This window comes from Anastrepha obliqua, chromosome 5, assembly GCF_027943255.1.
Source record: "Anastrepha obliqua isolate idAnaObli1 chromosome 5, idAnaObli1_1.0, whole genome shotgun sequence".
NCBI classification, from domain to species: Eukaryota; Metazoa; Arthropoda; class Insecta; order Diptera; family Tephritidae; genus Anastrepha; species Anastrepha obliqua.
This window is the reverse complement of record NC_072896.1, coordinates 1,602,187-1,746,365: the sequence shown is the minus strand read 5'-3', so window position 1 is coordinate 1,746,365 and position 144,179 is coordinate 1,602,187. Positions and strand designations below refer to the sequence as shown.

At 36.8% G+C, this 144,179-nt stretch overlaps 2 protein-coding genes across 4 annotated transcripts; one reads left to right on the top strand and one right to left on the bottom strand.

Annotated features, from left to right (window-relative positions):
* Window positions 1–41,737: 41,737 nt before the first annotated feature.
* LOC129247239 (protein bicaudal C) lies at window positions 41,738–59,917 on the top strand. Of its 3 annotated transcripts, none has more exons than XM_054886287.1 (13): window positions 41,738–42,349; window positions 49,509–49,967; window positions 50,025–50,074; window positions 50,159–50,228; window positions 50,295–50,374; window positions 50,450–50,776; window positions 53,934–54,059; window positions 54,117–54,227; window positions 54,293–54,400; window positions 54,468–54,630; window positions 54,704–55,557; window positions 55,615–55,966; window positions 58,665–59,917. In XM_054886287.1, the coding sequence occupies exons 2-13, from the start codon at window positions 49,697–49,699 to the stop codon at window positions 58,913–58,915; spliced, it is 2,763 nt and encodes a 920-aa protein (XP_054742262.1). In that variant the 5' UTR covers window positions 41,738–42,349; window positions 49,509–49,696; the 3' UTR covers window positions 58,916–59,917. The 3 variants fall into 3 exon arrangements, with proteins under 3 accessions (XP_054742262.1, XP_054742260.1, XP_054742261.1); XM_054886285.1 differs by lacking the exon at window positions 41,738–42,349 and adding an exon at window positions 42,966–43,300; XM_054886286.1 differs by lacking the exon at window positions 41,738–42,349 and adding an exon at window positions 43,495–43,766.
* Window positions 59,918–73,761: 13,844 nt separating this feature from the next.
* LOC129247249 (uncharacterized) lies at window positions 73,762–132,042 on the bottom strand. The gene is made up of 7 exons (XM_054886299.1): window positions 131,970–132,042; window positions 127,309–127,520; window positions 112,989–113,124; window positions 112,410–112,543; window positions 87,029–87,151; window positions 86,748–86,931; window positions 73,762–75,183 (listed from the first exon to the last, which is right to left on the bottom strand). The coding sequence occupies exons 1-7, from the start codon at window positions 132,040–132,042 to the stop codon at window positions 73,895–73,897; spliced, it is 2,151 nt and encodes a 716-aa protein (XP_054742274.1). The 3' UTR covers window positions 73,762–73,894.
* Window positions 132,043–144,179: the final 12,137 nt, after the last annotated feature.

Below are 144,179 nucleotides of genomic sequence, written 5' to 3'. Positions count from 1 at the left end.
CAGACTCCGAATGAAACAAACCAACATGTCAAGACTGAATAGCTATACATAGATACATGCATACATACATACACAAATTTAAGTATCTATAGATGTATGTTAGGTGCGTTCAGAAAGTAAAACTATCTTGAATTCTATTTTCAGAAACTGTTGAAAGCATTGGAGGTGCATTTTTGGATTTAAAATTGAAGTATAATTTATATTCACAAAATTATAAAGATTTAAAAAAGAACTATGTTATGGATCCATCATTATATAAATAGTGAGTTCATGTGAACTATTCCAAAATAGGTATCCCAGCATTTTCTTTGAGAAGTCTCCCATAACTAACTTAAAAATTAAACTACGTTGGTCAGGCTGTCTTCGACAAATACGTCAAAGGTTGAAGCCGCAGTATGCTTCGAAAAAAATGCAACATCATTTAACCACCGCCTAAGTCAGGCCAAATGTTACTCTGAAAAATTGTTATCCTCCATTGACAACACCAAAATATCGGAACGCAAAGTCCAAACGAAGCCTGATCACTTTCAGCAAGAACAGCGCAACGGGCGGCGAGGCATTTCCAAAACTGATGTTCGGACTTGAGAAGCAAAACGTCGATTTCGTTTATAATAAAGCAATGCATTAGTACACAATTGCCAACTGATACGGCAAACTTGAATGCCGACAGCCCCGCTGAATCATATTTTGAAATGTGCAGAGAGTCACTACCTGGACTTGTAAACACACAGTTTAGTTCTTGCCTCAATTGCTTAGATTGTACAAAAAACATTGAAAGCAACTGTAAAATTATTTCAAATATTTAGCTTAGAAAAAAAAAGCTACTTCGTACCCGGATATTTTTTAGAGAGATTGAGATCTTAAAATGATAATGCAAAACAAAAATATTGTTGCAACGATTTTTTTTTATTATATATTAATCTGGTAGATAATTTCATGACATTTATTTTTGGAATAAGATATCCGTCATATGTATGCCCGCTCCGGCTACGAGTTACATAGTCCATTCGATCAGTCCAATTTACTATTTCTTTCAATAAAACTGAATACTAAATCTAAATAAGCCCAATCAGCAAAAATGCAACGCAAAGGATGGTAATTTGGATTCAGGCTGTATTTTATAGGCAGATTAGTCAAGACCGCGTAAAATTTTCCACGTAGTTGAAAGACATAGATCAAGAATTTGAGAACGACGACTATCGCCATTGCGGCGTCTTCTTCAACACTTCGTTCTTTGAACTTCGTGAAGAAGTTTTTTCTTTTCAAAGTAAATTTCCATAATTTGGAAGCGTTGTTCTGGCGTTAAACCACTCCTGATGACTTGCCAAACTTTACTGAACAAATATGTAAACTCGCTTCAGCTGTCAAATTATAGTTGTCGAAATTGATAGTTCTCACGCTGGTAAAAAACCCGACATTTTAGTTTTGTGATTGCATAATTTCATACCAGCAGGTGCATTAGTTGCATTAGTAGACGCAGCAGCAGCTCACTCTGACGCCGACGTTGACGTCGACTTCACTCGCATTACAATATTGGAGTCATCAGCATAAGATATCAACACAGTGAGTACAGTGGGGTTCTCATTGGGCTATACGCTGATATTTGAAGATAGAGGCAAATTAATCAAGAGAAGCCGCGGTTAACAAAGAGTTGAGCATTATTATCATTCTTCATTGCGTATAGAGAGCGAATTTCAGCTAACAAAATATCACACTCTCGGGATAACTGAGAATGATCACTACTCGGAGCATTCAACACAGTATGTATTAGCGCATGTTCGGAGCGCAGAGCATTCAAAGTTTTAGCAATATCGAGCATCATTAAATGCTGGCTATTGGATTTATCACTTGAATTGTGCCTATGCGGAGAACAACTACAATTTTTTGTTAGGTTTTGACGTGATAACGTCTTATAATTCGATTAAGCCGGCTGCACGCACGAAAAAATGTGTCGTTACCTTGCTCATTTGTCGTTACCTTGCTCATTTATCGTTACCTTGCTCATTTGCCGTTACCTTGCTCATTTGTCGTTACATGCTGGCTATTGGATTTATCACTTGAATTGTGCCTATGCGGAGAACAACTACAATTTTTTGTTAGGTTTTGAGGTGATAACGTCTTATAATTCGATTAAGCCGGCTGCACGCACGAAAAAATGTGTCGTTACCTTGCTCATTTATCGTTACCTTGCTCATTTGCCGTTACCTTGCTCATTTGTCGTTAGCTTGCTTATTTGCCGTTACCTTGCTCATTGTCGTTACCTTGAATGAACTGCAAGCGAAAGCGCGGAACGAACGACAAAGCAAACGAACGGCAACGTTCGACATCTGGCTCTCTCCTACTTGAGTGAGCATATATATGTATGTATATGCGCATATGTACATATATAAATTCACATACTTGTATTTGCATATGCCTTCTTCCTGTGTGCATGTTAATGAACCATTTCTCTGTTGAGAATAGGACGATGATAGAAAAAGTAGGAAATGAAAGGGAGTGTTTTGAGTGTAAAGTGTTTTGAAAAAGGCAAATCGATGATGGTGCCTCTTAGTGTTGTTTACTTATTAACGTCTGATGCACAATCGAAATTGAACATATCTTTCATGAATTTGATAAATGTTTCATTTATTCGTCATTCTTCACGTTTGTGTAATTGTAACTTGACCTATTCCATTGCAATTCCATTTACCTCCTCCTCTATATCCATACAAAATATCTATCAAACAAATAAAATTTAAATTTTGTTTTGAAAATTGCAACCATTCCATCAATATTTTCTTATGACGTTGTCACGTTAAACTATCGTCAGTAAACCGACTTTACAGACAACCTCTTTTTTATTATAATCTGGCAGATAACTTCATGACATTAATTTTTGGAATATGTCCGCCCCGACTACGAGTTACATAGTCCATTCGATTAGTCCAATTTCTGACTATTTCATTCAATGAAACTGAATACTAAATCTAAATGAGCCCAATCAGCAGAAATGTAACGCAAAGGATGGTAATTTGGGTTCAGTTCGTGCACGAGCTGTATTTTATAGGTAGATTGGCCAAGATCGCGTAAAATTTTCCACGTAGTTGAAGGACATAGACCAAGAATTTTAGAACTACGACTATCGCCATTTCGGCGTCTTCTTCAACACTTCGTCCTTTGAACTTCGCGAGTAGATTTTTTCTTTTCAAAGTATATTTCCACAATTTGGGAGTATTGCTCTGGCGTATAACGATTCATGATGACTCGCCAAACTTTACTGAACAAATATGTAAACACGTTTGGCATTTTCAGGTGTCAAATTATAGTTGTCGAAATTGATAGTTCTCATGGAGGTAAAAAAACCGACATTTTAGTTTTTAAAACCCCGCAGCATAGTTTTCCTTTGATTATTTGTGATTGCATAATTTCATACCAGCAGGTGCATTAGTTGTATTAGTAGACGCAGCAGCAGATAACTCTGACGCCGACGTTGTCGTATACTTCACTCGCATTACATTATTGGAGTCATCAGCATTAGAGATCAACACAGTGAGTACAGTGGGGTTCTCATTGGGCTATACGCTGATATTCGAAGATAGAGGCAAATTAATCAAGAGAGGCTGTTCATTTAATGCAGTTTTGCTTTTGTTGGTGTCTTTGTTTTTAGAGATTCGATGTTTAGTTTTTGCAGCCCACTACTTGCTATTATCTTTATTGGCTGCACTGGGATTGGTTGATTGGTTTTGTTTGCATAGTTAGCAACAACATTGCGAGCAACATATATTAGTTCCGAGGTTTACGAAGAGATTATAGCATTACTATCATTGTTCATTGCTTATAGAGAGCGAATTTCAGCAAACAAGCTATCAGACTTTTGGGATAACTGAGAATTAACACTACTCGGGGCATTCAACACAGTAACTATTAACGCATTTTCGGAGCGCAGAGCATTCAAAGTTTTAGCAATATTGAGTAGCATTACATGCTGGCTATTAGATTTATCACTTGAATTGTGCCTATGCGGAGAACAACTACAATTTTTAGTTAGGTTTTTCGTTACCCAATGGGTTAAATTCTACCCAGAAGTACCGCCCGCGATAAATTATAGCACAACCACATTACGGCCAATTTCGACTATTTTTATTTTATTTAATACATTTATTTATATTTTTTGAATGCTTATTATAAATTCAATTTTAAAACTTTATACAAAAATTAAAAAAATCCCACAAACTTTTCATCCCAATTTCGTGGTTTTAAATTAAATTACTTAGAGTTTTGACATGCAATTTTATATTATTATCTTATTAAGGTTTATTGTAATAAACTGCCAGTTTGAAGTTGCGGAAATATTCCGTTGCTTTTTGAGAATTTTGTTTCACTAAGGTGTGGAATTCTACTCACAGGGGCATTACGATAGATATTTTTCATAGTCACTCTTTATGCTTCAGAAGAAGATACCAATCCAAGGGAGAGAGCTCATATCCACTTTATATTCCCTCACATTATCAGATTAGGTACACAACAATTTTGTATGAAATTCTCTCATGGCATTCCAAGAGCGTACAGATTAAAACAAAATAGTTACTTAAAAATACATTGACCTTGTTTTACGAGTATTTTCTTTCCATATTTTTGGATAAAATTTTATTTACAAGCATTATCCTTCTATTACGTTCTTCTATTTTGGTAAGAGTTTGCTAAACTTTTGTAAATATTAAAAATTAACATATTTATAAATAAAAGGAATAAAGTTAAGTTTCCCATGTTCTGAATTTACAAAAACAAATTTTCAAGTATTTCTTAACTACCTTCACAATGGCATACAATATAAGCACACAAAGTAGGAAACCTTGCGAACTACACCTATGACTGTTCACATTCATATTCACCCCAAGCACTTCTCCGTTTTTAGTGCATTTTCTTCTTTGTGCCCCGTAGCTTACCACATATGTTTCTTTCTTCTTTTGCAGGTACCAACTCTGTTTAAGAATGCATTATTTTCCACTTCGATAAAAGTTTCGAAAAAAGTTGTTGCTCTGTGCAGGATTTTATTTTATTTGGTTAGTGGTTTAGTTGAAAAAACTCACATAGTTCGGAAACTACTCATCCACTTGCCGAGTTGCCATAGAGAAGACTAAGACAAATCCGCAAACGGGCATGTAAATGTGTATGTATGTATGGATGGGTGTATGTGACCGTGCATGTTGCAAGTGGGTACATACACAACACATATGTAAGCTTTATAACGGCCTCATTTGTTTATGTATAAGAAACCACGAAATTAAAAAGAAAAACAATGAAACTAATAAAAATATGCTACCAACATAGAAAGCATCCTGAAGTGGCAATTCGTAGACGAACAGAAATACAGAAAAATAATGCTAAATTTCTAAGTGAGAGGAAAGTAAAATGCTCCAAAATAGTAGCCATGAAACGAGTAAAACCGGAGGTAGAAGAGCGAGGTAGAAGAGCGAGGCGCCGACGATAAGATGGGAATCTCTTTGACCATAATTTCGGTAGACATTTCAAGCAGCACACAGAAGCATAAACCAATCTACATACATAGCAGTGGGTATGCAGCTGTGTGAAAAATAGTGTCTGGGAACCCAGAAAAGAAAGAACACAGCAAACGAAATATCGACAATGTATCAGTTGCTAGCATCTAAAGCACCACTACATACAAAGTCTACAAGTTTTAAGTAAACAGCTACAGCAGGGCGCAAGGCGGTTGGTTGTGAAAAATAGCAAAAATAAAAGCAAGTTTTTAAATAAAGGATAAAGGAAAACAATTTTCTGGAAAAAAGAGACAGCCACAAAAAACTGGCACAATCCTTATGGCAAGTAGCGCTGTTTTGGCAACCTTTCCTTTTCTCAACCTTTTTTTAAGTTAATGTGGGTATGTGTGCGAGTGTGTATTACCTTCCACCAGCCAACCGTGTCGCTTGGCTTATATTGCGCGCTCGTCCATGCAAGTGCAAACTTTGTCACATTAAATTGTGTCAAAAGTAAGCGAGAAACAACAACAATATATACATAACAGATAGAAGAAGAACAAATGCGAAAGTCAGTTGCATACAGGAAAATAAAAGGCGAAGGGGATCGAGGAGCATGGAGCGTCTGCAAGTTGATTGTATGCCAGATGAAAATAGTAGTGATACAAATATAAGAAGAATAAGCATTGCTTACCTGGGCTATGGTAAGTTGTCCTGCTATTTATCCTATCAGAAATGAAGCGGAAGAATTGACACTACATGCATTGTGTCAAATATGTATGGAGTAGGGAGCAAAGTCACTAAGTCGGGACGAGTGTGAATGAAAAGAAATACAAATTTAATGGTATACAAGGGCATGCTATATCAAGTGAATTAAATTTTCGAATTGAAGGCGACATAACAGATACATATCTGTTTTGTTCTACCAAAATTGCTAGAGCTGTACACTTAATACCGCGCTGATGTTCTGTGGGAGACACAGTGCTCTATATATAAACTTTCAGATCACTGAATTTCTATGCTTCAATTCGCCTCAAGATAGTCCAAGCACCTATTACAAATAAAATGTATTGCTATTACTATATGCTATTTAAGCGACAGGTGAATTTTTCACGGGGATGCCCAAGTATCAACCTTTTTTTTAGTTACTCCGAACTAGTTTTAAATTTAAATTTTTTTCATGTTGCAATCCTTAGTAAATACTTATATGATCCCTATAATAATTTTTTTAATGATCTCGATTGATTTTGCACTCCTTTAAAGAGCTTTAGCACAGAGACATATTGATAATTTTTTTCTTGACGGTGTTTGGTAGTTTATTTGATATAAAAAAGGCTAGAATTCGATACTCTCCGCTCTATTCTACCAAAATACAATGGGCTACAAAACTGCACACTCCGTAAATTCTGACTAAGAAATGCGGTGTTTTGGTGATCATATTTTGAGTTTCTGTAAATTTGCACAAAGTTTTCAGCTTTGGGTTATACAATTTTTGTAGAGATTAAAGTTATAAAAGAAACAGGGTGTTCGGTGTCAGAATTAGGTTTTACATTTAAAGTTTCTCCCGAACCGCTGGGCGTATGAGCGGAGAGGACCGCGTTAGCTTCGTTGTTCGTGTGGGTTATTTAGTTACGATGTCGCAGTGAACGGTTTTGGGGGTTTATTAAATGAAACTATGTAGGCGATACTTTTCAACTTGCGTACTAACAAATGGATAACGGAGTCCGATTTTGTAGTCTCTTTTACAGAGGAAGCGACCAGTATGTGGGATGTGGATATGAAGACAGATAAGCTCAGTAGGCCAATGCAATATGACATAATGAGGAACTCCTCTCATAAATTCATAACAAAAAGATATTCCAATGCTCTTTCAAGGCCTTTTGCGTACATAACCAAAAGTATTAAATTATTTTCTGTTTGCAAATAAAAACTTTTTCATGCACATAACTGTATGTATGTATGCATTACGTACGTATGTATATAATATTTGCAATATGCATCGAATTATTTTCAAGAATGTGAGGCACTTTTTATTTCAGTTAAGCAAAACCCACGAGCAAACTATACATTTCATTCATCGCATCAATTTCATGTGTAATAAATTTGTGTGTTAAAACTGATACTTATAAAAATGTGAATACATATCTGTATTCAGGCCAACACAAGTGTGTAATGTGAACTGGCACAATCACAGCCATGGATCCTTTAATCCGATTTGGTAAGCTTTAACTGTTTTACATTTTCAATGTGTGACTGCACAAAAGTACCCAGTTGTAAAAACTGAATTAATTTCATCTCTTCTGCTGTCATAAAAGAGACTGCACTTTTTTCATACTAATGGTTTACATAGCTAGGACCTTCTATAGTTTGAGTCGGAATCGAATTTGTTTACTGTATTTAATTTCCCAGTAATGTATGTGAAATACGAAATAATTTTTTCTGAAGATATCGGGCACAATCCCTTTAGAACAAGTCAGATTTCCTGAAGGGTATGGAGGTGAGCTCATATTTTTCATAAATTCTTGTTTTAGTTTATTGTGCATTATCTTAAGCCCATATCGTACACAGGTAAATATGACTGAAAGTACAAAACTAAAGTTGCAATCAGCTTTTTTTGGACTGAATGTAATGCATTTAAGTCAAAAGGTCGGATTTAAAAACTAAAATTTTTGAATAAAATACAACAAAATCTTGTAGCATAGTTGAATGAGATTGTCAAGGACTTCTTTGTGACATTTAATAGTAGTATGCACATATATATATTATATAAGGAAACCTGAAAAAATAAAAAATAAAATATTTTTAGATTCTTAATTTTTTATTTTCACCGGATATGCGCTGCCGTGATATGCTGTAATATTTTTTGTGCGAAATTACTTTTTGCATTTAAAGTTTGTTGTGATTGAATATAACTCGAAAATGTATGGGAATACCAATGTGAAATTTGCAGGGATTACTTCATAGTCAAGGCTATTAACAAAAAAGTTGTTTTTCTTACTTCAGGCTTCGGCTTTTCTTCAAAAATTACTTAAAAAATGCTCTCCAAAAACTAAAACAAAATATACTTTTATTATTTATTTTTAAAATATCCTTAAAAATTAAAAAAAAATATATAGTTATATATTGTTACATCCTACTATAGATACTTAGTTACATGATCACCCTATATACGTATATACCTATTCCTATATGATACCTACTCTTAATTCTAACTTAATCTTACTCTTATATTTAATTACTTATGCTAACTCTTATGTAAACCAACAACTGCTTTACATACTTTCTCACACTCTACACCCACACGCTTACTCACGCACTCAACATACACACAACATGCATTCCTACATTCATTGCTAGTTTTACTTTCTCCCATTCTCATTAAATGTAAGATATTAGTTAAGCTTTAAGCTAAGAAGAGTCTTTGTAAAAATGGTAGTGAAATAAAGTTCTTTGACAAGAGAAGACGTTTTACTCATTATTATATATATAAAAGTTAAAAAAGTAACCAAAGGTAATTCTCTTTAAAAAATTCTATAATTTGAAAACAAAATTTTCAGATTTTCAGTTACTTCATGCCTACAAATAAAATAATTTTCAAGAAAATTGACGACAATATCCAAAATACTTGGATCACTAATTTGTTTTTGCGTAGTCAATATGTATATGTATGTATGTATGCTTTGAATGTAAGGTGAATTGGACTACTTGAATAAATGAAATTTTTAGAAATGCTTTGGGGCCAGCAGCACCTAAAGAGATATGTATTTTCAAAATCCAAAGAAAAGTAATTAAAAATAAACTAAAAAATTAAATGCAATATTGGTTAGAGTCCGCATAATCACGATAAACACTAAGAATGATAGAAAGAAGATTGCGCCCATCAAGAGTGCGTGACGTCACGTTTTTCCGAGTTGTGCAGTGTTGCCAACCATTTGCTCATCACAATAAATTTAGTGCTTTTTTATACCCAAAATCCGAACATTTTTAAGTTTCGTGTTGGTTTCTTTTTTTTAAATTTGAAGCTACCGAAACTTTAAGTTAAAAACAAAACTATATTATTAAACAGAAAAAGGTTAAAAAAAGGTCACTCTGAGAAGATTTTAGTGCTAATGAAAATTTGTTGATTCTTATAAATTTTGATAATTTGAAAGTGCAAATTTAATTTTTGGCTCCATTTAAGGTTATGCAAGAATATTGAATCTTCTTCTCTCAACTCTTCTTATCGTTGTAATCGTTTCTTCTGGCCATCAATCCTTAGTGGGACATATGGCATCAAGAGGTGTATTCATTGTAAAAATAAGCCACAAAATACCAGAAAATACTAAAGAAACCATACTGACATTTTTACAAAAAGAGTACCTTATCGAGTTACATAACCTCAAATATAGCAAAACAGTCGTTCTCTTAACAAAAGAGTTTCGCTTAACAAAAAAGAACTAATAAATTTAATTGTACATAAGCACAATACATTTATTTAAAAAAACGCACATTTTAAAAACAATTTGTAAGGCATACGAAGTTCTTTAAGTAATTCAATAAAATATTGGTATTTTATTTTTTTTAAATGGGCATTTTAGTGCGTTTTTATATCCAAAGCTAGGCAATACTGCAGTAGCGAAAAAGAAATTTGACTGCTGAAAGCAGAAGAACACCAACAACACCTGCAATCGCGGGCAATGGCACCACATGTTAAAAAAAGTAAAGCTAAATAAAACTGAGTGAATTATTCAAATAATTATTAAAAAATGTATATTTTACAAAATTATAAACATTACATTTTAATTATTAGAAGAGGCTAGAAAAATGTCATGAAGAAAGAACTAAAACTCCGAGACTAAATAACAAAAAAAAAATGCAAAATCAAGTTACGAAAATGGTAATCTGGCCATACTGGAGCTAGAATCACGTAACTCGTTGCCAAATTCGCTGAGAGCAAAGTAACGGGAACACAATAGGCGCCATCCCATTATTCTTTCCATCATGAGTGCAACTAATAATGACGGCCACCGTAGCAGAATGGGTTGGTGCGTGACTACCTTTCGGAATTCTAAGAGCGAACCTATGTTCTCGAATCTCGGTTTAAACACCAAAATTAAGAAACAACACTTGTCAAACCTCCGAGTGTATTTCCTCATAAAAAAGGGGTTGTCTGTAAAGTCGGTTTACTGACGATAGTTTAACGTGACAACGTCATAAGAAAATACTGATGGAATGGTTGCAATTTTCAAAACAAAATTTTAATTTTATTTGTTTGATAGATATTTTGTATGGATATAGAGGAGGAGGTAAATGGAATTGCAATGGAATAGGTCAAGTTACATTTACACAAACGTGAAAAATGACGAAACATTTATCAAATTCATGAAAGATATCTTCAATTTCGATTGTGCATCAGACGTTAATAAGTCAACAACACTAAGATTTGCCCTTTTCAACACACTTTACACTCGAAACACTCCCTTTCATTTCCTACTTTTTCTATCATCGTCCTAATCTCAACAGAGAAATGGTTCATTACCATGCACACAGCAAGAAGGCATATGCAAATACAAATACGTGAATTTATATATGTACATATGCGCATATACATACATATATACGCTCAATTAAGTAGGAGAGAGCAAGATGTCGAACGTTGCCGTTCGTTTGCTTTGTTCGTTCGGCGCTTTCGCTTGCAGTTCATTCAAGGTAACGACAAAAGAGCAAGGTAACGACAAATGAGCAAGGTAATACTAATGAGCAAGGTAACGAAACATTTTGTCGTGCGTGCAGCCGGCTAAATCGAATTATAAGACGTTATCACGTCAATAAAAAAAATATATATCTGACGTTCGGAGTCGGCTTGAAACTGTAGGTCCCTCCATTTGTGGAACAACAACAAGACGCACACCACAAATAGGAGGAGGAGCTCGGCCAAACACGCAAAAAGGGTGTACGCGCCAATGATATAAATATATATAAACTTACAAGGCTGTTGTTGCATGGATCTTTTCTTTGAATGTAAATGATTTATCTTCAACTTCTTCATCCATTTCAGTTCATTCCTAAATGTTTTGCAGTCTAACATTGACTTACGATACCTGAAACTTTTTCTGGCCGGGGAATCTTAAATTTATCAAAAACATCAAAGGACCCTCTGAATTCAACGCCAACTAATTGTTATTACCTCGTCGTCAAAATTACGTACCCTCTGTATTCTTCCTATTTGGATATCAACCAACGGTCCGCAGCATAAAATAGTACAAGTTCAGTTCGTTTTCGGTCATATTCTCAAAATGCCGCTTGCAGGTGTAAAAAGCTAAACTCCCCTTCTTTGCCCACCCTTCGATACTCATTTGCTATTTCAGCTTTTTGACGTATAAACTGTTAGTTGTCTTTTTTGTGTTTTGCTCTCTGATCTTTAGTGCTTAGTTTACCAAAATTGCATGCTAAATTTTATATACAATTAAAAGTTTTGAATTAAAAACTTTTAAAACTAAATTAGTCACCTTTCGATTCTCATACACCCTCCCCAACTTTTTGTTTGTATTTCCCCTGTTGTTGAATGTCATTCATTTCGGTTTTTTTCTTTGCGTTTGCAGAAGAATATGCAACATTGTTGTGATACTTTTTTAGACATGAACCAAAATTGCAAATATTTCGCCACCCCAAACTTCATTTCTTTTCAAGTTTGTTGGTCCAGCAGAAATTCCAAAATTTTGTTAGCTGCTATCCTCTCGAAATTTTAAAAGCAAAAGCGTTGCCGGCGGACAATTGTCGGTTGTTAACTTTTTGACCTCAAATTGATTTTTGTAAATTTTCTACAAGTTTTTTTGTATTTTCATTTTCATTTTCCTTTTCACTACACTTCGCAACGTTCTTTAGCTGCCAATTTTGCTGCTCTGCCTGTTTCCGCCTCATTCGTATGCTGCTCACGAGTCAGGCACTTCCACTTTCAATCATTCGAAATTTTCCTATGTACTCGTACTCGCTCACTTGTATGCAAAGTTCAGACAGTTCGTTGTTAGCTATTGAATTAAGAACACATTTTCTGCAGAGTTTTATAACTTTCAAAATCTTCTGGGCATACTTTGTACATCAAAATTTACTCTTTAATGGTTTATTAACAAGAATTCAATGATGGAGTATTTTTTTTTTTCTTTAACAATTATTTTTTGTTAATCCATTTGTGACCATTATTTAAGATAAGATTTCATACCTAATTTACAATGCATCATATGCAACAAAACTTATGGACAAGATGGGGTTCAGATATTTTATTTTCGATAGACAGAGGCGAGCAAAACGCGGTTCGCCGTTCTGCCGGTTAAGAATTCAATAACTTCCCAAAACAAGTCTGCGTCAAAAACAGGATGCAGCGCGATCTGATCTAAGTAGATAACTTGCGATATATGTATATATACATATACTCAGGAAAAAGAGCAATGATGTCGCTTTTCTATGATCAGATGCAGTCTTCAGGCAACTCCAAGTACGCAGATTGTATTTTCAATCATAGATATGGTTTTTAAGTGATAATTCTAAGCCACGTGAATGGTGGATTCCTGGTCAGGAAATATCTCATAGGGTAGACCGATATATTATATGTAAATGTATATCACTTTATCTATATTACCAAATTAACTTCCGGTATTCTTAAAAGGCTATCGCCGTAGCCGAATGTGTTAGTGCGTGACTACCATTCGGAATTCAGCGAGAACGTAGGTTCGAATCTCGGTGAAACAGCCACATAAAGAAAAAGTTTGTTTTTATAGTGGTCGCCTCTCGGCAGGTAATGGCATATCTCCGAGTGTTTTTCTGCCACGAAAAAGTTCTTCATACAAATTCTCTGGCGTTCGAAGTCTGCATAAAACGGGAGGTCCCTCCATTAGTGGAACAACATCAAGACGCACGCCACAAAACAGGATGAGAAGCTAATTAGTTATTTATTTATTTTGTTTTATTCTTCCATTAAGTGAATGGCGTAAATATTAAATTAACCAGATTAAACGGCGGCTGGACAGTTTGCTGCCGAATTAAATTTTCTTTTTTTTACTTTTGCTCATTAAAGAACTTCATGAATTGTATAAAAAGGTCAAAAACATTAGGGAACCACGTGCATGGCTTGAAAGCAGATGTAAATATATAATATGCCGGTACGCGTAGGTATATATACACATAAACAAATACATACAGTGGGGAGCAAAACTGAGTACATGTTCGAAGACTTTGTACAAAAATGCCCACAGAATGAAAACGATCAAAGCAAATGAAACAATTTTTTTTTTTAATTTTGCTGTATCAATTCAGAATACATTTCAGTGAAAGAGAAATAAAAAATCAAAAGAATGAAGAAAAAATTCTGGTGGACGCCCACGACTTTTAAAAGATGGTGACGCAAGGCTCATAGTCACAAACTTGAAGAGAGACCCTCAGCTAACACCAAAAGATGCTGCGGCTATTATTGGGAAATATGTTAGTCGATGGACAACAAGGAGAGCCCTTCAAAAAAATCGGATACGTGGCTGAGATCAAAAAGAAAAAACCGAAATTATCTAAAAAAAATGTTCAGGCTCGTTTAAAATTTGCCAAAAAACACCGAGACAAGACCATAGACGACTGGAAAAAAGTTATTTGGTCAGATGAGTCAAAATTTAACCGCTACCAGTCCGACGGGAAGCAATATTGCTGGAAGCGTCCAGGCGAATCATTGCAAAGACGTCATATAAATGAAACCGTCAAGCACGGAGGCGACAATGTTATGGCGTGGGGTTGCTTTACGTGGTGGAAGCTTGGTCCCTTAGTAAAAATAGATGGCATAATGAAAAAGGAGGACTACTTGAGTATTCTTCAAACCCATCTTACCAGCTTTGTGAACGTATGCGCATATCAGTCAACTGAACTTACATTTCAGCAGGACGGAGACCCCAAGCATACAGCAAAGGTGGTTAAGGAATGGCTTACGACTCAAAGTTTTAAGTTGATGGAGTGGCCCCCACAAAGTCCCGACCTCAATCCGATTGGGAACTTGTGGTCAATAGTGAAGCGACGGTTGGGACAATATTATACTCCTCCCACTAACCACGACATGTTATGGCAAAGAATAAACTATGAATGGAAGCAAATTCCCCACGACATTTTGCATAATTTGGTAGAAAGTATGCCTAGACGTATTCTTTCAGTCATAAAAAATAAAGGTCTATGGACCAAGTATTAAAAAAAAGCCATCAAAATTGCACTTTCAAAAAGTGCAAAACTGAGTACATACGAGTACCATTCATTTTTTATTTTTGTACGATTTATGGAATATTCTTTTTTTTGTTTAATTATGAAATTTTGTTAATTATTTATTATTGAATAAAGATAAAAAAAAATGTTTCATTTGCTTTGATCGTTTTCATTCTGTGGGCATTTTTGTGCAAAGTCTTCGAACATGTACTCAGTTTTGCTCCCCACTGTATATGCAAACATACATATTGCACAGTACCTTGGGACAAGCGTTGAACTTTGAATTCCCCTAAGCGTTTAACTTTCAACTAAACTTGATAAGTTTTGTGGTCCATCAGATTTTTTAACTTTGCAACTCTGTCGTAAACTTTGTAACACAATTGCAAATATTTCCTCTTGTGATGATTAGGTGAGCTGAGTTGGAGATTGGCAATCTCTACTTACGTTAATATATATACGTATATATATGTGTATATGTATGTAAATGTGCACTCAACTTAAGCGTATTTTTGCTAATAAATAACACAGGCAATGTTTTGTGTTTGAGTATTCAAATTCAGTATTTAGTATTTTAATCTCAATGAATTTGACTTTAAAATATAAAAAAAAGACGCTAAGCAGAAATAAAAATAAAAAGAAAAGGAAAAGGAAAAGACAGAGAGAAAGACTCAAATAAGAAGAGAGACAAAAAAATAAAAAGCAAAACAAGTTTATACTAAGGCTTTTTCAACAGGCGCGCCTAGATGTTGACTTGAACTAAAACATGTAAAAATTTAGATACTTTCGTGTTTCACTATTTTTATTCAAAATACGGCTCTTCCCAAGTATTTGTTAAAAACAGCATCCTTTAAATGTCTTCCGTAAGCCCATCTACAGGTAAAATCCGTTAAACAGTCGCTGCCGATTCATAAATGCCTGATTGTTGAGCACGTCGAGATGTCGATGTTGAACTTTATTTACCAATACTTTCCGCTACAACAGCAAAATTGCCAACAGAACGTCCAGTTTTTAGTCTGACAATCCCCTTTCTATCCTCGACCGAACCAGTTTCTGGAAATTTTTTTGAAAGCCTTTGAAATTGGCGACTCATTCGGATAAAAAAATCACGAATTTTGCGATATGCCGTTTTTAAAGATCGATCAAATTCATAAGTAGTTTGAATAATTTTAACTCGTTGTTATATGGTGTAAAACTCCTCATCTGTCTACTTGAAAAAAAAATGTTAAAGATGACATAGAAAAAGCTACCGTCTAGGAATTATTCACTACGGACATCTAGGTGTCACTTTTGAAAAACCCTTTATTATTTCAAATGCCAAAGTTTAGAAGTCTTTTTCTGAAACGCAGTGTGCGTAGAAATGCCATTAATTTGTATTTGAATAAAATAAACATTTCGATAAAATTGGTAAATTATGTTTTTTTTAATATTTAATTGTTCGTTCTTTTAAATACAGCAGATAGGTGCTATGGTCAGGATATCACTTTAAATGATTTTGAATCCTTTCTCCAAATTATGTAAAAACTTATTTAAACTAAAAACATATAATTTCGCCGCCTTTTAAATCAAATAAACCCAAGTTCATTATGCCATTCATGCATACATACATACATACGTACTCTCGTCTCTTAGACTCAGTGGCTGTCTTTCCCGTCGGTCAATTTTTGAGGTTATGCCCATTCAACCTTATTGCCTTTTCGCATATAGTCGCGCAAGAAGCGGCTCCTAGCCATTGAGTCCGTCTTTTTCATTAATTTACTATTTTTATGCTACATTTGGGTACAAAGAAAACTGTTAATTTTTTAAAATACATATAAATATGAAATGAACCACGCGCTGTAGAGAAATCACGTGCCAATCTATACAAAAAAAAAAAACATTATAAAATATGGCGTAAACATATCGCACTTGTTACGTTAAAGCGTAACAACTCAAAATTTCCAAATTTTAGTTTTTTGCAAGAAAACAATGTGCAGTGGTCATCTCCACCCACTGTAAAAATCGTTCAGTGGTTTGTCTAGTCTTTCATTAAAAAAACCGTTATGACTCTCTCTTTGTTTTCAGAATGACTTCTTTTGTCTCAACTAAAGAGTTACATTTTTAGTTGTCTACAAATGTTTGAACAAATTTGTTTCACATAAAGTGTAACATTTTGAATTGTGCCTGTTTACAACCAAACGGTTTGTTTAAAATATGCCACTAAGTGTATAAAAAAATTTCAGGAAAAGGGTAACAACTCAAAAATTTGTTATTTTAGCGCAACTACTACAAAAATAAGAATGGAACAACCGTTGTATAGTTTTTAATGATATTTTCGTGCAGATACATATATTTTTCCTTGTAATATATTGTTAATATTTACGGAAACAGTTTTTCGTCTCTACTGAAAATGTTCAGATTTTGAGTTGTTACGCTTTAACGTAACAAGTGCGATATGTCCTTTGATGGGAGGCGCTAAAGTCGTACTGCCGCTTGAAATCACGACATAGAGCCTCACGAGCATTTACAGTTCAAATAGAAAACAGAAAATACAAACTACTACTAAAATATGCAGAGTAGAGTTAAGTGCGCTCACAATACGAAAGTGTGTTGAGTTTGAATGCTCCCAAAATAACGAGTCCAAACGAAAGCAAAGGCTTTGCGCTCAACTGTGGACATTTGCTCAGAAAGTGGATGAGAGAGTAAAATTATTGAACCGCATAAAATTGTAAACAGAGCGAATGATATTTTTTTGATTTGATTTTCCATATAAATATAGCAACAGGTTGTCGTGGTGTCTGCTGTCACTCACATAACGTGTTTGCAGAAATTCCTGGCCCACCTCGAGCTGTTTTGCAGCTTAGCGCTTAGTCGGGTAGTAAACCTTAATTTTCCTCTTCACTTTTATTCACCACATATTTATTGCTATTCAATTTTCTCTTACTGTTATACCTCAAGTGGCGGTAACTCACTGCTTTTTCTCATACAAAATTACGCTGAGACATTTAAATTGATTAAAAATATAAAAAAATTAACAGTTCATCTACCAGATTTGTAATTAAATAATACTTTTTCAAAGCAAGGAAACTATATTGTATGAAGTATGTTAAATATAGGTATAGAAAACTGAGCCCCTTTATTTATAATGCATACCTACGTTATTATATACTTGCAAGAGTGGAATAAAAATTGCATGCATAACTATTTTGTGTTAATATAATTTAAAATATTTACGGTTATTAGATGCCTATCGCCCACTTATTCATGTATGTCCCAAATGTCCAGGTAATATTTATACATCGAGTATTTAAGTTTTGAGTTTTATTAAGTTTTCCAAATTATCCATCATCAAATTAGTACTGAATAACTGGCCCTAAAGTGAATCCAACGCACGTTAAGTCCTGTCGAAGCTCACCACTGTCTTCTGTGTGAGTATCCGGTCCTTGTCCTTGATATTGAGCATACTTCCATATTTCACCGTCAGATGGCGCCATACAATTTCTGTTCACTTTCATTCATGTTCATTAATATTCAATACTCGTATTACTCTAGTTTATTAGTAAAATTGTTCAAATCCACATATGTTGTTGTTGTTGAATTGGTTGAGTATTTCCACTGAAATAATCCTAATTAGTGACCAGCATCATTTTACTACCACCGTCCTCATATAATGATGTTTTTTTTATTTTATTTTTTTTTTTTTTTTGTTCGAAGTCCGATCCATTTAGTGAGGTCCAAGTAAGGCAGCAATTTCTTTATCTCGATGTCTGAGATCTCATATATTTGCGGCAAGAAAGGCTTACCAAAGGAGTGGAGTCGTGCCCTAGCTAGCCCTGGACATTTATTTAAGTAGGGGAAAATACTTTCCTTCGCTCCTTCCGCTTGACAGGGTAGGATGAGTCTAGCTGCATGATCCCCTACTTTCCAATGGCCAGTAAGGGTTGCAATGATGCGGGAGATGTTTGGCCGAGAGCATCCTAACAGATCATTCGTCCTTTGGATTTTGTATGACGGCCATGTGCTTTTTGTTGTAATACATGTAGTTAGTTGCTTCCATCTTCTTTCGGCTAAAGCATGATAGTGTGAAGCAATGGATGCTTTTAATGTGTTGAGTGGCGCCTCTGCTATTTCTAGTGTCGAACCGTTTCTTGCTAGCTCATCCGCTATCTCATTACCCCGTATGTTCCTATGACCGGGAACGCATATCATATTAATATCAAGCCAATGACTAAGCAATTCCAGCTCTTCTCTACACTGGAAGATCAGTTTGGATGAAATGGAGTTGGAGTCCAAGGCCTTTATAGCTTCTTGACTGTCTGAGAAGATAGCTACTCTTGCATCAACTTCCTTGTAGAGTTTTAGTGATTTGCATACTTCTCTGATCGCTAACAGTTCTGCTTGGAACACGCTGGCATAGTCAGGAAGACGAATTGACTGAGATAGGTTGAGCGGCACCGAATGGAAGCCAGCTCCCACACCACAGTTCATCTTAGAACCGTCTGTATATATTTCGATATCGTATCTTCCAATCAACCTTCCCTTTGCTCCATTCGGCTCTCGGTGGGAAACATACCGGAAAGTCTTTCTTGAAGTTAAAGTCGGGGACAGTGTAGTCTGATCTGTTTTTGAGCAGCGAGGGTCCTTGTAGGAGGATCTTGCTGTGACCGTACGACCTTGTTGTCTAGCTTCCTATGTCTCTGAGTCTCACCGCGCTGCAGGCGACGATTGTTTTTATATGTAAATCTAATGGTAGCAGATGAGTTAGTACATTGAGCGCTTAAGTAGGACTGGTGCTCTTGTTGTTAAGATACACGCTGTTCTTTGTATCTTGTTCAGCTTAGTTTTGTTGTATTATATTTCTTTTCTGTTGCAGGCCACCAGACTAGTGCCGCATATATTAGTATCGGCCTTACAATGGTTGAATACCCCATTTTTTACCTAACATTCCCTTAGACGTGTAAAGTGTCCTAATCCACATATATTAGAGCATTAGTTGAATGAATAGTTGGTATCAGCTCCTTTTGTAAAACTTACCAGTATCCTTAATAGGCCCGATTAAGTCCTTAATATGCACACTTGAACTTTTGACTGGACTAAGTAATAATCCTGTTAGCGGTGGACAATAGTAACTCAAGTACCAATACAGCTAAACGATTTGTGCATGCAATTTTTTATATATGTACCTGCGCAGCTTTCAAGCTGTTTTTGTATAAAATTTTGTAGGAACATTTTCTTGGCTAACTCGGATAGAATTTGATGCGACTTAAGTGAACAGATTTATTGCCATATCACTTCACTAAAAATATGACCATAACCATTAACAAATCCGATGGACGCTTTTGTTTGCAGCTCTAAGTCAGATATTACAGCAGAATGGGGAAATCTCTTTTTTTGAATATTTGCGGTACCAGCTGTACATATATATTCTCTGAGCGCATTTAAAAGAGTGTTTGCTCATCCAGCTCAAAGAGCGTCCATATTTTCCAAAAAAAAAAATTTCACTACTATCGCGTACTTAACTCATTGGCGAGCATAAAGAATACTATTTGTTTTTGTGTGAACAAAAATCGAAACCAACGAAAAATTTAATGAATTATGTATTCCAATATTACACCAGATTATCGGAATGGTTTGAGAGACATGTAGGTGTAATTTTTACGTCACGCAGGCTGGTAGAAAGAAGATGAAAAACCGATAACTTCCGCGTTGAAATTCAACTTCATGAAGTTACTTTTTCTTCCCTTCCGCGATAACAAATCTTGGATGGGTACCTGCATTAAAATCCCAAGTAAAGTGACTGACTTATCGAAAGTCTTAATTTTTATCATAAGCAAATGAGTCGATTATTGGGATCAATAGAATTAGTTCTTGAAATCACACAAAATCATAAGAAAATTCAGACTTTCCACAAAATATATAATGTTTGATTTTCTGTCGATTTGATTTAACTTTTTGACACACTTTTAAAAAAAAATAATATTTTTGACATATTTGTATGAAGTATTATTATAAAAGGTTTTCCAATAACAGGTGTTACTTAAATATATAAAAGGCTATCGAGAGATGATTAACGATTGTTTATGACCGGAATTGGATGGTATTGATCTGGACAACGTTTATTTTCAAGAAGACGGCGTTACGTGCCACACAAGCAACGAAACCATCGATCTTTTACTGGAAAAGTTTCCGGACCGTGTTATCTCTCGAAGAAGTGATCACAATTTGCCACCGAGATCTTGTGATTTAACAGCTTGTGACTTTTTTTTTTGGGACCACGTGAAAGACAAAGTCTACGCCAACAGCCCAGGGTCGATTCAAGACCTGAAATATGGAATTCTTGAGGCTATCGAGGATAATGGGCAGTCACTTTGCAATTCGGTTATGGAAAATTTCATGAAAAGGATATTGTCCTGCAATCCTGGTCGTAGTGGCCATTTACCTGATGTTATTTTCCACTATTAACGGCATACCTTCCTCTTTATAAAGAAATAAACATCCGATCCATTTATGTTAAAAAAAAAGAGGTTGTCTGCAAAGTCGGTTTACTGACGATAGTTTAACGTGATAACGTCATAAGAAAATACTGATTGAATGGTTGCATTTTTCAAAAGAAAATTTTAATTTTATTTGTTTGATACATATTTTGTATGGATATAGAGAATGAGTTAACATGAACATAACATATACTTTAACATAACATTACAAAACATAACAGAACATGACATAACACAACACAACACAACACAACACAACACAACACAACACAGCACAACACAACACAACACAACACAACACAACACAGCACAACACAACACAACACAACACAACACAACACAACACAACACAACACAACACAACACAACACAACACAACACAACACAACACAACACAACACAACACAACACAACACAACACAACACAACACAACACAACACAACACAACACAACACAACACAACACAACACAACACAACACAACACAACACAACACAACACAACACAACACAACACAACACAACACAACACAACACAACACAACACAACACAACACAACACAACACAACACAACACAACACAACACAACACAACACAACACAACACAACACAACACAACACAACACAACACAACACAACACAACACAACACAACACAACACAACACAACACAACACAACACAACACAACACAACACAACACAACACAACACAACACAACACAACACAACACAACACAACACAACACAACATAACATAACATAACATAACATAACATAACATAACATAACATAACATAACATAACATAACATAACATAACATAACATAACATAACATAACATAACATAACATAACATAACATAACATAACATAACATAACATAACATAACATAACATAACATAACATAACATAACATAACATAACATAACATAACATAACATAACATAACATAACATAACATAACATAACATAACATAACATAACATAACATAACATAACATAACATAACATAACATAACATAACATAACATAACATAACATAACATAACATAACATGACATAACATAACATAACATAACATAACATAACATAACATAACATAACATAACATAACATAACATAACATAACATAACATAACATAACAAATTACCCCGTATTAAAGCACTTATCAACAGCTTTCATTTGATACCCATATTGTACACACACAACCAAAGGTTACCCGGGTCCACGTTTTGACCTATATCTCGAGACCCCAGTCACGGAGCGGCATGAAAAATACTCTGTACTAAAGCATTCACCAACAGCTTCCATTTGATACCCATATTGTGCATACACATCCGAAGGTTACCCGGATCAACGTTTTGACCTATATCTCGAGACCCTATCTACCAATAGGTATTCAAACTATACGGAAATCATCTTCAATACCTACTTAACAATGTGTGTAAGTTTGGTTTAATTCGGTTCAAAGACACGGCGGGTCCACGTTTTGGCATATATTCCGAGATCCTAGTCATCAATAGGTATGAAAATTACCCCGTATTAAAACACTTATCAACAGCTTTCATTTGATATCCATATTGTACAAACACATTCTAGGGTCCACGTTTTGGCCTCTATCTCGAGACCCTAGTCACGGAACGGATGGAAATACTCTGAACTAAAGCTTTCAGCAACAGCTTCCATTTGATACCCATATTGTACATACACATCCGAAGGTTACCCGGGTCCACGTTTTGACCTATATCTCGAGCCCTATTTCCAAAATAAAATATAATCCATGTTACTCGTGATGTAGCTTTCGAATGGTGAAAGAATTTTTAAAATCGGTCCAGTAGTTTTTGAGCCTATTCATTACAACCAAACAAACAAAGTTTTCCTCTTTATAATATTAGTATAGATATGGTAAATATTACCATACATTTTTTCCTTCAGATATAATAAAAAAATAATAATAATAACATTAAAACAACAGGTATTATTAACAAACTTGGTTTTATTTGAAATTCTTCAAGTAAATCAAAATAATAATAATCAATAAGAAGGCATATGCCAATACAAATACGTGAATTTATATATGTACATATGCGCATATACATACATACATATATACGCTCACTTAAGTAGGGGAGAGCAAGATGTCGAACGTTGCCGTTCGTTTGCTTTGTTTGCTTTGTCGTTCCTTCCGCTCTTTCGCTTGCAGTTCATTCAATGCAATGAGCAAGGTAACTACATATGAGCAAGGTAACACTAATATGAGCAAGGTAACACTAATATGAGCAAGGTAACTACATATGAGCAAGGTAACTACATATGAGCAAGGTAACGACACATTTTTTCGTGCGTGCAGCCTGTTAAATCGAATTATAAGACGTTATCACGTCAATAGCATTTTTCTTTGAATATCAAAATAACACGTCTTATTGGAAAACCCTATATATAAGTACCCCTATCATGTACTGGAATAATGTCATGTAAGGAAACTATCAGCTGTGACTATCGGCATAGAATACTTTAAAAAGTACTTTTCACTCATCTAAACAAGCTTTCTGTTTTATTGAATCATTTCTGCATATCTCTCAGCTGCCTATACCAGATTATAATAAAAAAAATCTCATCTAAACAAGCTTTCTGTTTTATTGAATCATTTCTGCATATCTCTCAGCTGCCTATACCAGATTATAATAAAAAAAATACATTCCAATGTTTCTATTTTGTATTGTTATTTTAAGTTTTCAAGCTCTTAAAAAACACCCGATATTTCATTGTATTTGGCAGACAAGAATATAGACATAACAGCATGTATGTACACATGTGCTTACATAATTAAGCCACTTTATCTTTTTACAATATTCGTAATATTTTTCATGCTAATTTTTTTAGTAACTTTTTCTTTTTAATTACGGTTTATTTTATCACAAAAGTCTTATAAATCAAAGTTCCAAATTTTGTATATTAATAAACTTGGAATAATTTAGCGAGTATGAAAAAACTGTCATCTAAATTTTCAACTTTTTAGTTAGAGTTCTTAAAATCTTGCTATGTATGCAGCTTTGCAGTTCATTAAGTTTCGCTGAAGTGCAAGCTAGAAGTCGCTCAAAATTGCGCTGACCTCCACAATTTTTTTTACATACACTGCTGAGAATTTTCTTCCACATAAAGCGCATGATCAGAAGCCTGAAATGTTAAAAAGATAAAGTGACTTAATTACGTGAGCAAAAGTGTTTACAATTTCAATTATACGAAGTACTTGCATAAAATTCTTTCAGAAAAGTAGTTAGCCCATGCCCATTGAATGGAAGTAAATATAAATGCGTTAACGGTAAATATTTTTCGAATTCCACCTGTTTATAAATTGCATTTTCTTTTAGCTTTTACGCTCGACTACAAAATAGCACAGATATCTGGTCTTTAACATTTTTTCAACTCTCCTCGCTACTAATAGATGTCATATGTGCACATTTCCACCTTATCCAGGAATGCATTGTAATACATTTTTGCGTATGTATGCATGCATTTATGTTCGTATATGTTTGTATGTGGTACCCGTAAGTAATTCTCCTACTTAATTGCATATCTCTTATTCTTATAATTTTTTCCAGCCCAGTTATAAATGCTTCTACCTGCTAAACTTTTTGTGCTTTTGACGTTGCAACTGAAGTAGCTGTGCAGCAGCTTTGTCGTTCACTTACACCCCATTTACACACGGAGACATCTGGAATGGAGACACTGGAAATTCTCTTTTCATGTCTCATTCGCGGGCACACGGGCAAAATTGTTTTCGGCGACATTTTGACATTTAATACTTTAGCATCGTTCGGAAGTATTCTCGCACGCGCTTACATGTAAAGCGGAAAACGTTCGTCAAAAATTTCTTAAATATATGAATGAAAAATGCAAACTGGTTAAATAATAAATAATTTGTTGTTTTTTTTATTGAAATATATTTATAAATTCTTATACTTGAATAAAAAAAATTAAATTAAAAATACTTCATATGTAAATAATTAACTTAAAATTAACTTGAGTATCTAGAAATGCAGGGAAAAATTAGAAATCAACATAAACATGTCCCATAACTATTTTAAATTCTACCTAGTTTACTACCAAAAATAATCGTGCATTTCCCAAGCAGCGTTCGGATGTTTGTCATCGTTGTTTTCTTCCGTTTGTATGAAAACCAACACATAACTTAGAACTTTCTTCCACAAAAGCAGAAAACGAATGAAGCAACTGTCAAAAATTGCTTTAAGATTGGAAATACGAATAAGAAGAGCAAAGCGTGTCGCCAGTACAGGAGACAAATTCCCTTCCCTCTTCCCCGGCCGTCCTTCACCACCGAACAAAATGTTTCCCTTCCAGTGGAGACATCGTGTAAATGGGCACTTAGTAAACTTGGCTTCCAGTCAGGCTAGTTGGCTTGTCTCTCTAACTGCTTGCACCCCATTTACACACGGAGACATCTGGAAGGGAGACACTGGAAATTCTCTTTTCATGTCTCATTCGCGGGCACACGGGCAAAATTGTTTTCGGCGACATTTTGACATTTAATACTTTAGCATCGTATGGTTCGGATGTATTCTCGCTCACGCTTACATGTAAAGCGGTAAAGGTTCGTCAACAATTTCTTAAATATATGAATGAAAAATGCAAACTGGTTAAATAATAAATAATTTGTTGTTTTTTTTATTGAAATATATTTATACATTCTTATACTTGAATAAAAAAAATTAAATTAAAAATACTTCATATGTAAATAATTAACTTAAAATTAACTTGAGTATCTAGAAATGCAGGAAAAAATTAGAAATCAACATAAACATGTCCCATAACTATTTTAAATTATACTACTTTACTAGCAAAAATAATCGTGCATTTCCCAAGCAGCGTTCGGATGTTTGTCATCGTTGTTTTCTTCCGTTTGTATAAAAACCAACACATAACTTAGAACTTTCTTCCACAAAAGCAGAAAACGAATGAAGCAACTGTCAAAAATTGCTTTAAGATTGGAAATACGAATAAGAAGAGCAAAGCGTGTCGCCAGTACAGGAGACAAATTCCCTTCCCTCTTCCCCGGCCGTCCTTCACCCCCGAACAAAATGTTTCCCTTCCAGTGGAGACATCGTGTAAATGGGCACTTAGCGTCCGTACAGAGGAAAAAGGACTGCAGGCAGAAGATGTAAATCACATTTTGTCATCTATTACCAGTGAGTACAAGCGTACATATGTACGTATTTATTTACAAAATTTATGTTGACCGCTTTCCTTTATTGCTTTTGTTGTTTGTGTGTTTGTGTTATTGCGCTTAGTGACGACAAACTGCAAATGAGTTTTAAAAGTTTGGCATGAAATTTTTATGCAGTTGCGTACGAAATGTGGCGCATTAGCAGTTGTAGTAAATTACGCTCTGAATATAGGGGGTATTATGCATGTATGTGTGTATGTACGAGTATTTGTGCTGTAGATGACAAATGAGGTTAAGCATGTCGGTGCATGGCCAGGCTATTCACTCACGAGCTCATGTCTCTAAAACTCTATATGTGCGTACATACTCGTATGTCTGTATACAAAGCGGGGATTCATATGTACATATGTAAATATGTAATGTGCCATGCAGCAAAGCATATCGACATACATATGCATGAGGGTGTGGTGGGAGTTCATACCTACATATGTACATACATAGTTGTAATTACGTGCATATGTGTGTACTCACTATGCTGACAAGTGGCGAGTGGTTATTTAACTAGTAATCTGAGTCTATTGCGTCAAGCGGAACTTTTTTACTGCTCACTGCAGCGTGAAAAATTAAGTAGTTTTCATAATTAAATTTAATACAAAGTATAACAAAACTCCTGGCGGAATGAGGAAATTTGTTAAGCAACTTTATGTACGCATTGGTATGGTAGCTCAATGCAGAATATTATGTAAGCAGGGCTAAAGTTATGAGTGTTAAAAGCCTGCGTTTCAAAAAACATTGCCAAACATTGCCAAAGTGGATAGAGCGTTAATTGAATGTTTTCTATTTAGGTCAAATTTTGTGTCCTAATATTTATGTGACATTATTTCGCATGTTTGCTATATACTTTATGCACAGGGCTAGCGAGAAAGTTGCTCGAGATACTTAAGAACATTTTATTATCTAGGGTATTTCTAATTGATAAAAATTTATACAATACAATTTTTGAATTTTATATTTTTCACTAATTTTTGAAATTTGAATACTTCACGTAATTAAAATATACAGGGTGCGCCATCTTTTATGTCGGTATGTAAACGCTGAATAACTTTCTCCTTTACCAACCGATCGACTTCAATATACATACATACATGTTTTCGATACGTCATTTCAGTACAATTTCAACCATGGATCGCTTTACAGCGAAAGAAGGCGTTCTAACTCAAACAGGCACCGTCTGACAATACTATTCGTCATTTGGTGTCGAATTTTTTTGAGCACGGGAAAGTAGGAGATCGTCAACAGCCCGTTCATCAACGACCAAGACGTTCCAATGAACTTCTTGAAGCAGTGAGGGCAAACATTCGTGCCAAAATCGATACTATAAAACCCGAAATGCTTGAGAAGGTGATGACAAACGAGAAAAAAAATCAATGGCTCTTATTATGAGCAACATTCGATCTTCGACTGAAGTCGAAAGTGCTGATCAAACGAATTTTCATTTGGTATTATAGTGCTCATTCGCTGCAGAATAGGACTATTGTGAATTTCGATCGCTCGACGCATTTACAATAGATAAGCTGATACAACAAATCAAAATAGAAGAAAAAGCGATTGTATTGAAATTCTTTGCTAACAACATTTTTAAAAGTAAAAAAAAGTATTTTTTGTGAAAATGAGTACAACGGGAAGTAATAGATGTCCTGGAAAATTATATTTGCCAAAGATGGATACAATTTAGTAGTACAGAGGCTGATCTGCAACAAATAAAAGCACATTTTTAAAGCAAATCCGGATTCCAGGAATAATTGGCTGTGTTCATGGCAGGCATATTAAAATTGTCGCTCCCAGGAAAGAAGTTCAGCATTTGTATTACAACAATAAGGGACTGTACAACATTAATGCTATGATTGTATTATAACTAGACATTTGCATATACTTATGTAAATATGAGTCATAAATTCTAAATGCAAATGATGTAAATTTTAGGTTTGTGATCATACAATGAAAATAAGCGAAAAATCCAGAAGCTACTCATGATTCTATGGCTTTCAACATTTCGCCGCATTTAGAGGAGCAACATCTCAATGGCCGTCGCAATACTTGGCTCCTCGGTATGTAATAAACACCAATTGAAATTCTGTTTTTAATAATTTTTGTCTGTCTCATATTTAATGACGCCGTTCAGAAACTCTGAGGAAGGGTATCTACAAACGACAAACAACAACCGGCATGCTAAAGCGAGAAGTATCATTGAGAGAACAATTGGAGTCTTGAAAACCCGACTTAGATGTTTGTTGTAGGCAAGAGCTCTCCACTATTCTCCAAAAAAGCAACACAAATTATTAATGTGTCTGCAGCTTTGCACAACATTTGCTTGCTTTCCAATGGTCAACTTCCTTATGAAGAGTTATCTGATGAGACCCTCAACGATGATGCTGGAGATATTGAAGTGGAGTCAAATAACGGAGAAGCAGAAAACATAAGAAATGAAATTCTTAAAAATATTATAGACAAAAACTAAAAAGTATTAACTAAAAACCTTTAAGCCATAGTTTCTTTTTTATTTTTGTTATAAATTTTCTTTATTCAAATATTCGTATTTCTACAAACATCACAAAAAACCATTATAAACCTTAATTCATTTCCGCCATTCTAACTGGTGGTCCCAATCAATTCAGCTCCGTTGTAAACTCCTCCCATTTTTTTGCTGCTTGAACTTTTGTGCAAGTCCCTTTTGCGAAATGTGGATTCTCTTCCATTAATGAAACTAGCCTTGATGTTTGGTACTCACGACTTTCGACCTGCAAAAAATTAACAAAATTAGTATATGTTTATTATTTTGTTACTATAAAACCATAAATAATCGCAAACAACTAACATTTTAACAAGTTTACCCGCCATACGCAACACAATCGAAAGCAAAATTGCATTCGACTCTAAATTCGGTATACAACGAAAATTTCGACAGCGTTGCACCGCTCATAATACCAAATTGACATTCGATTTTCGATCTTCGACAACCAACGAATATCGAAGATCGAATCCAACTCATAATAGGGTCCAATGTTTTCATACTGATATAAAAAATGGCGCACCCTGTATTTTAATGTACTTTTAGTTATCAAAAAAGGTATAAGAGTTCTAAAAATAGTGTAATTAAATAGGCTCGGTAAGTAGCCCAACATAACGAAACATGAATTCCGAACACTACCTCGTATAAGTTAAGCAATCGAAGCAGGTCGAGTGAGAATTTTTTGTAGTCGGAAAACTTCTCAGTGCGCTCACTATTTTTAACCATTATTTATTTTCTTCTATCACAGCCACACCTTTCACTGTTAAAAATTAATTCGAAATTACTTAATAAAAATGTCCTTAAGTATCTAGGACAGTTTTTCTGGTGGTAGGACAGTTTTCCGTATATAGATACACATATGGCCATTAAAATAGGTACTCTGCCTTTATCGATCGATTTCTTTGTGCCACGCGGAAAAATGTAAACCTATTATTGAAACTTCGCTTCTTTTACAAATGGCATCGTTATGAATTTAAAATAACCGTTATATAAAGTTGCATTGTTGGTGGCAAAGATTCGGTTATTTTTATAAAACGTAATTTTGTCTGACCACTAAAATAGGTACTTTATGGATAACTCTTGCATTTTAACTAATTAAAAAATATTGAATTAATGTAAGTAATATGAATTTCTTTCAAAGATGGGTCGTGCGGAGCATTGCATAGTTGAAGAGGAGAGGCTTGTGTCAGTCTTCGAAACCAAAGAAATCTTACATATTTATCGCCTGGAAATTTTGTTGTAAATGCCCTTAAGCCCAAAAAGTCCACATGACGACATGGTGACATAAAGAAAACGACTTGAACTGCTGATTATTTAATTGTGGCTCTTGATAAGAGGGATCCTTTTAAGTCATCAAAGGCCATTGCAGCTGAAATCAGCAATGTAGTATCAGCGAGAACTGTAAGGCGTCAATTATACAAAATAAACCTCCCAGGCAGAATAGCTCGCAAAGTATCTCTGTTAAAACAAGCAAATTAAAAAATATAAACAAAAATAATTATTACAAAGACTACATAAGAAATTGCATATTAAAATTTAAACATAAAATCGAACTTATATGGATACCAGGGCACGCGAAAATCAAGGGCAATGAACTAGCAGATTTAGCAACAAACGAAGCAGAAAACCACCCCCTAAGTATATCTCTAAACCTACTACACACAGATTTTAAAAGTCATATAACCAAAATACTCGAAAATAAACAACACTCCACATTCGAAAAAACAACAGGCTGGTACAAATTTTTTAACCCAATGAAGCAGGCAATCAATGAATTTTTTCGCATAATACTCACCTACCTAGAAGGAAAAGAACAAAAATAATTAGACCACTGCTCGGACACACACGGCTAACACAAGAATTTCGAATAAAAAAAGACGTGAATATCTGCAAATACTGCAATAACTCAGCTCCAAACATCAAACGCATTTTAGATGATTACACATTTTACAAATCACAGAAAATCACCAAACAACCCAAAATCTACTGATCTACTCTGAAGGGCACAGATACCTGTAAAGTTTCGATTTTTTTTTTTTCATAAAATGTTAATATAGTCCTTTAAGAACACAATTTCGAAAATAAAAAAAAAAATTTTTTTCTAAGCAAATATAGTAGGAAAATTCGCCCCAAAACGAATTTTTTTTTTTGGTTTTTGTAGCATTTTATTCCGCGATTTTTTTCCATTTGTTTTTAATTCATATACTAGAACTTATGACATTAATAAACAAAAAAAATTTTGGGTTTTTGTATTAAGGTCACTGACGCCTTATGTACAATGCCCGCCGATTGAGAAGCCCCGCTGTGACCTCCCTGGAAGAATTGAGTGTACATCCGCAAAAAAAAAAAATTGTATATTATTTTAATGTATAAATAAACTGTATGCCAATTTTGAAGAAAATATATTGACTACTTCAATTTAAATAATTTTATTGAAAATCAGGGAAAATATGGGCGTTTACAGGTATCTGTCCCCTTAAACGACTCTACAGACAACATTATTAAACTTATAAGCTATTTAAAATATTATAATATCCTAAATTAAATTCAACTAACACTCTACAGACACATACATATATACACATCCAGTATATTAGCTTAAGGCCACAGTAGCCATAGCTATAAGCTAATTGTATTTTATAGTTAACTGTAACTACAATTGTCAATAAAAAGAGGAAGACGAAAAGTTTTTCTCATGAACACAAGTCATGGTGTGAAGCATAGGTATGAAAAAGTTATTTGGAAATTATGCTGAGCGAAATGTCAGACATCCTAAAGGACAAGAGTTCTCACCGCGGTTCACAAAAACAGCTAAGCATGGTGCTGCAGCATACTGATTTGGAGATGCTTTACTCTTGATATGGAGTAGGACCTATTTACCTCATAACCAATAAAATGGACAAATTTATTTACAAGGGCATACTTCAAGAAGTGATGCTACCACTTGCTGAAGAGAATATGCCACTTCGGTGGCTGACCCAAAACACTTCTCAATGCAATGGTTTTCACAAAATAATGCTAAAGTTATGTATTGGCCAACTCAGTCACCCAGTCAAAAGGGTACATTACTAACTATGTATAAAAGAAAAAGGAAGCGTATAAAAATCTACTTTAATAAATCTATAAAGTTCAGTTGCCCACCAAAACTATCAGCACGAGTGCCAAATCGGCTGCACCGATAGCGCGTTGCCAAAAGCCAATGCTAGAAGTGTCCTCTTTTTTGTCATTCTTCCATTTATTTATCTTTTCCCCCACCAAACAAATCGAGTATTTATTTATTCTGAACTGATGAATTTTATTAACATTTTTTATTTCAATGCACGATGACTGAAAATACATATTTTTTGATTTCGTATTTTTATATACAACTCTCGTTATTATACAAAATGTTTCCATAGCTCGGTTCTAGAATTTAAACAAATTTTAAAATGATTTTATTCTAAAATTATTTATTTTTTAATATGAACAGAAAATTACAGGCACCCAAGGTACAAAATTCGCTGACTTGCGCTAAATTAACAACTAAAAATTAAAAAAAATTATATTTACTTATTTATTATTACACATCGTAAGTCCCTTTAACTCTTCAAGCAAGTTAATATTCATTCGCCTACTTTTGCTCACCACCAGTTTGTGGGCGCTGCCCACTTGAAGGCTAATTTCCTGATGTGGTCTAAAGTGGGTAACAAGCCATTTATAGAAATGGCTATGTAAATTGTAGGTAATTTGCAAGCGGTTATTTGCTTCCATTTCTTAAATGCAGCGAGAAAATATATGGATTTGTTAGCGAGTTGGGTCAGTTGGCTGTAAAATGTGCGAAGGATTTTAAAGATTTTTTGTGCTTTCTCAAGTCTGACTTTGAATGGTTGATGTGGTTGGTTGTCCCAAAAAATGTAATCATGCCGAGCAAAGCACTCAATTCCTTTACACAGCTGCGCATTTCTATTTTATACATATACCGGCTCATATGAGTATGTACGCAAGTACCTGGAGGAGAGTGTGTGAGCTGCGTTTTCGATACACAACATCTGTAGGTTTGCCCGCGACAAAACTGATTTGACTTCACAAGTCGCTTTCATAATTTCATTTGCACCGCTTTCCCCACAAGTCCCTACTTCCTGTAATATTAGCATAACTACTTTAAACGGTTTTATCCTTTCAAAAGCAAGTATCCACTTTTGTAACTCTCAAAGTCTGCCCGCAAAGGCCACCTTCCAATTTAAGCTTCGATGCCAATGGCGTGCAGGCCGCAACTGCATTCCTGTTGTAAGTATTGGCTGTCTACTTTATTCTGTTCATTGCGTCCTTTAGCAGGAGTTTTTTTTTCATTTGTAAACTTTTTTCTTCATTTCGCCATGCTTATTGACATTTTTGCACGTTTGATATAACGATGCGTGCCCAAAGTAATTGACAGACAGATGCCTGGATTCGTTAACACACACTGCACTCATACTCGTACACTTGATCCTGTATTTGTTTTCTTACACTGGCGGCTTTATTGAAGCGACCTTTGGCGGCTGATCACTTCGGCGCACTGCAAAAATGTACAGGATTTGAAAGATTTTAGTTTTTAAAATACATTTTAATAGAAAACTCTAGAAATAGGGCTGAAGTTTTAGGATAGGATGAGATATTAAAATAAGGCTACCATAGTCAAGGCGGCCGCTATAGCCGAATGAGTTGGTATGCTTTTGTTCGAGTTGTGCCCGAGTTCGAATCTGCGGATGAGAGACACCAAATGACCTCCCAACATATTTTTGCAATGAAAAAGCTTCTCATTGCTCAATATATCTGCCGTTCGGAGGCGGAATACTACTGCATACGCACTCAGGAGAAAGAGCTCAGCCAGACACCTAATAAATTTTGTAAGCAGCCATTACTTTTGAACTTTTTTGAATAAAACACAAACGGTTTGACTTTTTTAACTAATTTTTTTTTTATTATCGAGTTTGAACATATACATTTAAGTATGAAATTGGATTTCTTTTGCATGACCACCGTGTGCACGTTTTACGAAGTTCAATCGTTGAACCCAATTTTCGACCACTCTTTTGCATAAATCGGCCGAAATTCCAGCAATTTCGCGTTCAATATTGGCTCTGAGCTCACAAATCTTCGCCGGATAGTTACTGTAGACCAATGACTTCACATAACCCCAAAACGGGACGGCTTGTTAAATGGACCGTAAAATGGCCGTAATGCTCTTAAAGTAGCAGCAACAGAACTATTATTTTCATAAAAAATTTGCACGATTTGCAATCGTTGCTCGAGTGTGTAGCGTTCCATGATGAAACGTATACTAATGAAGTTTACAAATGACAAGCGAAAAATAAAAAATATTGCGTCGTTCGCCCTCCCTATCGGAAAAAAGTTGAAGCGCACCTATTGAAAAACCCTATATGTATGTAGTGTGGGGTTTTATATTAAAAAGATTTTGAACTTGGAAAATAAATAAAACAAACTGTTTCTTGCTATATGGTATGCGGAGTATAAATTTCGGCAAATGTCCCTTGAGGCTCCTCTAGACCATAAGAAGTTCGATATCCGACACCACTGCGCGAGATTCTAATCGATCATCGGAAAAGATAAATACACCACACCTCACAATGATATTTTTTAATATACGGGCGCTAGATAAAGCTCCCTTGAATTTTTTTTGTGCCAAATCCGGAAATTTTGATTTTCTACAAAACCACTGAATCAGAAGTAAACCCCATAAGTAAATTTAATTTTTTTCTGTAGAACTAAGCACTGATTTCGATAACAAATTTTAAAAATTACAACGAGTTCTTGAATCGCTAAGAATCCAATGTTTACATTTCAGATTTATTGATTACTACTACTATTAGATCTGACAGCTGTAACTTTACCAAGATGGTGGCTGCATACTGCCAAAGCTCAAACGCAACTACTGAAATGCTCTTTTCATGATTCCTGTTTATATTGTAAAAGGATATTATAGGCATATTGGTGTTTCTTCTACAAATTATGGTGTGTATCTTGAAGTTGTTTTACGGGGATGGAGTTTTCTTGAAAAAAACGCAATGAAGTATTTCAGTTGATTATGCCCGCAGTAATTTTTTTTATAGACAATTTCCAAATCATTTTTCTTTGGAAATTTTAATTTTGGTTTTTAAATGCGTAATTTTTGCAAAAGTCGAGGACGATATAAAATTAAATTAAAAATTGCGTGCCCAACAAAAAAAGCAATACAGCCGCTAATTAATTTTTTATTACTTTGGGGGAAAAATACAGTAACTTTTTCAGAACTTTGCTTCATTTCAGTCTCCCTCTGAAAAATTTTCTAAAATATCGCTTCGACCCTACAGTAGTCTAACTTCACACATTTCAGTGAGGCTATTAGAAGCACCCTTGCTAATCCCCCAAAGTTAGTCCGTTCATGTGGAGGCATAAATGAAAGTACCTGTGGCAATATTGGGGCTATAGGATGCGTGCGACAGCATTGAATCCCTTTTTTCATCAGCAACTCTTGCACAATGAACGAGAAATGGGCCAGACAGGATTCATTTCCAGTGACTACCCGACGCATTTCATCTCTTTCGTCGGTCTCTGGGCGGAACAACAGGTAGATTGACAACATGCAGATTAATCCCTTATTTTTATTCTTCTTCTTCTTCATTTGCCAATTCGATGTCGAATGTAGGTCATCATATAATATAACATACCATCTCTGATATTTACCATTTTTTATATATTAATTATACATAAAACATAATCACAAACCTATTATTAATACAAAAATTAGAAACAAATACATTTTTACGACTCTTTGACTATTTCTGCGTATTGCATTCTATCCCTTGCCATGTCAATGTCACCCAGTCAAGAAGATACTACTCGTCTTCTTTCGAGTTTTCCTCGGATATTAGTTGGAGCAACTCGTATTTGGTGATATGACCCAAGTAAGATGTCTTCCTTCTCTTTATGGCTGCTAACATCCCTTGATCACAATTCATTCTTGGAGATCCTCATTTTTCATAGCATGACCTGTGTAAGGTATTTTTGTAACTCGTCGCTATATTCACAATTCAATTGCATTAAGCTTGTTGACATCTGCCATCTTAAGGGTCCAAGCTTCTTTGGCATAGAGAAATATCGGCCAAATATAGCGTCTTACAAGGAATACTTCGGTGACTGCTTAGCATTCAGTACCTTCTTATATTCGAGAAAAGCATCAGGTGCTATTTCTATTCTGCCTTTTATTTCTGTGGTACAACTTCAAGTGTGATTTAAATTTCATCCCAGATACATAACATTTTCATTATTTTCCTGAAATACTTATGCAAAGCAAAGCCCTTCCTAGATCCATTTTTATTAATAGCGAAGTGTTCGATTTATCGGTTTCATTTATCAAATCACGACACCTCTTAGCTGCATAAAAAATTATTTTAGACAAACCTATAATGTACGCCTAGCCCAATTCAACTCGCATGCCAGTGTGTGTCTACTTATGTTTTGATTTACATATTTACATGCCTGTTCAGCAGTTGGACATACAAAGCGACGTCGACGTCCATTCACACTTAATTGCTTTGTGTCCTTGCCAGTATCCTTGTTGAATTTACTGTACAGATGTGTAAGCTTGTATGCATATTGTAGGAGCTTCGGACACTACGTGTTTGCCTTGCAATGTATATTAAAAATATTTGAACGTTTTTCCTAAATAGAAATGTGGGAAATTCAAATTCCTGCTGACACACCTATGCACATAGATATGTACTATTATGTGAATTTGTTGATATTCTATTATACTTCTTCTCCTTTCGGAAGTATTTTCTATAATTATCATATTTTTCTTTTGTGTTTTGAAGTTATATTAGTAGTAATTAATATCCATGGCATTGCAAACTCTTTAAAACAATTAAATATTTTTCAATTCAACAAAATTCGAATTCAAGTCACATAATAGTGATATCTTAGTCTTGAGGTTTTTTTCTCTTAAATCTTCTGGTAACATGTCGATCATCCCTTAGTAGGGAAGCTTCTGCATTAATGTGAGTTGCTATTTTCTCAGCATGTTTTTTGTGCAAAGAGATTGACTGATTAAGACAGAGCTTTTATACCTAAATTCTTATACAAATCTTCACGTACCAGGGAGCTTTAACGACTGTATCTTCTTCGTCAATGGATTTCTGCAATTTCATGATGGACTTGCTTTCGGTTTATCTAACAGCTAAGATGCAAGTACCGTCAGCAAATGTAGCTATTTTGCACGTTTGCGGTACAGGCCGATCTAAAGTATAGAGTAAGTGCTGTACCGGTCGGGGTATACTGCCTTCTGGTACTCCGGCCGATATTTCTATATACCTGTATGTATTAAACATTTTAGTGGTTTTTTCATTCGCTTTTGATCAAGTTCTTAAAAAGGATGAATAGGACTTATTTTTAATTTTTATCTGGAGAGACCCATACGATACGCGGCTATAGCTGCCGAATTGGTAGCACTTTGTTGTTCATAAACATAATTTTGGAAACGAGGATCTGCCTTTAGTTCTAGCCAAAATTTGAAGTCGCTAGCGCAATTTTTTTTTTGTTATGGTTGTTATGTTATATTTTGTATATTCCTTCCTAGCAGAAAGTGAAGGACATTGCTACGTTGGGTTCCTGAAACGGCTGAGAGCACGGATTTTCCGTATGGGTTCGAACTCGCAAAAAGCGACTAGACCACGCGCTTGCCCGTTTTTGTTCATTGTGCAAAAGTTTTTAGGGACTAAAGGCATTTCAACGTCCCTGCACCCATTCCATTATTCTCAATATCGCCCAAGGAAACTGTTTATTATTCCACAATATTATATCGAACCTCAAGAAAACCCATCAGGGCGGCTTTAAAGAGATTAAAGGGGCGGTGGATTACGAATATCTCTTCCAATTGCGAAAGTAATATAGGAATCATTACAGGGAAGCTTTTGTGAAGATTCAGAATAAATGTTTGTTCACAAGTAAATTTTTTATGTAGTTCACTTTTTTTTACAATTTCCCGAAATTTAATTGACACACCTTATATCTATCCCAGTATTCAGGGTAAACAAAAAACAAAATACAAAAAAAAAAAAATACAACAAAAAAAAAGAAAAACAACAGAATCAATCTACTTCGTATAGCATATTAATGCATAAAGCTTGAGGCGACTAAGCAACAGGACTTCTAGTTAGTGCACTCAACTTTTCACCTTTCCAATTCACCACCAAAAATACCTATGAGCATTTTGATGGCAACTTCAGATAAATGCTATCTGGAGCGTCGCATTGAAGCTAAACCAATTTTACGGGTAAGCATAAAGGGAGTAGCCGGATACAACAATCCATCAAAGCTCATGGGAACACCATTAGTGTAACACCTAAAAAACAATCAAGCGCTGCGTTAAAAAGCTTGACAGGGTGGTAGGAAAATTCTTTTTCAGACAAAGGAGGAGTAAGCTACGATCCAGGATGGAACTAATTACGTGGCACAATTCATAGCGACGGCATATGGTCACCATAGATACCTTCGATGGTCTACTGCGCATATCTTGTTTGGAGGGCAAGAATGGTACAAAACAATTTTTTTGCTGCCGTCCGGCCTTCACCAGACTTAGATAGAACATTTTTGGGTCGGATGTACTGCGAATGGAGTAGCAGCATTTTCTTTCCCTCGACAAACTGCAAAAATTAAAAAAAAAAATTCAGGTAGTCTGCAGAGGAGTAATGAATCCCGCACCCCACTGGTTTCCGCTTATCCTTTAAATCCTCTCCATAGATCTTAAGTGCCTTGGAAAGCATATACGGCTATCCACAATTCCCTTCGATTTCCAAGACATTTCTGGGTCTCGCAGATAACTAAATCATTATATTCTGAAAGAGTAATAATAGAAATTGTGAATCTGCCAGTTGTAAGTTATTTTTTATACTATCTTGTGATCTAATTATTTATCATATCAACTGAAATTGTTAATGATTCTAAACGAACAGCGTGGCGGACGTACTTTAACGCGGCAAGCCGAGTGCTGCTCGCAGGTTCCGTTATGTTTGTATTGCAAACGACACATGAACGAATTGTGCTTGCCAATCGCTACTTGTCATGTGTAGTGGCTTTGCATAGGAATTATTTTTCTATATTTTAAAAAAATTTCTAAAATTTTTTTGTAAAGTTGGCTTAAGTTTGGAGCCATGTTTTTATATATAGCAACTTACTAACTTTTATTAGTTAATTTTTTTATATTGTATTTTATATATGAATTATATATGATTGAAGTAATAATTCTATTTTTTTATCCATTTTTAATTATTTTTATTTTTGAACAATAGAAAATCTTTAAATACAAGTTAAAAAAACCTGTTTCTGGTTACATTTTTATGAAAAAAAACCCGAACATCCAGTCGCTAATTATTTTCGATGTATCCACCGCTTTTTTGCTTTTAGAGACAACTTTGTTCCTTAAAATACCCGCGACACAAAAGTCCAATGGGTATACGTATGGATAGATACATAGATACAAAGAAAAATATTATTAACTAACGAGCAATTTGTTATGAATTTACACTTAACGTGTGATTCTATTTAGCCCGTTAAGTCTAAGGATTTTTTGCGTTTCAATCGTCTTCTCAAATTAGATGGATTAACAACAATAGAGGCGTCCGTTTGACGTGGTTTTTTACCTTTTTTTTCTGGTACCGAATCCGTACTTCTTGATATGATGTCATGGTCGACGGAACAAAGAGCGTCCACCGGCCGTTACTGCGAACAAACCTAACCATAGACAAAACCGACTATCTGAATGTTAAAATTGCAGCAGACCTCTCTGGCAAGTTCGATCATTTGGTTTTTGTTCAATTATGAAGAATTAAAACGATTAAAGATTAAAAAGTAAAAAAACAAAAAAAACAGCAGCTCATAACAAACCATTGAACCATAAAACCATTGAAGTATTACGAAAAGCGCAGCGAAATTTAAGAAGCGTTCTTTTAATGGAGCTTTTTTGCTATGGACGGTATTAACAAGAATCGCTGAGTTAATGTGGACTTATTTAGATTTTTCCAGCGGTTTATCATTTTCAACCATACACAAATATGACATCTCTAGAAGTAAATTTAAAAAATCAACGCTACAAAAAAAGCATAATAAAAAAAATCTAACTCCAAATATTTTAAAGGTAGACACAATTTTTTTGCTTATATATTGTTATGCTTATATGTGCATGTGTATGTGAACGTTTACATGAAAACATTTTCTTAAAAAATTTCGAATGTTAATTTGTGTCTATTATATTGAACACAATTTAGGAAGGCAACCCTGAGCTCGATGCCCACTGTGGAAAAGACAAATCAAATGATGAAGAAGGTTGTTTTGATAGCGTTTGCCCCTCGCCAAGGTGGGGCGATCTTCACAAAATATGAGTATATCTGTCATAAAAAGCCATCTAATCGAATCCTTCTGCCGTTCGTGGGCAGCATAAAGCAGCGTTCTTGATGAGGCAGACCACAATTTGGCGGAGAAACTCGGCCAAATATCTAACAAAGGACGTATCTATGTAAGTTGATATTAATCACGAATATACTTCTAATTCTCTACTCAAGAGGTTGAAAAAATCAAAGGCTTAAATAAAGGGTTTTCCAATAATAGGTGTTATTTTTAATAGCCCGCTATTTCGGTAGATGCCACTTTTGAAGCCGTCATTTTTTGATATTTGACAAGTAGAAACTACACCATTAATAAAAATGGAACAATACACGCTTAAACAACGCATTAAAATGATTAAAATTCACTATAAAAATGTTGCAAATTTGGCATAGATGGTTCGTTATACTCGAGCATTTTTGGGTCATCGTGAAGCCCCTTGTCGGACCGCAATACAGAAATTGGTGAAAAAATTCGAGCTGTTGAGACAGTTCGTAATGTGAAGAATAAAACCCGTGCATGGCGCTCAAGAACAGCCGAAAACATTGCTGTTGTAGCCGAAAGTGCTGAAGAAAACCCAGGTTTGTCCATTCCTCTTCGTTCTTTGGAGATAGGCATTCCACAAACGTCACTACACCGTATTTGGCATAAAGATTTGGGTCTTAAGGCTTATAAAGTCCAGGTGACACAAGAACTCAAGCCGGCTGATCATCAACAACGTCGTGTCTTTGCTGATTGGTTCGTAGAAATGCATGAAAATGATCCGGAATTCCGTCGAAAAATCATCTTGAGTGGTGAGGCCTATTTCCACCGCGGTGGCTTCGTCAACAAGCAAAATTGTGTGACTGTTTGGTGCTGTTTATGGTCCGGCGGAGTCATTGGACCTTACTTTTTCGAAAATGAAGCTGGAGCAACAGTTACGGTGAATGGATTGCGCTATCGTGAGATGATTAACGATTTTTTATGGCCGGAATGGGATGGTATTGATCTGGAAAACGTTTATTTTCAACAAGACGGTGCTACGTGCCACACAAGCAACGAAACCAATCTTTGAATATCAAAATAACGCCTATTATTGGAAAACCCTTTATACATTTTTTTTATAATTTATATTTATTTTATATATTTTAAGTGAATTGAATTTTTTTTTAATTTATTAACCCATTTTATAAACGTCTATAATCGCACTTATGAGTGGTTAATCACGACATCAAAACACTGTGTTATTTCAACATTACCCATGAGTACCGTTGCATTTGTGAGCAAAACAACTTCTATTAGTGTTTGTTATTGCATTCATAAATTCTAAGAACATCACCATTTGTCAATTAAAAACGCATGGTCTTGCACACACATACATATGTACGCATGTAGACAAGTGGAGTGCATGAATGTGCGAATGCCCTTCAAATGCCGATAAGGTAACTCAGTCACTCCTAGCACACGATCTGTTCCACACGACGTACGCTAATTTACGCGCCAAAACTCAAACAACAGCTATTTATAAAAAATCAAAGGAAATATAAAAATCGTCGCACGCATAAATTTTGTTCTCTCGTGTTAAAAATAATTATTTTACTTAAAGAAGTGTTAAAAAATGTTTTATAAAATCGTTAATTCATAAAAATTGTGTTAATTTTTTTCGATTCTTCAACTGTTTAAAGCCCCTGTCTTCTGTGTTTTCACCAATTTCTGACTATGGTACGCGTTATGTAATTTTTCAACCACATTTTTTTTGGAAGAGGTGATTTTTTCAATAAAAAACTACTTGCTTCCCTCTGTTGACGATTCCCACTTTTTATTGACCAATTGACAAGAATTAATTGCAAAATTAATTTAACGTAAATTGCAAGTACAACAACGTTAATATGTATATAAAAAACCTCCACGTGTCGACCAATTTTTTCTGTGCAACTTTTTACATTTGTGATTGAGTAAAAAATAAAATAATATATTGTATGTGAAATTGTGATTTAATTAACGAAATCAAGCGTCTTGCATTCTTTCAAAAAAATAAAAATAAAATAATGTAATGAAGTGCAAAATCGGGTGAGTATGCATTGAGAAAGGTGATTGGTGGACATTGATTTGAAATGCAATGTGAAAATAAATGAAAGAATGCAGCTAGTCACAAAAAAATTTAAATAAAGTTACAATAATTTTTAAATCCCGCTTCATGCTTAGAGTCCTTGAAGAAAGTCATTTTTCAATTAGTATTTGATAACATTTCATATATAGTCAGGGGGCAGTATGTGAAGTTATTTTAGGAGAAAGGCTCTCCTGTTAAATCGCTGTCGATGCTGCTAAGCTCAACTTTTCAACATTGTTGCTCAGCAACATTGCTGTGCCAACAAATGCTCTCAGCAACCTTTACTACTACTTGGGGAATATCCGTTCTAGCAACTAATTTGTCCATAGCTGAACAAACTCACCACTCTTATTTTGTTTTTAATTGATTTTTGCAAGCAATAACTTTCACCACTCGATCGCCGAAGAGTTCACTGACCCACCGACCAACGTACTGTTCCTACCCACTATGGCAACAACACTTTAACGGCTCACTTATCACGTATTTATGATTCGGCTCCTTTGAGTTACTTTTGCTATGTACGATTCGAACTTGAAACTATTTTGATTGCTCCTCCGTTTTTCAGTTGCTTTTGCATATTCCTCACGCTTGCCTGGGAATATTATAGTATTAGCAAGATTTTTTCAACTTTTCTCTACTGACAGTGTCTAATTAACTTGTTTATTTCTATTATGAAATATAGAAAATTATAGGCTTTCGAGTTTTTCTATAGAAAGAAAAAGCTTTAACTGCAAAGTTTCCTGGAAATTTTGGCCAACGACTTTTGTCTAAATGCAGGTGAAAGAACTTACGCTAATCGCTTTTAAATACAATTTGCACTTTTGGCTGACGACGGCAGCTGACGGATTGCCGTTTTTGCCACAAATATATTTTCTGGATCTACGTGAAATTTCGATATTTCTAAGAGAAAGGTAAACTATCTGAAATTATTTAGAAATATTTCCCCAATCCAATAATTTAGTGAAAGTGTGGTATTGCCAATTGTAAGGGCGCGAAAGTTATACAGAAATTAGCGGTTATCGACTGGAAATTTCGCCTGTGCATATATATATAATCGCTTGAATTCCAATTAAATTATGGCTGTGCTTCCGACAGGCTGTCAGATTAAGTAGGCAATTAAGTGTGGAGCAATCACATTCTCGCGATAGTTTACATTTATATTCTAGCTGATTTTCAATTGACAACCCTTCAGCAGGCGCCGAAATTGATGAGTTTTTCATAATTCATAGCAAAACACACTAATTAAATTTGAAGTTCTTTCTCTCGCTGTACGTACATATAAATTTATTAAGAAAAAACACATGGCCTACGCACTCTGACCACCATTTTGAAGGCGCAGTTAAGGAATTTCCACAAAGAGTTCAAATGAGAAATTTGGTATGTATTTTATAGAAAATGTTTCCATTTTCACAAAATTCCTTCAAAAATTACGAAGCGCAGATTCAGTTTGATGATTAATTGAGATTTATTAGCAGTTTAAATACACATTTTTATATATTTAGATTTCTAACTCAACAGAGTTGATTAACCTCTAACTGATCACCGATTATAGGAGGCAAATGACATTCAAATTTAGAAGAAAATTACTATGAATGAATAACAAAAAAAAATAATTATTTAAAATCAGCTTATATTGATTACTTAAATATTGTGAAGAAAAAGGCGGCGCACAAAGTATCATCCGACTTGATTTTACTCTAATTTCAAAAATAATTGGAAAAAGTGCTGCTTTATAAGGTGATATGTCTATTTAGGTTAGGTTAGGTTAGGTAGTGATGGTTACCCAGAGAGTGGGCTCACTTGGACGAAAGAGTTTAGTTCATCCTTTGTTATACCATTACAAGTGGGGGAAAAGAGGTGAAGGAAAAGGACGATAGGACGAAAGGGAAAGGGGTGGGGAGGGTTGAGTGTTTGTGGACTATGAACGGTGACTGGTCTGCGGTTGTGTTAACCTCTCTATGCTACTGATGAAGTTCATCATAGTTTTGTTATCAAGACCTGCTATATCAGCAGGCGCAGCAAGGAAGTGAGAACCAAGATACTTGAATCTTAGTCCCGCGAGAGCTGGGCAGCTGAGGAGCAGGTGCTGAGATGATTCCACCTCATCCTCCATACATGTAACGCAAAAATGACTCGAAGTGATTCCGAGTTTCACGGCATGTGGACCCCGCGTGTACGTGAGGATGTCCACGAAATTTGAGAGATGAGATTTCGTCATCCTCAGAATATCCCTCGAACGCCTCCTATCCAAACGTGGCCAGGAGGACTTCGCGACCCTACACATTCGTGTACTTACCCAGCGCTCGTTGAGTTGGTGTAAAGCCCATCCTTCCAGGAGTAGAGCGCAGGTTGTCAAGGGGATCCCGAACCTCTCCTTTCGCGGGCACACCGCCTCACAAGTCCTTTGTCTGGCCAACTCGTCGGTTTCGCAGTTTCCAACAATGTCACTGTGACCAGGTACCCAAATTATCTTTATATCGAAGAATTCTGATGCAATCGAGTGAGAGACCAGGTATTCCCTGACCTAGGGAGCCTAGGGCCCTGATTGCCGCTTGGCTATCGGAGTAAATATTTACCTTCTTAACAGTTATTACGCTAGTAAGTAGCCAGTCAGCTGCTTCTTTAATTGCGGTCACCTCGGTAGCCTGAATTTGAGTTTGATGGGGAGCTCTTTGCAGAAAACTCCTCCTCCAACCCTGCCTTCCAACTCCGTGAACAGGTTAACCAGGCCCTGTCCCCAAGTGCTGCCCCCGGTCCACTCCTCCCTTGAAGGAATATGGGGTGGAGAAAGTTCCGCTTGGACAAAGCGAAGGCACGCACTGATCCATCGACGAGGGGATGAACTCAAAGTTTCTGAGGATGCTTGAGTGCCCATATGTGAGATTGAGCTTATAACCCAAGCCCCTCAGTCTAATTGCGGTACGTGCAGCGGCAATTCTGCCTGCGATGTCTATAGGTACCACATTTAACATTACATTAAGCGCTAGAGTGGGAGTAGTTCGAAGCACCCCACTGATTCCAATGAGTGCAGACCTTTGAACTCTCTCTAGCTTTTTAACTGATGTCTTCCTCTCTAGTGAATTCCACCAGACAACGACTCCATATAACAATATTGCCAATTGCACTCTTGCATCCATACAAGGCGATTGTTGCCTTCCTTACTCTTTCCTCAATGTTGGGCTTTCACGTTAGCTTACTGTCAAGGATTAGACCTAGGTACTTCACCTTGTCAGAAAGCACCAGCGGAGCGCCCCCCAACGAAGGGAGTTGAGCTCTAGGTATTTTATATTTCCTCGTGAAAAGAACGAGCTCAGTCTTAAGAGGATTCACCGATAAGCCGCAGTCCGCTGCCCATCGAACAACCACGTTCAGATACCCCTGCATTAAATCGTACAGGGTATCTATAAACTTTCCTCTAACAATTAATGCCACATCGTCCGCGTAGGCAATCACCCTACAGCCTCTCCCCACCAGCTCCTCCAGCAAGTCATTGATAACAATGATCTAGAGAAATGGATATGTCTATTTAAAGCAACTATTTCATTTCTTGATATTTACAATAACATCTGGCAAGTGGCCGCTTCTAACGTTTGTACCACGTTCGTTAAGATTTACTGCATGCGATTTGTAGACTTCTTAGCGAACGTTGTTTTTAGCAACTAAGCGGCCTAAGGCTTGTTTTCGTAGACCAGCCCCTTAAAATATCCCCACAGGAAGTAGTTTGGACCATCAGATTGACCGGGAAAAGAGTTCCTCAATATCTTGATGGTGACGCACCCTGTATGGGTGGTAGTATTATGTATCCTTCAAACATAGGCATACCCTTACAAACATGTAAGCTACTTATCTTTCAAGAAATCGTAAGGAAAGCAGCCGATAGATGGCGTAATGAAGCCACCTGCAAAATCGCCCTCAATGCTAAACGCACGGAATCTTTGCTAAGCCAAAATATGCAGCCTGAGTGTCTCCCACAGGACAACCGCTTCAACCCAACTCTTCAACTCAAAATTATCTAATTTTAGTATAAAGAACTCGTTCAACTTGGTCGGGTACCGTGATACAGAGATACCGCGACTAGCCCTTGCCTATTTTTATTGCCGTCTGCAAAACGTTTGACCCAATCGCATGTTCTGAGTAAATAAAGCAACACGCGTTCACTTTTTGTGGAAGAAGTGGAGAGAATATTGAGGGGAGAATATAAGAACGGACATGTGACACGTGATATTTATATAATTTTTTTATTGCCACCTGCTCTCTAGCGCGTGGCTGCGCAAAAGAAGACAACACTAGATTTTGGAAATAAATTTTGGGTGAAATATCTTGTAGAAAAGAGGCATGATTTCGTTTTGCTATGTCCAAGTGGGTTATTAATCAAGTGCTTTCTGATAGACAATATTTTTTTGCTTTGCAAAAGTAAATACATTTTTTGCATACCCGACTCATGAGCACCCAAGTTATAATTGGCGATGCTAAGAAGACGGGGTTTAGGGATTTAATCCGCACGCATAACCTTTTTAGTGGTCATTGAGAATGAGGAACTGCAGTCGTTTGTAGTCAAATGCCCCCTCGATTCAAGAAATGAACATGCACAAATAAAGAAATTTTCAGCTATCAACTTTGAGTGAAAATTTCACGTTAGCATTCGATTTGTAGGTAAGCAGGTGCTGAAATTCGTTCTTGAACAACGGAGCGGGACGTGCATGACTACCATTCGAAAGTGATATGGTCGAAACCACGGTCGTCGAAAGCGGTCGTCACTATCTAAAAGCTATCTGATAGCGCTACTGGGTCTATTTCACCTATTCTTCGAATTACATACCTTTTAGGATAGCCAAAATGTCATATGTGACCTGGTCTATGAAAAGGTACCTTACGTGTCAAAAATCATTTTTCACGTTTTTGTTGATTCGAATAGTGTGTGGAAGGCTCTTTAAAATGGTGAAAACCAGAAAGTCATAATTTGTTTAAAAGTGCGTTAAAAGTAAAAAAAAAAGAAAAGTACAAATATGAAAATACAAAAGCTAACTAATTTTTTAAAACGATTTCTGCGATTTGCATTAACTTTTTCTTATTTATTTATATATAAAAAACATGTGATCTATGCTGAAGAAAATAAGCCAAACCGAATTGCAAAATATTAACATTTAAAAAAGTTACAAGGGTTATTAAAAGTTTCAATTTTCACTGCTGTTTTCTCGAAAACTTGTTTTCGCACGTAAGGTACAATACCTTTTCGTAGACCAGGTCACATATTAGTTTTTAATGATTTACAGAATAGTTTTCATAAAAAATATTTTTTTTAAATGTTGCGAAGTAGACATTTTATCAAGCACCAGGGTTTGGTCCCACCTTTATTCATGATTTTTATTTATTGACATACTTTTAACTGAAAACAGAAAAATCGGACATTCAAATAAAAATGGAGGTGCAGGGTGAGGAATTAAAAGCTAAATTAGAAAAGAATTACAATGATAAAAGTTTATTTCAATACTATTTCAAGGAAGATAAGTGTGGATTTTATTTATTATTTTCTCTAAAGTGATGTCGGGACGTCATCAGCCTTGATAACGACATTTTTTTAGTCCTGAATGGTCGCTGCAATTCTTTCATAGACTTCACGTTTGAGGCATCTCACAGAAAAAGGTCCATGGAGTAACATTGCGCGACCTGGGTGACCAGGATGTGTTACCCATACGACTAATCAGTTTGTTTTTAGGAAGAAATCACGCAGTAATACTATGGTCTCCATGGGCATGTGCGACTTGGCGCTATCTTGCTGAAACCATGTGTGTGTACTGAAGGAAGGGTATTCTCTTATTATTGGCAGAAAATATCTGTTCAGTATGCGCCGATAAGCGACAGAGTCCACCGATATTTCTAGCCCTTAAAACTGGTCTAATTATTCCACTGCTTGATAATGAACACCAAACCGTCACTTTGGGAATATGAAGTGGCTGTTGATATTTCAAAAGTGGATTCTGTCCTTCAGGCGGTCAATAACGGAAATTTTGCTTACTTACTTATTTAAATAAAAAATGGGTTTCATCACCCTAAAAGATAGTGTTTTCCATCACCGTCTCCCAGTAATGTTTACTTAAATTGTAATGGTTACGTTTAAGCGCTTGTACGATATGAATTTTAAAGAGCCGCCGTCTAAGATCCTTCCTTAATATTTTACGCACAATACTTTTTAGAAGTTCCAGGGCTGCCGCTTTCTTGCGGATTATTATGCAAACCTTTAGTGACGAGTTCAATATTTTCATTTATCCATTTGTTCTCAATGTTAGGCTTTGTACTCTTTACATGAGGTATTCCGTAAACGCCGACTGTTGTAAAGTGAAGTAAATCTACGACGCTCAGATGCACACGAACCATTTACCTTGAAATATGCTTCGATAGCAAACGATCTTTGTTCACCTGCCTACTGCGATATCGTCGCTAAATAACCGCCTCGAATAAAAAAGCTAGCGGGGTTCTCTCCGCGCTCTTGTACTAAGCGGTAAGGGAGAAGTCCTAAATTTAATACCTAATTATGCCATGGAATGCTCGGTAGAATCAAAAATATATTTGAACCTATTTGCCATTTAGCATTGCATATTAAGGCTGGAGGCAGACGGCCGCCATGGCCGAATGGGTTGGTGCGTGACTGCCATTCGGAATTCACAGAGAGAACGTAGGTTTGAATCTCGGTGAAAGCATAATTAATAAAAGCATTTTTCTAATAGCGGTCGCCCCTCGGCGGCAATGGCAAACCTCCGAGTGCCTCCGATTTCTGCCATGAAAAAGCACCTCATAAAAATATCTGCCGTTCGGAGTCGGCTGGAAACTGTAGGTCCATCCATTTGTGGAACAACATCAAGACGCACACCACAAATAGGAGGAGGAGCTCGGCCAAACTCCCAAAAAAAGGGTGTAAGCGCCAATTATATATATATATTAAGGCTGCTAGTGCAGAATCGGATATGACCACTTCCATTCAAACACAATTCTTTATTTCTGATCCTACATTTATTGCCCGGAGCAGCCCTAAAATATAACTTCCTAAGCCAAATAAAATAAATGTTCATCCACATTTGTTGTGACTAAGCATAATTAACCGAAATGTACCTTATTTTCTAGCTAACCTGCAGCACTTCCTTTAACCATCAACTAAATAACTGAAACTTCCACAATACGACCAGTTTGCAAAAATATCTGAGAGCGGACCATTCGAAATTTGCTAAGGACAAAAAAGTGTACACTGATTTTGCAAAGACTCCACCCCACTCTACCCTTGGGAACGACACCAACAACAATAAGGTGCAGTTATGATGTTATCCTGCGCACAAATCAACAAACTACTTTACTCAACTGCTGGCGAGTTAACCACCGTAGCCCCGGCTACTTCCAGTGCACCCCACTCGCTAGGCGCAGCATCTAGCGGAGCAGGGAGTGAAACACAAAGCGAGATCTCGTCTGCGGATAGCGACTGGAGTGACATACGAGCAATCGCACTGAAATTGGGTGTAGCCAATCCGGATGACTTACATACGGAGCGTTTCAAGGTGGATCGTCAGAAGTTGGAGCAGATGCTAAAAGGTGTGTAAGAGAGAACGAAAAAGCTAAGCTCTACATATAAACATGTTTTATTTGCAGAGAATAGTTTGGTGGAAGGCATGAATGGCGCTGAGTATTTTTTTGAAAGTGTAAGTCGCAGGCTTCGAAATAACTTAATTCTTAAACATTTTTCCAAAATATGTACACATGTGAGTATTTTTTGCATATTTCAGGTCATGAAATTTACCGAGACTTATATCAGCTGGCCCTGTCGCCTTAAGATTGGCGCGAAGAGCAAAAAAGGTAAACAAATATCTTATTGAAAATGGTTGCGGCAGGTCTTTATTATTTAAAAACAATTGATTTCAGATCCGCATGTTCGAATTGTTGGACGCATAGAGGAAGTGCAAAAGGCCAAGGAGCGGGTTCTAGCGAATTTGGATTCACGAGTATTTCTGCTATACCATAATTTTATACTTTTCACTCATATATTTTTCTGTTGCCGAACTTACGTTTTTTCGCAGGGCACTCGCGTCATTATGAAAATGGATGTGTCCTACACTGATCATTCATATATTATTGGACGCGGTGGCAATAATATAAAGCGCATTATGGAGGACACTGCAACACACATCCATTTTCCTGATTCCAACCGTTCAAATCCAACGGAGAAATCCAATCAGGTCTCCTTATGCGGATCTCTGGAGGGTGTTGAGAGTGCTCGTGCTTTGGTTCGCCTTTCGACGCCATTATTAATCTCTTTTGAGTTGCCAATCTTGGCACCGGGGCGCCCACAGCCAGACCATGAAACTCCATACGTTAAGTTGGTCGAAACAAAGTATAATGTGCAGGTGAGAAGTCGAATTGTATATTATACGTCAGAAATAATAGTGTTAACAAATTTGCATTAAGGAAGGTTTTTTATTCTAAAACCTTGGGATCCACTATATTTTTTATTTTCTCTTTATATATGGTACATTTTTTGATTTCCCACTCGAGAGTAGGCAACATATAACTGACCATGAAAGTAAAGTTTTCTATTATGCGAAGTTCTCATAAGAAACCGAAATGTTCTCCGAGAAATATCTGTCGGAATTATTTGCTATAAGAAAAACTACTATGAACTGAGTCTCGATCGCAGCGGTAGTGGCTCAACATCGGACCGTAAATATTTATTTTTATATCTGCAAAAGTATTGCTTCCTCGGTACCCAATTCTCCAATTAAATCGGACCACAAATATGGATTTTAGAAATATAAATCTATCCCTGCGCCCTTTTTTTATTGACAATAAATGGAATACAAAAAAATAAAAAATAAAAGTATTAGTAACGTTCTAATTTAGTGTCATTCCTAGTCGGAAAATAGGGCGGAGACTAGCATGATTTTGTGTAACTCCTCGAATATAAGGCCAGCTACCAATTTGGTGACATTCAGCATGTATCGTTCTTATCCATGTACTTCTGGGTCGTTCTCCTCTTCGAGAATCTTGGAGGTTCCATTCGAGTGGCATCTAGTCGCTATTTTCCTTTCGCAAAGTGTGCCCAATCCAACACCATAATCGGCACTTAATCTCGGCTGCCGCGGCCTTGGCGGCACACCTCCATCCGATGGTCCAAATTTTCGATGACGCTGAGGCATAATTGAGGTTCTATGCCGTTAATGTGCCGAATTATCTCCTCCTTTAGCTCTTGAATTATTGCTGGCTTATCGACGTACACCTTTTCTTTCAAATGACTCCAAAGAAAGAAGTCCAACGGTGCCAAATTACATGATCTTGGCGGCCAATTGACATCGCCGCGACGTCAAATTCGGCCATCAAATTTTTCGCTCAAAAGAGCCATTGTTTTGTTAGCTGTGTGACAAGTGGCACCGTCCTGTTGAAACCACATATCGTCCACCTCCATATCTTCCAGTTCGGGCCATAAAAGTTCGTTATCATCTCACGATAGCGAACTCTATTCACTGTAACTGCCTGACCGGCATCATTTTGGGAAAAAACGGCCCAATGATGCCGCCGGCTTAGAAACCGCACCAAACAGTCACTCCTTGTGGGTGCATTGATTTTTCGGCAATCACTCTTAGATTATCATTCGCCCAAATGCGGCAATTCTGCTTATTGACGAATCCACTGAGGTGAAAATGTGCCTCATCACTGAAGATGATTTTCTTCACGAAGTGCGCGATATGCATTTTGATTTGAACGCCCGTTTTCATAATAAGCCTAAATAACTTTAAGGCTTTGCTCGATTGTGCATCTTTCCATGGTTCAAATTAAATTAGTCTGAGATTGAAAAGTGTCAAATGAAATGCAGGAAAAGACTTGACTTTTAGGCGTGGTTTACATTCAACATCGGCCTTTAAAATTTAGCCACCGGTTAGATTGTCAATCGTTATAACTCCGGACCAGAAAATTCGGCAAATTCGTTGAAGATATTTGTTTACAAAGCTTTGCTTATCCTGTGAGATTCTGTTAGTGACTTCCTAGGTTACCCAATCATACAAGAGGACCGTTTTTACACTCGTTCCCACGACAGTCGGTTCTACGTTACCGGAACGACTCGGATTTATATCCAGCAAGGACTGTCACCTCAGCAGCATTCCCCATATACATTTGTATGGGGAATGTTTATGTTGTTACAACAACAACAACAACCGTTTTTACACGGGCATTAAAAATTCTTAGTTTGCTACGTCTACTAATATTTCTTGAAGTCCAAATTTTGTTCAATTTATAAAAACTTGCTCTGGCTTTGTTAATAAGGTTGGAATTAGAACCGCTATTTGTTTTCTCTAATACAGAATCCAGTACTGCAATAAATAGAAGAGGTTGAAGGACGCATTCTTGCCTCATAACATTTGCCAAAATCACCGAGTCGAGTCCTGTAAATCCAGGCTGAACTATGTCGGTAGACACAATAGCCTGATGCTAACATGGGTCCCGGGACACGTGGGTAACGAGACCTCTGACTCCTTAGCTAAGATGGGCTCTAAGGCCAACTTCTTTGGCCCAGAGTCCGTTTTGCAACTCCCTTCTGCGGCCATCACAGCCACGGTTAGCAAATGGGTAACTACCACCCACAAGCGAGCTTGGCAGGCTGAGAGAGGCTGCAGATGGACTAAACTGATGTTACCTGCCATGTCCGATCGACTGTCGCAAACCCTTCTGTCATTAAGCAGAAAGTGGCCCTTCTGTGGGCAAAGCACATGGAAAGGTTGAGCATCTTAGACAGTGTACTCTGCCCAGCCTGTGAAGAGGAGGATGAGATGGCGGACCACTTCCTGTGTGTCTGTCCCGCCTTCGCTCGAATCAGGTTTGAGGTCTTTGGCACTGATGTGTTAAGAAGCGACCATCTTGGCTCCTCTACAAGATCTACTCAGATTTCTTCGGAGATCGGATAGATTTAAAGAAAATTAAAAGGGAATCCAAGTGTAGTACAATGGACTCAATTAATGTCTGATTGCTGCACTTGCTAGTTGTCCCGACAAAAAAAAAAAAAAAATCACCATGGGCATGAATATATAATAAATATCTCAAATCTCATTTGACCTTCAGGGTAAGGGCAGACAAACAAACGAACAAATATTCATTTTTATAAAATAAGTATACTTACATACATATGCACACTTGGACTCGCAATAATTGCATATTGCAAAGATTTTACACCTTTTAATTGAAATCTTTCGGAAGATTTTGGCATAATAAAGAACTAATTGTAAGTGATTCATAAATCTCGTGGATTTTTCATCAAATTCTGCCTGAAAAGTTCATAATTTTTATGAGTTCTTTAAAAATTTGTACAAAATTTTCAAAACTTGAGTTTTATAATCTTTGTTGTAGTAATTTTATAAGAAGATATAAAAAAAAATTAAATAAAGTAAATGAATAGTCAAAAGTTCGCAATGCTTCGCGCTGCTATCGTTGTGAACCCAGGTGTGCATATAAACTCTTGGTCAGTTGAGTCCTCTCTACTCACTTAAAAGTGACCTTTACTTTAAAATATTTCAGGTAATTTTTTCATCTCGTCCCAAATTACACTCTTCTTTGGTGCTTGTTAAGGGTTCTGAGAAGGAAGCTACCAAAGTTCAGGATGCAACACAGTTGCTAATCAACTTTTCATGCGAAAATATTGCTGTAAGTTCGAAAAATGAACTATGAAGTTTGCTTAAATACAGTTCTTAATTCTTTCAGAATCAGATTCTGGTGCAAATGCAATTGGAGATCTCGCCACAGCATCATGAAATTGTGAAGGGCAAAAATAATTCGAATTTACTTGGTATTATGGAACGTACAAGAACTAAGGTACAGTACCCTAGTTCATCCACAGCTGCTTTATAGACTACATTTTCTTTTAAATTATTTTTCAGATAATTTTTCCTGATCTCTCGGACTTGAATGTTAAACCACTGAAAAAATCTCAAGTGACTATCACTGGGACCATCGACGGTGTCTACAAGGCACGACAACAATTGCTTGTATGTTCGAATTCGAAGTTCAAACGTGAATTAGAAAATAAAATTTATAAATCTTTGTTTCATAAAGGGTAATTTACCGATAGCATTGATTTTCGATTTTCCGGACAATCAAAACAATGCCTCTGAAATAATAGGCCTCAGCACAAAATATGGCGTTTACATTTCCCTGCGCCAGAAGCAAAGACAAAGCACTTTGGCCATTGTTGTAAAGGGTGTCGAGAAATTCATAGGTAACAGAAATACATTTTTTTGTTAAATATTCTTCTAATTTGTTATTTCTACTTTTTTCGTTTCACACTTTAGACAAAATTTACGAGGCGCGTCAAGAGATTTTGCGTCTCAGCACGCCGCTTATAAAGGCGACCATACCGGAGAGCTATTTCGCGCCGAGAGACAAGGAAATGAACATTGGATTTCGTACGATGCTGACGTCATTGCTGGCAGGCTATCCCGATAGTCCGAAGACGCCTGGCCTGTTAACGGCCCATTTACAGATGTCCCCCTACGGCAGCAATGGTCAAACCCTTAATAACAACCATTTATTAATCCCCAATAACAATAATAACAACAACAACAACAATATCAGCAGTAACAACGACAACAATAATAATCACAGTAAATCTTATCCGCCAGGTTTTGGCGCTTGCACTTCAAGCAATATCTGTCCACCCACCCAAAAGTACGTGGCAATGCACAACAACAGCTTCAGTTGCCAGCAACCGAATCACAACAACAATTATTTGCAAGTCACCTCGACAAATGTTGCACATCAGCGCACTCCGCAGACCGCTGTACACCAACAACAACAGGTCTCACCGCGCAACAGTTGCCACAATACGAGCGGCTATCAAAGTTTCAGCAGCAGCAGCACTTCGTTGGAGCAAGTCTATCCGCCATATGGCGGTGGTGGAAGCGGCAGCAGCGGCACCGGCGTTGTTGGCAACCGTGTGATAGCTCCAAATGGGGGCGTTGGTGAGATGAATTCGCGTGGTCAGTATTCACCTGACTCAACTTTTAGCAGCGAGCTCGGCTGTGGCCGTGTGGGCCGTCGTTCCAGTGATGGTGTACTACTGGGTTTGGGCGCTTCCGGACCACTTGGTGGACCAATGATGCCGAGCAGTGCTGAAAGTTATCGCAGTTTACAATATGATTTGAAGGTAAGCGGTTGCATTATTTGGCCAAATATGATTACTTTTAAAATTTTGTATTTGCAGCAAAATCGCATTTTTGACTTTGATATGAAGCGCGCCATGGGCTTCAAGGCCATGGACCGTCCACCGGTGAGCGGTGAATTGCGCACTCCTACACCAAATTGGGCTGGCATGGCTTTGAGTCGCACATCACCGGGCATTTTGGAAAGTGTTGATGATAATATGTGGCCACGCAACTTAAACGGCTTGAACTTCAACGGGAACGTCGGCGCAAACGGTCCACCGATTTCACCGTACGCGCTCGGTGTAACAGTAGGTTTGCTGGATGCAACACCGACAAATCGGCGACTCAATTTGCCCCAACACAAGGACATACACACGCTATTAACAAGCCTCGGCTTGGAGCACTACATAAGTGAGTTTCGATTCAAAATCTGACAATATCAGATATCTGGGCTTTTTAAAAAACTTTACTTATCGAAAATTACTTAACCTATATAAAAATTTCGTTATTCTTTTTAATTTTTTTAAGCTAAGCCAAATAATTTTAAGTATTAAATAAATAATTACCTAGATGTATATTAGGAGAAGTAAAAACTTCAGGGCGGTCACCTCAATGACTTAAGTGACCCATAACTCTCTATATCCTATATAAATTGCACCAACAGTTGACCAGTTTGCAGCAGCCGATCCGGTTGAAGCCGATACGTCAAAAGCTCCCGGAGCTTGAACGGGCGGTGCTATTACCTTCACCGTATAGTTTTGACACGATAACAATCGATTATCACCATTTTGCTTAGTACTTTATAATTAGAGAGGCTTGTGAGAAAGAGCTGGGCAAGTGCAGTCAAAATTAAAAATTTGTTTAAGGAAACAAATTCTATTTGGTCTAAATCCTTAAAATAATGATTTTTTCTTCACCTGATATATAAGTTATAGTATATACCAGGGATTGAAATTGCTCCGCTACTTCCTAGTTTTCATTTTTACTCTCGCTACTACTCTGAACTTGAACAGATGAGTAGTAGAGCAGGTAGCGCAAACCGCGCGAACAACTGTTTTACTCCGCTCCAAGCTGCGTTTCGCTACTGCTAGTAGCTCAGAGTGCTAGTCAATTTCAATATTCTGTGTAGTTGGAGTAGTAGCAGAAACCTTGGAATCGGCCGGAGCGCTGCTTGCGAAATTATTCATGCGAACTTCGGCTCCCGCTACTACTCTCACTTCTGTTGTGCTATTACTACATCCAAAGCTGGTACTTGAGCGCTGTTCATTTTTTTATGCGCTTTTGTAGTGTTAAATTGAAAATATAACCTATAAATTAGGTATGTCCACATGTTAGGTATATAATTGGCGCTCACATCTTTTATTGGGTATTTGGCCTATTTATGGTGTACGCCTTCATAATTTTGGCACATAAAGTTTTCTGCCACCTCCAAATAGCAAAAGGGTTTTTATGAGAAGCTTTTTCAGGGCCGAAATCCTCTCGGAGCTTTGCCAGTGCCTGCCGAAGGGCGACCGCTATTAGAAAACGCATTTTCTATTATTTGGTGTTTCATGCGCGTAGATTCGAACCCGTGCTCCGAAAATTTTGCTTAGTTTTTATTAAGTCGACGTTTTTCTTGCTAATTATAGTGTTGTGCTATATATTTGATGAACCAGAGAAATTAGGCAATAGTTCAATTAAAAATAAATTTTTTATGCAATGCAAAATACTTTATAAATTTGAATTACTTTTAGAACCAAAAAACACAAAAACAAATTACAAGTTACCTAGAGTTCTTGGGATGCTGAATCAGAATCTGATCTTAAAATAGCCAACTACGTTATTTAAAATATTTCGGCTTTGGAAGTGAAGAAGACGACTTTTCACTCCATTTAAGGTTAACAACATGACCTATTTTTTTAAATATCGTAAAATTAACACACTTTTTATTACACCCGCGCCCTCTTGTACCCAAGAGTATTATAATTTTCTTCACATAACCACGGTATGTGACGTCATAAAGGAACAGACTCCAAGTCTAAATACTAATAGGCACAGAATGGTAAGCGAAGTTGAGTCAGTCTGTCTCTCCGTCCGTGCGCTCGATAGCTTAGGCCAAAATTAATTTTAAATGAGGCTTGGTACACATACATATTACCTTTTGTCTAAGATAATTTTTTTTATTGAAAGTAAGTGAAATCGGTCGGGAACTACGTCCATCTTCCACATTATTGACATAGAATAAATACCACGCCTTTTCTTTACTGTAATTATCCGTCCGTCCAATTGATGTTGCCAGTTATAACTCTACATGAGTTCTTGTGATTCCATATTAAGTTTTTCTATTGGTTAATGGTTAATGGTAGTAATGCAGGTGCTGGTGTTGGTTATGCCTAATTTATGTAAGTGTTTGTTGCAGGTGAAGTAACCCGTGAGAGCGCCTGTGAGAGTGCGAATGCTCTTTTTGTTTAACGGGAGGGCCATGTTAGATCTTTTAGCGTTGAAACTTAAGAACTTTTTTGAGTGTCTAAGACCCTCTACGTTGTTCTAATGCTGATTTATTAGAGTTTTTGCCCAGTATTTTACTTTTTGTTTTAGGCTGTTTTTGTTGAATCCGAACATGGGACTAGGTTCGATGAAATTTACATCTGTCCCTTTTTTGACTTGAAAGTCTGCCTTTTCGTTGCCGTCATATCCCTAATGTCCTGGTACCCAAATTAATGAGACATTGTTTTTGGATGCTAGGTTATTGAGTGCCTTGTGGCATTTTAAGAGAGTTTTTGAGTTGTAGGTATAGCTATCTAAAGCTTTTAGAACTGATTGGGTGTCCGAGAGTATTCTAATCTTTACTCTCTTGTGGTTTCTACGTTGCATGATGTTTGCTGCTTCCATTATTGCATATAATTCCGCTTGGAAGATGGTGGTGTCCCCGGTGAGAGTGAATGAGAGTTTTTTCTAAAATATTTGCGGGTATATAAAGTTCGGTCAGGACGAAATTTAGTCTTCCTTCCTTGATTTCAAGTATTTTTTTTTATTAAAATGTTTCACATATAATATATACATATTTATTTGAAGGAAATTAATAAAATATACTGAATTTAATATTTTCATTTGACTCCCTCTCTTTTAGAAACATTCGTGACCAACGAAATCGATCTCGAAATGTTCACCACTTTGAATGAAGACAATTTACTAGAACTTGGCATAACCGCTTTTGGCGCTCGCAGAAAGCTTTTGTTGGCAATTAACGCTCTGCAAGCCAGCGAAGCCACCAACGCCGGTATGCCAATTGTTACTGCACCACAAGCGAACAGTTCATCGCCACGCTTTTCGGGCTCAGCAGCACCCGGTGCCGAGCGACGCCCTTCGAACCAGTGGTAAAAACACAGAGCTAATGTTGGAAAATACTCTCCAAAATCAACAACAAATGGAAATATAATGAATTCTATGTAAAACAAAAATTCAGGGAAGCTCCAAGCTCCGCCTAAGGCATTCCATTTAATATTTATTGTCATCAATCTTTTACTCCCTATATTTATAGCTTAACTTCTCTAGACATAAGTTTGCATGCTGATTGTAATATTTTGTAAGTTTGTTTACTTTAATTATCATCCACTGGAAATGCATTATAGCCAAACGGACATTTTTACACCTTAACTTCAAGCCACAGGAACAGAGATCACAAACAAAAAAAGAAAATTAATATTGACTTTCGCATTGAAAGGAATATTGAATTGTGTAAGGAACGGTGAGAACGGAAAGAAAATCTACGAAATGGCGCTCGAGTATAATTGATTCTGTGACTTGCCAACCTAAAACTTAACTGCAAGACATTTAAGCATCCTTTCAACTAAAGAACGTAAGCTTGAAAGGATTCTCCTTGACTTATACTCGTATTTGTAGGCAGAAAAATAAGGCAAATATAGAATCAAGTACCCCAATCGCTCGTCAGTGACCGTTTCGTTGAGCATTACACAGCTGTGCTGTTGTCTATTTTAAACTAATTACATATTTATTATTATTCTTTGTATTTATTAATTGAATATTAATTGAATAGTGAGAAGAACAAATACTACAAAACCAAAAACAAAAAAAAAAACGAAAAAATAAGAAACCAAATAATTGCAAAAAAAAATATTTATATAATTTATTGTTATGAAATTTGCATGCTTTGATTGTGTATTGTCATAGGGTATAAGCGCAATTTGAAAGAAAAAATTAAAAAAAAAATATTATTTATGCTGTAACTAAAAATGAATTGAAATTAGCCTAAGTGAAAATTTTTGTGAAACATCGAAAAAATACAAGAACTCTTACTTCAACTTTCAAAATATATGCGAAACAAATTTTTATGAAAATAAATGTGAAAAAACTTAAAGATTACATTCTGGCTTTTGTTAATTCAAAATAATAAAAAGTTAAGAGTGATTTTTTGATATCAAATTGTGAAGAACACCGATATTTATCTTAATTTGAAACTTTTTGCGGGAATTTCCAATTGGTTGCCAGCTTCGAAACTGAAAAAAGTTAAGTCTCTTTTACGTGAGAAACCTGCGGATTTGTCAAAAAGAGGTCACACGTAAGATAAGGTATTCTTTTATATGAATAACCAAGTCTGCTTTGTTGTGCAACCCTTAAATTGTCATTCTAGAGGCACCTTCCGGTATGCGTCTTGTCTTATCTTAATGGTAATATAAGATCGACGAGCGATATGTATATACTTTAGAGCTAAAATCAAATTTATAATCTTTAAAATTTTACTATCAAATGTACTTAAAAAAACATTTAACTGAAAAATTTTGGCTGTGAGCCACTGTACATACCAAGGGAGACAATGGCGAACACGCAGTTGTCAAGAGAAATGAAAATGGAGAATCACCTGCTAGAGCAATCGGTTATGGCTCCAGCACACACACGCCTGTAATTACCATAATACCTGCCGCCACTCAAAAATGCTCCTTGACGCCCCACACAGCTGCAAAACTAAATTACTGATTTGCGATATATTCTTGGCCTAATAACCGGACTCTTTCCATTGCATAATTGCGTTGGGGTGAGAGACTTGGGCTTAAGCGAATTCTGCTATGACTAGGAGATGACGAGAGTACGCTCTATAACATATCGCACCCTAAATACAAAAGGGTCACAACCCAAAATGTTCCACACTCGAGCTTGACTTGTTTACAGTAGCACAGAAAACAAACTATGTGACATATCACGCTGAAATTTGCCATGTAAGCTTATAACAGTCCTACCAAAAAACAAAAAATTTATTTTTGCCATATGCCATCCGCGGACCGGTTTATTGATAACGTCTCGTTCATATTTGAGCAGAAGGAACATTTTGAGTTGTGACCCTTTTGTATTTAGGGTGCGATATGTTAGCTCTCAGCAATCGAATTCTGCCCGCTCATTTCACATGTATTCACACACTCCTCCAATCAGTCGTGAGAGCGCTGAAAAATGTGCATTTTTTATAAAATTTGCCAATATTGCCACACCGGTAGAAACATGAATTGGGTATTTTTTAATCAAAAATTGGGAATTTTTACTTTCCACACCACCATTGAGGTTAGTATTTAGTGTGCGGTTGCCCAATAGCCTTATATCACTCGTAAACACCTACATATACTAAAAATAAAGCAAATAATTTAAAAATTTATATGTAAATGAAATTATTTAAAAATGAAATATAAAAGCAATTTAATAATAATAAAGTAATGAACACGAAAAACATGGCCCCTATTATGACTTAGATTCGATCTTCGAAATTCGTTGGTTGTCGAAGATCGAAAATTGAATGTCAATTTGGTATTATGAGCGGTGCAGCCCTGTCGAAATTTTCGTTGAATACCGAATTTAGAGTCGAATGCAATTTTACTTTCGATTGTGTTGCGTATTGTGGGTAAACTTGTTAAAATGTAAGTTGTCTGCGATTATTTATTGTTTTATAGTAACCAAATAATAAATATATACTAATTTTGTTAATTTTATGCAGGTCGAAATTCGTGAGTACCAAACAGCAATTAGAAAGGCTAGTTTCATTAATGGAAGAGCATCCATAATTCGCAAAAGGGATTTGCACCAAAGTTCAAGCAGCAAAAAAATGGGAGGAATTTACAACGGAGCTGAATTGCTTGGGACCACGGCAGCAAAATGGTTAATAATGGTTTTTTTTTTGTGATGTTTATAGAAATACATTTTTATTTTCCCTTGGCAGGTATGGGCTGAAATACGTAAAGGAACTGAAATACATATTTTTTTCGAATGACGAATAATTGAATAAAGAAAATTTATAACAAAAATAAAACAGAAACTGTGGCGTAAAGGTTTCTATTTAATACTTTTTAGATTTTTCTATAATATTCAAGGGATTTCATCTCTTATGCTGTATTTGCTATAAAAATGTGCTTTTCTTTGTTGTAGATCAACCTCTGTACTACTAAATTGTATCCATCTTTGGCAAATATAATTTTCCAGGACATCTATTATTTCCGATAGCACAACAGACACAGTGGATTGAGCAAGTCCTAGCATACCTTCATTACCAATACTCAATTTGTACGATCCCTGATCATAAAATCGCATAACTGTGGCTAGCTTTAAAATATTTGGAATGGATTTGGCTCGGGTGCACTGCTGCAACTGGTTTTCTGTACTGGACAGTAGGTTCATAAACGCCTCTTTAGATAATCTAAAGTTCTTTAAAAATCTGTAAGGAAATTTCTGTAATATTAAGTACCTCAACACATTTTGAAAATTCTAAACGTATTCAGTGGAAGCCATTTCTAGGGGGTTAGATGCGCCCCTCAACTGTTTTCTACTTCTAGCTAGTTCCGCTAATCTTTCATCGTCCGATAAATCGTGGTACCACAACTCCGTTGTACTCATTTTCACAAAAAATACTTTTTTTTAACTTTTAAAAATGTTGTTAGCAAAGAATTTCAACACAATCGGTTTTTCTTTTATTTTGATTTGCTGTATCAGCTAAGAAAAAATTATCTATTGTAAATGCGTCGAGCGATCGAAATTCACAATAGTCCTATTCTTCAACGAATGAGCACCATAATACCAAATGAAAATTCGTTCGATCAGCACTTTCGACTACAGTCGAAGATCGAATGTTGCTCATAATAAGGGCCCATAAGTTATAATTAAAAACATGACATATTGCGATGTTTTAATATAACACAGAAAGTGGGTAGCAAAAAAACATTCCCAAACAACGAACGTAATAAGTTAAAGCAGATTACCTTTAGTTTTTGTAAAATATCTCAAACTAAAATTCAATTCCCTTACCTACTTTTTTCAACCATAAAATATTTACGTATATACAAATTTACATAAACCAACACACAGTTTTTTGAAGTGAAACTTCTTTTGTCTCGAAGGATGAAACGCTGTGAGGAGTAAAACCATAGCGTTTCATCGATATGTGACGCTACGCCAGCGCCATCTGTTAAAAGCGTGGCGTGGATGAAACGCTGTGAGGAGTAAAACTACGCTAAACTACGTAAAACTCACGCTATGCCAGCGCCATCTGTTAAAAGACTGGCGTGGCGTGTCGTCGTGAATGTAATGCGGTCGTTTATTATTGCATTCTTATCGAATATGACATTTGATTGACGGCCGCCGTAGCCGAGTGGGTTGGTGCGTGATCACCATTCGGAATTCACAGAGAGGTCGTTGGTTCGAATCTCGGTGAAAGCAAAATTAATGAAAACATTTTTCTAATAGCGGTCGCCCCTCGGCAGGCAATGGCAAACCTCCGAGTGTATTTCTGCCATGAAAAAAATCTGCTCATAAACATATCATAAAACAAAATGAAATAAATGTATAAAAAAAAAATTTTTCTTGTGATTCGAACCAAGGATTTCGGATCGGAAGCCCACATTGCTAGCCGCTGGGCTATTGCGCTGTGCTGTCGCCGCAAAATAATGTATCATAAATCTGTTTACCATACCAAAGACCATACACTTTGCGAACGCATTTCGGTGGAAACAGTTGACAGTTCTCCCAAACACAATATTATATTAGTAACGCGAGACGCGTCATAGAGTGTGTGTGTAGTTTTGAGCAAATCTTACAAACATATTTTGTTTTGTTGATTGATTTCTGTTAAATATGGCATCAAATCAACAAAAACGGAAACCGAAAACAGGTGCTGAACGGCAACGTGAGTATTTGGAGCGTAAAAAATTAAGAGCTACTGTTGAACACCGTGACAGTGAATCCTCCGGTTGTACGATAAGTGATAATTTGTCATCTGTGCATCAGGATATCGATGAAGAACATTTCTCCGTAAATCGATCAGTCGATGGGCGGTCATTTCATCAGTATCATGGACCTAATTATGTTGTCTGAGTTGCTAGGACAACATGATCATCAAATTCCGATGATTTTAAGTGGCGACTTTAATGTCAATTTTGCAGAAGAGCGATCAAAGACTCTAATAAGTTTCCTCAAAGAAAAATTAAATTTAAATATGGTTAATGATGGTGAAGTACCAACAACAAGATGCGGAACTACCATTGATGCAGTATTTCATCGATACCTTGATAGATTAGAATGTAGATCATTTTTTACGTATTTCAGTTACCATAAAGCCCTTGTTTCATTTTTGGAAAACGAATCCAATAATGATAATGACAATGCCGAGAACCAAATGTAATTGAGTACAATAAATTCATTTCTTTTTATATTAAAATAAATAAATAATTCTGTTTAATAAAATTCCATTCCATGCTTTCCATGACTTCTGCATGCATTATATTGAAATAATAGTTAAATTATTGATTTGTTGATAAAAGAAGTTTCACTTCAATCGTGCGGGTTCCGTGAACTACCACACACTTTCTTTTTTTTCAATAAAATTACATTGTGTACATAAGACTTACATATGTGTGAGTGCTGTCCTCATGGGCGCGCTCTCTCTCAAAAGGAAAGAGTTTCCCATCTTATTATCTATGGTCCCAACGGGAATGAAGCAATAGAAGTGAGGGCTGTGTTCATTTTTTTCGTACTAACACAACTTCAATATTTTCATAAACAAACCGATGTCATGACCTATTGGATATTTTTCATATTTATTATTTTTGCAAATGGCGTCGTAAGTCAATCATAGTTGGCACTTGTGAACTAGACAGCTGCAGTACGCAAATAGACAATCAATGGAGCGCGCAAAGGTCAAACTAAAGATTTCCATCACTAAAAATTATTTTTTTTTTTCGTAAAAAAGTTATTCTAAAACAAAATTGGATGATTGATTTTCTATAAAGCAGGCATGTATGCGAAGGTAGTTTGATGAAAATAACCGTTAGTTCGGTAGGGAAACAAATTGAGAGGATGAATAATCGGTGTAACTTCTCAACGGCGAGAGGCAGCTGACGAAGTTTCTTGGTCTGAGCAAATCAGTCTGAAAGTCCTAACTTTAAAGCAAAAAGTATTCAATAAGAAAAAGTAGTAAATATAAATAATTATTGCATATATTTTTTATTCACATATTTTATTTCAATTTTGCATTGTTTACTCTTAAATAAACACAAACTTACGCATATTATCGTTTATTGGTACTATAATATAATTAATAAATATGCTTTACATGGTAGCAATGATCCCTTAAACTACATACATACATACAAACAAATGGGCAAATTAGGCAACACCTCTCACTTTACGATGACTAACGATCGTGTCGCTACAAATTTGCTTATGCTTACAAATTTTTATTTTTATTTTGTTTTTCGTGTTTTGTTTTTTGTCATTTACGTTTATTATTTCTATTTACAGCGATCCCTCCACCGTGTATTTATGCGCTTGCCAACACATGCAAGCTAACACACACACATACACAAGTAGATTTATATTCTGTTTTGAGGATATGAATATTTTATGCATTTTAAGACTTAGCATTTAATTTATTTCTCTGAATTATTTGTAGTCTATCGATAATAATCTGTACGTGTTTCACATTTTGCTTATTTTATTGTTCGTAATTCTTTTATTCTCTTTTATATAAATCAAATTTTTATTTTATTTATACTTATTTACTTTCTATTATTATTTCAGTAGTTTTCTAATATTTTCAATACAAGCATCCGCATTATACAAATTTAATTTTAACTCAACTTAGCTTACAGAATATTTGTAAAAATTTATCTTTACTTAATTTATTACGCAGTTTTTTACATTAATACTAACAAAAGTATTACACGAATTATTATAACCATCTTATAAAACCTCAATCAACTACTTAGTCAACTAAATTCATTTTTACTCATACATAAGCAGTAACTGGGTGGCAGAGCTTTACTTGGTGTTTCTTTTTTTACTTTTTTTATAAATATAATACAATATACGAACAAGGATGCGAGATGAAATGAAATCTTACAGAACATTAATCCAAACATATTTCTGTACAAGGGTGCCACCTATCTTTAAAATAACAAAACATTTTTTTTGCTTACAAAGCTTAAATTTAATATTACGAGACATGCGTATAGGACGACCAAACAAAAAAAGAGGTTGTCTGTAAAGTCGGTATACTGACGATAGTTTAACGTGTCAACGTCATAAGAAAATACTGATGGAATGGTTGCATTTTTCAAAACAAAATTTTAATTTTATTTGTTCGATAGATATTTTGTATGGATATAGAGAAGGAGGTAAATGGAATTGCAATGGAATAGGTCAAGTTACATTTACACAAACGTGAAAAATGACGAAACATTTATCAAATTCATGAAAGATATCTTCAATTTCGATTGTGCATCAGACGTTAATAAGTCAACAACACTAAGAGGCACCATCATCAATTTGACTTTTTCAAGACACTTTACACTCGAAACACTCCCTTTCATTTCCTACTTTATCTATCATCGACCTATTCTCAACAGAGAAATGGTTCATTACCATGCACACAGGAAGAAGGCATATGTGAATTTATATATGTACATATGCGCATATACATACATACATATATATGCTCACTCAAGTAGGAGAGAGCCAGATGTCGAACGTTGCCGAACGCGGGGGCCGATTGTGCTCTTTGTCGTTCATTCCGCGCTTTCGCTTGCAGTTCAAGCAAGGTAACGACGAATGAGCAAGATAACGACACATTTTTTCGTGCGTGCAGCCGGCTAAATTGAATTATAAGACGTTGTCACGTCAAAAAAAGGAATAAAAAGATTAACTCAGATATCTCACTGACGATGCAACTTTTTGGTAAGATCAGCATTTGCAAAGACTGTTCACCGAGCTCGAACTCTAGTATTAGTAGCGGCTAATGATTTTAGCTTAGCACGGCAGAGGGTGTTTATTAAGTCAGAAAGGAAAAATAAGAGAATGTGAAGTTTTGTATGGATCTTGTCATCGGCCAACTTCTGCGCGATGAGGAGTCCTTGGAGTGTTTGAGAGAAGGATTTCTCGGAAGATTTTTGGACCTTTCCACGTTGCCGGCAGCGGGTATCGCAGACGATGTAACAATGAGCTTTCCTGCAGCGAATAAAGGTCCAGCGGATTGATTGGTTGGATCATGTCGTTCGAACGGATAACAACGCTCCTCTCCGGTTTAGTCAGTTATCGCGCCAATCAAGAAGAAGAAGAAGTTTTATATGAAATTAGTTTTTTCTTATTCAATAAAATCTCTCTCGAATGATTCGCCAATAACTTTTTATTATCTCCGTAATGCGTTACCGGAAGCTCTGCAAAATACTATTCTACCAACTTTCGAAATAATAGGGGTATTAACTGGTCATTGTTTAATAGGCAGCCACGCTAGGAGGTTAGGACTCCCGTGCTTCGATTTCTGTAAAAGCTGTCTTAATACAGAAGAAGAGGAAACAGTCAGACACCTTTTATGTGAGTGTGAGAGCTTAGCTATGAGAAGGCTGCGCACTCTTGATACAGCATTTTTAACCGATGTAGCGGACATAGCCCATCTAAAACTAACGAAGCTCTGCTCGTTTATTAAAGTTACCGGATGGTTTGAAAAGGAACACGTAGAGTAAGGATAAACTCCAGTGGTATCACAATGGACCTGCGAAAGGTCTAAGTGAGTCTTTACGACAGCCACCTAACCTACCTACCTACATACTGTTCCATATATGTATGTACATATATACAGTCTGTATAATGGAAGCGTGACGGGCAAAATTCAAATCTAGAGTTTCTTTGTAGAAAAAATTGTAAATTCTGTTAAAATACGTTCATTTATGCATTAATCACCTATAAATCCCCAAAATTAATCTACCCGTTCACATATGGCAAATTACGTGCAAAAGTGACAATCAGTTGTCAATACTGCTTTGAAAGGTTTTTCTTCATTGGCTACTAGTAACAAGCAATTGGAAGAAAACCGCGTAAATGACGTCTACTGAGGTTTCAAAAAATTATGTCAGCAATACGCATTCGAAATTCTATATTACATTTCGTCCCCTTTCTGTGTTAACCTCGTAACTTCATTTTTTTCGAAATTGAGATTTTTAGTGAAAAACACTCCTTAGCACTCCTGTTACGTAAAAAAAAACATAGAATGTTCATAATGATTACAGAATTTTTTTCAGAGCGTTTCGATTTCTCTCGTATCTACATGTTCGAATTCAAAAACCTCGTATCTACATACTACAGGGTGGGCCAAATAGCGTTAGCTTTTTGAACCACCTGTTTTTATATAAGTATCGTATCAAATAAGTTATAACTTTTCATAGAAGTTAAGTAACTCTAAACATTTTAATCGATTTACTGAAAATTATGATTTTGTAGATACGAGGCTAACACAGAAAGGGGACGATTTTGTAATAATTAATAAGAGAACATACGAGTACAATTCGGAATTCACAGAGAGAACGTGGCGGTCGCCGTAGCCGAATGGGTTGGTGCGTGACTTTCATTCGGAATTCACAGAGAGAACGTCGGTTCGAATCTCGGCAAAATATCAAAATTAAGAAAAAGTGTTTTCTAATAGCGGTCCCCCTCGGCAGGCAATGGCAAACCTCCGAGTGTATTTCTGCCATGAAAAAGCTCCTCATAAAAATATCTGGCGTTCGGAGTCGGCTTGAAACTGTAGATTCCTCCATTTAGGGAGCATTTACGTAGTATTAAATAATCGTATACTTTTCGCAATACGCGTTGCGCAATTTGTTAGTTTTGTGAGAAATTTTGAGAGCGTACATTGTCTTTACAAAATGAGATGCGCGTATGAAAAACGATTCTAGGTAGTGTTTCTATCTACACACCCTAAAGGTCCAAAAATGTCATATGTATTGGTCGCAAAATATTTGACGAACTCGAGGACGTGCATAAATAAATGGGTGCAATGGTATACTGAGGGTGAAAAAATATACCAAAAAATACCTCTCGAAAGCCAGATCAGATGATGATTGATTTGATTGTGGCAAAGCTGAACTTATCATTACTTCAAGCTGAATCCGAGTTTAGGAAAAGTGGTGTTAATGTTACCAAATACACGATTCGAGGACGTTTATGTGCAGAAGACCCTTCATTGGAGCTCATTGCAAAAATACTTGCATGAGCTAAGACAAATTCAGAACGGAATTACGGAATTGGGAAAACGTAGTACTGACGGACGAAGCTTTCTATTTTGTGAATACTTGCATACATTGGTTCTGGTGCACTATTGATAATCGACAACTTTAGCAAACTATCAAGCATCTATTTAGTTAAGGTTTATATTTGGGGCTGCTTCTCCAAAAAAGGATTTGGCCGCTTATTTGTGTTTACCACCGATTTGAATGCTGCTTTGATGAATGAAATTTACCAAAAAGTATTACTGCCGTCAGCTGCGCAGAAGTTTGAAAGAACTAGTCGACCTTGTATTTCGCAAGAGGAAAACGATCCCAAGCATCGAAGCCGAAGGGGTGTAAAGTGGAAAAAGCAAAATGGCGTTGAAATATTAGATTGACTGTCAAAGTCGCCTGATGCCAACTCTAATGAAAATGTTTGGTCAATAATTAAGCAAAAACTCAAAGAGATTGCCGTCTGAGCAAATGAAATGAGCGGGCAGAATTCTGCTGCCGAGTACCGGGTGACGTGGCAGCCGAAGTTTACTCAGTTACAGAAGGCCAAACCTGGTAATTTAATATCCCTGTACTGGAATGCAGTATCCCAAAGACTCCGCAGAGAACGTAAATTCATAGAGAAGGCGCAGTCAATTTACGTTCTCTGGCCTCCGCAGCACATTAAGCCGTGTGGCCTCACTCCATAAAAGGATGTTCACTATCTATTAATATCTATATTTTAATAATACCCGACGGCACTTTTGTCGGACCAAATGCCTTGCACCGTGAATGTCACCTTTTAAGCTTTCATTTATGGTAAATAATTGTGGGAGAATTTTTGTAATACACAATAAGATACTAGCATGCATTTAAAATAACTTAAAACTCAAGTAAGATTTTCCATTTCATATCTCAACTTATTCTCTAATAAGTTTTTTTTAGTTATTTTCCTTTTTTAGCAAAATATTCAGTTTTTACATTTTACATTTATATTATTTATTTTTTCCAATATTAATATATATTATATTTAAATTATGCACTCTTAGTGTTTTGATTTTGATTTTATTTTATTTGTAACAGCTTAAATGTACCTTTAATTTTGCTCCATATTTGTTGGTGTAACCATATTTATGTAATTATTTTTATGCAGTTTTAGGTTTTTTTTTTTTTAATTTACATATTTGTTTGTGTACTCCAATTGAGGAACTATCTACCGTTGGATCTTTAAATTTCAAAAGAAATGTAGAAAATTGCGGTAATTTTGAAGCCAAGCCAAATGTTGGTTCAAATAAAATATTGAACTAAAAAAAATTCTAAAAAATTAAGGTGTTAATTTTGTTTAGCCGAAAATGTTTTCTAATAACTTTTTATAAGCTGAAGTTCCTTGCATGCTTTTCTGCATCTAACTATTCACTATACATATAAATACCTACACATGGGGCTTACATCTACGCTATTCTACATTCACTCATCCAAAGACATCCACCATTTGCTCGGCAGTATGGAAACACAGTGGTACCTACAACTCTTTGAGTATTTTGGTCATTTTTTTCACAACTGTAGTGATTTCACTTTTCGATTTGCTTTTCATATTTACAATTTAAGCTTCGTACAAATATTTTATGTGTGTATGTATGTATGTGAGTAGATTACTAGCTTAGCTCTTTTTCGTATTTGTTTATTTTTATATTTATGTATTTATGCAAATATTGTTGCTTTCTCAGCAAAAAAACAGACAACAAGTCACTTTGCCGAAACAAAAAAATTTATTGAACAAATTTATAAAACCAAACAAGCAAAAGCATCCGTACAATAACTAAACACGCAACATTGTAGAATGAAATTAAACGGAGAGAATATTTTGTATGGATGTTAATGTGAAATTAAATAAAAAAAACAAAAAGGAGTAAAAATTAACCATACATAAAAAAATATTCTTTTGTTTCTTTAAATTAAAATATTTCGTACTCCCTGCAACTGCAGTTTTCATGACACACAGGGTGTGTGCAAACCAGCCGTGTGTGGGCGCTTGGTTTGTGTCCGAGCTAAAGCTGATTTGCGCTCATACAAACTACTTCCGTACTAATAACGCAGCAGGATATAGAAATTTGTAGCATACTTCCAGGCGGCGCTATGCAAAAGGACATCCTGCTCATGCTGGTCAGCAACTATTGTGCCTTGCTGCATCGGAACAATTTTCAGTTTTAAAATACTTCTGGCGCATTTCGAATTCGAATAGTTGTGCAATATGAGCAGGTAATGTTAATGAAAAATAAAAAATTGCTTTCGCTTATTTTGATTAATAACGTTTTTTCCGGTGCTTTTCATACACAACTATAATATTATATATAGTATGACATAATTATGACTCCTTCCTGGCCAGAAGTCGTCTTATATTTAGGTTACAACAAGCAATGTCCTGAATCTCCCACTGGCGTGGTTAGTAGAGGAGATTCCTTACTAGCGGATCTACAATTTAGAACTCGAAAAAAAGTTATTTGACATTTGCGTTCTCTCATTTCATCGACATTTTTTGATTTCAGTGACGCTCTCTGGCACATCTTTGAAGTGAAATTATTGTGAATTTTTGGAACATATTTCACGGCCAGGAATTTTATATGGCGTTTGATAGCTAATTTCGCTTGGAATGGGAACAAATGTTTGGCTAGAATATTGTTACCACTACGGGCTAAAATATCTACATTGCCATATTAGCAACAAAAGAACAACAAATTTAACTGAATTTAATGAAATATTAATACACATATCGGGTGTTTTTTTATGTTTTTGGGAACTTGACATGATAATACAAAAAAAGGAATATTTTTGGAATACATTTTTTTTTCATCATAATCTGGTAGATAGTTGTTGTAATTTATTTTTTAAAATGATACCTAGCATAGGTCTGCCGCGGCTAAGAGTTAAATGTTCGATTAGTCCAATTTTCTACTCTTTTTTCCAATAAACTGTCCGTATGGCGTGAATGGTGGCCTGAATATTGGTTTCAAATGCTTCAAGCGTTGCTGGTTTGTCAACATAAGCAAATGATTCAACATAGCCCTACAAAAAGTAATCCAGCGGCTTTAAATTGCACGAACGAGGGGTCAATGAGCAGAACCACTTCTGGAAAGTGTGTGGCAACCAAAACGTTACTAAGTCAGGATTGTTCGATAGGGCTCGCCATTCTTCGTAACAGCAGCTGCTTCCTCATTTCGAATTAAATAAAGACCAATGATGCCGCCAGTGCTTTATGAACTTTGCAAACAGATTTATTTTTTCAAATGTGAGTTTCCACGATTTGGAAGCATCTTTTTTGGCTTCAAACGATTCATGACGACTTGCCAAACCTTCTTTATCTTAATTGGCGCAATAACCACTTACGCGATTTTGGCCGAGCTAAACAAAGCGCGTCTGTCGCTTCTTTCTCGTGCTAACCGGCGCCAATTGGACACACCAAGTGAAGCCAAGTCCTTCTCCACCTGAGTAGTTTCTTTTTTATAGCATTTTTAATTCCGTAAAGTTATATGGCGGACCCTGTATAAGACATTGGACTGGAATCGGCAATGTAGGAACTTTATTGGAGATAGCGAGAAATCGAGACCTTTACCATGGAATTATAACAAATTTATATTAAACGTAAAATATTTTTGTAATTCGATATTTAATTGCAATACAATATATATTGTTTAAATTGTATGATCGCCTATATTCGGAATCGAAGAAAAAGACTGTGACGTGGGTCCCTATACGCGAGTGCGCCGACTGTTTGTTTGAAGACAGATCTCCTGTTTCCTTCGGTTTGTCCTCGTTCACCACCTGACCCATTCGCTTTGCCTCTTTCCAGTTTGGAGAAGGCAGAACTAACAGCGCGGTTGTTAAGGCCGATGATGTCACTATCTACACCTTTCTGAACAGAAATGGCAACCATATATTTGTCATTCTGGGCTGGCAAACCATAGCTATCGATATCGCTAGTTCTCAGTCAGCTTAAAAAACACCCGATACATGCATATATAAAAATGAATTAAATATAAGCTAATTTTTAAGAAAAAAAAGTTGGAACAATAGAAACACACCGACAATTCGATTAAACAAAAACAACGACTGGCAAGAAAATTAAATATTTTGTTCGAAAGAGAATTAAAGTTATTTAGTTGTTCTTCCTCTGTGATATTTGTTTCATTTAAATTAATTAATTTGTATGTGTTTTAACTTACTTAAATGCTATTTATTAACCCTTACGGCAAACTAATTTTTATTTTATTTTATTTTTATTCTTTAAATTGGTTGAACCAGCAAACATAATAGCACAGCGGATCGACTTGACCAGGGCATTTTCGGGTGCTGTGTCACTACAATGAAGAGCTTTTCTCCTATTAATACATTAAATGCTTTTTTAATAATTATTTTACCATAAAGAATAAATATTTGACTATAATTCTATTTTTGGCATACATTTCTATTTTCATTTACTTACATAAAAATTATAGTTCTACATTTTTTGTCGTAAATCAAAATTATTGACTATCGTATTTTCACAACTTTTTAGGTTTTTCAACTACTTGGGTATTTACACACACTGCTGCTTTGGTGCCATTAGAAGCAGCAACAAATTCTTATTTCTAATTTCTAATTTATTATTCTATTTTTCTTTTTTTGTTTTTTTGTTCTTTTTGGGCTTTTCCTGTTTCTATTAAAGTAGCTTTTGTTTCTTTGCTTGCAAGTCAACGCGCCGCTTACGGGTCTATTGTTTCATTACTTCATTATTTATTCATTTATTTTAAGCTATTTATTATTTCCGCTTGTCTTTTCAAGCATTTACTTATACTACCATTGGCCGGCATCAGCACTCGCTCCAGCAAGGACGAGGAGGCGCGCAGTTTCCTTGCCAATTAAACGGCAACGCCTTTGCTTTCGCCAACACTTTATGATTTTCTATCGACTGCAGTTGCACTTTACGCAGCTGCTGTTGCTGTTGCTGTTGTTGTTGCAGTTTTTGCCTCACACCGGGTGATACTGTAACAAAATCGTCAACATGTTGACAATCAAAACGTTGCGCAATCATCATCAATAATGTTAGATCCTTTGACGCGTCCTTAGCGAAATTGGCAATCGGTTGATTGTTGCTGCCGCCACCTCTGCTGCTGCAGCTGTAAGTGCCGATGGTATGGCAAACGCCAATTGCACCATGCATGGCAGCACTTACATCCGAACCACCAAATGCCAGTTCGTTGAAAATTATTGCTGAAGGAGGTGATGGACTCCTGCCGGCAAGTGCCAGCGACAGCTGTTGATTTGCATTGCCCCGAAAGCGCGCCTCGTTGTGCAATATTGCTGTGCTTTCACGCTGCTCATATTGCTTCTTTTGTGTTTGTTGTTGTTTCAACACTCGCAATTTTTGTAATGGATTTGCCGCCACCATCAACAGCGTTCGTGGAAATCCCCAGAGTCTTACACTCAATGAATTCAAATTTTTTGTAACGCAATTATGATAGGATTTTTGTCCTTTCAATGTCCGTTTGACTAACACCGTCGTTGCAGGTGATTTTGTTGTCGGTGATGTGACTGCCCCACCTTTCGCATCATACGTTGCTGCTGCTGCTGCTGCTGCTGCGTCTATTACTTTCGAGAGCAACACTGTGACAGTAAATGTTGCCAATGGTGGCGCGACAATCGAGGATGCTTCTCGTAGCTTCATTGCTTGCCCCGCTTCCGCCCTCACTAATTTGTTTGGCTGCCTTTGATGGCTTATAAAATGGCGTGTCAGTGCGCATACAAAGATGCTCGCGCAAATAGCAGCGAAAATATAAGCAACGCTTTCACCGACACAAAACAGCTCTAACGCGGCCACATTCTTCATTGCTGTAGCTGCTATGCCTTCTCCTTCTTCTTCTTCTTGCTCCTCTTCTTCTTCTTTTCCATTACTTGCTTCACTTATCCATTTGATATATCGGTGGCGCTGCAAGTCCTGTTCCATTACAGGTTGCTTCTGCTGACTACTGGATGCCTGAATGGCTGCCGCTGTCGCCATCAGACCAGTCCAAATGTATTTCCAATGCATTTTGAGAGCTTTCGCATAGATGTGCGCTGTCGTATGGTGTACAGTTGCTGCAGAAGATGTGATGTCGGCCGCTAGAAAGGGAGACAGACACAGAATGGAGAGATGAGAAACTGAGCAAAAGAGTTTTTGATAAGCAAGAAAAATTGTGCATTAGTGTCAATCAATCGGAATCTCGAATGTAATTTATTGTATGTTTTCGTACAAAATGGAGAGCTGCTGCGCTTTTTAGATAGAAAAATGCACAACTTTGTTGTTGTTGGTGCAAATGGAGAGGTAGAATCGAAAATATTTCATTACATTATTCAAAATGCGTATAGAGAGAAATTATTTATAAAGGTCGTAAGGTGATTGGAGATCTCTACAAAAAATTATGGCCACGATGTTTAACCCCTAAACTTCTAGTGGCAGCGCCAGAAACCAACCACACATTAAATCAAAATTAATTCATTAAATTTATTTTAAAACGACTCTAAGCAGGCTGAAACATAAACATACACGCCAGGCATGTCGTAGCGGATGTGCTCTTCTCTAATTTATTTTTACACCTCGCCAAATGCATTTTGCAATATCAAGCATTTGTGGATGCTTAAACGTCTTCGGTTCTGTAAGAGACCCATAAACAAAACTCTTTGTAAAATGTCTAAAACTGAACTGAAGAGTTGTGGAACAAAAATCTTTAAAATGGAATAAGATTCCAAGTATATTTTTAATTTCATAGAAGAAAAAGGTGGGCATTTAAGAATTAAGTAACACTGCCGTTCTATGGACATTCCGGTAAAAAAATATATAATACAGGGTCGCCCATATTCGACGGACCCATCTGGTAACCCTGTATCTTTTGACAGAGACGTCAGATCGCTTAATGTCAGATCGCGTTGGAAGCGTCAGTCCAAGCAGATTTTTACCATGGAACAGTACACGCCATGCAAGCGCTCCCAAATTGTCGAAATTTACATTCAACAAAAGAAGTCAATTGTGAAAACTCAACGTGCGTGTAAAAAATTAAATACTGTGAAAAGTGCGCCTTCTAAGAACACCATTAAACGTTTGTACGAAAGGTTTTCGACTGGTGATGCGACCAAGGCGATGGGATGAGAATATTGCTCTTGTACGGGCCAGTGTTGAGACGTCGCCAAGGACATCCCAAAATCGCCGTTATCAGCAGTTGGGCATTGCTCGGACCACTTTACAACGAATTATATGCATTGATTTGCATTTATTCCCGTATAAGATTCAATTGACGCAAAGATTGTTGCCCGCGGATTTAAAAAAAACACATGGGTCCGTCGAATATGGGCAACCCAGTACGAGATGTGGCAACCAATGGTATTTTCTTTTATTCTACTCAACATCAGGGGTATTTGTCCGAAAGAGTTTTGTGCTACGACAGCGACGTTGAAGCTATCGACTACAAAGTTACAGCTGGTGTGGTAGGTCCCCTACTGTGGAATAGCCTGCACGATGGTAATTTGCGTCTCCAAGTATACAACGGAGTATCACTTATTGGTTTTGCGGATGATGTATCAATCGCTATGACCGCAAAACGTTCCAGAAGATAGAAAATATTGAGCAACATACCATAGAAGTGACTTAGGAATGGCTTGGCACGAAAAACCTAAGGATGGCTGCTAAAGGGTGGTTAGGTTTCAAGGGCCGGTGTTGATTTTGAACAAAATGCAATTTTCTTAAGAAATTATTATCATTGCTCTTTAGTGTGATAATATTGGTATGGCTCAATTACGTATGAAACAAAATATCGGTCAAATGGCTGCCACGGCCTCGGCGGCACACCTTCATCCGATGGTCCAAATTGTCGATGACGCTGAGGCATAATTGAGGTTCTGTGCCGTTAGTGTGCCGAATTATCTCATCCTTTAGCTCTTGAATTGTTGCTGGCTTATCGACATACACCTTTTCTTTCAAATAACCCCAAAAAAAGAAGTCCAACGGTGTCGTTGACGTTTAGATGTGGTTCACATTCAACATCGGCCCTTGAAATTTTACCACCCTTTATAACACAAATCCCACTGCTATTTCATTTTGTACAAGTTTTTGGCAAAACGAGTTACTGCAACTTTCCAAACAATCGAGCGGTATGAATTAGCATTGGCCTACGACTATTCGAGAACCAGAATTAGTAGTTTAAGAAATCGTCAGCTTTGAAATCAAATACAAATAACTATATTACAAAGGTGCTTAGCTGCAGTTACGTTTTTTTTTTATTTGATAGAATTAAATTCCACTCCGTCTTAGGTTCAAACATCATACCATTCCAAACCCGCTGCTGACAATTTCCATTGAGACCTTATTAATTTAATACCTCTAGAAAATGGAAGATGAACTCTCTCACTCCATTTTAAGTTTAGTCTAATTAACGGAGAAATTGATTTTACATCTCCACTGAGTTGTTTTCATTAGAATAACTCTACTTAGATCTTATTCGTGCCCTGGGAAGCTCAAAGCTCGTATTGCTCTCCCCTTTGCTACTTTTATGAGATCTCAAGCTCTATTTTTCTCGATTTTTCTACATTTTTTATTTTTAAGAACCAATCAAAAGCCACCAAATTTAAATTCAAGAAGCAGTTTGGCACGCTACGCATTATTTTTACTCTCAAATCATGCTGCTCAAAGGGATTCTTAGAAACTAGTCCAAAAAGAATTCATTTTTATAGCTGTCTTCTTCGTCAAGACAAATTGAAAGGGGACTTGCTCTACCAGACGAATTTTCCCCGGAAAAGCAAAGTATAACGGAATAATATTTGTGAAGCCGCTTGTGGGATTACAGATTCATTAAAATTCATCAAAAAAATTGTTAAATATTTATTCGCAGATTATTTTACAAAACAGCTAATAAAATTTCAGACTCCATATTGATATAAAAATCTTTATATCTGATATCTGAAAAAACGGAGCTGGTGCTATTAATCAGAAAATACAAACCTCCATACTTTTGACTTCCCAAATTAAACGACCACGTTCTCCCGCCTTTATCGAAAGTGAAGTACCTTGGAGTAATGCTTGACTCCAAATTCCATTGGAAGCGACACATTGAAAATCGGGAAATGAAGGCCAGTATAGCCTTCTATGCAAATCTATGTTTTGAAAAAAATCGGTACTCAAGCCACAGGTCGTGCTGTGGATGTACAACGCAGTGGTTTTGCCAGATTTAAGGTATGGATGCCTGGTTTGGTGGAAAACTCTTCGGAAGGGCTAAAATAGCTCTAAGCTGGGGAGGGTGCAAAGGACTGCATGCATTGGCATCACCGGAGCATGTAAAACTTGCCCCAGTGCTGTCCTGAATGTCCTTTTGCACTTACTTCTCAACATCGAATTAAAGGATGTTGGCCTCTGGAGTCAATCTCTCAAGGGGCATGGTAGCATTTTCAGGCAATTAAAACCGTATTTCTCCGAACTTCGAACATATCTCTCTATCCGCAAACTAGGTTTGAGGGTCGTGCTAGGCAAACCTTTTTAAATAGGCAAGATTGGATAGAGGGGGAAATCTGCGCCGAAGCTTGCACCTCTGTCTTCACTGACGGCTCCAAGATGGAATCGGGAGTCGGAACAGGGGTTTTCTCTAAATCAGCTAATTGATTTATCTGCTTTAAACTGCCGAATACTGCTAGTGTTTTTCAGGCAGAAGTCTTTGCGATTCTGCAGGCATGCAAAATGCTTAGGGAACGTGGGACCGAGGGAGATATTAACATTTTCTCCGATAGTCAAACCGCGATTAAGGCTCTGACGACGCCATGGTGCAGAACCAAACTAGTAAATTCCTGTAAGGGGGAGATCAAATCTCTTGGGTGTGCAGGGTTCTCTGATTTGGGATCCAGGACATAGAGGAGAAATTAAATTGCTGATGAGCTTGTCAGGAAGGGGACTGAATTGGCCTCAGCGCCCTCCTACCCGCTCATCGGCATCCCACTGACAGTTGTTAAAGGAGAACTGCACAAATTATTTCTCAGGAAAATCGCAGAAAAGGTAGATCTCTATTTCTTCATGTGTTATTTCGAAAACCCTTTGGCCCCAGTACAATATACGGAGGACTCAGAAAGTCCTTTGGACCCCTCGCCATTCAATTTTCAAACACTTAGTAGTGTTTACCAGTCACTGGACGATCGGCACACATGCGGAAAAGCTAGTGTTATCATTTAATCCCCATTACAGAAGCTGTGGGGATCTTTCAGAGAAGGAGACTGTTGAGCACTTTCACTTTAAATGTCCGGCGTTGTCAGCTAGACGACTAAGGTCACTGGGTGCTTTTTTCTTCGAGACCCTTGGGCTGTGCGCCAACCTAAGTCCCATTAATCTTCTTCATTACATCAACATTAATACCGTTATGCGACCAAATTATATTATTCATGAGCTTACGCGCGGGGATATACAAATTATCAGTACTTAAATGCGTAAAAGAACTCTGCGTAGAAGGAAACTCGTGCGAGAAACATAAAGCCCGCGAGATGTATTTGGAAATGATTAAATTTACTCTGAAAACACTTTGGGTAGATACCAAATTAAGAGAAATACGTTACATGTGCCATGTGAACTTATTTTGTAACGGTTTTGTAAATATGAGCAGCAGAGAAGCAAAGCTGAAGAACAATAAAAATTGATTGTTTTCGGAAGAAAGTGGGTAAGTTCACATACACACGCACATATTTACATATTTGAGTAAAAACTAACATACCCGCATTTCTTGAAAAACGCCAGTAGCCATTAAATAAGTTGAAAACAAAAAAAAAAACGAGCCACACTGGTTCGAAATCTGCGCAATTGAGGGCAACTCAGTGATGAAGCACGCAAAGGGCATGCGGGTGCAAGGCGCAGCAAAAAAGTGTAGGAAATGGTAGTAAATTTGCACTTTGTTGACACTTTGGTGTATGTTAACATTGCATTTGCATGCATTATGAACTGTAAGTGCCAATCTGAGGCAGCGACTTGTCTGCCATGCTCCATCAGCCCTCAGCGATCAGTGCCCATATGAACGTAGCCATTTACGAAGCAATATCTCGCAGCAATGCAATTTTTTTTTTCTGGCAGAACGACATACATTTTTGCCTTGACTTTGCGGCGACATTTTCAGTGTCTAGAGTCGTTAGCGTTGTTGGCTACTGATTGGCTCACTTGCTTCTAGTAGCACAGTGAGTATCGGTGGATTCATGCCTGCCAGTGGGAGCTAATGTATGCGCGTATGTGTGCTATAAATATCTTTGCATATTTTAATGCGCTTTAGCTTTAGTTTATTATTTTGATCATAAGCAGCTGTAGCTAAGGAAGTTGCTAAGGCAGCGGCTACAACACTTGTAAAAACACACCAAAGACCCACTGTCCTTCCACCAGGCTTCAGTGGCACTGGCTTAACTCAATTTAAGTTTCACTATTTGTACATGCAGAACTATGTGTGTGAAATCTCTGCGCTCTCCACTGCACACTGCATGCCTGCTTCGGAAATTCTTTGCGTCTGCTTTTAGGCGTGTTTGCTTGAATTTGTGTATGTCAATGTTGCCTCAAGTAAGTGGCAACACTTTAGTGAAATTTCTTTTTTATTTACACCCAAAGGGCATGTTCTTTCACTCCCTACACCATATCTTTGCTCCTTCCTTCTTTATCATATTTTCACAAATATTGAGCAACAACGTTGACGTTGTCGTTGTCGTTCGATGTATTGCATGCTTTGAAGGCGGATAACGTCATGCACTACTTTATTTAGACGTATGGCGGCTATGTATGCATGAATATATGAGCATGTGTTCAGCGAGGCTGTTGAAATTTGTTTGCATTTTGTAAGGTTTGTGCGTGTGTGTATGTGTACCAGTACGAATCAAACAGGCGCGTTGCGATGTGTGTGACATTATTTAGAAAGTGGGGGCGGCAGGAAACTCACGAATTGAGAATATGGCGTTGAAATATTAAGGAAGTGCAGTAGAAGGAGTTCCAAATTTGTATACACACACCAACACCAAAAGTCGTTCTCTGTTAAAGTTGATTTGCTTTCGATTAAATATGCGTTCGAAGGAGTGGTGGGCAAAGGAGGTCGATTTGCTTATTAAACGAAGCGAGAAATTTGAAGTTTATTGCAATTTGCATTAAATAAATAGCTTCCAATGTTGACACACATTCAAGTTTTTTATGCATATATATGTGTGTATGTGTGTAGGTCGGCACACATGGGCTTCATTAAAAATTGGTGAGTATGAAATTTAGTGGCGCTGGGTTTTTAACGTCATTAAATTTGTTTAGATTAACACTGACTTGAGGAACCGAGGAAGGTGCAGTGACCTAAAATATAAAATTATAAATAAAAGAGCTAGACAAATTAAAGGCCTAATTAAAGAAATAGTGCTAAATTGTTTGAGCTCATCCGAAATATGGAATTATTAGCTTTTAATTGCTTAAAGATGGCTTAGACAGAGCTTAAATACTGCCAAATGAGTCTAGCGCTTGAATATATTTTTATATTTTATTTTGAATACACTAGGCAGGCACGTAGAAGTGGCAGTCGGTCTCTAAATCAACTCACTTAGACCGTTGCAGATCTACTGTTATACCAGTTTACCTGATACTCCTCGTTGAACCCTTTTATTTTAAGTGCAAACACATTGATTAAGCTGACACTTGTATCCCCAAGATCCTCGGTACCATTCAAGGACGATGAGTCAAAGAATCTAACCTAGTAGAACTTTACTTATACATTTTTGATATTTCTAGTAACGATTTCCTTTTTCAATAAAAAAAATTATTTTCATTATGTGACATTATAATATTACGATATTATTGCCATAGGCCTAGCGAACATGTTGCGCATTTCTTAAGAGAATAAGGGACGAAAACTTCAACACTTCCACACATTTCTATTTCTTCCATTTCTCGTAAGAATTAAATTTTCACACAACTATTTTGACAATTTTGTGACTACAGATAAAAAAGAAAAGCTCGACAGCACTCACTCTCACTTTTTGCAGAGACTAGAAAATTAGAAGAGGTAAATTGTCAAATGTCAGAAATTAAAATAAATCCTCTCTTTGATTAGCAAAAAAAATATGTGCTCTCAGCACAAGCCGTGCTTTAATTCGTCTCGTTACTAACACTTCCGGTATACTACTCTGCCTCGATCTAAGCACTGCGTTACAAAAACGAACTTTTTTTCTGTCCTATGAACCAAATATACTTTTTCAGAAAGGGGAGAAAAAATAAAAATACACGTGTATCGGCGATTTTCATGTACACGACAGAATTTTTTTTTTTATGTATAAAATATAGAGCTCGTAGCAATTTTTAACCCTTTTTCCGTGATCCAATCGCGCTGAATTTCTACAGGCAGACTCGTGGGAATGTTTTTATTATGTAAAATTAAAAAAAAAAAATTTTATCAATTCTCAGATTTTCTAGAATTTTTTTTTTTTTTTTTTAAATTTTTTTTCTAAATTTTCGGCATAACTTGAAGGGACTCCAAATTTTTAACCAGTTAACTGTGATTGGCGAGTATACTCGTCATGCGTGTAAATTAGTGACCATTGGCTATTTAAATTACAATTTTTGAGAAAAACAACACATATTCTCAAATTTCAAGATGTTTAGAATATTTTGAGGCTATGCCGGAATAAAACAAACAAATAGAAAATATAAACAGTTTGAGATAATGTCATGCTTCCCCGTATGCACTGATTGAAAAAGTTCACCATTTCGCATAATGAATTTATTTATGTGCGATGATAACGTTTTTCAGATGTTAACCTAAAAGGGGCAAAGGCAAAAGTCAAAAAGTGGATTTATAAACTAGAAAGCTAACTCTTGTGTGTCAGTGCATATCTTACCAAGTGGCGGCGGTTCTTATCAAATAAGTACAGTGCAACGTAAAAATTTCAAGTGCGTAAATATTATAAAGTTGTCCAGAAGTTCTGTAAATTACTATTGTTTTATTTTTAGTTCATATGTCCCCAAAATGAGCAACTATCCAACTATCTTTTTCATCCAATATCTTACCAGCGCAACTTACTCTGTCATTGACGAATATACTCGTCATAGCTCAATTCTGGCGACACAGTTAACTGGTTAAACAACTTATTAACCTTTAATTTATTGTTTCATACAACACACTCTGTGCCGTTTGTGTGTTTGTTACAGTTCCAGAAGTTCCGATCATCTTTTTGCTTTTGTGTACATTTGAAGGTCGCAAAAGAGATCAGCATTACACTGAATTCAAGTGGAGGCCGCGAACATGCTACAAAGTAGGCGTAGAAAGTGTAGAAAATCTACCATTAGTGCGGCCATCTCAAAGCGTTTTGCCATCACTACACATTAAGCTCGGTGTCGTATCAAATTTTGTTAAAAAATTGGATCGTGAGGGCGAGGCGATTGCAAGTTTGCGCAATATTTTTCCGAAACTGAGTGGCGCAAAGATTCATGCAGGTATTTTTTTACGAAGGCTTTTAGTAACTTTATTTTTTTAATGATGTTTATAATTTAAGGTGTTTTCAGTGGTCCGCAGATAAAAAAAATAGTTGCAAGTTATGAATTTTCATTAAAATTGAATGCTATCGAACAACGTGCAACAACACGAGCTGACAATTATAAAAATATTGGTGCAGAAATGATTTCGGCATATGGCGAAATGAGCATATTAATGTCGCTAAAGATCCATTTCCTTCACAATCATTTAGATTGTTTCCCTGGTGATTTAGGAACTTGTAGCGATGAACATGGCGAAAGGTTCCATCAGAACATTGCAGCTATTGAAAAGCGCTTTAAAGGACAAGACATTACGCATATGCTTGGCGAATACTGTTGGTCTATTTGTCGCGATACTGGCACAAATGCTTACAAACGCAAAAATAAAAGGCCTAAGTTTTTTAATTTTTTATGTAACAATTTTTAATTTTAATATAATAAAATTAATAAAAAAATTCGGGGTTTTATATCTCTATTGTAATGCGGAGTGAAATACCTTTCTTTTGATACCCACATCGGCATATCTCATGTAATTTTTTTTTTTTAATTTCGAACAGGTGGCAACCCTGTGAAACATTGTCAGTGGCAACACCTAGGTGAAAAGTCTAGAAATGTGATACACTATCCGTGTGCCCAATTTCATTCAAATCCGTTAAGCTAATCCTGAGATCGTGTGGCTATACAGATATGCATACAAGAATTGCTCGTTTCAAGTTATAAAATACAAAAAAAAAAAATTCTGACGTGTATATGAAAATCGCCGATTCACGTGTATTTTTATTTTTTATCCCCTTTCCAAAAAGGAGTTTTGGTTCATAGGACAGAATGTGTGTAACGCGGTGAAGTGAAACGACATTAGTTATCCGTTGCTTTCTCCCTGATGTTTTCAAGCCATTCTTCGAGTACAATTTTTTCTTAACGTTTTTAATAGCTGGTTTTTGTCATTCACAAAAGTGGCTGTATGACTGGAACGTAGCACACTATCATGCTTTCTTGTTGTTTTAAACTCTTTGCGTTTTCATACAAGTTTCCAACGAGTCCTCGGAGTCTGTTGTTATCCTTCCGCACAAGATATTTTCCTGTGTGGAAACAAAAGATTTCAGGCAGTCTTTTTGCTCAATTACCGCCGTGGCCGAATGGGTTGGTGCGTGACTATTACTCGGAATTCAAAGAGTGAACGTTGGTTCGAATCTCGGTGAAAGATCAAAAAATTAAGAAAAAGTTGTTTCTAATAGCGGTCGCCCCTCGGCAGGCAATGGCATACCTCCGAGTCATGAAAAAGCTCCTCATAAAAATATCTGCCGTTCGGAGTCGGCTTGAAACTGTAGGTCCTCAAACATATATATAATAGGACTATGAATAAGTTCCTTGCGGTTTTACAACAGATGGCGTAACTTGATTATTATTCCATCGATCCACATTTCCAAACATTCATTGGAGAGCTACTGTCGTAAGGCACAAACGTCAGTATAAGTTTTTTATTTGAAGCGTAAACAACAATATTTTTACCACACTTGAAAATGTCGAATTTCGTGCCAAATAATGTGTTTTTGCGGGGAATTCTTCTTCATTATTTTAATATGAAGAAAAAAGCAGCCGAAAGTCATCGTATCTTGGTGGAAGTTTATGGTGAGCATGCTCTAACTGAGCGAACGTGCCAGAAGTGGTTTGCACGCTTTAAAAGTGGTGATTTTGGCTTGGAAGACGAAGAACGTGAGGGTGCGCCGCCAAAGTTCATGGATACCGAATTGGAGGAATTGCTCGATCAAGATCCGGCTCAAACGCAAGAAGAGGTTGCAAAAACTTTGGGAGTTGATCAATCAACCATTTCCAAACGTTTAAAAGCCATGGGAATGATCCGAAAGGTAGGCCATTGGGTGCCGTATCAATTGAAGCCAAGAGACGTTGAACGCCGTTTTATGGCATGCGAACAACTGCTTCAACGGCACAAAAGAAAGGGTTTTTTGCATCGGATTGTGACTGGCGATGAAAAGTGGGTCCATTACGACAATCCAAAACGTCGGGCAACGTATGGATACCCTGGCCATGCTTCAACATCGACGTCGGCGCAGAATATTCATGGCCTGAAGGTTATGCTGTGTATCTGGTGGGACCAGCTGGGTGTTGTGTATTATGAGCTACTGAAACCGAATGAAACGATTACGGGGGATGTCTACCGACGACAATTGATGCGTTTGAGCCGAGCACTGCGAGAAAAACGGCCGCAATACGCCGATAGACACGACAAAGTTATTTTGCAACATGACAATGCTCGGCCACATGTTGCACAAGTGGTCAAAACATACTTAGAAACGCTCAAATGGGATGTCCTACCCCACCCGCCGTATAGTCCAGACCTTGCGCCATCCGATTACTATCTCTTCCGATCGATGCAACATGGCCTGGCTGACCAGCACTTCCGTAATTACGATGAAGTCAAAAAATGGATCGATTCGTGGATTGCGGCAAAACCGACCGAATTTTTCACAAAGGGAATCCGTGAATTGCCAAAAATGATGGGAAAAAGTAGTAGCAAGCGATGGACAATACTTTGAATATTAAATTTGTAACCATTTTACGTCAATAAAGTTTCAAATTTCGAAAAAAAAACCGCACGAACTTAACCATAGTCCTATTATATATATATATATATATATATAAGTTTCACAAATAAAAAATAATTGCCTGCACTAATTGTTGTAGAATTCTTAAATAATTTCAATTATATTGTGTCGATTCAGTTCTTAGAATTTATGCTGCAATACTCGCACCTCCACCACAAATACTTCATGAAACTATTTTAACTTTCTTGATCTATAATAATAGTTTGTCGAAACATACAAATTTGAATACTCGTATTTCATTTTAAGTTTCAAACAAAATATTTTGAATTAAAATTCAAACCAACAATTTGTAAATTGAGCCACTGTTTGTTAAAAAAATATGTGGCAACTTGGACAGCTGATGAGCTTTCAAATACAGTTAAGTCTAAATTAACTATCAGAAAATGTCCACTTTACAAGCATTTAAAAACATTAAATGTTATTACCACTTTTACTTTTACTCTTACTTTTTTAAGAAAAATTCACGTATTAATTTCCGAATTGTTTTCACGGCTGTCCACATTCAGTAATTATATTTAATCTATGCAGTTTACTTTTATTCACCATCCCCCACCATAACTCACCTGAATATGTTAAAAAGGATTCATTATGATCCTCGAAGCCATCACCGCTCGCGTGCTGCTCATACGGATAATTATTATGCATATCGTATGAACGCCCAGAGGCCATAATTCGTGGTCGATCCTCTTCGATGACACTTTCGATTTCCTCCTTGAATATATCAAATATGCTTGCAGTGCACTTGAGCTGTTGAAACGAAAACACATACACATAAACATACAACTACTTGCGTTGGCGTGTACAAATGTGAAATTAATATTTATTGAACAGCACAGCAAATTACCCTCATTTGTCCTTTAATGAAATGTTGTGTGGTCACCATGAAATGCAGAGCGCTCACCACCGACTCCAAATTGCTCTCTTCATATCGTTCGATTTGATAGGTTTTTATGTGATGCAACGGCACCTGAAAAGTGGCAGGATATATCGAAATATAAAAACGGGAAATTAAAGTTCATCATCGCTCAAGAAAAAAAGAGAAAGTAACTTAAAAAATTATATTTATTGAATGCACTTAATACAGAAATTTTTTCAAAATTGAGTTTTTTTACATTTCGTTAATAAAAATGTCTAATTAAATACTGCTGCGGCATTAATTACTTAGTATCTTCAATAAAAACCTTCTATGGAAAAAACTCGCATTTACAGAAGTTTATGTGTATCCTCTCCTCTGTAGATAAAAGTAATAAAATATAAATAAAAGACAAATCTCCTACTCGAAAGTACCTGGGCACCTCGACCTCAGAATAATTTTCTCGAAGTCAGTGAGAATCTCTAAACTTCTCGCTGCTAAATACTCAAGACAGAGAGACAGTTCTTGGTGCGCGTGACTCATCTTTGGAATTCTCTTCCACAAAATTTACTATCTATAAGTAGCATAAACACATTTAGACGCGAACTTCAGAGATTTATTAGCACTAAGATAGATAATATTAATTCATAAGAAACTTTTCTTGCTTATTTAAATGTTAATTTGATTTCTTTATGGCTTAGCTATGACCTCCTGCGGGTTTTATCACAACATTCTGGCATTGCGTGTTGCGTTCGCGGCTTCCTCATTTTGTTTGGCTTGGCTAGCTTATACTTCGTCTTCTTTTGATTGCCCCTCTTAGTAACTTCCAGCTTTAATCCATTTTCTCTGGGGGTCCTTTTTTGTTCCCTGTGGGTCCATTTGCCCTGTCTTTCTCTCAGGGGGCAGCTGGGCTGGTTGCCATTCGCTTCGGTTTCGCTGTCGCAGAGGGAGCATCTGTTATTTGTTGGATGGCAGTGTTCTTATGGAGGTTCGAGAGCGTTCAGCGTTATATCTAGCAACTTAGCCATTTTGGATACTCCAGCCTTGACTTCGTTGCTTGTGAGATTGCCTCTTCTTCCATCCTCCTCATGTTTTTTATTAGCTCGAGCCGAGAAGACATTTCAATAGCGTCGATTGACGCGTTCTCTTTTGTGGAGATCATTTCTGTATTGCCATTCGCTGGAATGGGAATGACGAGCCGTTCTACCACTGCAAGAGTGCTGGTTAGCGTATGCTGCGCTGATTGTAGCCCTGCAATGTCAGTATTGAAGGCATCCTCCATCTGAAGGCTGATGTTACTGTGCCCGTTGCCGTTTGCGGAGCTGTCAGCTTTGATATTTTTGATCGCAGTGCGGGCTGGTCAGCTTCCAGCTGCACTGAGGACTGGTGCGTTCTTTGCCGGCGGGGATCTTAGCAGTAAACTACCTTTTCTTAAGGCTGCCCTTGGATCCACGTTGTCATTTCGACCTCTCTGATTCCTTCATCTGTTCTTTGCTCGGTGGTTTAGTTTCTATTTTGAGTATTCATTTTCCATTCTTTTGCATTTCGACTTCAAACCGCTATACTTACACGAAAGTGCAGTTTCCCTAAGTGTCCCCATGATTATCTATGCGAGCAGGGGGGCCATGCGAGGGTTGACTCTACGCTTCATGGGCAATATAGTTCAGAGCCAGGACAGGAATTAGTCAGGATTTCTCCACTGGGCCTGCACCACCAACTTAATGGTGACATGTAAGGAACGTACCCGAAGGCTTGCCAGAGTTTTAACGTGCCGGAGGCGATTGTAGCATTAGCCTATTAGCCATTTCGGTCAGGTGTCACCCTCCTGTACTGAGGTGCTAGAATATTACTTTCACCAGCCATAGCCATAGCCTTCCTAATCTAAGAATATTTTCCAGTATACCATAATCAGGATGTTACTGATCTCGATTTTGATGAGCTTTACAGCTGGTCTTACTCGGGGTAAATGAGGCCTTTCGAGCCGAGCCTCTTCTCTTCTGCCGGATTTTAGTCGTCTCTTACGACAGGCATGCCTTACCTCGGATGTATTATTTCCCCCCACCTGCTGAGTATTGTGACTTATATAAAGTTTAATCTTGATGTGGCAGGCAATGGCAAACCTCCGAGTGTATTTCTGCCATGAAAAAGCTCCTCATAAAAATATTTGCCGTTCGGAGTCGGCTTGAAACTGTAGGTCCCTCCATTTGTGGAACAACATCAAGACGCACACCACAAAAAGTAGGAGCAGCTCAGCCAAACACCCAAAAAGGGTGTGCCAATTATATATATATATATATTGGTTCGGGTCGATTTAAAAATCGCTCATTGCTCTGTGAAAATCGTATTCTAGGGATCAAAATAAGAAACTTTGCCGAAGGAACCATACCTCTAAAATGAATTCTGATGTCCCCCAATTTGGGTCGAACGAAAAATCCCACTTTGCCCCATTTAGAGTGCTCCAATCGAGTCCAAATGTATGACCGACCCCCACTAACTTTGGACGGCCGATCCACCCATGCCAGTGGCACACCCCCTGGAACTCCCCATACAATCATTTCAAAATATCACCATTTTTGGTTTTTACATGAGAAAAGAAACTAAAAAGTTCGACCCAAATTGGGGGGCATCAGAATTCGTTTTAGAGGTATGGTTCCTTCGACAAAGTTTCTTATTTTGATCCCTAGAATATGATTTTCACAGAGCAATGGGTGATTTTTATGCCTCCCCACAAATCGACCCGGCCTAATATATATATAATCTTGCTGTGTTAGGATTGAATTAGTAAATAGAAAAATTAAAAAAAATTAAATAAATAAATAAACTATATATTTGTTTTATCAAAGAAGGCTCGAGTTTTAAAATTTTTCTAAATTTGTAATAAAGTTGAACGTCGAAGAACGGGTAAGGAAAGCAGAAATTGCTTTATATGCCTGTAAGCGTATGCTTGGAAGAAGATGGGGTCTTCAACCTAAGCATACATTATGGCTGTATAAGGCGGTTATACGACCCATTTTATCGTATGGTTCGGTAGTTTGGTGGAAAGCTCTAGGGAGAGAGTACAATACCAAACTACTCGGCAGAATACAAAGATCAGCCTGTGCAATAACGGTCGGTGCAATCAGATCATGTCCTAGAGAGGCTCTCAATGCACTGACACACGTTATTCCAATAGACCTACATATAAAGAAGACGGCAACCATGAGTGCATTTAGGTTAAATGAGGCGGGTCGCTGGAAAGGAAAAACTTATGGTCACGCTAGTCTATTATCGCGACAAACTCAGTTAACCTCGGTGAGGACTGACTACATCGTCCCGATGGTAACGTTCAATAGGAATTTTGCCACACTCTTTCCAACTAAAAAAGAATGGAATAAGGGATTCTCTCTAAACAACTTCGATACCACAGTCTATACAGATGGCAGTAAAATGGATTGTGGTGTTGGAGCTGGTATATATTCTCATAGACTTGGAATTGAAAAATCTGTGCGTCTCCCTAATACCAGCAGCGTCTTCCAAGCGGAAGTACTAGCAATTGGGGAAGCCTGTAGGTTACTAATCGCAGATTTCTCTTTTAAGGGCAATATCGCTATTCTTTCGGATAGCCAAGCCGCAATCCAGGCGCTGGACGCGACTATAACAACCTCTAAAGTGGTGGAGCAAAGTAGGAATAGCCTCACCAACTTGAGTGAAAACCATAGAGTAACCTTAATTTGGGTGCCGGGACACCGGAACATAGAAGGCAACGAAAAAGCTGATGAACTGGCAAGAGGGGGATCTGCCATGAATAGCGCTCTTGCAGTACCAGTATTCACTCCACTAGGTGCGGTCAAGAACGCAATTTCCCTAAAATACCTTCGAATTGCAGATTGTAGATGGAGAGACCAGACGAAATGCAAAATCAGCAGAACGTTATGGCCAACCTACAACCTCAAGCAATCGTCGACATTAATAAACATGAAACGACGGGACACCTGTAGACTTACGGCAGTCATAACTGGCTTCTGGTCTATCGGAGAACAAGCCGCCAAAATGGGCATCCCTCACAACACATACTGTCACAGTTGTAAACAACCGGAGAAAAAAGAAACAATCTTCCATTTCCTCTGTGAATGCCCTGCCCTATGGAGGGACAGAATGTTAACCCTGGGCAAACCGCTGTTCGAGAGTCTCGAGCAACTGTCTGGCTTAGACGTCAACAACCTAATAAGGTTCCTAAACCGCACAGACTGGATATAGTCCTGCTGCAAATAACTGTTAAACAATTTGGTAACGAGGATGTGGCAACAAAATGGTGCGGAAGCGCTAGTTGGATTCTGGCTGAATCACCACTCTAACCAACCAACCAACCAATAAAGTTGCTTGGAAATGCGCTCTAAGCTGCTATACGATTCAATTAATGCCCCACGCATACTATCAAAAATACTACGAATAGGTGAAAAATATCTGATAAAATCTATTCAGAAAAACCATTTCAATATCGCAAATAGTAGTCCTATGTTTGCACAATATAAAAGCGGAAGCAAGACTACAGATAGCACAAAGTTTGTATTGACAGCCATTTATACTCGTATACGAGTACCTACAATACAGTAGAAAAAAATTACCTACGTATAATAGAAAAAAATTTGCAACCTTTGATTTGCGAGTATCCACAGTTGAGTGCTTAAGTGGAACAAGTTTCAATAAAAGTATTTATATTCATCTATGTGTATGCAGGAACATGTATGTATGTACATACATATGTACCTACGTATACAAAAATATGAATGGAATGTTACATATTTGAAGCCTGCCTTCACCTTTATTGAGCTCTATTGTATTATATTTATGCAATTTTTTATCAGACTTTCTTTTTGTGGTTTATTTGTGGATCCTTATTTCTATTTGATAGATATTTTTGTTGTGGCTTTTGTTAATATGATTTTGATTTGAGTTGTTTGTAGAATGCGGTTAATGCGGTTTTGCTTGTTATGATTTTTTGCACACATACAAATAGGTTTAACAATTGATGGGTTGCACCCTAAAGAAAAATGGAAACATTAAGCGGCTTGTTAAAGCTGAATGAAAAATTTAACAATTGTAAAATAAAAATTTTGTAAAAATAAAAAATTTTTTCATTGAAAAAATTTTTTGAATTTGGCAAAAGTGGTAAACGGGCAAAAGCTGAAAATTTCATAACCGACTTTATTTTTCTTTATATATTACTAAATTTGGATCTAAATGGAAACTTTATTTCTGCTGAACCGCTACTTTAAACCAAAACAAAAGAAAGCAGAAATAAATATTTTTAATAAATAATGAATTGCATCTATAACCCAGTTTTGTCGTTTTTGTTATGGAAAAAAAAATAGTGGAGTATAAACTTGAAGTATTTCCTAGCGATTGTTCTATAGACGGTAAACTATACTAAAGACAGTAAATTAAATTTTTTTGGTTGAAGTATTAATGCAATTTACTCCGTTACATTCCAACAAAAAAAAAATTATTCTTTATAGGCTGGCGAGTATTCTTGTCAAATGTTAATGCTTTGACTGGTTTTGTGTCTTGGGTAGCCATCACTAAATTCTGTAACAAATATTTTCACAAATCTCTTAGTTTTCAATCCTATTTAAATAGATTTTTGGGTCTCCTCTTCAATACAGGTGCAAATTGACACGCAAAATATGAGCTAATGGGTTAAAATATTCCACTCAACTTCTCGCGAAGTTCTACTATAGATCAATGACAATATCCTTCCCATCAGAAATCGGGTTATTTAACTTTTCGTACGTAAGATTTATAAGACTGAAATGTAAAATATGGACGCAGTAAACAAATTGAAAAGCTCTTGACTATAACTTTGTTCGACAAATATTGTATAATCAAGTTGTGATGTAAAATCAGGATTGTGTGGTCAATTTTTGTTCTAAAAATGCTGTTAGTTAGTGTTACCGGACATTTAATGAAGAATAAGCAGTGACATATCACAGGAAACTGGTGTCAAATCGCTTTCATTTATATGGATATCAGTGTATGAAAATGTGAATATCAGTCTGACTTTTTTTAGAGGGGGTCAATTTTTTCAAAATGTTTCTACATTGTCAGGGGTTGAGACAGGGTTAAAAATGCTTATAACTATCTTTCAGGGCTAAAATGTATCACAGAAATATTTGTCATGGCGTTCCAATATACGTCTCTTAATAAGCCAATACCCAACATTCAATGTAAAAAAATGTGCACCACAAAGTACATAAGTTAAGATATTAACCCTTGCAGAGCCTTATTATATTGAGAAAAGTTTGATTTTGTCGTATAGTGTATCTATATCCAGTATCATAAAGAATTGAATTTTATGAGCACTTCGTCTACCATCAGCAGACTTATCGTATTTCACTTTTATTTCAGTTTGGTTCATGAGAAAATATAAAGTATGCTAAGAGCAAAATATGAAACAAATCTGTTAAATGCCTCCTGTGGCAAATATCGTTTTTCAATGTGTGATGAAACATTTGGTTGGAAGCATGATTTAATAAAAAAGTTTATGCAAAGTTTAACAACTGTTTTCGGATGCTCTTAAATCCATTGAAGCGATTTGGAAGAATGGGAAAAAGGTGCATACGTTTATCCCTTTTCTGGAAAGGTAGTAAAAATTTGAAAAAAGAACAATGTAGATCATAGATTTTATATTTTATAGATTAGCATTATTTATATTTTCAATTCCATTTCCGTGATTTTTTCACAAGATTCCCCCAAGTGAATGTAGGACTATTGCACGAGCAATCGGTCAACTACAATTTTGTAGTGTAGGCTATAAAAGTCGATGTTCACATTTAATACGCCATTGGCAAACGGAGAATCGGCGGAAGCTACCTTATCTTCGGGGGGTTTCTAAAAAAGTAGGTAAAGTTAAGGCAGAGCCGATCTCAATATTGCCACGATCATCTATGATTGAAGTGCTACGTGCTGATCATTTACCGTTGAGTCATTTAGAAAATAGGTAACCTAAGCATATATTTCAATTCCATAAAGCCAGGATTGTCACACGTACCGCCTTCAACACGCATCACCCCGAAAAAGTGCTCCAGTATATCCTGATTTAATTGATACGTTACAATATACTACACACATACATTCTCCTGCATATAACGATATATGTGCCGGCTGAAATGTTGATTACTTGTATGCCCCTTTGTAAAAAGAACATTGAATTTCATCCAGAAGTGCAAGCTTGATCGTTCAAAGCGTAGATTAAGCTTATAATTTCGTTCTGTTGGTCCAAGTTCACCTCACAGGGCTTTTTTGCAGCAGCAGTTTGAAAACTAGAACACTTGGTGTTAAAAACATCGAACCAATCGTTCACCGTATCAATAAACTCTGCCGATTCCATGGGTGATACAAGTCGAGCCTGAACGTACAACACCTTCGGATTGCACTTGTTGGGATGTGCGAAAACAACTGTAGCAGTTGTTACCTTTTGGCAGCCTACACCAAGACCGATCAATGGCAGCTCCGTTCGCTAGTGGGTTATATGAGCATCGGACAATGACTTTTACGCAAGTATTTGAACTAGAGGTTTTGTCGTTAGAAGCGTGACTCTGCCTAAGTAGCCGGTGTCAATTTTTTTTTTCTTTTCATTTCGCCTTTTAGGACATGAAAAGTCTTAATGCCGTCATTTTCCCACGTTTTATAGCACAGAACATAGTTTTTTTTTGACATATTTAGTGCATTAAAAGAGTCAACCCAAAAAAATTACAATTATCAAAAACATATGAATGAATCTTTGACAAAGCCTCTTTGCTATGAAATAAAAGGTAGATTTTCCAGGAGGACATCACGGGTGTATTAAGTAGCTCCAGATGGCCGGTACGGGATGAAAATTAGACATCTTATATCACTTTGAATTATTGCTCCATGGGTTGGAACTGAAAGTAACTTTTATAAAGTGGTTCATAGCAATATACTACTTATATAGTATGAAAAATATATTGTGGCATAGGCGCAACCTTTATTGGTGGCTCATTCGTGCAACGCAAAAATGTATGTCTACTACCAGGGACCTTCAGTTTTATGGGTGATGTTTTAAGAGAAGTAAATAAAAGTATTTTATTGGCAGAAATACTTTCGGAGACTGTGAAAGTGCTGATATTCGGTCTCCAATGTAGGCTTCGCATTCGGGATTAGCCAAACGGCGGTCACGCACAAATTTACTTGGCAAGGGCCGCCACTTCGATATGTGATTTGTAGTATTTTCTCCATATATAATTAATTAAAAGCAGTAGGAGGTAATCAGCACTATGATTTAACCTTCACACAAGAGAGTTAGAGCTGATGTCGAGGTCTATGGCTAACGTTTGCACTCGTAGATAAATATTCTTACATAATTACTCTTCTATAATTTTAATGGCAAATCTAACACTCAGAGGTTTGAAGCTACAAATTTTAATTAGGAAAATTTCAGCTGAAAATATTTTGCTAGTTTAACAAGTTTTATGGTGATGTGGGCAAACGTGCCATGTGCTGTGGTGTGAAAGCACACAGTTGAATACATCATAGAAAAACATGGACGCTCACATGCCAAGCTTAGTAGCCACATTGCAAATGTCAACAATGTTAACCACAATTCCATCTCTCATTACAAGGAATGCATACGGATTGTAGGGTTTGGTATGTGAACAAACGCCTCACAGGCGTGCAAAGTAAAAGGCAAACAAAGAAACTCATAATTGAACTCATATGCACACATACATACATACATACCCTACTCAGCCATTCGCTAGTGTAAGTGAAAACGTTTTTTAGCTTGCATTTGTGTGTGTGTCAATTTCTCATTCAGCTTAATAACACCAAACAACATATAAATTACGAAGAATTCACTAATTTTAACGGCAATTTCCTTTTGCAGAAAATATTTGCTGCTCCACAGCGTCCCTACTAAGCAATTTATGACTCTGCTCCTATCTACACTTGGCAGAGTTAGTGGTAGCGGTTGTTTGTTTCAACGCACTGACAGATGGAAACCGCAATGCCATCTCGCCGGTGAATTATAACCAGCGGTTTTGCTGTTGACGTTGCAGTCAGCGCAGGCGTGATGGTGCTGCCATATGTATGTAGTGGTAATCTTTCTAGCATTCCATATTTAAAGTCGCTACAACAACCACCTTAATAACTTTGCGCTGAGTAGTTATGTCCTTTTTTATAGAAGACTTTTAAGGACATTCAGAAATATTGTAAAATTAGAGAATACTTTTTAGAAATGATAGACACTTGAACCCACTGTAATTTTTTCTAATATCATGTCATACTATTTCATACGAGTATATGCATGAAATTTGGTAAAGAGATTTCTAAGTAAAGTAAGAGGCAAAATACGTCTCAAAACGCAATTTATTTGGCAGCTCATTATTGACAGACATTTGGTTTGTGGAGTATTTTGGGCTTCCGTAAAGGTACAACTGGTATTTCCATTACAAAATATTTCATATGCAACAAAATATCGTCTTAGATAATATCTTATCATTTTGAAACGCTGTACATTTTTGTAAACAGAAAATGCCTGCCGCTTTATATTATATCCAAATACTTCTTCTTCTTCTTAATTGGCCCGATAACCGCTTACGCGATTTTTGCCGAGTTTAACAAAGCGCGGCCGTCGTTTCTTTCTCGTGCTAACCGGCGCCAGTTGGACACACCAAGTGAAGTCATACGAATACTTTTTGGACCTTTGGATTCCCGAAAAGCTGGCCAAAACTCAAAAAATTAAGTAATTGATTCGAAATTTCTTACTCGGGGGTTGTCGGGGTCGCTGATTACGAATTTGATCTTAAAATTTTGAAAATCCACCCCCTTCCACCCCTATTGGCCACCCCCTCACGTGAAATAGCGTATATTCTAGAACATAATCAAGATGCATGTAAATTTATATGTTTTCGGGGTCGCAAAGTAGCAAGTGGTAGCAGCTGAATCTTGTTTTATTCAGTAACCATTACTTTTTTGAGTAACCTTTAATAGGTTTCAAAGTAGCATATGACGGCGTTGCATTACTATACAGTTTGAAAACTCAAGTTTTATAAAAAAAATTGCAAAAAATGTATCTACGTATTGCTGCAGCTAAAAATTTGGTGTCGAGGTATTGATATGTACTAAAGATTTCTCGTATTTTACTAACCTTCCGAAGATGATTCCATTTGGTTTTGTTCAATTTACTTTATTACAAAATCTTTCAAATGTGTACAACTTTCACTATTCATCGACAGTAATACGATGCTCAAACGAAGGCCACGTTGCGACTGAAAATGCAGAGGATACTTAGGGTACAGGACGTTGCTATAAACGGTTTTCACTACTCAAGGCATTACTGTAGCCAACCCAAAGACAAAAAAAATCTATCTAGAAACTTTTTTTTCGACTTTTCGCCAGATTTTTGGGAATCGGCCGCACTGTGCGTTGGCGACGGCGAATATCGCAGGCGATGGAACGATGAGCTGTATGAGTTTTACGACGACATAGACATAGCGCAGCGAATAAAGATCCAGTGGCTACGTTGGCTGGGTCATGTCGTCCGCATGAACACTAACACTCCGGCTTTGAAAATATGTCCAAATGCTATATCACTAAAAAAAATTGCACAATTGCACTTGAAATCGTAGCAGAAGCAATAGTAATAAAAAAGAACGCACAAATTTAGGATCTGCTATTCATTTGCTTACGAGCTGTCAGTAAGAAGATATGTGGCACGTGATATGCATGTGTAAAGTGGTGCAAAATTAATCACTGTCGGAAGATTTAATTTTTTCAAATGATGTCGCTCATCAGTCATATTTACTAGCTGTAGGAAAGGTCAAAATAGTAAGAGAGTTATTCCAAAAAAATTGAATGATTGATTTTGCGCCACGTTGTATTTGCTATTGCGGCTGATTGCTTTTTAACTCATAAAAGAATGCAACAAAAATCACTCACACTGCAGGAAAACTAACAAATGACGGAAATAACAACTCCACACTGCCCGCAAGACAGATGTCCTGATGAGTTACGGTGGCAAAGTCGGTGAGAACTGAAGGCAGTCCGACAGCATCAGAAGGAAGCGCGAGCTTCAACAAAAACTAAAACAAAAACATAAATAATAGTTGGAAAACACCATAAAGTGTGACAATTTTCGTAACCGCAGAATTTGGGTTCACAGCAACAACAATACTCCGCAAATACAAACAGAATTCCGAGCACAGGCACCTTGGGATCGCAATTGTGCTACCACAAAATACGCCCGGCACGCACCCAACAACAAAACAATGACAAAAAGCTGCATGAAAAATTGCTTTAAGCTACAAACAAAACTCAGCATACATACATATAAACGTGTATATAAATTCAATTGCAGGTTTGCAGTTATGCAATGGCAAGCGAAGTTTCCATTCGTCCACCAACTGAAGTCCATAACGTCAGATTCGGCGTTATGGTGCAAGCAGCACGGACACGGAGACATTAGCTATGAAGCGCTGAGTATGCATTTAGTATTTCACACCTCGAGAACCGCCATCCCTATAATCGTAGTGCGAAGGAAGCGTAGGCCATAGGCAGAGCAGTGTGCACCAACGAAGAATAAGACTAGTCAGAATTATTTGGTCTTTTAGGGGTTGACAGGTATCTAGAAACCATTGTTCTGCTGGATTTGGTAATGGTGTAGCGCAGTTGGGTAGAAAAAAGGTGGTAAGCAAAAATTAACGTAATTATTGGGAGGTTGCATTAGTTTTAAAGGTTTTTTTCGATAATATAATGGTGCACTGCATCAAATCTCCATGTTTGTCTTAGGTATCATACTGGCTTGTGAGAGAATAATAATTCAGGAGCAGGTATCTCATTTGAATGAGTGTAGGTTTTGACTAAATAGATGATCCACAGTTTTCCAAAAAGTATACCATATAAGACCTAAAAAGGTACACAGGTTTTTGTTTTAACGTTTAATCCATACCTGCAAAACTTTTACCTTTCCAAAGTACTTGGAATACATTCCCATTCATTGACTCTCAAAGTTGCATATATTTTACCTAAACACATTCCGCTTACACTGAACTTTTCGGGAAAGAAGAATCTCATGTGTGTACTGGTCTTAAAATAGCGAAAGACGGTACCTTTGCTTTTATGTCATTTTTGACATTTGTGAAGTAGTCAGATATTCAATTTCACATCATCTAAAAATTAATGAAATTTGTTTAGAAAATGGTCGACCTTCAGGAATAACATATCGCAAAATTCGTGAACTTTTTGTGAATTTAATCATCCGAATGAGTAGACAATTCAAAGGTTGGTGAAAAGATTTCAAGAAATTTGTTTTGTCGCGGATAAAAAAGGACAGTCAGATCAAAAACGGGACGTTCTGTTGCAAATATTGCTGCTGTGGCGCAGCGTTGCTGAACAACCTTCAACATCTATAGCTCGATATTCTCAACAATTAGGCATTCATGAATGGACTGCGTGGCGGGTTTCACCGGATGGAATTTTTCACATTTTCATATTTTGAATAAAAATGGTGAAACCTGAAAGAATCTAAATTTTTAAATGTTTTATTTTTTCAAAGAGCCTTTATGTATTTCGTAGGTTTTCAATATAGGACGAGCCCTACGAGGTTTGTTCAAAAACTATCGCGAATTTTGAATTTTCGCAGGTTACGTATATTCGATTTTTTTTAGTAGCGATATGTTGGTACTCATGTCTCTCACTCCTGCCGACGAGTTTGGATATTTTGAATGTTCAGTTAATTGTTGACAGCTGCTTTGCTAGCACGTGTTTCGGCTCGTCTTCGATGTTTACCTATTCAAAAAGATGAATCAAAGAACCTGTATCAAATTTTGTGTGAAAAACGAAATTAAGTGCGCGGATGCATTCCGAATGTTGACTGAGCCATACGGAGAAGCTACTTTGGACCAAAGCAACGTTTGTCGGTGGTACAAAATGCTCTCAGAATGCCGAGAAGATGTGAACGACGAAAAGCGTGCCGGACGCCCGATCACTTCAACAACAGACGAAAAAATTAATGAAGTGAAGAAAATGATATTGGTCAAACGTGGAATTACCGTTAGAGAAGTTGCTGAGGACCTAGACATATCGATTGGCTAGTGCCATTCAAATTTTTTCAATGATTTGGGCATGAGACGGGTCGCCGCAAAATTCGTGCTCAATTCGACCAAAAGCATGAACATTGCTAATGAGATGTTGGACTCTCTCCGTGACGACCCAAATTTGCTTCAGAGGGTCATAACTGGTAACGAATCGTGGGTTTATGGTTATGACGTGGAAACCAAACCTCAATCATCTCAATGGAAGCTGCCGCACAAACCAATACAAAAAAAAGCGCGCCAAGTTCGTTCGAATAAAAATTTTTTCTTACCGTTTTCTTTGATTGCAGTGGCGTTGTGCATCATGAGTTCGTGCCATAGGTAAAACGGTCAATAGGGAGTATTACGAGTTATGCGCAATTTGCGCGAAGCAATCCGCCAGGAACCGCCTGATTTATGGAAGAACAAAAATAGGCTCTTGCATCACGATAACGCCCCTGCTCACACATCGTTGCTTGTGCGCGACTTTTTCTCCAAAAACAATATACTAATGATGCCACAAGCCCCCGTATTCCCCAGATCTGGCCCGGACTGAAGAGGCCCATGAAAGGACGACGCTACTCTACGATTGACGAGATAAAGACGACATCGAAGGAGGAGCTGAACAACATATAAAAATGATTTTTTGAAGTGCTTCGAAGATTGAGAAAAACGTTGGCACAAGTGCATAATATCTCATGGGGATTACTTTGAAGGGCACAAAATAGATATTAATAAATAAATAAATAATTCGTAAAAAATTTGTAAAAAGTTTAAAAACTTAAAATAAAAAAATCCATCAACAGTTTCAAATGTTTATTCACAGTTTGCAGAAAACTTCTGGGTATGCCCAGTTTTATAGCCCATTAAATTTCCGTGCAATGAAGTGTTTTCTTTTTGTGGATATGACTCAAGAATCACGTGGATTTTTCAAATTTTCGTTGTTGAGAATTTTCTTCAGAAGTTTTTAATCTCTGAGGAGGATAATATTTTTAAGTTGAGACATAATAACTTTTTATTTAAATGCAAACAGTTTATTCATTTTTTATTGTCGTAAGGTGATATCAAAACATCACTTCAGACTTAAATTTATCATGATGAAGTTCGGGCAATGTGTGAAAATTATTGAAAGTTATGGTGAAATCTTGTCAAAAAAGTGAAGAAGTGTAAATTAAAAGCCAGTAAATATTTTTGATCAAGTGGATTTTATCCAAAAGCAAATGCATATTATAATGAAGTATAGCTGATATGTAAAATTATGGCAACACAGACCGCGCAAATCCTTTACTTTTACTCTGCAGCAGATGATAACGAAATTTCACGCAGGTAACAAATACCACCTAGATTAGTTATACGATCGAGCAGCATCAGTACAGGCAGTAATGACGTATTCAAAGTAAACGTTGAATTGACACATCACAGATAGCTTATAAACCCCTAATTAAAATTAAAATTTAGGATTAACTCAATCTTATTTTAATGCATCTGTTATTAGAATATTTCGAGCTCAATACCACATCAAACATTATTTAATATAGTTCAGTAGCATACATAATTAATTTATATGCAAAAATTTCAGAAATACCGGCTTATGCTGCAGGGTGGAGACACTTTCAGGTATGGCTGACCGTATGCCGCTTTCGCACCGGTGCCGCATCAATGAAAGTTATTAATTCCCACAAGGAAATTCTCATTCTAACAGACACTAGTCCTCTCAATGTTGCAACATCCAGTGGCACCATTCACAATTTCCGGGAGTTACCTTCCTAATTCCATCCGCTGCAGCCAACTTTGACAAGCCCATACGATTAAACGGTTTCAGCCTGCTATTGTTTTTGTTGGCACCAACAATAAAATCCAGCAAAATGCAAATAACTGTCAATCAACACAGCACTTAAAAGTCACAAGCAAACGACAAGTGCCGACAAGCGGGCAGGAAAGCAAGGGAGCAGACAAGCAGGAAAGCAGCCAAGCAGCCAAGCCTACCTTCAGGCGCATCAAATCAAATTTGTCAGTTGGCGCCGCTACACTGGCTTGGCTATTGAGCGGGCTATGTGCTCTTGTTTGTGCTTTTGTGAGAGCAATTTTCTGTGATTGCAGTGTTGATAATAATGATGCTGATGACGATGACTATGGGCTTGTTTATGAATTTTATTTGAACTCTTTTTTAGTTCTTCATTTATGTTTGTTTAATTTTTTTTGTTCGCGCTGCTGTGTGCAATGTTATTTTATATGGGCATGTGCATGTGAGTGCTGTTGTTGGTATTATTACTATTGTTATTGCCAGTTGACAGTTGTTGATGACATGTTTGTGGTAAATATTTGCACGATTTTTGCGCCAACAAAGTGAATGCACAGAATATTTGAAAAACAAAGGCGCGCTTTATTAACATGGCCTATTTTCTGCATTTGTATCGACAATGTGTTATTGTGTGCGCATATTTTATTTGCTCCACATACGTGTTTGTGTGTGCGTTCATTTATGTGTGTGCGAAAATTACCAATCGCTTGATTTTCCTATATATTTCTTGCTACTACGAGTAGACACATAACTGCATACACTTTGCGCTGCCAATGTTTTTAACACATACTTCGAAGGGTGCGTGCGTGATGAGTCAACAATCAGTGTCAGCAGCAACTGCCAACAGTCAAAAGTTTTCATCAACGTCAACAATCAACTGAAAGCCGATAAAAAATTGCAGGACAACATTTTTTTTTTAAGTTGGACGAAAAACATCCCATAACAGCAAACTTTGCATGTATGTGAAGAGATATACTTTTAAAACATATTGATAAAATAAAAGAATAACAACGAGAGCGCACTAAAGACCCGCCCAGGGACAATGGAAAAATGCTCATATCCGTTGCACGTTTTTTGATGTGCGAAAATGGTGAGTGAGTGACAGCAAAGTGCTTGCAGGTGTTGTGCCTCTGAAAAGCATTACAATGAAATACTCGTAAAAGCTAAACAAAAGTGTGAAAAGTGCTGGACGCCGATTAAAAAGGAATTTTATAACGAATATTTTCAGAAACTTTGGACGATTATTTTCATAGGCGTATAAAAACGTATACAAATAGTGAGACTTTCACTTCCATTATTTGGCATTTTGTGCGCACTATAGTATTTTCCGAAAAATTTTTATGAATCGGAGTTAATAGGAAGTTTTTCTTAAATTTATCCTTGTGCCACCAAAACAATTTTTGCAAATGCCTGAGGAGGTGATAATCACTTGGTGCTAATTCTTTGTGTCTGTTCTCATATATGATCCATTTTCCTTCGCTCAATTTTACCTCATAACCATCCGCTTCGGAATATGCGGATTTCGTTAAGTTCCACCGACTGCTTTACGTTCATGCGCCAGTTCTACCCAAACATTATTTCAGATTATTTTGTGTAGTACCCATACATCGAACTTCTTCTCGAAAGCAGCCTTTCTAAATATGTAAAAATCATGAAAATCGGTGGTCTAACACCAAAACTGTGAAATCTCCTCGGAAAAATTGCTGTAACTCCCACAATGTTGCTCTGATTGGCCTAAAACTTTGACATATAACCATCACTAAAACTCGCTCAGCTTTGCTCCGACTGGCTTGAAATTTTTAAAACAGTTCATTAGTAATGTAAAAACAGTTCGTAACAGTAATTTTTAAAACAGTTAATTAGTAATGCCCACCAAACTCAACAATTTTAATGATTGTATCGAGATTTTTGAAGATTGCCTTGCTAGAAGGTTCCTTACCTTCGACGTTCATATTATCAGAACTAAATCATTAGAATCACTGGTTTTCTATTGCTATAGATACTGTATTGCTATAGATCAAGAATTTATTTAGCCGATTGCTCTTCCTTCTATACTGAAGAATGTATCGTTTCGATAGAAGGCTGCAACACACAACTGACTTCACCAAATGCAGTACTGTCCGATAACTTTTTTTTGGAATATAACATCCCTTTAAGCCATCGTATGGCATGAACCGATACAATATACTCATCCTGACATGTTTTTCTTGCACACTCCACCCGGAAGCATAGAGCCTCGACAAGGCTTTTCCATCGTACCCTGTTCTGGACTGCTGTTTTCGTGTTTTCGGCAGCTACTAACTCGCGCAAAATTGACATTCTCCAAGTATTGTTTGACCGGCTGCGACCTCTATTCCATTGCGGGTTTCAGCCCAGTGCCATTCTCTAGATGTTATCTGGTGGTTTTCTAAGCGTGCGACCTATTCAATGCCACTTTCTGCGTTTGATTCGCCATAGGATTGGCTCCCCATCAGCGCGTCGTGCCTGATGGTGTTTGGCCAGAATAGATTTTTTAGAGATGATATGGAGGCATTTGCTGACGAAAGGTGGTCAGCCGTCTGCCGTGATAGTGAAGTGAATTTAGCAAAAGCTTTCGACAAACTCCATAGGGCACCCGCCAACCATTATATGTCTTGATTTATTGTAATTGGCTCTCATAGTTTTGGTTTCTGTGATGTTGACCTCCAGTCCGAAAGTTCGTGCCAGCATGACTAGCCGTAAACTAGCCGTCGTGGTATATGGTCCACTAAAGGCATCTAGCGGAAAACAGCCAGAACTCGTTACATGAATGCATGTTTCCTTGAATTTAAGTGAAACGTAGAATTAAAAATTTCAAATTTCGTATATCGGCTAAAAATTATTGAATGTTTAAAATATTCATAACCAAGAAATAACAGCCTTTATTGAACTCGCTCTACACCTTTCTTGAAGTATTTTCCTAAATTATCATTATAATTGAGAGACTTAACATATTAGTCGTAGTCACACGTGTAGATCAGTTCCGGTTATAGGCGAGCAGCAAAATAAGATACCTAAGGTAAGTTGACGGCCTTGTTTTCTGGGATCCCACAGTGGCTGTCGGCCATTAGTGTAGTAAAAACTTAAGGGTGTTACTATCTACTTAATTTTCTTAAGAAATGAAAATAAATGCGACCTTCAACATCCTTGCAACAAGAAATACGGGAGTCCATCGCAATGGATAGTTTATTGCCAGAGTCGTAAGTCAACATCGGTTCATATATTACAACAATCCAAGCCGACACAAATTCGCATATCGAAGGAATCTTATAATACTATATAGGTACTATATAACATCAATACCCGAATTATGATAATATAATATGATTGATAAATTTAAGCATTTCTGTGATATTTCGACTACTACTTTAATTAGTAGCTTAAATGATTCTTAATTTTTTATAATCATAACCAATAGTTATTCTTTTAAATATATATTAACTTGAAATGTATTATATTTGAAGTAAATAAATAAATCTTACACAGGGTCCAGAATCCAGCAATCGAAGCGTAACTAATTAAAAAGACCATAAATTTAGTTTGGAGAATTACTTTTATTCAATTCAAAGTAAAAAATGTGTGAAAATAATACAAAATTAAAAATCAATTTCCCTTTACTCGATATGACCATCTTTTGTCTTGACTATGGCCTTGAGAGGGTCCAGAAACGAATCGCAAGCTGCCCGAATGTGACTTGCAGGTATTTTGGACCACTCGCGGACAATGGCTTTTTTCAGCGCCTCGAGACTGGTGAATATTTTAGTTCAGACCTTGTTCTCCAAAATTGCTCAAAGAGAATAATCCATCGGATTTGCGTTTGGTGAATTTGAAAGCAATTGTGTGGAAATTATGATGATCGGAACGTTGTTTTTAGCCATTCTTGGTTCACTCGAGCTTTGTGAGATGGTGCCGAGTCTGGTTGAAATGTCCATGGTCTGCCATCGAAATGTTTGCCCCGTTTGAAAAATTTTCTCATTAGAAAACATAATGTTAGGAAATTGATCGCTTTCATCGCTTTCGGCCAAGCGAAGCAGCTCCTTCGCTCTCTTAAGTCTGACTTGTTGCTGCTTTGGTGTGAGATCAAGCACCATTTGGATCTTGTAAGGCTTGACTTTGTGATAATTTTTCAGTATGTGCCGGATACTACGGTCAGATATTTTCAGTTCTTTCGCCATTTGATTGGCACTTCGTCGGGCTTTTCACTCAAGCCGTTTCTTCACTTTTTGATCAGTTCTCGTGATGAGAATCCATGACGTTTGCGATGCTATCAGTATCATTGTAACGAGTAATGGTGCGATAACAAAAACTTTATTTACTTTAAGGTGCTCGAGCTCACGAACATTCGCTGATTCACACGCTGATCACACGATTACGTTTGAGATCCATTACTGATTTTCTTTTTTCGCGTTTACTCTCGGCAAAACACTTCCGCGCGCTTGTAAACAATACTCTGGACTGCCACTTAGCCAACCAATAGACTGCTGATGCTCCTGCATCAGTTGCGCGGGCGGTCTGAAGTTGGTTACACTTCGAGTGCCGGACCCTAAAAATAAATACTTGTTTGTTTGTATGAATTTTCAAAGCGGCCAAACCAATCATCGAATCGGAACGAAACTTCACCAATTTATTGGTTGCAATTGCCGGAAGAATATGTATAGGTATAGCAAAATTTATGTAAAATAAAGATGCGTGGCACTTCCCATACAAACCAATTATTGAAGTGCAACTTCTAAGGCGTCGATGGACGAGCGAGAATGGAGAGTAAAATTTCAAGGCCATGCAACGTTTTGGGCATTTTCGTTCCGCGAGAGAGAAAAAAGATATAACGTATAGAAAAAGGAGAGAGAGAGCTATACCTTATATACATTTAGTGAGTATAACTTATATAAATATGTATATAACTATGTATGTTTGTGTGTATAAGTGAATACTAAGTGTACAAGGGAGTGAGAAAGAAGCACATCCTAAAGCTTAGGGAGATGATTTGTATAGTACTCGTAATCTGTATGTTAGTGTTAATAAAAATATGCAAATTTGCATTTAATTATGTATGTATATATTAGGGCGGGTCGATTTAAAAATCGCTCATTGCTCTGTGAAAATCGTACTCTAGGGATCAAAATAAGAAACTTTGCCGAAGGAACCATACCTCTAAAATGAATTCTGATGTCCCCCAATTTGGGTCGAACGAAAAATCCTACTTTGACCCATTTAGAGTGCTCCAATCGAGTCCAAATGTATGACCGCCCCCCACTAACTTTGGACGGCCGATCCACCCATGCCAGTGGCACATCCCCTGGGGAGTTCCCCACACAATCATTTCAAACCCCCTGGGGGGTTCCCCATACAATCATTTCGCCATTTTTGGCCTTTACATGAGAAAAGAAACTAAAAAGTTCGACCCCAATTGGGGGACATCATATTTCGTTTTAGAGGTATGGTTCCTTCGGCAAAGTTTCTTATTTTGATCCCTAGAATATGATTTTCACAGAGCAATGGGTGATTTTTTTGCCTCCCCACAAATCGACCCGGCCTAGTATGTATGCATGTTCTTGCGGGTATTATATGATAGGAAATTGGGGGAACTCAATTGAGTTTTGCGATTTCGAAAACTTCCAATAGATAGCTTCTAGTTGTTGATATGTGTTTATGGATGTGTGCAAATACATTGCGAATATTTCGTTTAATGAGTCTACATACATACATATGTTTGTGTGTACATATATCGTTTGCATTAAAATAATTTCAGAGTTCGATGACTACTTTATTACTACATACATATATACTTACACACCTACACGCAAGTTATACTTTAAAGCTAGAGTACAAAAATAATTCTTCATTGTCATAATTTAAGCTTCAATACGCTCAGCTGCTGCTTTTTTTGTAAATCTTGTCTATTTGTATTCTCTGCAAATGTTGTGAATTTATTTAGATATATATTCTTTCTCCCTCTCTCTCTTATTCTCTCTCGGGTCTCCCCTCTTTCTTTGTCTGCCTTGAAAGTTTCGCTCCTGTTATGTATACTATGCTACACGCATTTCTAGTATATCAATTTAAATATTTTTTTTAAATTTCATTAATAAATTATTAAATTTCAACACGTCTACTCATTGTATGCTAAAACTAAACAAGATAACTCTTTCAATAAAATTAGTTTTTCTGCCACAGCAACGCGCCGAGTAATAGCTAGTAAACAAATACATATTTTTTGCTTTTGTTTCTATTTTTTGTAATGGATTATTTCGTTAGTGTTTGATCCTTCGGGATTACTCAAGAATTACTCGTCCAAAAAACCTTTAAACATTTTTACAATTCATTTTGTTGTTTGCATGAATCCCTCTGAAATAATCCTTTGTTTCACAAAGCGTTTATTGAAAACCTTTCTTTAAAACTTTTATCAGGCCATAGAGGAATAAAGAATTAAATGGATTACCAAGGCTGCGAGGAGATATCGAGAAGCATATGTGGTTGCATGTGTGTTACCACGCATACATACTTACATATACGCAAAAATATGATTTATGTCCGAGAGTAGTGACAGGTTTTTTTCAAAACAAGTGAACAAACAAAACCATTTTTTGGGTATCGAAACACAAACTAATACCTACAATTATTTGCCACACATGCACTTATACATACATACATGCCACACAATTCAGAAACAACCTCACAAAGAAGGTAAAAATATGCCCAGAAAACATGGCCACTCATTGTCTAATACCTGCGGCAATGCATGAAGTCCTTTAGCCCCCTCCCGCCAACTGTGCGAAAGCGTAAACGCCAGTAATAAATGAAATTGTTCGTTCTGCGGGCATCTGCTCGTCCATCTTCCTGAATAACTTTTGTGCCTGCTCCGCCAACCCACCTCAATGCCCTCACATGTCTGCTGATCGCTCTTCGCTTGCAGGTGTTTGGTCTGCTGCGTTCCCCTGTGCGGCCAATGTAGTAACCGCGATTTTTTTACGTACCAACCGAATTGTGCACAGCTTTTATTTTCTACACTTTTTCTTGTCAGTTCGCACAACTTTTTTACCTTCAACATGCCAACAAAACATTTAGTGCGATTTTTCATTTTTGCATTGCGGTGCTTAGTCATATTTTCGGATTTGCCCACGCGTATATTTGCTTTCTTTGTATTTTCTATTTTTTTGGTTTTGTTGCTATACGCGTATAGTGGTGTGGAAAGTTTTTGTGCATGCTGGTATATTTTTTGCATGTAATTCTCGCCACAGAAATCCACGGCGGCTACGTGTCGTGCGAAACAATCGTTTTGAATGAAAAGTGTAGTATTTGTTTTTGTGCGTTGCTCACATTTTGTTGGGTCAGTGCCTAATGGCAATGATTTGGTTATTGTTGGCCATCAGACAGGGTTTTTAAGGTTTTTTCGCCACAATATTTGAACAATCAAGCAGAAGATTGCAAATTTAGTCTGTCTTTGGGTCCAGCGCTTTAAATTTATTTTATTGGAATTTCGAAAACCCACTGAACTTTTTACTGCATGCTATTGAATTCTTTATTTAGCTAACTCAACATTTCAAATTTTGATTCCCGAATCGAAAACACCACTACCAGCATTGCTTATTTTTTCTGCCCCTGTCGTAAGTTCCTCACTCCTTGCGTTTATTTATTTATACAAACTATTACATTTCTAATAAAAGTTTTGGCTTTACCCGCAGACTGTGTGAAGCCTCAAGGATCTGTCGGATCCTTGTCTGCCGGTCCAGGTTTTAAAATTAATGATTATCTCTCGAGATGCTAATTCAAGTACCTAACAGTTTCTTGACGTTTTTAATGCAATTTTTATGGTATCATATAATATAATAAAGTTATGGACTTGGACGTTCTTTAGTTGTAGCAGGATGGCGTGTCACAGTCTATCTTCTCCGCGCCAAATTCGGTGATCATCGTCTCGGCGATGTCAGGCGATGTCACTTCGAAGTTCTGTTTTGAAATCGGGAGACTAGTTTTAATTGAGTGCTGTGAAAGACCGAGCGTATACAAACAGATAATTAACGATGCTGGTCCCTAAGGCAAACATCGAGCAACCCATTCGAGAGATGGGGACAGAAACCACCATCTTGGTTTTGGAAAATTGGGTTAAGCCAGCAGAAGCAGCCACATTCATAAATACATAATTAATAAAATCAATAATAATACACCGATAAAATGTTCTAATTCTTAATTTTTTTATTTTTTTTTTTCTTTGAGCATTAGGAAATATTATACTCTTGGTAAATTGTCTTTTAGTGTCTAGGCGTATGTACGCTTTCGAAATAAGCCAAAAGTGTGCCCCTGTGCATGAGCGAGAAAGCAAATAACGCGTCTCTGTGCATTCAGTAGTCAAATCACCGCGGTGTCGGTGCTCAATCCGGTGGTATCGGCCCTCTAATCCTAAAATCAGAACTGGGCGCCTTTGTGCAACGCGTCATACAACGGACAACTACAGTGTCGTAAATAAAAACGGCAACTAGATTTGGCATCAATGAGTTTCTCCCCGCTATCTCCACCCCCTAAGAGGCGTTTATCAGCTACACCCTGCTTGGATGCTTTTACAGCCGATAGCAAAACCGCAGGCGTTTGAATTTCTGGAAACAAAAGCTACAAGTGAAACCTTACCGCTAGGTGAGGGCAGAGAAAAGGTTAACTAGGAATGACAAAATGTCAAAAAGGGTTATCGGATTATAAGAAAGGAGATGATTACGTTATTTGTTTGTTCAGTGATTGTTAGCAATACAGGATTAAGCTTAGAAAAGTTTGAACTCTAATTTATACTTAGCATGTGAGAATTTATTTTCGAAAAACCTAAGCAATTCATATCTTTAAGTATTTATTATTTTAATAGCACTTAGCTATACCTAAAGAAACACGAATCTCAAAAATTAAATTTTTTTTACAATTATTTTCATTCGATCTATAATCTTGGAAAAATCACTAAATTTGTGAATTTGTTTGCCATCCTATTGGAAGTAATGGAAATATATATTTTCGTTGTGCGTTATTGTTGAAAAAAGTTGTAAGTGTTTGAAAGTTGGTTTTTTTTCATTTTTGTGCTCAACCTACCATAGAAAATTTTTTCAGATGTCTGGCAAAAATCAAATATGATAATCAGGTCCATTTTTCATTCGATCGATTGGGTCGAACTTTTTAGTTTCTTTTCTCATGTAAAGACCAAAAATGGTGATATTTTGAAATTATTGTATGAGGAACCCCCCAGGGGAGTTCCGGTGGGTGTGCCACTGGCATGGGTGGATTGGCCGTCCAAAGTTAGTGGGGGTCGGTCATACATTTGGACTCGATTGGAGCACTCTAAATGGGGGACATCAGAATTCGTTTTAGAGGTATGGTTACTTCGGCAAAGTTTCTTATTTTGATCCCTAGAATACGATTTTCACAGAGCAATGAGCGATTTTTAAATCGACCCGCCCTAATATATATATATAATATTACGCCGTACTTGGCGCGTACACTCTTTTTGGGTGTTTGCCCCAGGTCCCTTCTCCTATTTATGGCGTGCGACTTGATGTTGTTCCACAAATGAAGGGACTTACAGTTTTAAGCTGACTCCAAACTGCAGATATTTTTATGAGGAGCTTTTTCATGGCAGAAATACACTCGGAGGTTTGCCATTGCCTGCCGAGGGGCGATCGTTATAAGAAAAATGTTTTTCTTAATTTTGGTGTTGCACCGAGATCGAACCGACGTTCTCTCTGCGAATTCCCAATGGTAGTCATGCACCAACCCATTCGGCTACGGCGGCCGCCATTCGTGTAACTCTTATAATAATAACTTAATGTAAACACCGCGGCAGAGGAAAGGAGCTTTGGGCATACATTTTGGTAGCCTTAACTTAAGAAACATTGCTGAGAAAAACTTGAATTCAATCGGATGAATGTGTTTGCAACTTATACTTCTCTTTTTTATTTTAACTAAAGGCTTTAATATAATTAAGAGAAATTTTATTTCCATCCAGTCTTTTATTTTGACTAAACATTGGCTTAAGGCAATTTCTTTAATTGCCAACATTTTTCACTTCAATTACAGTCGATAGATTTTCCTATTACATTCTTTCTTCTGTAAGCGCTAATGATTGACCCTAATTGGGCTCGAATTCTACTTGGCATGCCAACGGAAATCAGCAAAATCAATTTTCATTCTAAATTTAATTTTTTAAAAGTTGAAAACTTTGTTGCCAACTTTTATGCGCCAAGCTATCAATTTTTAAATTACCACCTATTTACAACTGCACTTCCTCTCATCACATTTTTCACCCGACCCAAAAAAAAAACAAAACACTTCTCGCTAATGCATAGCAATTGAAAATTGAATTCACAAGCACCAAAAAAAGAGAAATAGAAAATGGAAATAAAGGAAATGCTGGCCAAAAGGGAAACATAAAAAATTAAGAGCCCATGACGGCCAGCAAAGAATTTAAAGCAACGTAAGAGAGTGTTGCTGGTGCACCATATAAAGCCCCACAACTTACCACAATACCATTAATAGTCCATGTCAAATTAGCAGCCGGTTTGGAGTATTTAATTGAGCAATTGCCATCAACCAAATCGCCGATACGATAACGTGGCTGGATGCCCGTAACTATGGCCTGCTCCTCCGGTAACTCTGCGATTAAGCGGCGCCGCCACCGGGAGGAAAGAGAACAAGAAAAGAACGAAAAAATATTAGACAAAAGTGAAAAAAATTCGAATTAAAGAATTATATGGAAAAAAGATATTTAATTAAAATGTGCACCAGTTGTTGGCTATAAATTGGAAAAGCATCGAGTAGAGGTGGAAACTCGGCAAATGAAGACTGCAAGAATTTTAAAATCACGCGTATGCTCTAATGAATTTGGCTTGACGGGCACTTAAGTGCAAAATCTAGCATTGGTAACAGCATATTTTTAGCATTCTTGAATATTAAGCTAATTTTTTTTTTAAGTTCATTATTGCAATTCTTCAAACGTTGCTTAACAAAGCCACTGACTGCTGTACTGAACACGAAGAGGATTTAGCGTAGGAGTGAGTGCATGTGTAAGTGTGCGTGTATGTATGTTTGCTTTACTTACCCACGACTTCCAGTTCACCAGAGACCATGGCGGTTTGAAAGGTTGGCGCCTCCACGGAAATCTCGCATGTAAATTTGCCGGATATGTTGAGCGGAACGGCCAGCAGCACGACATGGCTTTGATTGGAGAGATTGCGCTGTCGCAGCGGCAAAATAAATGCATTTGGAAGAGTAAAGAAAAAATTCAGCTAAATTAATTATTATTGAATATTTTTGCGAAAAATGTAAACAAAAAAGATAGAGGAAATTCTGGTAAATGAGTTTTGAATTTTTCAATATGGCAAATGCAGCGTAGTAATTAAGTTTTTGTACGATCAAATAGCTGCATATGTGTGTGGGTGTGTGTGAGGGTGTGCGAGTATGTGTGTTTGCTTTAGATCGCGTTTTGTATGCATAGCTAAATTAACTAAATTAAGCATGTGTGTGTATGTATGCTTATGGATGTTTGCTCAAAAATTTAATTAGCTCCCTTTGAATGTACGCTGACGGAAAATGAAATACGGAAGTTAATAAACTTCGTTTTGGGAATATGAAACAATTTATTATTTAACTTTCTTTTTTGTGCAAAAATAAATTATGTTTTCCCTTTTTTACAAAAGCAGCGACTGAACCGAATTCGCGAATTTATAATTGATTAGTAGCATGAAATGTTTGCATTAGCATCGAAACGGGCATACACACACATAGTTCATAATAAATGTCTGCGTCGGAGTTATTGCAGGCAACGATGGAGCGTGGAAAAGACGTAGATTATGGAATATATGACTCCTGGAAGGAGGCAGAAGGGAGAAATGGAGTACTCGGTGCATGATAAGCACAATGAAGATATAGCAATGGTATTGCGGAAAATTGAATAACCCCATAATTCTGCTCACCGATGAAGTAGAAGATGGTCGGAAGCTCATTAAAGTCATTCAAAGTTTAAATTTTTATTTTGCTACCGAAATACTAAGGCGACCATCACAATTTTAAGACGTAATTCCCATAATGAATAATTTCCACCATCCGAAGTGAGCCCACAAAAGTGGTTAGATTCAGTAGAGCGATTGTTCTAAAAAGAAACGCTTAGGTGCTAGGCATTTTGTGAAGCCATGGGTGACTACTAGCAACCAACTCTATAACCTAAAACTAATTAATGCTCAAATTACATTTAGTTGAACTGAAATTTTCAAATTATTAAAGAAATGCCTTCTGGCTGAGCGATTTACCTACAAAGTGGCGGACAGTATCATTTTCAAATTTCTTCACATTTGGGCCACTTCTTCAAAAGTTGTCTCCAGGAGTGCTCAATTAACAGCGGGTGGGTAGAGATATCGCGGGTTGAGCATGTAATGTCGAGTAATGGTGCCGAGCTACTTAACAGTCGTACAAAAATTTTACTAATTAGCAGTTTGCAAGATTTTAACGGAATATTGTTGAATGTCTGACGTCAGTATCACGTAGGGCGGCGCCTCGAAGAATTAGCTCGTGAGCCTTGCAGCTAACCTCAGTGTCGCAGTGGCACGGAACTGAGGGAATATGCATACGAAATGACTCAAGCAAAAATTAAGAGATCGCCAATATTTCACAGCCATTTTTGTGATCAGCGCCGCTTTATCCAAAGATTTGATGACCGTCCTGAAAATGTAGACTTCTTGTTATGAAGTTCTCCGCATCCCACTGTAGCAATGATGTGGTTTTTCCAAATAACCGCCAGCTCAGCCTGAAACATGCTTGAGTAATCAGGCACGAAACAAAATGACAAGCTTAAGTGCGCGGAACATGCGTTGTCTGTAATCCTACCATCAAGCACCCTTTGTACATCATTAACAATTTTCAATTCCCGGAACGACCCGGTTTTATACTTGGCCCAGAACTAATATATCATTCAGTGGTATTACAACAAAATATATGGAAATGTGTTGGCTAATGACTACCCCTTCAGCAGCAAATTTATGCTAGCCTTCTGTGCTGTTGCCAACTGATTTCGATTTACTAGAATAGAATATTTGTGTTTGGCAACAATATTTCCTACTTCACATACACAGGTGCAGGGATACTCATGCCTTGGCAGTCGTGACATTTCTACGATGGATTCAGTGATATTAGTTAAGTGATTTAAGTATAAAATTTTGCTGGATCATTGAAAGGGCATATCAGGCAAGGCACTAAGATCTTTAGTTCACAAAGCACTTACTTCACATTGGGGTCTTGTCCGAATCCTTATAAGATCAAGTAATTAACTAAGAAGTTAAGGTTCTTGATGGAGGTTTAATAATTTAATGATTTTATTTCGTAATCCTCGAGTTATGAGAGAGAGAGAGATTAAGGACTGCTAAAATTAGGTTTGACCCTTTTGACCCTGATCTTAAAAAGAAGTCATTTACCGAAATTTTTAAATTTTTAGTTTCATCCAACGTCAATTAACTGGGAGTCTGGCAACATTACATTAGCAACAAGTTAATACAGAAGGAAAATAAGGCGCCTTCTATTCGCTACTACTCTACTAGCTATCTTTGGGCTCTGCTCCCTTGACGTAAATATACATGTGAAAGCAACAAAAAAGTTTCACCGCTAGTGAGTATGGGTGTACCTCAGAAAACTGATATAACTCACTATTTTTAATGCTACTAGCTCTCTTTCAAGAGAGTTTCAGTATATCGCATTCATACTGGCTTTTTGTTACTTCAAAATTGCGAGTTCTCTATTCAGTTGTAAGTTTTTAGTCTTAAGTAAGCAACAACATTGAGAAGAACGAGAATACAAAGGGTGTTAACAGAGCACAAGCATCACAAGTAAGGAGTTGCAACAAATATTTCCCTGTATGAACGCGGTCTTACTAATACTAATGAAGGAAGCACCTTGACAGTTTTTGTAATTTTTGCCAGCTCTTTTCCAATGCTACCAATTATGTTTATTTATACCAGGTGCTTCATCTACTCGCCCATTTACTACTTACTAATGCTTTTAAAATCGAAGTGGCCTATATATAAGTCCAGTGTACGTATGATTGATATACAATTTCTCGACTCATCTGATTATAATGATTGAATAAAATACAATTTTTTTATGAAATTATTGGGTAAGGCTTTCTCAAGTCGGCATCAAAATTACCAAAGTGAATATTTTGCGATGAAATTTAGCCAGAACTGAGTTCTATCATCCTGAAGCACACTCAGAAAATTTTGTTGTAAAATTCTAAATAGTTTTTTTTTATTAACTATCGAAGTTTTTTGCAGCGCTTGAATAATTATCACATTTCTCGTAAAGTAAGTATCCGATTACAACGATTTTTCAACTGCAGACTGATAAAGGATGATATTTTCCAAAAACGTTATTTTTGTTCCGAAACTTGATGTTTTGTTTTTGTAAAAATTTTTTTTAATAAACAATTAAAAATTTAACTAATTTCTGCGCCTCTGGGATGAAAACTTTTTAAGGATATTAACGTAATAAACATCTGTGCATTTATGTATGAAAAAAATGCGTGAAATTCGAAAAGGATTAATTATAATTAATTTTTTTGTGCCAGAATGCGCGCTTCGACTTACGCGGACGCGCACGAACACACAAACGGCTACTCGCGGGCGGCTTGCGAAAAACCGTTTTTCGGACACGTCTCAACGCGATATGCTTCCGTAAGATCAGTTTTGCCGACTTTTCCATTACTGGTGTTTACTTGTTTTTAAAGATTGGCCATATAAATAATTTACGTATAACGGAAATTGCGCTTTGACTCTCGTGGAAATGCGTAATGATAATTAAATCAAATGTATTCAAAGGAATGTATAAGCTGTCATGCAAGGTTTCATATATACTTCTTTATTACTAACGTTTATGTTTATATATCAGATCTATACCTACATTGTAAGTTCAGTCAGCAAATGCCCTTAAAATTTCTCGCTGAAAAACAACAACAATTCACGGACGGACACAAAAAGTGAAAAGATATAGAAAGTTATACAGCTATCGCATATTCATTTGTTATTTCGAGAAAAAATGAAAATCATTCACGCTTTTTACACTTTTCATGTAGTTTATTTTTACATAATGGGTATAATTTTAGATTGATCGTGGGCTGAAAATATTTTGCACTCGATGGAATTTTTAACTTTTGGAATAAAAGAATGGAACTGCCTCGTATTTTTCAAAGTTTGCGCTTTTCGATTTTATCTGATAATAATCTTCTCTGTTCACGATGGCCAGCTCCTATATTTGTTACTGTTTTATATTGTTTAACACCTGCAGTCATGCGACTTACTTCATCAGACCGATAAAAATTCTGAACAGCTTCAATTATATTTGGATCGATTGGGTGACCTTTTTTTCTCTCTGGTTGCGATCCAATGCCTTTCGATTTCCGAAGTTTTTTAGCTGCAGCGGCCATTCGTCGAGACACATGAAAATATTCACGAATTTTTTTAATCGTCCATGAGTCTGGGATGAAAGTGAGCACATGTATTTTATCTGTACAATTGTTTTTACTATTAAGCAATACCAGCAATTCTTCAAGGTTTTTGTCAAATCCTCCGATTTCAGAATTTCTAGAAAGACGCGCACTACAGTCAGTCCCTTTTTTCAACTCATCAACGCTCGCAGCTAATTTTACTTTTTCTTTGTTTGTTGGACAAGAGACTCGGCGAATTTTTACCGGGCTCGCGCCAAATTTTTCTAGTAAATTATTGATATTATCAATTTTTATTTCGTTATCAACAGCCGCACAAGTGAAATTAGGATCTTCTTGTTCATTATCTTCAGTAGTAATAATTTCGTTAGGGAAATTTTCAACGGGATTCGGAGGATCATTTTTGAAAGTTAGGCTAACCTGTAAATGATGCATTTATAATTATAAGTACACTAAATACGGTATTTTAATAAGTATGTGGAACATACAATAGGGGAGACGTGAACTTTTCCTTGGTATAAAGACGTCCTGCAAGAACGGCACACAAATTGTCCAGCTATTTCGCTAAATTTCACATTTTGGTCACTTATTCGGACTAGATTTGTGTAAACACGACTATGGTTTTGTTTTCCGAAAGGGTTACAACAACGATTTGCATGTGGCATTATATTAGTCTATACTTAGTTTTGTACACATTAACGTACGCGATTTACATCATATCACAGTTTTTATTATCACCGAAACACATCACCACAGCAGTCGGAAGGAGACTAGACACAACTAATGACAATGTCGGCAAAACTGATCTTACGGAAGCATATCGCGTTGAGACGTGTCCGAAAAACGGTTTTTCGCAAGCCGCCCGCGAGTAGCCGTTTGTGTGTTCGTGCGCGTCCGCGTAAGTCGAAGCGCGCATTCTGGCACAAAAAAATTAATTATAATTAATCCTTTTCGAATTGCACGCATTTTTTTTCATACATAAATGCACAGATGTTTATTACGTTAATATCCTTAAAAAGTTTTCATCCCAGAGGCGCAGAAATTAGTTAAATTTTTAATTGTTTATTAAAAAAAATTTTTACAAAAACAAAACATCAAGTTTCGGAACAAAAATAACGTTTTTGGAAAATATCATCCTTTATCAGTCTGCAGTTGAAAAATCGTTGTAATCGGATACTTACTTTACGAGAAATGTGATAATTATTCAAGCGCTGCAAAAAACTTCGATAGTTAATAAAAAAAACACTATTTAGAATTTTACAACAAAATTTTCTGAGTGTGCTTCAGGATGATAGAACTCAGTTCTGGCTAAATTTCATCGCAAAATATTCACTTTGGTAATTTTGATGCCCACTTGAAAAAGCCTTACCCTATTGTCATTTCTCATTACTATGATAATATTGGTATGGCGCAATTACGTATGGAACAAAATATGGGCCAAATGGCCACCGCGGCCTTAGCGGCACACCTCCATTCGATGGTCCAAATTTTCGATGACGCTGAGGCATAATTGAGGTTCTATGCCGTTAACTTGCCGAATTATCTCATTCTTTAGCTCTTGAATTGTTGCTGGCTTATCAACGTACATCTTTTCTTTCAAATAACCCCAAAGAAAGAAGTCCAACGGTGTCGTTGACTTTTAGGTATTGTTCACATTCAACATCGGCCCTTGAAATTTAACCACCCTTTATTATATTACATATTTTGTCCGAATGGTGGAGGCTACGGTGATGAACTAGGAATATTAAAGCTGTGTTCGACAGGGTTTCCGAATGACTATCGAATAAAGAAATAGTCAGAAGAAGATCTAAAACATTCGCCACTTCATTTTCATGAAAAAATGTAGAAAAATATGCAATTTTTCAATCCATATGTAACAATTTTGAAATCAGTATTTTCATTTGGAACTGGGCTCGAACTTACTAATTTAATTTATTTGTAATAAAATTTAATGCGACTACGTAGGAAACCACCACACTGCGCCATAATTGGCATATGAACAGCGTTTTCTCAATAAGTATACACCAAGCTGTCATCAAGTGGGTGTGGCTACTTACGAACACAATACATATACATAATGTTTACACGAAAACACACACTTCAGCAATATCTGCGTAATATTCAGCAGCATTAATATTTAAGTGTTTCTGCCACATTTAACATTGATTCGGTCGAAGTAGATTATAACGAAGGTAAAATAATGAAATAAAATATAATAAAATGATAAAATTGCAGTTATTAAGTTTTATGTCTTTTCCATTATGGCGAAGTTAAATAAATATTTAAAGCATTAATTTGCCTCGTTGTAAAAAGTATTAAATGCGATGCTGTTAATTTGTTGAAAAGTATGTGCACATATACAAATGCACGAAAATAAATCACACGTGCATTGTTCAATTGATTTTTCCTTCGTCATATTCGTTATTTTTGTTATTCGTGCTTTTATTATAAATATTTTGGCGATTGCTTCCATGTTTAAACATTTCATTTATTTAAGTACCGTCATTAAATTCGAGAGTGTGCAAACGCAGCAATATATGCTCGTACATACATACACACACACATAGCTACTCTCGTAGAACTTAACGCCCACATTGATTATTGATATTCGCATTATACGGAGACAAGACACGGCGTTCAAATATTCCTTTGCGTTAGCTTTTGTTTTTACTGTAGTTGTCTGGATGCTGACGTTGGTGTAAGCACCACTGAATCGTGAACTTAATGAGGCGTTCATAGGTAATAATATCATAGGTTTATATGCACGTGCACATGTGCATTAGGGATTCTAGTTTTACAAACGACGAGATTTTCTTATGGCTCTCGGATATTTAGGATGATTAAATTTGTTTTGACGTGATGCCCAAAGTTTCGCTGTTTTCGAGATATTCGATTTCAAAGATTATTTAAAAAAAAAATGTACGTCTATTTTTTTTTAATTTTAATTCAAATGAATGTTTCAGTTTTTTGTTAGATCGCATAGCAATTAATAAAAATGATAAATGAAACTTGACCCAAGTCCTAACAAATCAAAATGATTGTTTGGAGAAGTTGTGAATTTACGATTTTTCACTAAGTTAATATAATAAAAAACAAAATGGATGGGAATGGATAGGATTCTGCAAATTGCTTTAAAATCTAGTATGTCCTTTTAGGCATCTCAAAGGCATGCTGCTTAAATTACGAGAGTAACTTGAAAAGTCCGTGCAAAAATAAAAACCAATTAATTTTTTGGGGTAAAGCTTTTTTATTTCTCGGCATAGTCTCCGTTTAGCCTTATCTATTTCATTGTAATTTGTTGATTCCTCCCGAATAATAGGATTTGCCCAAATCTTAAAAACAGCCATTCGCTTCTACAATCCTTTTTGCGCCAGCCATTTCTTCAAATTGTGGAACAAATAGTAGTCCGAAGGATCCAAGGGAGCGAAGTCTGGGGAATTGGGGAGTTGAAACCTTATTTTAATAAATTTTGCAACCAGAACTCGATTCTAACGAATGCCAAATACAAAGAAATAGACCGATCTGGCTACAACTTGGGGTGTGTTCTTTTAGCTAAACATAACCTCGATATGCGCCGGTAGGGCCATCTCTCTGACTTTCCACGATCCTCAAGTAGGTAATCCGTTGGTGGATTGCGAATTGCACCAGAGGAGGCTAAAAGCAAAAATCTTTACTAACTTTTGGGTGCATTAAAATTCATTTTCGACCTGACCGACACTATTCTTGCTACTAATTCTCTTTATTTTCCTCAACTTACTTCGCACGACGCTTGCTGTTAGATGATGTCTCATTCCGTTAGCCCTGTCAAGGATTATCAATTAAATTAAATAATACCAGAAAAAAATCTTGAAGCAATATTTAAAAAAAGGTGGATGTCCGAGAAAAATAAAAATAATTTTCTAAAATAATCTATAAGATCGAATATCTTGAAAGTGGCTCAGTTTTGGACATCAGTTCCTATAAAAAATGAATCAAAAATTACCTAATTAATAATGGCATTAAGTATCTAGGAAAGACTTTGCAGTAAGTAGTTGCCCATACTCATTAGTTTTATTTTGAAGGCTCTACATATGAATAGGAATTGATCTACTAAAGACGGTCATGATTCACGAATCGGCCAGAAGTGAAATTTAACCTTTTTGTGTGCTTCTTGTAGCGGTTACTATTTTATAAATTTGTAAAGTTTTTTGATTTCAGATATTTTAAGAAGCGCTTAAATGTAGTCAATGTTGATTTCAATGCAGCTTGAGCAGCGATTTCGTGAGCAATCAAACTTGCAATTTTTTTTAATTCACTGATAGGACGAAGTTGACCTGAACTGTGTGGTTTAATGCAACATCCAGAGTACTTAAAAAACTATAATAATAGGAACTTTTTTTTGACTGTAACTCTGTACTCTGCAAATTCAGCCACTTGAACCTTTTTTCCGAAAATATTTTTGACCAATTTTATTTCCTCAGGGATTAGCTTCTCACCACGGCTTATTTTTGATTTAACTCTGAAATAGTAAAACGTATTCTAAGCACTATTTGATGAGCAACTCATTGCCGTTTAAAATTCATTGATCGCATATGATTGCGAAAAATGCTACAGTTCCTCGTAGGGCTATGATTTTAAAATGCTTTTGTTTTTTTCCCCCGGATTGGTTCGTTTATTTGTTAATTTTAAAAATCTGAGATTAGAAGTGCACGAAAGGTCTGCAAAAATTCTATATGTCATTTCTATGCTGAACAAAATGAAACACCCTACTGCACATTTACACAAAGGATGTTAATTACGCCTTACATATATTCCAAAAACATTCGAAATGCATTCAAGGACAAATTTACAACTTAAGCTGCGTGATTGTGAGCCATAAGTACATATGTATATATGTAAGTATATAGTATTGTAAACATAACATTACGTCTACGTGTATATATACTCACATAAATTTATGTGTACATCAAGTTTATATGTGTGTATGTGTTTATGACAATAACTACGTTGGCTACTCATAATGGGATAATTGAACTCATTAATTAATTATTACGTATTCAGCGATCCGCGAGCAGGTGATATCGCAGGATTACCATGTGAAAGGAGTAATCGTTCCATCGAAGTGGCTGCGCTGTTGCTTTATGCTTCCAAAAGGCTTAATAAACTATGCGTTTGTGATTATAAAATAATGTATTAGCTAAAATCTTCGACTTCCTTCAAGTCAGCGGGTTATATGTTTTTAAGCGTACTAGAAGTATAGGAACCTATTACTTGATAGAAGCATTTTTATTGCTGCTGAAAATATTGGTTTTACTTATCAATGTGCCAAGGTTATTTTGCTTGAAAATTAGTGTGTAGGTTTTTAAACAACGCTATTTTGCTAGTTTGCAAGAAGTGAAAAAAAATATTTTAAGTCATATACTCAAATATCAAGGTAAAGAATTTTCTAAAGGGTGGTTAAATTTTAAGGGCCGATGTTGAATGTGAACCACACCTAAACGTCAAGTTTCTTCTGCATTTCATTTGAGATTTTTTAATTTCAAGCTAATTCAATTGAAATCAAAGAAAGATACATAACCAAGCAATGCGTTAAAGTTATTTAGGCTTATTATGAAAACGGGCGTTCAAATCAAAATGCATTTCGCAGAAAATCATCTTCAGGCAAATTTTCACCTCAGTGGATTCGTCAATAAGCAGAATTGCCGCATTTGGGCGAATGATAATCCAAGAGTGATTGCCGAAAAACCAATGCACCCACAAAGAGTGACTGTTTGGTGCGGTTTATGGGCCGGCGGCATCATTGGGCCGTATTTTTTCCAAAACGAGGCCGGTCAAGTAGTTACTGTGAATAGTGTTCGCTACCGTGAGATGATAACGAACTTTTTATGGCCCGAATTGGAAGATAGGGATGGGGACGATATGTGGTTTCAACCGGACGGTGCCACCTGTCACACAGCTAACGAAACAATGGCTCCTTTGCGCGAAAAATTTGATGGCCGAATAATTTCACGTCGCGGCGATGTCAATTGGCCGCCAAGATCATGTGATTTCACACCGTTGGACTTCTTTCTTTGAGGTTATTTGAAAGAAAAGGTGTACGTCGATAAGCCAGCAACAGTTCAAGAGCTAAAAGATGAGATAATTCGGCACGCTAACGGCATAGAACCTCAATTATGCCTCAGCGTCATCGAAAATTTCGACCATCGGATGGAGGTGTGCCGCCGAGGTCACGGTCGCCATTTGCCCAATATTTTATTCCATGCGTAATTGAGTCATACCAATATTATCATAATAAAAATGACAATAATTTCTTAAAAACTTGTATTTTATTTAAAATCAACACCGGCCCTTAAATCTTAACCACTCTTTATTACAGCCGAATGCTTCTGCTAGTGCTACGATTGGTTTAGCTTGCTATTGAAAATAAAATTAAAAAAAAAACAACTTTTTATGCCTCTGCTCCTAATATTCTAAATAAACTGTCTGATGACTTCATTTCAAAAGTACCTCTTAGCGATTCGTCTCATTAGAGTTTTAGTTATTTGTGTATAAAACAATTCCATATAAAATATAACAAAAAGTGATGGTTTCTTGCAACATTCGATTTCCATTAAATTTTACACAGGAGTATTTGCCAGATCACTTTTTATTTGGTCACCAAATCAGGTTACCTACATAAATAGAATTGAACGGATTCAGAAAATATTTATTATCTCCCCCTTTTGCTTTAAAATTCACAGAACCTATTCTGGCATTTAATTCGAGATGTCTGCGCGTACATCTAAAATATTTTAATTGCAGAAGGCATTTTTGTCTGGCTTATTTGTGGTTGATATTTTAGAAGACCAAGTGGATAGTACTCCGCAAGTGTTGAGAATTATCCTCAATATTCGTTCTCACTGTGACACATATGCATCTTTACATTCCGAAAGCTAAATTATATCAAATCTATCGGAATAATTAACCGCTTTTCAACAGAATTTTAGCTGAATTAGGCAACTTTGAGATTGTATTCTTAGTCAGTAAGAACCTTGTATTCATCACAGGATTAATCCCTTTAAAGTATCGATATTTATATAGGGTCTTTCAGTAAGAGCGCTTCAACTTTTGAACTTTTTTGAAAAATCACAAACGGTTTGACCTTTTTAACTAATTTTTTTTTTATTACCGAGTTTGAACATATACATTTAAGTATGAAATTCGATTTCTTTTGCATGACCACCGCGTGCACGTTTTACGAAGTCCAATCGTTGAACCCAATTTTCGACCACTCTTTTGCATAAATCGGCCGAAATTCCAGCAATTTCGCGTTCAATATTGGCTCTGAGCTCACAAATCGTCGCCGGCTTTTTACTGTAGACCAATGACTTCACATAACCCCAAAACGGGACGGCTTGTTAAATGGACCGTAAAATGGCCGTAATGCTCTTAAAGTAGCCGCAACAGAACGATTATTTTCATAAAAAATTTGCACGATTTGCAATCGTTGCTCAAGTGTGTAGCGTTCCATGATGAAATGTATACTAATGAAGTTTACAAATATCAAGCGAAAAATAAAAAATATTGCGTCGTTCGCCCTCCCTATCGGAAAAAAGTTGAAGCGCACCTATTGAAAAACCCTATACAAAGACTTGTGAAATATCATTTAAAGGTAAACTTTTATTTTTTTAATGAAAAATTATGTAGCAATGACTATAAAGGCATTTTTATATCTAAGAGGTATGGAGTTATCTGAAGGCGCGATGTCTGAATTTGGTATCCCAACAAAACTAATACGGCTTTGCATGATGAAGTTGCTCAACACCAGCAGCGCCGTCAGAATTGGGAAGGATCTTTCCGAGCCGTTTGATACCAAACGAGATTTCAGACAGGGTGACTTGCTGTCGTGTGACTTCTTTAACCTGATGTTGGAGAGCATCGTACTTAATCGCTCAGGCACAATATTTTATAAGAGCGTACAATTGCTGGCGTATGCCGATGATATTGACCGCGCTGTTAGTTCTGCCAAACTGCATAAAGAGGCAAAACGAAGTACCTCCTGTCTTCAAACAAACAGTCGGCACACTCGCGTATCGGCACCCACGTCACTGTTGACTGCTTTGATTTCGAGGTTGTGAAAGACTTGGTATAATTAGGAACCATCATTAACACCGATAACAATGTCAGCATTGAAATCCAACGTAGAACCTCTATTGCCAACAAATGCTACTTTGGACTAAGTATGCAACTGAGCAGTAAAGTCCTCTCTTGACGAACAAAACTAACACTCTACAAGACTTTCATCATGCCCGCCCTACCGTATGGCGCAGAAGCTTGGGCGATGACAACATCCGATGAAGTGACGCTTGGAGTGTTTGAGAGAAAGATTCTGCGTGAGATTTTTGGACTTTTGCACGTTGGCAACGGCGAATATCGCAGGCCATGGAACGATGAGCTGTATGAGCTTTACGATGACATAGATATAGCGCAGCAAATAAATATCCAACGGCTACGTTGGCTGGGTCATATCGTCGGAATGGATACAAACGCTCCGGCTTTGAAAGTATTCGATGCGGTACCAGCTGGTGGTAGCAGGGGAAGAGAAAGGCCTCTCGGCGTTGGAAAGATCAGGAGGAAGGACTTGGCTTCACTTGGTGTGCTCAACTTGCGCCGGTTAGCACGAGAAAGAAACGACTGGTGCACTTTGTTTAACTCAGTCAAAATCGCGTAAGCGGTTAACGCGCCAATTAAGAAGAGAAGAATATTGCATATTTTATTAAGAATTTTTATTCATCTTACATCTGTCATACCTTACACAGTCACTAATAACTGACTGCTGACTGAGTATCGGTTCCGGTATGCTTCAATTGTTACAGTAGATGGGTGAGGGGTAGTGGGAAATATGATATTTGGTCGGCGTTGGCAAATGTGTTGGGGAGTGAATATAATTCGGTAGTGTTCGGGTTCAAAACCCGCGGTAGGCATGAAAACACTGAAATGATATAAAACGTTGTATCTAATAGCGGTTGCCCGCAGCAGGCAATGACAAGTCTCTGAATATATTTCTGTCATACTAAAATCTTCTCTTAATGGGCCTTCTTCCGTTTGGAGGTGCCGTACTGCAGTATGAGGAGCTTGCTGATGGGATGCGCTGATGGATGCTTTATTTGTGGAATAAAATTAAGACGAACACGAAAAATTAGAGGAGCAGTTTGATCAAAGAACCTATAAAGGATGTAAGCTTCATGGTAGGAAAACGTCAAATTAAGAGCTAGTTTTTAGTAAACTGGGGGTGCAAAAAGAATAATTGGAGAAATGGTGTGAGAACCGAATGCAGCCCACTTAGTAGATGTAAAACTACACAAAAACTTAGCTAATGGCAATGATGAAAAAATTCTACTCATCTAGAAACTAGGGTTAATTTCCTGGACCTATTGTTAGACTATATAGACTACCATAGGACTATATAGTAGATTTCACAACAACAACAGCAAAATACCACTGTGTTCATCCATTAATTAATATAAAATATGCCCGCATGTGAGAAGTCATAAAAGCTCATAATTAAAAAAAGCTCTCACCGCGTTGGCAAACATAGAAAATTAGAAGTTAGTCTTAAAATAATTCTCCCTACTCAAGCGCATTTCTTTGAACACTCCGGTGTGTATAAATTTCAAATTTATTTATACTATGAAGAGCGAACGAAAGAAAAAGTTATGTAGTAATTCACGCACAGGTGAAAAATTGACGCACACTTAGTAAATAAATATATTTTCAGAAATATAGATGCCCTTTAAACGTTCATGAATGTCTCTTCATCAGCACTCACATCTGAAAGTAAAATAATATATGCCAACATACATACGCTTAGGCGGAATGATTGCAATTTCTATCGATGCTGGCATGTAACATACAACTATCATTATAAAATTCACAAACGTTCTTATTTATATCCATACCAACAATTATATTTACATACCTCTACATTCAGTCCGGCGGCCATAGGGAAAACTTTCATTGCCGGATTTTCCTTTGGCGTATAACGATAAAACTCTCGACGTCCTTTATACCATTTCACCGAATAGAGAGTATCGTTTTCCATATCGTAATTGCATATGAGCAATGCATTGCTGCCACGTTTTACCGCTTGTGGTATTGTAACCGAAACATCCTTGAGTCCAGCAATGAAATCTGCAAATAAGAAGGGTGGGGTATAAATGAATGCTGGCAAAGTGAATGGGTAAAAAATTTAACCACGAACAGTATGAAAACTTGCAGCTCGGAAACGCATATGTATGTATGTGTATGTTTTTCGCATTCTGTTTGACTTTTTTTCGCAAAAAATTTTAATGCTGAGCAAAAAACCTCAGATGCCACACCTGCTGGCTGGCCGGCTGGTTTGCTGGTTGGCGGACTGACTACCCCTCCTAAGGGAGCAGACACAAAAAGTAGCAGTGAAAAATAGTTGCACTTTTCTTCACTTTAAATTTCTCAAATCAGCAGGGGGGGTGGCGGCAGTTAGCGCAGCAGCTTAAAGGCGTAAATTTGTTTTAAATTTGTGTTACCTAGGCGAGCATGCCGGATGCAGCAAGTAAAAAGTTACGTATACGCCACACCACCTGAGCACTGCTACACTGTACGTGTCAAGCATTTAGTAAGCGCTTCGCAGTGAGCATTAGCTTCAACTATATCCCTATATCCACATTTATGCGCAAACACACATACACACACTCACTGCCACTTACTAACATGCATATACATAATTACGCACAAATTTATCGTAACCTGCATTTTCTGCTACTTTTATTACTGTTTTCATTTCATATCCCTTTGGCGTATCGCATTTAGCTTTGATCAGAAATTACGAGTTGATTGCCATGTCGAAGTTTTGACCACCCATTGTGGTTTGCAAGCCACAGCAAAGATGTTGTAAAAGTGTATTCGTACTTGGAGCAGTCGGCGCTACAATGGAATGGAGTGGGAGGGGCCAATATTGAACTGAAGAAAGCCCATCCGAAGCGTGGTATGGTGGGTGAGACATTTTAATGTCAGTTATCGCAGCATGTGTGCGTCCATGCACACATACGTGAAAATTTGTTGGCACATCGCTTGATGGAAAAAGTTTTGTGCACAAAAGTGAATACAACATCATTCACTGCAACAATTTTGAGGCTAAAATTTGAGGGTAAAATTGTTGCAATGTGAGATACTTCTTACCGTTTGCGGTATTTATAAAAGTTTTTGTAAAAGTTGAAGTTTTTCGAAAATACTTTTGCATTTCATGTTGATCGGTTGATAGATTGGTCAATAACACAAGCATAAATGGCGACTTAAAAGTATTGACAATGAGTGTAAATTTTGAGCACTCGGTTAGCATTTGCCTTGTAGAGAAGTTTTGTAAGCAGTTTTTGTTTTTTTTTTTTTGTAGTTGAACTGTTGTTTTAAGTAGGATTATAGGCGACATTAGACTACATTGTATATATACGCGAACATGGTATAAGGAAACTGGAAAGGCATAAAAAATATTACCTACATTGGTAGGCTACCGCAGTTTTCACTTTTGACAGCAGATTGCTGACCTCGTGACAAGTTGTTGACAGTGAAACATCATTTTTTTTCACTGTTAGGAGTATGAGTACTACTTTTTTTAAAGCATTGAGGGTATTTAATACCACATTTTCTTGAACTTAAATGGCTTCTGCATATGCAGAATACAAAGAGCTCTAGATCGTGTCTTTACTGACAATGTACGGTAGTTAAGTTTCGATGAACCCTAGATGTATATCAAATTTTAATATTCATCATTTCAAAGTATTTAGTTCAACTCTGATGGATACAAGCTCAAACAGACCATTGACTTGTTTTGTCTTCTTTTTTATTTTAAATTTTTTTGTTTTTTGTAATTTACTGAACCCAAAGAATAATGATTTTATATAGTTCAATTACAAAATTATGCACATATATGTAGCTAAACTGGAATATTGAGTTCAATAGTACACAATTTTTTTCAAACTCCAGCTAATTCATTTTCGATTCATTGTAGCACAAAAAAGCTTCCACCATTGGCGAAATCGGGATCTGATAATGCAAATTATGCTTTTGTTTTGGCCATATATCAAATTGGGTTGTGATATTTTGGCTCTTCTTTTATGCGATGCGCGTTTTTATGCCCCTCGTAACAGCGCTGTCCATGGAAAGTTTTGTTTAGCCAAGTTGGCTAAAGCTACGTATTGTTGGAGACATTTTTTATCCAAGTTCTCGTTGTTGGGTGATTTTAAGCAATATCTGTAGACGATAATCCTTCATTGCTTCCAGCGGAATTAATTCAAAAAATTTAGTGTTTCGTACTCCACAAAATTTTGCGTTTGATAGTGGTTCGAAATTCAGGCTGGCAAGAATTTATCCACTAAACGTCTTTAAATATTGTACATATGTACATACTTTTATATTCCCATTGTACTGAAGCACTTAGTTACTCTTGTTTAAAAAAAAATTACCTTCTATTGTTCCGAAATGTTTATATCTCTTATTCATATACCTTTGTAAGTTGTTATTTTCTGCATTGGTTTCTTAATTCATAACTTTTTAAGGCAAGCAAATTTTCATCATCAGTGAAAATTTGAAATAATCTCTCAAAAAACTAATAATTTATCAATAGATTCCCTTAGCAACATGAAAAAGTGTTGCTACAAGCCTTTACGGATTTTGACATTCTAGTGAGTAAAAGTAAAAACAGAATACATGGCTTTGTTCGTTTTTGTCTGCTGGTGCTACCTGCATCACATTTACTCATTCCTTCACAAGAGGTCTCACTGGATGTAGTAATTATGAATGTTTTTTGCTATATCTCCTTAGCAAGCCATTAAGGTAACGCTTAAGTAGAAAAATGGATGCTACATATGCAATATAGCATCGAATGCAGTAGGCAAGTAATATGGTAATATAGACGTCAAAGATGAGGCACATTCTGGTAGGTGATTTGTCGAAAATGTTGAAGGAAATCGCCAAGTCAGGCTCACATGACAGCACTTTTTTGATTTCCAAAGAATTAAAAACTAGCTACAAAGCGGTTTATGACCAATTGCGTGAGGATAATCATTACTATAAGAATTTTGTGTTTCACCTAAAGCGAGAAAGCGTGCAAAGCTGCTTACTTTACTAAATTTATACGTTTAGAAATAAAGTTCTAACTGGTTTTAAAAAATTAGTACGCTGTGTATTCGCAGCAAATATTTTTCGGTTCCAGTCAATTCCCTCCCTCTCCCTTTCTCATATTTTCACATCCTTTTGCAGCATCTCAATTATCTATGTGAGTGTATCACGCGATCCCCTTAAAATAAGTTAACAGGCATTCCCTCTCACCCCTGCTGCCCCTTGGCCAATGCAATCCATGTGAATTTGTGTGTATTGACCTGCCTGTGCTATCAAACCAAACCACAAGCCCACACCTTAAACCGGAACTAAATTGTCGACAAAAAGGAAAAAGAGAAAAATGGGGGAAAAGAAAAAAAAAATAAAGAATGGTGTTTGAAATTGTAACGGAAGCCACGAAAAACTAAAAACTTGATAACGAATAATGAATGTTGTATGTGATTATAAATTGATACCTCACTACAGGTGAGGGTCACCATTACAAATACAGCCAGCATTGCAACAACCAGCTGTAAGTGGACTGCGAAGACTGCAACCGCATTGTAAACGCCGGAGCACCATTGATATGGTCAACTATAAATTTGTAATACAGTCTGTCCGTCTATTGCTCAGTGTAAATACACTGCCACTCGAATATGCAGACAAATACAAAAACCGTTCTATTACATACAGAGGTTTAATTCCCAAAAATACACACAGAGTTACAGTTAGTATTTTCCAAAGCCGCTAACAGCCAATGGCAATGTTTTTGGATTTCACTAGACTACTCGTACGAGTAAGCTGCCGTGTGTGCATGTGTGAGCTTGTGTGGGCTGACCCGCATAAAAGAGAATAACATTTGCAAAGTTTTTCATTTTTAACAAAATCTACAAATGTGTAGGAATGGTGAGCTGAAACAACGATGCACGCATTGGTTGTTAGTTTTACAGAGTTTTGTAAATATTTTTCCTCCAAATAAAACAAAGTTGTGTAAATTACACATTTTTTAATCAAACCGTAGTTTCAAAAAAGAGAGTTAAAAAAAATAAAAATTGGCTAGCTGCTCCTGTTTCTCTCATCTAATAACAAAAGTATTCGTGTAGGCTCTTTACGAGGATTTTACCAGCTTAGGATTAACATGTTTGTGTAGTAGATATGTATGTATGTTAAATGTATACATGTAAATTTATATCTAATTGCTTTAGCTTTATTCGAAATGCAACTAAAGGTTTGGGCAGGAATAATATTCGATTTAGTAGATTAATCTGTCTCTTAGGATGCAGTATTTTTAACGAAATATTTAAAGATATTCTTCCTTAAAAGATTTATTTGAGAGTAATAAGAGTATAGTATCATCAAATTGTTTACTTTAAGCATTTTTCACTCTATCGGACAAGTTTATTTATATTTTTCGAGTAGGGTTGCCTCTTAATACATTTTTTTTCAGTAATACTTTTAAAACATAAGACGAAAAGAGAATTGATTTATTTTGGAAGCATAAAGAAATACCCTTGTCGCCGAATGGGCTAGTGCGTGACTGGAATTTGAAGAGCTGGGGCTCGAAGCCCACTACTGTGGACATGATACTCCAAAAGGTAGAAAGACTTTTATAGAACTTGTCGCCCAGCGGCAGGCATAGCAAAAACTCCGAGTGTATTTCAGATAAAAAAAAGCTCTACAAAGAAGAAAAAACCCTTAACTTGTATAAAAGTAGCTTTGTTGAGAGCGGATTGACCATTGATGTTTTTCCATTATTTACGGAAAGCTTACTGCTCCCCACCATGGGACGCCAATATATGTAGGTAAGCTCACTGAGCTACTGTGGCCAATCATTATTGCAGACTAAAAAATAAATCAATATAATTTAAATTTCCCAAAATCTTATGTTAGAAGTACTGCAATAGTAGAAGGGCTGAGTAAATAAGGAATTTTATTTCTTTATTTTATTATTCATTTATTACATATTTTTTTTGAGATTTTAATTTAATACTGAAAGTCCTCTAAATTTCTAGACATCAAATCAGGATCTGCAGCGACAGCAAAGCTGCCCTAGAGGTTTAAAATCCACTCGCATCTTTTCATCAGACCAGGGATATTAGTTGGGCTGAAATCTGTTGCAAGCTGAAAAGGCTCGAATATATTCGCATGCCGGGGCACTGTGGTGTTGAAGGCAACAAACTGGCTCACGAATTAGCTAACTACGGTCCATTGGCGCGGTCCATAACGACAACACAAAGTGCATCAAACATTTCTTGAATAAAACAATTTAGAGTCGATGATGCTATACTGATATATAGAAACAAAAATATTTTTATATCACACTAAATATCTTGTAATGTACCTTCACCGATCTGAGAAACAAGCGAAACACAATTCTCTATATTTGAGTTCTGAGTTTTAGGGACTTTGCGGGTAACACATTGGACATAGGCAAGCTTGAAGAAAAGCTTATACCAAAGCTTATGCTGTAGAAACTGTAAACACCAGAAGCGGGATAAAAGTATTTCTCATCTGCCCCGCATTGCTACTGATTCATGTTGTCTATAAATGGTCTTTGGAATTTCAGGCTCCAAGAATATCACCTGAAGAAGTCTTTGAGATTCAACAGAGAGACTGGATGGTTCAAGGGGAAATAGCATAGCCAAATTTGTATATAGATATGATTTGTATTAATATTTCTACCTCTTGAAAACCTCCGTGTAAACTCATGCAAATTCATCAAAATTTCATTGCTATCAGATAAAAGATTTCAAGGGGCATACAGAACAAATTTAGAGTTATTCTTTGTAATTACTCAATCTTACAAATATTAAAAGCATTAAATAGCGTAAGACTGTTGGAGTACCATGTGAGTGTGGAAGCGAACCATATTTATAGCGCACTCAACTTGCAGTGTTGTTCATGGACGGAACGTAAGTGGATAATTTAGTAGTCTTATTTATACAAAAATAGTTAGTTACTAAAAAGTATTTTTATCTACAAATTCCATATGAGCAATATCTTTCTATGTTGAGTAATATGCGCACGATCCCCACCTCCGTGATCGAGAAGAAAAAGAAAGAGAGTAGACTGTACATGGCCGTGGTGAAATAAATTCAGAAGGTGTGGGCAAGATCAGATCGTTAATCGGCTCTCAGAGAATTTGAAAGATTAGTTGATTAGCTGACGTAACCAGGGTCATTACCGCGGTTTGCTTACTAAAAAAATGTGGTTGTGTTGGTGGTATATGAAAAAATCAACACAGCCTACACTCATATTGCTTCGTTGCTGTCTGAACAACGATTGATTGACAAGTGTGTCAACATATGTCAAATGATCGTGCGGAGTTCGGCTGCCGCATCCCATGTGGCGTGGCACAATTATATCTTCACCATACTGGATGACCAAATCTGTTAATCTATCATCCTTTATATGAGTCATGGGAAAATAATTGCGAAGATGTGCTCCTTAACAGACTTGGCATGTGTTTACAAAAAAATTGAGATTGTGTTGGTGATAAAGGGTGTTTTTTTAGAGGTTAGGTTTTCAAGTTGGCACTAGTTTTTTCGTAGATGGTCTTTTTGACAGCTGTCACTTGATTTATGCTCAGTTTGGTTTGCCATTTCATAATGAATAGACTTACACCTGAACAACGTTTGCAAATCGTGCAAATTTATTACGAAAATAATGGTTCGGTTCGCGCGACGCATCACAAGAAAATTTTGTTCAGCGATGAAGCTCACTTTTGGTTGAATGGGTATGTCAATAAGAAAAATTGTCGCATTTGGAGTGAACATAATCCACAAGCCATTGCTGGGACGCCGTTACATCCTCAAAAAGTCACTGTTTGGTGTGCTCTATGGGCAGAGGGAATCATTGGTCCATATTTCTTTAAAAATGAAGCCGGCCATAATGTTACAGTCAATGGAGAGCGCTATAGAGCCATGATTAATGAGTTTTTCGTGCCTGAATTGGACGATGTTGATGTGGACGACCTTTGGTTCCAACAAGACGGCGCTACATGCCATACAGCCAACGCAACAATCGATTTATTGAAGGAAACTTTTGGTGAGCGCATTATCTCGCGCCGTGGACCTGTGGCGTGGCCTCCAAGATCGTGCGATATAACACCGCTGGACTATTTCTTGTGGGGCTATGTGAAGTCGCTTGTCTACGCAGATAAGCCCGAGACGATTGACGTCTTGGAAGAGAATATTCGGCGCGTTATTGCTGACATACGGCCCCAATTGCTGCAAAAAGTGGTCGAAAATTGGGCCTCTCGGCTGGAATTTATTCGAGCTAGCCGCGGCGGCCACTTGCCCGAAATCATTTTTAAAACATAATGGCAAACCCTTATCTTTATAATAAAGCTAAATTCTTGGCCATAACGTTAAATTATATACGTTTTATTTCATCTTGAAAACCTAACTTTTAAAAAAATACCCTTTACATAGTTTTCTTTTTCACCATAGTTAAAGAGCAAACCTTGCAAATCTATCATCCTTGTGGTACGAGTGTTTGTTTTCTGCGATGACATTGTAATTAAAGTTGTGAGCCCTCTCTTGGTAAGTGCTCTGCGTTGATAAGCGTTTGCGATGTATATAAACGTCGAGATGACATGGCTGCCACATATTTGCGATTTTCAATACTAAAATGAAGCTTTTCAGTGCGACCTTCTCAAGATTATATATGAGAATAAATCTGAGTGCAATTTGCTTCAGCGCAATATCTCTCATTATTTCTAAAATGTACAAGTAAGTAGCTAGGAGCCCCAAATATTTTAAATTTCAAAATCAACTTGGAGGCTATTTATTTATTTCCAAACATAACTTTTCGTTTTCCCTATTTAATGTATTCCCATTTCATATGATTGGCGGGGTAGCGCATGCTGATACCTACATATGTATGTATGTGTACTCATACATAGCTAATGACCGCATTTTCGTTGAATTGCTTCGCGTCCAACATTTAACTTCATCCATATGTTATTGGCCATCTTGAACGACGTTAACCTTCAACTGTAGTTGTTGTTTGTAAACAATTGTTTAAGGGGTTTTGCGCATTTTACTCCACATGCATGTTGGTATGTATGTGTAGGTAATTTTAAGTTTTTCTTTTTCGCTTGTGAGAATTTTTCGTTTTTTTGCTGCTTCGTCGGTCCGCATGTTTTGCTGGTATGCACTTCTCAAAATATTTGTTGGACGAATGGCAGTGAATGTGTTTAGTTGCTTGTACTATTTGTTTGTATTTGTTGGTGGTTATTTGCAGCAAGTTGGTCAGCTCTCGCACTGGTGGCTGGTGGCCAGTTGCGCTTGTGCATCATGTTCAACAAATATAAATGAAAACACACACATGAATGGATGCGATGGCGCAGCTGTGCTGGTTGTTCGGTTGACCCAGAGTTGGCCGGCAGTGGGCGCTTTAGTTTAGCTCTTTATACACTAACCATAGTGGGTGTGAGTGTGGGCCATTGAAAACTTTAGCAATCAACGTTTGTTTAGTATTTTAACGGCGCTTTTATTTATTTTTTATTTACGCTATTATCACTCATTGAATAAAAAAGCACAGCAAAGTAATAAAAAATGCCAAATGCAATAAATGAGAATGCGAATTTGCGGAGGAAAAAGGAAACGAGAGCGGAGAACAGAGTGGGAAGCAACACATATTAGGGTATTTACCTTTGTATTTATTTCTCTCATGCGCAGAACCACAACTGATTGGACGTAAACTTTTATTCAATTTGCTATGCTTTATTATTCAATTTGGTTTGCTCATTTGTTTGTTTGTTTTTTTCTTTAATTTTTTTTGCATTTTGTATACAAATATATATTTGGTTCGGAACGCAATTCTCACTCTCCACCCATTGGCACGAGTGTATACAGCTTTGTATCACAGCCACCGCAGGATTGAGTGTTTGCGCTTGCCTTATTAAGAGTTGTTAAAAAGTGTGGGTTACCTCTGCATTCTTGAAATTTGGAAAAAATTACCTGTTGTACCTTTAGCAGCAAAAAAATTACCCATACATACGAAAAATACTGCTAGAGAGACAAGTCGTTGGCCAGGTATCCGGGTCATTGCGCTAATATAGAACTGACTGCCGTGGGAAATAACTACTTGTTTCTAAAGATGGTGAAATTCCTAGGTTACTTCACCTTTAAGCAAGTCTGTGACTCCATAAAAAACACGGTCAGTTTGCCAAAAAGTGAAAAATCTTCCCTTTAACTTCACAATGATTTAAATTTAAATTTACCTATCACCTGCAGTATACACGAGGATAGTCCAAAAATAAGATTTTTTTCATGATGCTACCTTAAATTTGTTCTATGGCCAAAAAATTATCTATATGTATATATAATATATATATATATAATTGGCGCGTACACCCTTTATGGGTGTTTGGCCGAAGCTCCTCCTCCTATTTGTGGTGTGCATCTTGTTGTTGTTCCACAAATGGAGGGACCTACAGTTTCAAGCCGACTCCGAACGGCAGATATTTTTTATGAGGAGCTTTTTCATGGCAGAAAGACACTCGGAGGTTTGCCATTGCCTGCCGAGGGGCGACCGCTATTAGAAAAATTGTTTTCTTAATTTTGGTGTTTCACCGAGATTTGAACCAACGTTTTCTCTGTGAATTCCAAATGGTAGTCATGCACCAACCCATTCGGCTACGGCGGCCGCCTTAAAAAATTAGTTACCTATATTTTTAAGTGGAGATTAAGTAATATTGATCTGTTAACTTTTTATAATAAATTTAAGAAAAAAACTACATTTTTCCATAGGATCCAATGTCAATTTTAAAAATTTAAGTAAAAAAGGCAAATAAAAAATATATTTGCTTTTTTTCCCTGATTCTTTAATTTTTTTGTTACTACAGTTTGATGTGCATTTTTCGAGTAGGTAACAGGGTTATCTAAGAGTTTTTGTATTTAAGCTATAGGTACTTACCTACATCTACTAATTTTGTTTTGATTTTTCCATTTTGATGGGGAATATAAAATATTATTCTATACACTCTTTTGATATTTCAAGAACCCTTTGACCCCAGTACAATAGACGCAGGACTCAGAAAGTCCTGAGGACTCCACGCCATTCATTTTTCAAACTCGTAGCTCTGTTTAACGGTCATTAGACGATTGGCACACACGTGGCACAAAGTTAACTTTACCATTTAACCCCCATTATAGAAGTATTGGCAACCTTTCTGAGAAAGAGATATAAATTACATCAATGTTTTCCATTACATAAACAGAAAGCTTCACGCTAAATACCTGGTGGCCGCTAGCGTTTGGCGCATGTGAGCTTCTTTTTTAGTACTGTCAGTCCTTTTATTTAAAACTCACTCCTCATACATTTTTGTTTCTTGTTTATTTTTGATAATTTTAGGTATGTTTTGCAACGAAAAGACACAACTTAAGTAGTACATTGGTTATCTGCAACCAGTTGCTTTTGTAATTTTTTTCTTTTTTCGGAACTTATGTGTTTTTTGACTATCTAATTTTGTTTTCCTTTTAGTTTCGTTTCAAGTGCCACTATTTCCTGCCATCTCTTTTAAATATTGGGAGGTTGAATTAGTTTTAAAGGTTTTTTTCGAAGATTTGGGGCTTTATTGTGAAAAAACGGTACAAAATATTTTATTCGAAGTATTGGCCATCGCTAGCTACAACTTTCGCCCATCTTTCGGGCAATTTCCGGATGCCGTTTCTCCAAAATTCTGGCCGCTGCTTGGCTATCCATGACTCAACCCATATTTTGGTAGCCTTGTACGAGGAGAACCGCTGGTCCGCCAAATCGAGACTCATATGCCGGAACAAATGATAATCGGAGGGAGCTATGTCTGGACTATACGGCGGGTGGGGTAACACTTCCCAGCCAAGCGTTCCAAGGTATTTTTTGACAGGTTGAGCAACATGCGGCCGAGCGTTGTCATGTTGCAAAATAACCTTGTCGTGCCTTTTTACCGTTTCCGGCCGTTTTTCTTTCAATGCCCGGCTTAAACGCATCAATTGCAGTCGGTAAAGATCACCCGTGATTGTTTCGCCCGGTTGGAGCAGCTCAAAATATACGACGCCGACCTGATCCCACCAAATGCAGACCATGATTTTCTTGCCGTGAATATTCTGCTTGGCCGTCGACGTTGATGCGTGGCCGGGCAAACCCCATGATTTTTTGCGTTTTGGGTTATCGTAGTGGATCCATTTTTCGTCGCCAGTCACCACCTAAAAAATCGCCGTTCGACGTCGCGCAGCTTCAACTCGTACGGGACCCAATGTCCTTGCTTTTGGATCATTCCCATCGCTTTTAGACGCTTGCAAACGGTTGATTTATCAACGCCCAATGATTCAGCAAGCTCTTCTTCGGTTTGGCACGAGTCCTCGTTTACCAATTCCCCCAATTCCGCGTCCTCGAACTTTTTGGGCTGGCCAAGACGCTCCTTGTCTTCGGTGTGAAAATCACGACTTTTGAATCCTCGAAACCAGTACTCACATGTTGAAATCGACGGAGTATGGTCTGGGTAGGCCTCCTGCAGCAATTCACGGGCTTGGGCTGTATTTTTTTTCAAATTGAAGCAGAAAAGCAAAGCTTCCCGCAAATTGCGTTTCGACGGCACGAAAGTTGACATACTCGGAGCACGAAAACACTGCGTTGTTTATACTTCAGCGAAATGACAGATACTGATAAACAAAGCCTAGGGATGAGGCTTTGTCATGAATATATATTCAGTATTGCCAACACGATAAAGTGATAAATAGCGCCATCTGTGTGTCACCTTTAAAACTAATTCAACCTCCTAATACTATTTGCGGTATTTTTTGTTCTAGTTTTCTATCTAAAGCCCGAATTGTTATTGCTGCCGTAAAGTTGCTTTTTAACTACTTGCAGATTACCAAAATGTATGACCATTTGTATATTTGGTTTTAACCAGAAACTTTGTTTGAAATTTTTTTATCTTTCTGAATTTTATTAAGTTTTTTGAAGTTTTATTTTTAAAACCTATTTTTGCAAAACTGGACTCCAAACTTAGCTGGAAATTAAACATTGAACAACGGATAAAGAGAGCAGAAATCGCTTTATATGCCTGTAAACGTATGCTGGGAAGAAGATGGGGTCTTCAACCCAAGTATTCATTATGGTTGTATAAGGCGGTTACACGACCAATTTTACCGTATGGTTCGGTGGTTTGGTGGAAAGATCTAGAGATCAAATTACTTGATAGAACACAAAGATCAGCCTGTGCAATAGCAGTCGGAGCAATCAAACCATGCTCTAGGGAGGCCCTGAACGCTCTGACACCCGTTATTCCGGTAGATCTACATATCAGGAAGATGGCAACAGTGAGTGCATTTAAGTTAAATGAAGCGGGTCGCTGGAAGGAAAAAGATCATGGCCATGCCAGTTTATTCCTGCGACAAACCCAGTATACCTTGAAGAGGACTAACTGCATCGTCCCGACGGCAACAGTCAGTAGGAATTTCGCCACTCTCTTTCCATCTAAGGAGCAATGGAATAAGGGATTCTCACTAAACAACTTCGACACTACAGTCTATACAGATGGCAGTAAAATGGATTGTGGTGTTGGAGCTGGCATATATTCTCATAAACTTGAAATTGGAAAATCTGTGCGTCTCCCTAATGCTTGCAGTGTCTTCCAGGCGGAAGTACTGGCAATTGGGGAAGTTTGTAGGCTACTAAGGCTACTTGTAGGCTACTTTTAAGGGCAATATCGCTATTCTTTTGGATAGCCAAGCTGCAATCCTCCCACCTACAACCTTAAGAAATAGTCTAACGGCAGTCATAACTGGCTTTTGGTCTGTCGGAGAAGCAGCCAAAATGGGCATCCCTCACAACACATACTGTCACACTTGTAAACGACCGCAGACAAAGGAAACAATCTTCCATTTTCATTGCGAATGCCCTGCTCTATGGAAGGACAGAATGTTAACCCTGGGCAATTTAAAATATCAAGCCTCATTTCATTTTAACAGCTTTAATGCATTCTATTTTTTTCCGCCTCCAATTGTCTGTCAGACTTTTTTGAGAGACGATTTCAGGCATAACGGATTTTGCCATTTCCTGCAGAGAAACGACTGCTGATTGACTAGATGGAGTTCTTGATACGTTTTTTTTCTACGATGTACTAAAACCGCATCCATACAAACAAATATTTGTCATTTGACGGCCGAGCGTTGATTACACTCGAAACTTATTGGCATTGACACGCAAAGAGTATTTAAAGAAAAATGATATTAGAGTTAAGAATCTGAGTGACTCATTTTGTACACAAAAAAACCAATTAAAGCTGTGAGAACCGTTTTTCAACGTCTCCTTCCATGATTGGTGCATCACTTGCGTAAATTTCATTAGGTTATAGCAAAGCCAAGGCCGAATCTGCCATTGAGTAACGTCGCTACGGCGCGAAAGTTTCCAGACAAAGGATATGAATAAATTAATGGTTATGTTAATAGAAGTCTATAGACACATACCTATACACGCACACAAAAATACATGCGCCTATTTTTGTTTTACACCAAGTCTTCTTTCGCGTGCAAATTTAATCTGCTTTGTTTCGCAAGTACACCTCGTTGACAGATTTGCTTGTAGCTGCTTTCAATAAAATTACTTGTTTGCTGGCTTTGCGCTGATAGATTTTGTCACCAAAAAAAATATTTTTTTTTTAATTTTTATTCAAAAGTTTGCTTGATGTAGTTAGATTTTCATTTTATTACTGAGGCGAATACATTTCATTAGAATTTTTAAATTGATGGAGAGTATTTTTAATATTTATGGTTATATTTTTGCTGTTGCTATAAACTCCATACTCTGGCTATGCTCTGTTTTAATAGAAATTTAATCTCACTAATCTCATCATCGGCCAGCGTTTAACATTCTTCACGCTCCAGTTATATTTGCGGCGCTTAACTGCTTCGCCTTAACTGATTTTGCCATTGAACGGGCCACTTAACATTTCTCTCTTCACACTGCGCCTTCCGTTACCTTCACGTAATACTTTCACAGTTCGTAGGTAGGCGCTCAGATATACATACGTATATTTTTTATTTTTATTTTTTCCCGGCTGCAAAGGATGACTTGCATTATATTACAGATCTTTATCCATTTCTCCAACGTCTGTTTCTTCATCTCTTCTATTTCTATTTTCCAGCGACACCTCGAGCTATTTAGTCGTCTAAGCAGGTTAGCACTTATCCACTTCTGTCGGCTGAATTTCTATCACCGTTGCATTCTGCTTATCTACGACCCTTAAGCTTTTTAGCCTTCAAATATTTTGCTTTTGATGCTTTGTGTTGTTGTTTTCCTTGTCACCGCTGCTACAAGCAATTTTCACGCTTTTTTCATTTTATTAAAAAAATGTTTCTTCTCTTTCTTTTTGTTCATTTGGCTCGTATGCTTCCATATAAAATTTGCATGAAATTTAAATAGCTACGTATATGTGTGCATACTTTTAGGCGCCTTCGGGTGATTGCTGTGTGTCTGACACTTTTGATGACAGAACATCAGCGATTCTGTAACAGTGGCACTTTATGAGTAGACGAAATATCACCGTTCACATACACACGCATCCACCTGCATACGAAGCTGGTCACATAAGCCAAACCCAGTGTCGGGTGTGCGCGTGCACACAATCACACACACTCTTTCATGTAAATGCCTGTTGACATGTGCATTTAAGCAGTTGACTTCGCTGCTGGCATTTGGTTGTGCACGTGCAAGTGTTGTTCCAATTTTTTCGACTTTGACTCGTTTTTGTTGGCCTTATTGTTGTCGCCTCAACATCACCATCGTCTGCAACTTCATGCATTTTGTATGACCTTGTCGTACAGGCTCGAGCACCAAAAAGTATGCAAAACCTGAATAACTTCTTTAGTGCCTATGGGTGGGTTAGTGTGTGCGGTTAATGCTGTTACGTTGTTATAGCTCAACGTCACTGCTTGCGCACTTGGGGCGCTCTATTGTTGTGGTTGCCGACGGTTTTTGTCATAAGTAAAGTTATTTAAGATGGTATAACTTTTTTTATTGAACTTTTCTTACACTTTTGGTTTTATGCGAATCAGTTACGAAAATAATTTACGTCAATAAAGTTAAATATTTAATTAGTAAAGATGAGGGATTGCAGTTTGAACAGAAGCAGGTACGCTTGTGATGATAGGCACTTACATATAAACCTCTATGCCGGAATAATGATTGATTGCCAGTTAAGCGATTTGAATTTCTATGCTGCTTTGTTTGGTTTTTTTTAATTCTGTTAAGTGCAAACACGTTATTACTCACCACGAAATTAGTTTTATGCGAGCTGTGGAGGTAATAACTTCTAGATTTCTAATTAATATCAATTTTGAACGATCTGATCTCTTGAGATATGAAAGTGGCATCGGAGTAAGAATGCTCCAGGTGGACAAGTGAAACAAACTCATGGATAGTTAAAAACATGAAATAATTTGGAATATTGAAAACTATGGCAGCACTGCGCTTATCAAAATTCAAAGTATGACTTGAAGTCAATTTTATGGCCGCAAGTTGAGAATAAAGAGCAAGTAGGCCTTCCTTGACATTTTAAATATACGTAGGTTAATATTTTTACAATATCGTCATGAACGAATACATATTAAAATTATTTCTTAGAATATATGTTCATGTTTTAGCATTTTAGGGGAACACGTTTGTTTTCAATTTTTGGTTCCTTTTTAAATTCAAATTTGGCAATACTCGAGTAGTCATGTTTGAATATCTATACAACTTCTTTATAACGCCCTGCAAAACTTAATACACCGAGCGATAGTAAAATTTATGCAGAGAAGAATGCTGCACACTCAGGTTTTCACTTACTCGTGAATATAATTTTTTAAAGGACTTACAATTTTCAGGGTACTAAATTTGCAATAAATCGATTTAAATATCAGGTCAGTCCATAAGTTCGTGCGTTTTTTAAAGGTGGTTTTAAAATTAATAAAAAAGATGTTTAAAGTGTTTATTAATCAAAAATATATTTTCCTTCATTATCTAAAATGTCTTCCCAACGTTTAGGCAAATTTTTAATTCCCTGCTCAAACAACTTTTTTCCTTGGAGCCAAAATACGCTTCGATATCCCTTTTATAGCTTCTTTTGAGGAGTAGTTCTTGTTACTCATATGGGACTGAAGTTCACGGAGAAGGTGATAATCACAAGGTGCAATATCCGGAGAGTATGGTGGATGCGGCATTATCTCCCAGCTGAGCTCGATCAGCTTGCCTAATGTTTGCTTTGCGGAATGAGGTTTTGCGTTGTCGTGGTGAAACTAAACTTTGCGTCTATTCACTAAAGACGGTCGATTTTTTTAAGTGCCTAATTCAGGTTTGATAGCTGATGGGAATAATAATCAGCAGTTATCGTCTGGTTTGGTTCCAGAAGTTCATAATTAATAATACCGGACATATCCCACCATCCATCTCCATGGGTCGGTTCTGGTGTTCTATCTAACCATTGGCGTTTGCGAACCGGATTATTGCAAAGGACCCCTTTTTTCATCACCAACGATACGGTTCAAAAAACTTTCATTTCCAAGCCGTTGCAGCAGCTGAGAACACGCATTCACTCTCTGCTGATGGTTGGCGACGGAAAGTCTATGCGGAATCCATTTTCCCAGCTTTGAAATATTTCCCAACTGAACCAGTTGCCTGTGAACCGGTCCATGCGATGAATTTAACCTCTGAGCTATCATATCGACTGTCAAATTTGACTCAGCTTCC

What these genes read in the sequence shown, in the direction of transcription:
- LOC129247249 (XM_054886299.1), bottom strand. Translation starts at nt 132,042, where the DNA reads ATGTCCACAGTAGTGGGCTTCGAGCCCCAGCTCTTCAAATTCCAGTCA. An exon ending in TAGCCCATTCGGCGACAAGG is followed by an intron (nt 127,521 to 131,969) that starts GTATTTCTTTAT and finishes TCTTATTTGCAG; the next exon opens with ATTTCATTGCTGGACTCAAG. An exon ending in GGACTATTAATGGTATTGTG is followed by an intron (nt 87,152 to 112,409) that starts GTAAGTTGTGGG and finishes GCCACTTTTCAG; the next exon opens with GTGCCGTTGCATCACATAAA.
- LOC129247239 (XM_054886287.1), top strand. Translation starts at nt 49,697, where the DNA reads ATGATGTTATCCTGCGCACAAATCAACAAACTACTTTACTCAACTGCT. An exon ending in TGGAACGTACAAGAACTAAG is followed by an intron (nt 54,228 to 54,292) that starts GTACAGTACCCT and finishes ATTATTTTTCAG; the next exon opens with ATAATTTTTCCTGATCTCTC. An exon ending in GGGTGTCGAGAAATTCATAG is followed by an intron (nt 54,631 to 54,703) that starts GTAACAGAAATA and finishes TTCACACTTTAG; the next exon opens with ACAAAATTTACGAGGCGCGT.